General features: G+C 46.8%; 4 protein-coding genes across 8 annotated transcripts in view; 2 read left to right on the top strand and 2 right to left on the bottom strand.

Annotated features, from left to right (window-relative positions):
* ZNHIT1 (zinc finger HIT-type containing 1) overlaps positions 1 to 4,501 on the bottom strand; it is a 15,119-nt gene extending 10,618 nt beyond the window's left edge. The window contains exons 1-2 of one of the 3 annotated variants that reach the window (XM_063137955.1): positions 4,277 to 4,501; positions 1,744 to 1,821 (exon numbers count right to left, since the gene is read on the bottom strand). In XM_063137955.1, coding sequence (XP_062994025.1) covers positions 1,744 to 1,783 — 40 coding nt within the window. In that variant the 5' untranslated portion in view covers positions 1,784 to 1,821; positions 4,277 to 4,501. Of the gene's footprint in view, positions 1 to 1,743; positions 1,822 to 3,994; positions 4,010 to 4,276 lie in introns of those variants that run through there. The other 2 variants (XM_063137956.1, XM_063137957.1) reach the window with 2 other exon arrangements.
* A 2,442-nt stretch (positions 4,502 to 6,943) lies between these two features.
* PLOD3 (procollagen-lysine,2-oxoglutarate 5-dioxygenase 3) lies at positions 6,944 to 41,787 on the top strand. The gene is made up of 19 exons (XM_063137381.1): positions 6,944 to 7,086; positions 19,538 to 19,629; positions 21,498 to 21,634; positions 23,543 to 23,706; positions 25,363 to 25,475; positions 26,355 to 26,418; positions 26,931 to 27,028; positions 28,619 to 28,720; positions 29,350 to 29,481; positions 30,730 to 30,851; positions 32,417 to 32,521; positions 33,208 to 33,333; positions 33,432 to 33,573; positions 34,277 to 34,390; positions 35,192 to 35,257; positions 35,356 to 35,460; positions 37,011 to 37,157; positions 38,676 to 38,801; positions 39,917 to 41,787. Exons 1-19 carry the CDS (start codon positions 6,969 to 6,971, stop codon positions 40,070 to 40,072), a joined length of 2,229 nt encoding a protein of 742 aa, XP_062993451.1. The 5' UTR covers positions 6,944 to 6,968; the 3' UTR covers positions 40,073 to 41,787.
* Positions 41,788 to 42,690: 903 nt separating this feature from the next.
* On the bottom strand, positions 42,691 to 93,597 carry ARHGEF15 (Rho guanine nucleotide exchange factor 15). Its single transcript, XM_063137093.1, has 16 exons — positions 93,227 to 93,597; positions 66,513 to 66,967; positions 64,917 to 65,750; positions 64,361 to 64,421; positions 62,451 to 62,506; positions 61,402 to 61,634; positions 58,659 to 58,819; positions 58,119 to 58,271; positions 56,296 to 56,425; positions 54,553 to 54,627; positions 53,648 to 53,740; positions 52,596 to 52,750; positions 51,075 to 51,239; positions 50,422 to 50,507; positions 48,790 to 48,894; positions 42,691 to 44,575 (listed from the first exon to the last, which is right to left on the bottom strand). Exons 1-16 carry the CDS (start codon positions 93,595 to 93,597, stop codon positions 44,388 to 44,390), a joined length of 3,321 nt encoding a protein of 1,106 aa, XP_062993163.1. The 3' UTR covers positions 42,691 to 44,387.
* A 26,213-nt stretch (positions 93,598 to 119,810) lies between these two features.
* LOC134406902 (vigilin-like) overlaps positions 119,811 to 143,464 on the top strand; it is a 72,488-nt gene continuing 48,834 nt past the window's right edge. For 2 of the 3 annotated variants that reach the window (XR_010025991.1, XM_063138555.1), the window contains exons 1-2: positions 119,811 to 119,908; positions 139,248 to 139,327. The gene's annotated coding sequence lies outside the window, so the exon portion shown is untranslated. Of the gene's footprint in view, positions 119,909 to 129,475; positions 129,553 to 139,247; positions 139,328 to 143,464 lie in introns of those variants that run through there. The other variant, XM_063138556.1, reaches the window with a different exon arrangement.

The following is a 143,464-nucleotide window of genomic DNA, read 5'->3' on the forward strand; positions in this document are numbered from 1 at the left end:
CTAGTCACATACTGGGACAGTTGTTTTCTACAGAAATGGACTCTTCAGACAACACAATAGTGAACGATGGGGTAACAATCAATTTGACAGTTGTTTATTTAGAGGGTACTCCCCACACAACATAATAATCAACTGTGGTGTGGATTAGGATCAATGTTGAGTTGACTATTAGTCCACGCTGAGTTGACTCACTCATCGCCTACCCTCTCTTCTCCCAGTCCTCCTGCTAGTATCCCATCAGTCATTGCTACTGAAAAACTATCCTGACAGCTGGACTAGAGCAACAGCCACCACTTTGACCACTCTTGCCTTGCAACTCTGTGGCTGAGGAAATAACCAACGGTGGCTGAGGAAATAACCAGTAGTGCCCTCCACACAACATGATAACCAATGGTGGTTCAAATAGCCAACTCTGCACAGCGTTGGTTATTCGCATTGGCTATTTTGGCCAAATAACCAACCATTAGTTAAAAAATTCCCTCCGCACAACACAATAACCCATGGTGGAGTAAATAACTAACCATCGACTATTTAAACCACCATTGGTTATCGTGTTGTCTGAACCCAGTCTACTACTCTAACATCTTACGTTTTTCTACAGAGTTAACCAACCTACAAGCAATCCGGCCTGACTGCAACCACACAAACTCTTCCCTTCTGACATAGAGGACCAAAGGAACAACATTCCATAGGGGGGGTAAAGGAAGGATTCAATGTTAGAGTAGAGCTCTGCTTTTCACCTTTCCAGAAAACCTTGTCGGCCACTGTGGGAAGCATGAGGCTGATCTAGCTAGACCTATTGGTCTCAACAGGCAGAGCTCCTTTGTCTTAGGTTCTTAAGCCAATCTCCATCCCAACGCACCTTAAATAGTGTTTCTGTCTTCCCTTGCTCCACCTGTCCTGTGGCCCTTTAAAGCATTGAACCTCTTTCAATGTGTTGGCTAAATAGGTCTCACAGGCTTCAACCCAGTGATGGGCAGGGCCAAAGTGGTGGGCTGTGGTGGGAAAGCAGGTGGGACCAGTGGAAGGGGGTGGAACTACCTGGGGAACCCTGGAGGAGCCAGATTTGGGCCCCAGGCCTATGGTTCCATGCCTCTGTCTTAAAAGACTAACAATTTCATTGTGGCACAATAAACATTTGTGGAGTGGAAGCCACAAATGTTCATCAGATGCACTGAAGTGTCATTCTTGGCGGGCAGATATAAAATACACATAAGGCCTTTTCAAAGCCTCTAAACCTTTTGCAGCAAATGGTTAGTGAGCATGTTTAAACTGTAATTATGCAGCCACCATGGTTAGGAACGGTTCACGCGAGAGGCTAAGTCATGGTTCACATGACATTCTAAGCCATAATGTTTAGCTCAAAATGCTTCCCCACCATGGCTGAGCATGTCATTTGAACAGGGTCATTTACATGTGGGGATGATGTAGAGGAGGGATGTAAATGTTGGGGCCAAAACCCCATAAACTCCAAGGAGCAAAATTTGTAAAATTATTACATAAAGCTCAGATGTACACAAAATAGAATCGGTGACTACCCACAACAGCAGTAATTGGTAGTCACACATTTTTCCTAATTTCACCATGCTAATGTAACATTTGGCACCTTTAAGATCTACTGTGGGAGAGAAAACCCTGATCACGATCAAGCCCTAAATAAATGTGGTGTGTGTGTTTGCTGTAACAGCCTAAGAAGGCTACACCTCTGTGACTTGCAAAATAAGAAGGTACTGTGGTGCTCACATCGTGCGTGTAGGTTTCCCGTGGGCCTCTGCTTGTCCATTGTCAGAACAGAAATGCCGGGCTAGATAAAAAAGAAAGCTACAAAAAGGCACATGACATCTTAAAGAAGAATATTTAACATGGCATAAGATAGCAGAATAAATTTGCTAGCCTTTACAATCCCACACGTTCCTTTTGTTTCCATAGATTAGTCTGTGGAAATTGAGGATTTCTAATGTTTCCCTCTTATTTTTATTTTATTTATTTATTTATTACATTTTTATACCGCCCAATAGCCGAAGCTCTCTGGGCGGTTCACAAAAATTAAAACCATCATAAAAAAACAAACAAGTTAAAAATACAAATACAAAATACAATATAATGTGTTGGATCTTGCGATCCAAACTATCCCAGTCTACTCACATCCACACCTCTTACGGCTTAATTTTTAAGAGATGGATGCCAACATCTTCTGACTGGGAAACACTGCCTCTTTGCTTCCAGATTGTTGAGAGAGATTATTCATTGGGATGAAAGGCACTCTGCACAGGCTCAGACACACTCCAAGGGTTTCATGGCTAAGCTCAAATACACATGTCTAAACAACTGATTCATTTAGGACTCAGTTGTGACTAGGGATGTGCTCCGCTTCTAATCGGACCGTAGAAGCAGGAGCGGAGCGGGGGGCTTCGCCTGCCCTTAAGGCGGAGGCGAAGAGGATTGGGGGGCCGGCGGAGCGTGGCGAAGAGGATCGAGGTGAAGGCGGATCCTTCGCCTCGATCCGGAGCTCCGCCGGAATGGTAAGTGGGGTTTACTGGGCCCTGCCGCTGTCCCCCCGCCCTCCTCTCCCTTACCTGCCTCCGTCCACGGTCCGTCGGCGTCTTCAATTGAGCCCGTGGTTCCAGCAGGAAGTCTGGGCCGCTTGCGGCCCAGACTTCCTGGTGGAACCGCGGGCTCAATTGAAGACGCCGACGGACCTCGGACGGAGGCAGGTAAGGTCCCCCTCTCCCTTGGTCCCTTACCGGGCTCTGCCGCCGTCGCCACATGGGCGGCGATGGCGGCAGGGCCCGGTAACCCCCCCTATGGGGGGGGGAACGGAGCTCCGATCCGGATCCGGAGCTCCGAGCGGAGCAGAGTGGGCACAGGCGGAGTGGGGGTGGAGCAGAGCGGCCCAATCCGAAAATGGCGGATCTGAAAGTGAAGCGGAGTGGGGAGTCCGTGCACACCCCTAGTTGTGACCCACTGAAGGATCTGTCTTCTATTGCAGATAGGCTGACCAGGTATCCTCTTTTGCAGAGGACAGTCCTCTCTTTGAAAGGCTGTCCTTGTCCAATTTCAATTTCAAGAGAAAGAACTATAAAAACTGTTGCCCATCAATTGTTAGCACTTGGATAGCAAACTGAACACACAGCCATACTCTTCTTCCACACTATGGTGCAACATACTGCATCGCTATTTAAATTACTTCTGAATTTGCATCTATATTAGCTAGGGTGCCCATTTGAAAAGGAGGACAGGGCTCCTGTATCTTTAACCGTTGCATAGAAAAGGGAATTTCAGCATGTGTCATTTGTATATATGGAGAACCTGGTGAAATTCCCTCTTCATCACAACAGTTAAAGGTGCAGGAGCTATACTAGAGTGACCAGATTTAAAAGAGGACAGGGCACATGCAGCTTTATCTGTTGTGATGAAAAGGAAATTTCAGCAGGTTCTCCATATATACAAATGACACCTGCTGAAATTTCCTTTTCAATTTCCTTTCCAACACTCTAGCCACTACACCGCACTGGTTTTGCCCACACCACACTGGGTACTTTTCATTAAAAGTAGGGCTTTTGCAGGACTTTTAAACATATTAGGATCTTGCTTGTGGGTTATAAGAGTTCTGCAATGTCCATACATGCAGAAAAAAGAATTTCAGCAGGTGTCATTTGTATGCATGTCACACCTGGTGAAATTTCCTGTTCATCACAACAGTTAAAGCTGCAGGAGCTATACTGCAGCTATACTGTGACCAGATTTAAAAGAGGGCAGGGCACCTGCAGCTTTAACTGTTGTGATGAAGAGGAAATTTCCCCAGGTTCTTCATATATACAATTGACACCTGCTGAAATTTCCTTTTCAATACAACTGTTAAAGATACAGGAGCCCTGTCCTCCTTTTCATATGGTCACCCTATATTAGCGCATGCAAATGTTAGGCAAATCAGTGTCCTCTTCTCTGGTGATGCATTTCCTCTTTTTTAAGGAGTTAGGAGGGATCACCCTACCTTAAAAGCATTTGATACAGTTTCCCAGGGCTTCAGTTCTACCAGAATCGCTGATGGATAACTGGATCTGCCTAGGGAATTAATTTTGGGTGCTGAGAAAGCCCTTTTGTTTTCGAGAAGAGCTCTCCCTAATAATACCAGATGGGTATTCAGTATAAAATGAGTATATATCCCACTGCCTCTTGCAACAAAAGCCACCCTTAAGCTAAAGAGCACCAACCAACCCCCCCTTTGCATCCACCATCCACCTCAATTCCCTCCTCGCGTCTCTCTCCTAAATACCTGAGATTTTCTTTTCCACCATGCTGCAAGGAAGCAATCAAAGGGCTACCGTTCCCACGCAGTCCTCACAGACACTTCCGGTATACAATGGTTTTCCACTCTGTTTTCCAATGCACAGTGCCTAGAGCTTTCACCATAGAGTTGCCAAAAAGTAGAGCGACCCTGCTTCTGCATTCAGCGCAAAGAATCGTGCTCATTCATACCAGAAGTTTATATTGCGTCTGCAGAGTCTTTTTTTTTTAATCTCTACGGAGTAAACAGCAGCGGCCATGCGCCGCCATATTACTAGGGGCAAAGGCACTTCCGCCTGCGCTTCTGAGTCGCACCCCCTGGTGTACGTCACGACGAGGTTACCGGCTGCGATGCTTTCAGCCGACTCCAGGATTGTTTTCCCGGGTCCTAAACTCCGCCGTATTTCGACTAAAACTTTTCTAATTCTTTCATTTGCGCGAAAGTGAGGGTGAGGATTTGCGCGAGGGTGGGCGAGGGCGTCGTTTGAAATGGAAACAAGGCTCCCAAGCACTTAGACCTGGAAAACTGTTTCCAGTTCCAGTGTTCAGTCTGTGAGGACACAGTGAAATCACAGTAAGAGCGTTCTTCTGAACATGTGGCGAGTGCCTGCAAAATAACCACGGCCAGACACGAAAGCACCTGGCTTCAGTGGGGGCGGGGGTAGGAGCAGAAAAAGGTGGAGAAAGGATGATCAGGGCGAAGGACGGTCCTGAGCACCCCTTGGTAGCGAATATATCAGCCGGATGTATGCAGAGTTGGGCATTTGATCATTTTCGATACAGCACTCTGCATAGGATCGGGCTGCACGAAACAGCGGTTTCGTTCTCATTTATTTAAATCAATCAATCATTGTCCCTAGGCCAGGTTAACTCAGTGATATCGGGAGGAAAAATGAAACTTACAAACCGATAACAGTTAAAATTTTGAAGGCGGTGGGAGGGTTGGTAACATTTCGTGTACCTCCCACAAATGGCAAATCAAATAGTTTTCTGACAGCCCGAGTCTATCAATGTTTACTCGGAAGAAAGTCTCGTTGTAACCAATTGGGCTTACTCTCAGGTAAGTGTGCTGAGGATCACAGCCTAAAATGCTCTCAAGCTTAATAGATAGATTACAGACTGAGATTTTATGCAGAGGAATACTGCTTTTGCTACTGGAGGTGATATATAGCCATCATGACTGGTAGCTATTGATCACCTAAGGGTTCAATCCTGTGCATGTTTAAACAAACAAACAAGTCCTACAACTCCCAGCCAGTTTTAAAATCTCTTCACTGGCTGCCAATTAGTTTCCGAGCGAAGTATAAAGTGTTGGTTATTACCTTTAAAGCCCTACACGGTTTGGGTCCAGGCTACCTGTGGGATCGCCTTCTCCCGTACCATCCACTCCCCACTCAGGTCCTCTGAGAAAAATCTACTTCAGCTAGCAAAAACTAGATTAACAACTGTTACCCAGAGGACCTTCTCTTCTGCTGCTCCCAGACTGTGGAATGGCCTGCCGGAGACTCGTCAACTTAACAGTCTACTACTAGCATTCAAGAAAGCTATAAAGACTGATCTCTTCCTGCAGGCCTATCCAGTGGAATTTTAAGATGTTTTTAGAATGTTTTAACAATGTATATTATGTTTTAATTCAGTTTTATGTATTTTACTGTTTATTGTTGTTCCCCGCCTCAATCAAAATTATTTATGATGATGATGATGATGCATGCTTAGGCTGCAATTCTGCGCATGTTTAGATACAAAAAAGTACTACAACACCCAACATTCCCCAGCCAGCATTCTTTATGGGAATGTAGGACTTTTTTTCTGTCTAAACTCTAAACATGAATAGGATTGCTCTTATTTTCTATAACTTTGTCTAATCGTATTTTAAAGCTGTCCAAGACCGTCACCACACCTTCTAGCAAATTCCATAGCTACGCGCGGCGTGAACAAGTTTTCTCGGCAACGTGGCAGAGTCATGGAAAGGAACGCATCGTCTCCCCCTTTTAAACGTTCTTGAAACATCCATTTTTCTTCTACAACTTTCTTTCGCCGTCCCGAACTTTCTAGATTTCTAATTGGCCTGCAGAGATGAGGAGGGAGGGAGCCCTGGTTTAGGCTGCCATCCGATTGGATGATGGGGAAGGCCAACTTTCCCATGGGCTTCCATTGAGAAAAACACACACATCAATCCATAGGCGTGGGTGCTCTAGTGAGTGTGGTCTCTTAGGAGCATTAATTTCTTCTCTTCTAAAAGTGGGAATCGGTGCAAGGGTAGAGAAAAGAGAAGGACAGATGTGTTGGGGGGGGCACCCCGCCCGTCTAGACGAGCGAAATAGGACGAAGGTTGTAGATTTCTCCTCCCCAGCTGAACCATTGGTGAAAGGCAGTGGAGGCTGGTGACACCGATTTCGGTGGGGCTGAGAATCCATGCTGGGTTTCAGCCGGAACCCGCTAGAACTCTAAAGGAGAGATCCAAGGTGCTGAACCCTGTGGGCTCAGCACCTTGGATCTCTCCTTTAAAGTGCTAGCGGGTTCCGGCTGAAACCCAGCATGGATTCGTAGCCCCACCGAAATCGGAGCCACCAGCCTCCACTGGAAAGGGCGGAGCTTGATTTTAGCCCAACCCCGCCGATCGCGAGAGCTAAGAATTCCCCGGGCGGGTCTCTTTGCTCAGAGCCCGCTTTGCCTGCGCTATGGAACGGCGGAGAAGCGTCTTCCCAAGGGCTATGATCGCCGCCGCGATGCTAACGGTCCTGGTGATGGGCGCAATGGTGGCGGCCAGCGCCGGAGAGCAAGACTCTGTGGATCCTGGTACGGAGGCGAGCTGCGTTGGGGGGTTAGTGGTGGTGGGGTGGCACGACCGATCGTGGGGTGACCCTTAGGGCCAGCGATTGGGACAGGTTGGCCCACGCAGGCCCTGGCCCAAAAGAGGAAAAGGCGAGGAGCGCTAGCGGTTCCATAGGCACGCCGTGAGCAGCCTTTTGAGCCCCTCAACAGACGCCTGTACAGCGCCTGGCACAGCCTTGTTCTGACCTGGTGCCCCTTTTGGGGTGTTTTGGACTACAAGCCCCATCGTCCATAGGAGGGGGACACGGTCCAACCTACCTGGGTGCAAGGCCGGCCCAGCGCAACGGTTTGACCCCGCATGTTCACATTTGGGGATAGGTAAAAGGAACGGGAATTTGCCTTATAGCAAAAAATGCTATGGATGCTTTAATAGGATAACCCTGGGAGAACGAGGGGAAAGAGAGGCATAAGGCTGGGCTATAAACAGGACTGTGCGTTAACAAGTCTGTAGAGGGAAAACCAGTGGAAGCCCAGTACCTTCTTGATGGTGAATAACCATTTGTACAACTTGCACACCATGACCAGACAAGCGGAGTGGAGGGGGTGTCAGCAGCACTAGGGCGATACTTGTTCTATGGTGGACCTGCCATAATTTAAGTGTTAAGAGGAAGGCAACGAGGATGAGCCGGGGTGTGGAAATAAAGCCCTATGAGGAGAGACTGAAAGAACTGGGCATGTTTAGCCTGGAGAAGAGAAGATTGAGGGGAGACATGAGAGCACTCTTCAAATACTTGAAAGGTTGTCACACAGAGAAAGGCCAGGATCTCTTCTCAATCCTCCCACAGTGCAGGACACAGACTAATGGGCTCAAGTTACAGGAAGCCAGATTCTGGCTGGACATCAGGAAAAACGTCCTGACTGTTGGACACACGACAATGGAACCAGTTACCTAGGGAGGTTGTGGGCTCTCCCACCCTAGAGGCATTCAAGAGGCAGCTGGACAGCTGTCTGTCAGGGATGCTTTAAGGTGGATTCCTCCATTGAGCAGGGGGTTGGACTCGATGGCCTTAGAGGCCCCTTCCAACTCTGCTATTCTATGATTCTAAGTGAGCCTTCCCCACTTCGGCTCCCTCCGGATGTGTTAGGGAAATGTAGCACGCCTGGGATGGTGGATTTCGGCAGAGTTGATGGAAGATACTGGGCTGTAGTGAAGATGTAGTGAAGGCCACCAACTTGGACGGCTTTGAAAGGGGATCAGACACATTTATGGAGGAGAAGGCTATTAGTGGCTACTAGTTGTGATGGCGTTCCATTGCCTCTAGTAGCAGAAGCGGTAAGTCTATGTACACCAGTTGTTTGGGGAACAGAAGCAGGGGGATCATGTTGTGCTCATGTCCTGCTTATGGGCTTCCCACTGGTGGACCACTCTATGAACAGAATGCTGGACTAGATAGATCTTTGGTTGCTCTTCTTAAGTTCTTGAGGAATGTTCTCGGGGAGGATTTAGCATCTTCCTAGGTGGCCTGTCCTGACCTGCCTTGATTCAACTTGCTTTGGAAGGTTTATTTTTGAGATACTGAAATATAACCTGGGCAGGGACTATAACCTCCCCAGAATTGGTTCAGTGTGCACCAATCCACTGAAAACGTGTACCTTCCCCAGCGTTGCGTCACTCTGTAGATTCTCTTGGTACATGAGAATTTTTTTATTATTATTTTTGCTGAGTGCTGTAGATTGTTTGAGGAAGTAGCCTTTCCTGGCCTTGCTTATATATGAGATGTGGAAGTTGCAGAGTTGGTAACAGGCAGAATTTTTAAAATCACAACTTAGGGCAGGAATGCTAGTTGGGGAATGCTGGAAGTTGTTGGAGTTTTTCCCCCTGTCTAAACACGCCTAGGATTGCACTTTTAATGGCTTTCAGAACTAAATGATGGATGATGATGATGATGATGATGATGATGATGATATTGATATTGGTAAGGTACCGTGTTAGATCACACCAAGGTCCATCTATTCCAATACGCTAACTGCAGCTGGCCAGCTGATCACAAAAGCAAGGTATGAAGCTGATGTTCTTCCATTGCCATCTGCTTCTAGCTCATTGCAATCTAGATTGATAGGTTCATCTGTGGGAGCTCTGCTAGGTTTGTCTTTGAGATGCCTCCCTTCTAGTTCCTTCCATCTTTGCACCTATGATTTAGGACAGTATCCATTTGCCTCCCAGACATGGCAACTGCTGCAACAAGCTGAGGTCTCGGGAGCAATGCATTGGGGCACACTTTTTAACCCGATACCTATTTTTAGGGGTGCATCATAGATGTTTTAGGAGGGCATTTGAAAATGTAAAGGAAGATCAACAGTTGGCAACAAACAGCGTGCTTGAATTGCCTGGGGCTTCTTGTTGAGTATAATTTATGTGTCATGTATAAAAAGCTCCTTGGGAAAGGCTTGATATTCTCTGTGATTAAGCCTCTAAAAGGATCACCTAGAACAGGACTGGGCAACCTTTTTTTCTGTCAAGGGCCACGTGCCCTAAGGGGTCATCCGTGCAGGGCTACATACCATAGATAGGTGGAGTTGAAACCACTTGTAGGTGGAACCAGAAATACACACCATTTCTTTATGACACCCCACTTTCACTCTCCATCATAGGAAAATAGGAAGGCTGGAAAAGAAGTTTATCAATAGCTACTGGTCATGATGGCTATATGTCACCTCCAGTATCACAGGCGGTATGCCTATGTGCACCAATTGCTGGGGAACATGGGCAGGAGGGTGCTGTTGCACTCATCCTACTTGTGGGTTTCTGGTTGGCCACTGTGTGAACAGAATGCTTGGACTACATGGACCCTTGGTCTGATCCGGCATGGCTCTTCTTCTGAAGCTTCCTTATACTGAATCAGACCTTTGGTCCATATTGCCAACACTGACTGGCAGCAGCTCTTCAGAATTTCAGGCAGGTTGTTTTTCCATCCATACCTGGAGATGTCGGGGATTGAACCTGAGACCTTCTGCATGCAAAGGAGGTCCTCTGTCACTGAGCTCCAGTCCCACTGAGTTCCAGTCTCTTTACCCAACTTGCTAACCTAGCAGGCTGCCGGGAAAGTGAAAGATCGCTCTGGCTGGAAGACTGGACTGGTTGCTTGCAGAAGGCCGCATGAAATTGCATGCTGTCATAGGGCAACTGAGTGCCCCACCCCAGCCTAGAAGAAAAGGTTTCCCTGGTGTGGATAACACATATTGGTGTAGTGGCTAAAGTGTTGGACTGGGAGTCGGGAGATCCTGGGTTCTAGTCCCCACTCGGCCATGGAAACCCACTGGGTGACTTTGGGCCAGTCACAGCCTCTCAGCCCAACCTACCTCACAGGGTTGTTGTTGTGAGGATAGAAACGGAGTGCCATCCTCTCCATGTTTGCTCAGACGCATCTCCCGCTGCGTTTATAGTGAGGATGAGTAGGCCTGCAGCTTAATTCTCCCTAAACTCTTGACAGGATTTTCTTTTCCTTATCAGAGAGACGGAAGGGAATCGTTGTTGATCCAGGGGGCACATTTGGAGGATCAGCCTGAAAAGAGGTGTTGAAGCCCTCTCTGTAGTAAGGAGTGGTGGTGGTGTATTTCGTTCACTGCAATTTATTTGCGATCAAGACGGAGCACACCGGCTTGCGGGTTTCACCTGGATTCCGTCCTTAGCACCTTCTCAGTGGCTTAACATGTCAGAATACAACGTCCGCCATCTCCAACATGCTGGTCATGACAGCTGGGGAGAATGGGAGTTGTAATTGACACATCTGGAGAGCCCCCGGATTGAGGAAGGAAGGCTTAGCTCTCCAATGAACATTCCTGGGAGGCGATTCTCCCTTCCGTTCCTGTTCAGCCTCTGCCTGTAATTATTTTTACAGAAGTTGCTGGATAGCATTTCAGGGGGCTGGCTGACTTCCGGCTTTGTGAAATGTGACTTCGCTGCTAGGAGAGGTTTACTGCCTGTGCTGTGGAGACAGCTGTCCAGGTCTGGAGGGGAGCTGTTACCTCTATGAATAGAATTTTGGCAGACAGCGGTGCTGGGTGGGAGGGGGGGTGTAGGCTGGGTGGGATTAGGGTGATCCTTGGCTAGTTTGGGATCCATGGCGCTGGATCACATGAACTCTCGCATGACTAAAGCCGGAAAAAGCTCATTGCTAACAATAGATCTCCTTTTTATGAACTTGCTACCTATGACTAGAGCAGGAATGGCCAAACTCTTTCAGATCGAGAGCCAAATTCCATTCCGGAGAAGATCCTGGAGGCTGCGTTCCAGTGGCGATAAAATACCCCCAAATTCCAGCGTATTTTAGCGTAAAGCTTTACCTGCCAGTAACTAACCTCTTAGAATGGGAGGGAAAACTCCACAGCAGATGGGAAACCATGAATTGATTGGTGTGGCGCAGAGCGGTAAAGCAGCAGTTTCTGCAGCTGAAACTCTCCCCATGGCCTGAGTTCGATCCCAGCGGAAGCTGGTTTCAGGCAGCTGGCTCAGGTCAACTCAGTCTTCCATCCTCCCGAGATCGGTAAAATGAGTACCCAGCTAGCTGGGGGAAAGGTAACTGCGACTGGGGAAGGCAACGGCAAACCACCTCACTACAAAGTCTGCCAAGAAAACATCAGCGAAAGCTGGCGTTCCTCCAAGAGTCAGTAATGACTCAGTGCTTGCACGAGAGGTTCCTTTCCTTTCCTTTCCTTTCCTAGGGAAAGGGGGAGGGGCCATCTGGAGACTTCAGTAGGGCTGGGGAAGTGAGCCATGGGGCCAGATAGAGCCCTTAGGCTGCCAGTTGCCTATCCCTATGTTAAAGCCGCCCCCACAATTACAGACAAGTGGAATTAAACTCGCCTCTAGCAGGGAACATAGTATGCAAAGTTCAAAAGTATTTTCTCACTCAATGAGTCAGCACCTGAGCGACTGCCCGGTCATATCGTTGGCCTGTTTTTCTCAACTCGCTGATCCGCTACCGGCAATCTCAGTCCTGCCAGGGTGAATGCGATCCAGTGCCAAGGCCTCCGTTGCTGTTCCCAGTGAAGGAAGGAAGGGGTTCCAGAGCTGCTACCTCTCCCTAAATACTGCCCCTCTAATGTAATTCATATACAGAGCTGGGGATGTTGGAATTTGGAGACCTCCTTACCCAGAATCCTCGCATTCCGTCCCCTCACCCTATTCCCTGATGGGATGTGGGACTCCTATTCCTTTGCCCCTGTGGACGATTTATTAGGCTGTTGCTTAATTTTATTTATTTATTTATTTATTTATTACATTTATATACAGCCCCATAGCCGAAGCTCTCTGGGCAGTTTGCAAAAGTTAAAAACAGTGAACATTAAAAACAGATATACAAAATTTAAAACCACCAAAAGTGTAAAAAAAAACACCCAACAATATCCATTTAAAACAACTGTTCTCTGGTCAGTTAAAAACTCAGCGTATGCTGTTAAATGCCTGGGAGAAGAGAAAAGTCTTGATCACCTCACTTTCCTCTCTCCTGGTCTTGTCCTCCTTCATCTGCCCTCTTAGGCTGACTGACTGGTTTTTCTTTTCTTTCTGTGGTCAACTAACAAACTCTCTCTCTCTTCCTCTCTCTCCACACACGGGATAATTTGAGATGTTGCTGGCAAGTTCTAGAATTCTCCGGTAAAGGCCTGGGACACCACTGGGGAGACTTTAGCCAGATTTTCCGATGTTTGCGGAGCAAAAAGTAGTGGCTTGGGGAAAGTTCGCCAGAGGGATTCAATCATGGGCTGGCAGGCGTTGGCAGCCAAAGTGAGCGAATTCCCTTCCCAGGAGATGTTCGTTTTGGAGCGTTCAGGTGGGGAGTGGGAAATCTGTGCCCCCATCCAGAGGGTCCTGGACTACATATCTCATTATCCATGACCGTAGGCCATGCTGCTTGGTGTTGATGGGGACTGGAGCCCAATGGCAACTGGAAGACTGCAGGATCTTCACCCCTAAGTTTAGTCGGGGTGCGTGGGGGTGTTAAGTGGCTGTCTGGAAAGATTCATTGAGCCAAAGGCCACGTGACTTTCAATGTCGTTTAGCTACTTTTTTAAAAAAATTGCAATGGATTCACTGTGGGATCTGTGGTGAGTTCTGAAGATCACCGTAGCTGTATAGCTCAGGCTTATGTGAGTCCTGAACATGCCAGCTCCAGATTATTTATTTATTTGCAGTATTTTTACCCCACTCTTCAGTCTCCCCCACTCCCTGAAAAAGGCTCCCAGAGTGATTTACAAAAATGAATAATGTGACAATCTTAAGTTAAGCCTTTTGACTTCTTGCTCCAAGACCGAAGTGACTTGCAAGCTCCTTGGATGGAACACAAATCAAAAACAAAAAGCCAACCTGATGAGCAAAATCTTGAGATTGCCTTCCACTCCGGAGAGTTTGAAATGAAATCACCAGGATGATCAGGGGTCTGGAAACAAAGCCCTATGAAGAGAGACTGAAAGAACTGGGCATGTTTAGCCTGGATAAGAGAAGACTGAGGGGAGACATGATAGCACTCTTCAAATACTTAAAAGGTTGTCACACAGAGGAGGGCCAAGATCTCTTCTCGATCCTCCCAGAGTGCAGGACACGGAATAATGGGCTCAAGTTAAAGGAAGCTAGATTCCAGCTGGACATCAAGAAAAACTTCCTGACTGTTACGACAATGGAATCAGTGACCTAGGGAGGTTGTGAGCTCTCCCACAGCTCTGCCTTCAAGAGGCAGCTGGACAACCATCTGTCAGGGATGCTTTAGGGTGGATTCCTGCATTGAGCAGGGGGTTGGACTCGATGGCCTTGTAGGCCCCTTCCAACTCTGCTATTCTATGATTCTATGATGTTTAAGGGCACTATCCTAGGCATGTTTAGACAGGAAAAAGAGTCCTACAACTCCTAGCATTCCCCGGCTAAAGATATTTAGTCATAGAATCATAGAATAGCAGAGCTGGAAGGGGCCTACAAGGCCATCGAGTCCAACCCCTGCTCAATGCAGGAATCTACCCTAAAGCATCCCTGACAGATGGTTGTCCAGCTGCCTCTTGAAGGCCTCTAGTGTGGGAGAGCCCACAATCTCACCAGACAACTGATTCCATTGTCGTACTGCTCTAACAGTCAGGAAGTAGTGGCTAAAGCGTCGGACTGGGAGTCGGGAGATCCGGGTTCTAGTTCCCACTCAGCCCTGGAAACCCACTGGGTGACTTTGGGCCAGTCATAGACTCTCAGCCCAGCCTACCTCACAGGGTTGTTGTTGTGAGGATAAAATGGAGAGGAGGAGGATTATATACGCTGCCTTGGGTTCTTTGGTGGAAAAAAGGCGGGATATAAATGAAATAAATAAATAAACGGGGGGAATGCAAATTTTCATCACTGTTTTATGCGTTTTTTAATAAAATGGTTATAAAGGGGAAATGCAAAAATTTATTGAAAATGATTTTTAATCACCCCCCCCCCAAAAGACTATAAGACCCCCCCAAAATCTGATATTATCTCTACTGAAATGATGTGATCTTGAGAGCATACTTTTTGATTTTGGTGGTGCCCCCCCCCTTCCCTTGGTTCCCTAAGCACGTGCTTATATTGCTTAAAGGTTAATCCAGGGCTGGGTCATGGGCTACCTCGTCAGTCAAACCCTTTTGCCTTTGTGCTGTTGTTGGCCACACTGGTTCGCTGTCTGCTGGGCTGCCAGGTAAGGAGAGAAGCTGGAAGTAGTTTAGGTAGCCAGGCTACCAGAACCTCCCCAGCCTGCTTTTACCTTCCCATGCCAGAGCAGTGGCGTTGGCTGTCCCCCAAGTCTGCATTCCTGATCAGCTGAAAGGCTCATTGAAGACCCAGAGGCCCTGCCGCCGCCCCTGAGGCCATCGGAGCCAAAAAAAGGACGAGCGTGGATTTACAAAGGGAAAAACCTCACGGCCAAAGGCAGCCCACAGCCGAGGGAGACTCCACGGAGCCACTTAGCTTGAGGAGGAGGCAGAGCTCTGCAGCATCGCAGGGCAGGAGGACGAACGTGGCAATTCAAGGCGTCTCCTCGTCGCTCCAAGCCTGTCTGATGAGACACCCTTCACCCTAAATGCCCTGCCCTGGAGGTCCAGTCGCCTGAAGTCTGAGCGCAGTTGCTCAGCTCTGAAAGTATATTTAAAAAACAGCAGCGGCAGCCCTAAACTCTCTGCCCATACTCTGGAGTTAAGCAGTGCTGCGTTTGCATTCTTGGGCAGGGTCAGGATACTGTGAGCTGCTTCTTCCCCAGTCTTCAGACTGCGCTTTCTGGAGCCTCTGGAAAGCGTGTCGTTCACAACTGCCGTGCTAATGGCAGCTGCTAATAGCATAGTGGTGGTGGTGGGGAATGACGCACTTTCTGCAGGCCCTGAAAAGCGCACTTTCCTGACACCCCTCAGGTGTCCTCTTTTGGGGTTTCCCAAATGTGGTCGCCCTCTATATGAGCGAAATCTAGCATTCGATTTCTCCCAATAGAGATTGTAGGTCCAGAGTAAGGGGGTGGCACGGTAGCTGTTTTGCACTGATGACCCCAGAGTAAAAGAGTTTGGACGTGTGTAGGTGGTGTGACACAGAGGCCCCTGAAACCCGACCCCTGGCCTTACGGATCACGTCTTTCTCACAACCCACGTAAACCGAAAACGCCATGGTAACAAAGGTTTAATGGTCACAGAAGAATTAGGGATGTTCCAGCCAACGCCACAGCTGCGTGGATTCGCTCCATAGCTGCAGGAAAGTCTCTCTGTGTGCTTGCGTACGTGTGTGTACGTGCATGCAGTTGCAAAGAAAAGGCCATTATTTCCCCAGAAATCTGATGCGTTCGCACACATTTGTTTGTGGAGGGTGGAGACCAAAATAAGCTTGGCACACAAATCAGTTATCTGGTCCAATACTATTATTATGATTGCGGTTAAATATTGTCCGATATTCCATGAAGCCAAGCAAGCCACTGTGCGGATGGCAGCATATTCTCAGGGGAGGGGGGTTGGAATAAAATAATTTATGTAGTGTTGTTTGGCAGGCGTGAGCGGGTTTTTCTCTTGTTAACCCTGGATCAATGGGGCGAACCGTGTTTGGGATGCGATCTTACACCTATTTGCCTGGGAGCAAGTCCCATTGAACTCAGTGGGGCTTACTTCTAAGTAGACATGCATAGGATTCCACTGTTGATGACGCTAACGGAAGTTAAAAAAAGAAAGAAGCTGATACTGATGAAGAATTAGCTTGCCTTTTAAAACCTCGCTTTTAGTTTTTTAGCAGTTGCTGTCACTTTGCTCTTTTTCTGTTTTAAAACTATTTATTTGTTTATTATTGGAAAGGTAGTCTGATCCCAATGGAAAATGTAGCATAGAAATATCAAAGTAGTTGATTGTTATTTTAAGGTACTTCTAGGGTTGTTTTTTGGATAAAATTAAGGCTTTACAATGCTTTTCCCAACTTGGCACCTTCCAGACGTGTTAGACTACAGATCCCAGCATCCCCCAGCCCGTTAGTATGTAGTCCAGCATGTTTGGAGGGCCCCAAGCTGGAGAAGGCTGTTTTACAAACCCCTGACTATTCTCTGACTGGTCAATTAACCAGATTTTGTGGGGAGAGTGGTCAAATGCCCCACTGTGAGCCAAATACTTGATATATGTGTGTGTGTGTGTGTGTGTGTGTGTGAGAGAGAGAGAGAGAGAGAGAGAGAGAGAGAGAGAGAGAAAGACATCATATCACACCTTTGCTACTATGAGTGATGTGGCTGTTGTTGTTTTTGGAATACTTCTCCGCCTGCACTTGCCGTGAGTGTGCAGAAGGACGTGCAAGTCGTGGCTCAGGTGCAGATCTGAGCAAAATGATCCAGGTCCAAGCTAAACACTCTGCAAAACGTTTCACGTCTGTTAGCAGGGATCCAGGTGGCAGGCAGGCCTCCGTCCTCCCCCTGCTCTCCTGTAGGCCCCCCTGGGAGTTCCCTTCCTCCCACCCCCAATATAGAATAGAGGCCCTTCCTTTTAAATTCTTGCAACAGCTGGTTGCCCTGGGGATGTGTAGGAGCATCTTTCAAGCACCTAATCACTAGGAATGCGATAGCTAGTACTATGGGGGAAGGTATGGGATTGCGTGAAAGCTCTAGGCTGCTGGGAGAGGGATGTGTGTGCGTTTGTGTGTGTGCGTGTGACAAAACATGTCTTTACTAAACATTCAAACACAGAAATATGCCACAGTCTGTTCTTCTTTGTGCCACCACCACCACAACAAATATGGATTTCTTTCTTGCTTGCAGCTCAATCCTGCTTGGGGCGCTGAGTACTCTGGGAGTCCCTTTTTGTAGACTTGTTCAACTTTTAATTCCCAGGGCAATCCCCAAGGAGTAACAAGACAGTTCAGAGTATTATTAGCCCTACAATGATATAATTAGTACAATTATCAATACCAAAAAAATATATGATTCCCTACCCTTTGAAATGCTACTGTACACAATTAACATTTGAATTTACCTTATACAAGGTGACAAGGGCTTATAATTAAACAGAATTCACATAACTTTCAGCAGAACTGGCTCTCTTGCTCTCTCTGCTGCTGCGTCTCCAGGCCTCTCGCTCAGAGTGAGAGGCCCGCCCAAGGGACCAAACCATCTACTCTATAGGGGTTACACAGGCACTAGAGGGTTCAGTTGTCAATCCCAAGGAATGCAATTGAAGCAAAACCTGGACCCTGAGGGGGATGTTAGCTATGCAGTTTAGGACCCAACTACATTTATTTATTTTTATTTTATTATTGCATTTATATCCCACCTTTTTTCCTCCGAGGAACCCAAGGTGGCATTCATAATCCTCCTCCTCTCTATGTTATCCTCACAACAACAACAACCCTGTGAGGTAGGTTGGGCTGAGAGTCTGTGACTAGCCCAAAGTCACCCGGTGAGTTTCCATGGCTGTGTGGGGACTAGAACCTGGATCTCCTGACTCCCAGTCTGACATTTTAGCTACTACACCACACTGGCAGCATGAATTGGGGCCTTTTTGCAAATGTGTTTGATCCTGTTGGCTTTTCCATGGCCGAGTGGAGACTAGAACCCGGATCTCCCGACTCCCAGTCCAACACTTTAGCCACTACACCACACTGGCTGTCATGCTGTTGTTGTTGTTGTTGTTGTTGTTGTTGTTATTATTATTGCACTTCTGTACCACCCTGTAGCCAAAGCTTTCTGGGTGGTTTGCAGAGATTAAAAACCATTAAAAAATATGGTGTATGAAGTTTAAAAAACCATTTACTTAAAAACACACAAACGCACAGTGCACACAGGCGCAACGTATATCTAAAAACAGCTTTAAGCAATCAACCATAACCACAAGACCAATCCAGGACCTGATTAAAGCCCGTCCTATGCCTCCAAATGCTGAGAAAAGAGAAAGGTCTTAAGCTTAAAGATAAAATGTTGACTCCAGGCGGGCCTCGTTGGGAGGTCCTTCCATAATTGTTACACCAAATTGTTACAATTAATATGTTTGTTTTTAAGTGTGTTCAAACATGTTTCTTTAGATGAAAACCTAGCCGTGGGTCCTGGGATCAGGAATGAGTCTGGATCAGGGCCATGCACTGGTTTCCTCATGAGAACCCCCCTCCCCCACCACTGCCCCCCTATCATTTCAGATCAGGACACCTTCCCCCCCCCTTTAAAATTAAAGTGACCAGTTTAAGCATGCTTTTCTTCAAGGGTCTTTTTCATCTGATGTAGCTTGACCCTCAGTCTAGAAATGCTAGAAGCTCAATTGTAAGGCTACAGGTTGTGGGAGGGTGCATTGCAGCGGCTACTCCAGGCTGCAGTGTTAGATATACTGTATTTCTTCGATTGTAAGACGCACACTAATTTCAGTACCACCAACAGAAAAAACAACAACTAAGACACACCTGCGATTCTAAGACGCACCCCATTTTTAGAGATGTTTATATGGGGGGGGGGAGTGTGTCTTAGAATCGAAGAAATAGGGTACCCCAGGGTTCAAATTTCCACTTGACTGCAAAGTTCCCTGGGTGACGTCAAGCATCTCTTAGCCTATCCTACTTCACAGGGTTAGTGTGCAGATAAATGTCCCGAGCTTCTTGGGAAAAGGATGATCATGATGATTGATATCCATTCCTTTGAATTCACCTCTGTATAAATGAGCTCTTGTTAAATTGCCCTTGGCTGGACTTGTTCAAGCTGAGTTGAATGCATCCCAAAATCTTAAATCCTCAGGGCTGGAAAATAATAATAATTTAAATGATTTGGTGCCATCACCTGCTTTCTAGGCACCAGTTTCCTGAATGGTTGGAAAAACATTCTGAACTCCTCAGCAGCAGCCAAAATATTTTAGGAAAGTGGATGACCAGGCATTTGAGATCACTGCCGGCCTGCGTTCTTGCAAATATAGGGACGTTTAGATCTGCCCTTTGCAAAATGTTCTGATTTCTCTGCTTGACACTCTTGGGTTGTGTGTTTCTTCCTGTCTCCAGGCAAACTCCTGGTCCTGACAGCTGCCACGGAGGAGACGGAGGGCTACCAGCGCTTCCTGCGGACTGCCAAGTACTTCAACTATACTGTCAAGGTGCGTTAACTTCCCCTAGGGTGACCAGGTACGAAAGAGGGCAGGACTCCGGCAGCTTTAACAGTTGTATAGAAAAGGGAATTACAGCAGGTGCCATTTATATGCATGCAGCCCTTGGTGAAACTCCCTCTTCATCACAACAGTTAAAGCTGCAGGAGCCCTGCCCTCTTTTGTATCTGGTCACCCAAAGCAGGGGTCCTGCAGCTTTAACTGTCCTCCTTTCCATAGGGTTACCCTAGACATGGACCGACCCTTCTGAGGTTTTTGCACCTGCTGAAAACTTACCTGTTTTAAGAGTCTTTCCTGGAATGGTGATCTTCTCACATATATTGTCTCTTCTAAGTTTTAAACAGTATTTCATTATTTATTTATTTATTTATTTATTTATTACATTTTTATACCGCCCAATAGCCGAAGCTCTCTGGGCGGTTCACAAAAATTAAAATCATCATAAAACAACCAACAAGTTAAAAATACAAATACAAAATACAATATAAAAAGCACAACCAGGATAAAACCACGCAGCAAAATTGATATAAGGTTAAAATACAGAGTTAAAACAGTATAATTTAAATTTAAGTTAAAATTAAGTGTTAAAATACTGAGTGAATAAAAAGGTCTTCAGCTGGCGACGAAAGGAGTACAGTGTAGGCGCCAGGCGGACCTCTCTGGGGAGCTCATTCCACAACCGGGGTGCCACAGCGGAGAAAGCCCTCCTCCTAGTAGCCACCTGCCTCACTTCCTTTGGCAGGGGCTCACGGAGAAGGGCCCCTGTAGATGATCTTAAGGTCCGGGTAGGTACATATGGGAAGAGGCGTTCCTTCAAATAACCTGGCCCCAGACCGTTTAGGGCTTTAAATGTCAATACCAGCACTTTGAATCGGGCCCGGACCTGGACTGGCAGCCAATGAAGTTGTAAAAGGACTGGCGTGGTTTATATAGTATTATTTGCATATTGCTTAGAAATTTCTTTACAATTTCTTTGTTTTTCTTTATTTAAAATTATTTTTAGGTTGCCTTTAAGGGTGAAAGACTGTCCCGGTAGCACACAATTAAATATACATATATATATATATATATATATATATATATATAAGTGGATACGATAAAAATCAATAAGTACATATTCGATAAAATCTTGTAAAAACAGAGATTATCAAAAAAATAATTAAACAAAAAAAATCAATAATATCAATTATAGCCACTGCCCAAGGTACTGTGGGGAGGCCAGCAATAAACAGGCAGGTCTACAGAGCTTTCCTAAGACCTTCAATCAAGGGACCTGATGAACCCCTCATGGAAGCTGATTCCAGAGGTGTGGGGCCACCACTGAGAAAGCACTGCTGATATTCAGTGGCATACTGCCTCTGAACATGCTACAAGTACAAAGGGTTCTTTCCTGGAAAGATTTGGAACTTCAGTGTTTGTGAACAAGGCTGTTGAGATATTTGGAGGGGCAAATTGTCCTCAGGTCCCCACTGTGAGCCGGATGACCTATCTCAGTAGACCCTCCCTGGTTTATGTAAGATTGTTGCAAAAATAATAGTGTTCAACATAGGAGTGCCTGAATCTTAGTGGGATGGATCTTTTTGTTGGTTGCTTCTAAAAAGAAGAGTGTGACCCTGTTCAGATGACATGCTAAGCTACGGTGGTTAAGCATTTTGAGCTAAACATTAGGGTGAACCACGACTTAGCATGATGTGTGAACCATTCCTAACCATGGTGGCCACATAACCATGGTTTCAACATGCTCACTACCCATTTGCTGGAAAAGGGTTAGCAGCCTAACCATGGTTTAGTGTGTTGTCTGAGCAGGCCCAATAAATCTCTACACCTGTCTTACCTGTTGCCTATGTGTGTTGCCCAAGACTCTTGGCCTAGGCGAAGACTGGAAGGGAGGAGATGTAGCCCGGACGGTGGGTGGAGGACAGAAGGTCCGGTGGCTGAAGGCTGAAATGAAGAAATACGCAAGCGAAGAGGACATGATCGTCATGTTTGTGGACAGGTGGGTTCGCAAACGTTGACCTGGCTCTGAGTTGGAAACTGCAAAGCTGATAGCGACATGTTTGGGAACCCTTGTGCCCAGCTGTTTCCACAAAGCTGAGCAACTGATAATGATGTGTTTGGGATCTCTTATGGTGGTACCCAGCCGGTTCCACACATGCTAGCTCAGAGCATACAATACCAGCAATCTGACTTGATTTTCTTATGGGCCTTTCTCTCTATGCCTATCTCAATAACTGACAGTGGACTGGGTGATGGTGAGCTACTTTGCAGGGCTGTTGTGAGGATATGATTTAAATGTTTCTCTCTTTTTTTGCCTGTCTGGGGCACAAAACTCAGGACGGGTGAGATGTGGAAATAATATATTAGCTGTGCAGGTAGCAAGTAAATGGTCTGAGGTTGGCACTGCGCTTTACTGAATCAGGGAGTGATAGGGGCAGGGCCGGGCCAAGCTGGTAGTAGGGCCGGGCCAAATGGGAAATGTAGGCCCCATTTCAAACTGCTCATTAAGTATTTTTTAATCAGTTCTAAATACATATGAACTAGAACGATTTATTTTAAAAAAAGGTCATGGCAAGTGCTTTTATTCAAGATGTATATAAGACATCACTTCTTCACATTCAGAAATGCTTTACGCGCTTTTCTTTGGGCAAATTCATCAACAACAACAGAAAAATCAAGCAACTTTGTCTTGTCAAAATTAATGTTCAAAACTGCTAATCCATTCAAACGTTCTTGCACCATTGAGTAGCCCCCCACAAAATCGTAGGCCCATGCCAACTGGCCCCACTGCCCCCCCTCCCCTGCCCAGCCCTGGATGGGGAAGATCAATATCCTTTCCTTTGAGTGGGTGGGAGGCTGGAGTGTAAGCAGTAGGCAGTGAAAGGAAAAGAGGTACGAGTTTGATGCTTGGCATGGTATTATATGGTCTTCTCAAAGGAGAGATAATGAGTGTCAGGCCAGTATTTTAATATTTCCCAGGTATTTGCAATTTGTCACACTTTAATGGTGCCCAGCAAGACCTCTAACCACTTAACGTGCTGACGGGCATTCTATGCAGAGCGGAAACAATCAGTGTTCATCTAGTATTTCAGCTAGATGGGCATTTTTGCCCATCGACAGTATCTGAGGCCTTGGGGAATGGGAGAGAAGGAGGCTGTTGAAGCTGGAGAATTCCTCGTAAGTTGGCCTCCCCAGCCCCGTCTCTTCCCTGCTCATGGGAATGCCTCCTTTACCTTCCACCCACCCACCCCAGCCCCAGGTCACTTCAGCTTTTGGTTCCGAGGTCAGAACACTGTCTCCAACCTCGGATCCAAGAAACCAAACTATCCTGTGCCCCACCCCCCAGGATTGTTTTCTTAGAGACTTGATTATATTAAGCAGTATATAAATATTATTATTAATTAATTAAAAAGATCTGGATTAAAATTTCCTCACTCACAAACTCAGCCTTGAAGCTCAATGGACGGCCTCGGGCAATCATTTGCTTTCAGCCTAACCTACTTCGCAGGGTGGTCGTGCTGATAAAATGGCTTCATCCTACACACTAACACACACAGCTCCTTGGAGAAATCACATCATTTGTAAACTGATGGTGCTATCTAAATATGAATGTTGTATAAATATGAATGACATCCCCTAATCCAGAGGTGACCAACTTCCTGGACTTTGGGGGGCAGCTTTCCCCACTGGGGGCTGCACCCCATGCTGCAGCTGAATTTGCTGCTGAAAGGGGGCTGCTGAAAAGGACAGGGGGCTCTTCTATCACCAAAGATGTCCATGGATTGAATGTGGGTCTCAGCTCCACAATAAAGGAGGTGAATTGTCCACCAAAGGCCCGTGACCAATTGAGATGAAACGTTCTTTCAAGCACACCCACCTAGAATCTGCCTTCTTGTTCACTCCCCAGCTATGATGTGATTCTAGCCGGAAGCCCCACTGAACTTCTCTGGAAATTCCTGCGGTTCAAGAGCAAATTGGTCTTCTCGGCAGAAAGCTTCTGCTGGCCGGAGTGGTCACTGGCTGAGAAGTACCCGCCAGTGTCCGTGGGGAAGCGGTTCCTGAATTCTGGAGGTAAAAGTCTCACTTGGTCAAAGGGAGGGAGGATTTTGAGGAAGCAACCCAAATTCTGTGCCGGGGAAGACTCAGATCCTGCAGCTGGAATGCATGACTCAAATATGCACAAAGGGTTTGCATAGCTTTTATGCCACATGGCGGGTTTCCAAATGATATACAAGTTTCTTTCTTTATTTTTTTTTAGCAAAAATAGATAAGTGGAGCGTAAGGAGCTGTTGGGGCAGAGGAATGAGAATTTTGTGGGGCGCCAAAGACATACCCTTTGCACATGAGAAGTACTGGTGGGGCTGTCTTTCTGGCTGAGATGCCATCGTGTGTGTTCAAGTTTATATGTGAAACATATGGACTAGAAACGTGTGTGTTTTGAAAGAATGAAAGCTGAAATTCTCCAGGTGCCAAAGAGTTCATACCAGATGCCGGATTATGGGTTTCCACAGCAAGCCAGCCAATCTGGAGAATACAGATAGCCCTGTAAATGGGAGTTTAGGTAGAGAAGGTCATGCCCCACCATCGCACCCTTCAGCAACTGTTCTTTCCACTTTGGCCCAGATGCTACTACTAATTCCCATCTGGAGATACCCAGGGATTGTAGTTCAGGTGAGCAGTGAGCGAGAGTATATTTTTAACAGGCGAAGTGCCCATTTGTTTCAAGGCTGTCCCATTCCATCGGCAAGTTTGGCATCCAAATACAGAACTGTGTAGAGTTTGGCATCCTATGAATTTCTGCTTTTGTTAATTAAGAACAACAAGTTCCTAGCCCTCAAGACTACAACAAAGTGATCTTGATAGGCTGGAGTGCTGGTCTGAAAACAACAGAATGAAATTTAATAGGGATAAATGCCAAGTTCTACATCTAGGAAATAGAAACCAAATGCACAGTTACAAGATGGGGGAATACTTGGCTCAGCAATACTACAAACAAGAAGGATCTTGGAGTTGTTGTAGATCACAAGCTGAATATGAGCCAACAGTGTGATATGGCTGCAAGAAAAGCAAATGCTATTTTGGGCTGCATTAATAGAAGTATAGCTTCCAAATCGCATGAGGTACGGTTCCTCTCTATTCGGCCCTAGTTAGGCCTCATCTAGAGTATTGCGTCCAGTTCTGGGCTCCACAATTCAAGAAGGATGCAGACAAGCTGGAGCATGTTCAGAGAAGGACAACCAGGATGATCAGGGGTCTGGAAACAAAGCCCTATGAAGAGAGACTGAAACAACTGGGCACGTTTAGCCGGGAGAAGAGAAGATTGAGGGGAGACATGATAGCCCTCTTCAAAGACTTAAAAGGTTGCCACACAGAGGAGAGCCAGGATCTCTTCTCGATCACCCCAGAGTGCAGGACACAGAATAACGGGCTGAAGTTACAGGAAGTCAGATTCTGGCTGGACATCAGGAAAAACTTCCTGACTGTTAGAGCAGTACGACAATGGAACCAGTTCCCTAGGGAGGTTGTGGGCTCTCCCACACAAGAGGCATTCAAGAGGTAGCTGGACAACCATCTGTCAGGGATGCTTTAGGGTAGATTCCTACATTGAGCAGAGGGTTGGACTTGATGGCCTTGTAGGCCCCTTCCAACTCTACTATTCTATGATTCTAAGTGTAGGCTTGAATAACACATGCTCCAAAGTACCAAAATGGCCTCTCTGTCTCCCAGGGTTCATTGGCTACGCTGCCACCATCCATCGCGTTGTGCAGCTATGGAAGTACAAGGACGATGACGATGACCAGCTCTTCTATACACGCGTCTATTTGGATCCTGCCTTGCAGGTGAGTGCAGTGAGAGAGGAGCAGGGTGAATCTCTGCTTCCCCTACCCTTTGCCTTCAGAGTAATTCCTGCTACCTGTATTAAGATACTTGGGCCTCCCTGACTGATGAAGGCATTAAGATTCTTAGGACATAGAAAGCTGACACTTGAAACACATGTAATCCCACATAACCTGGCTATTACAAAAGTCTGAGAGCTCCTCTAAATGAGTGATTTATTGCACACTCGTGATTGGCCAAATATGGAAGTTTTCGGGTCTATTTCATGATGGCGTCAACAACCAGGATGCCTACTGTGGAATCTTGTAGAAACTCTGGGTTAAAAAGAACCACATTTAAAGTGGTAATATTGTGAAAACAACAGCATCTTTCACCACTAGATGGTGCTGTTTCAATAGAACTGAATGAAGGGGAAGTATTCAATTCAAACCCCTTGTTGCCCCTCTCCTCCTATGTAATGCAGCCCATAACAATCATGCTATAGAACCAGAAAGCACAAAAGCCCCTCATTAACAACATGGTTTTCCTTAATGTAGAGGCACGTTGAGAATTCTACATGTCTACTGCTTTCTGGCTCAAACCTCAGGATATGGAGCCTACCTTGCTATAGCACTCAGCGCAAAGCGTGCCAAGGTATAAGCAGAAGGTGTTGCTGGACTGCAAGAGTCAGGTTCTTCCTTTCCACCTTTGAAGGAGCCCCTAATCTGGAGAAAGATCTGGAGTGGCATCCAGGAATGTAATCTTTGCTTGAAAAATTCAAACTGGGTTCATTTAGGTATATGATGTGTAAAGCTGTTTCTCTGCTAGATTGTATTAGAATGGGATGGTTTGCTTTTTAAGGGAAGGTTTCTGTTCTTAGCTCCTCCTTGTTGTCCCCACAGGAGAAACATGGGATCACTCTGGATCACAAGTCGAGGATCTTCCAGAACCTTAATGGTGCCATTGGTGAGTGATTGGTGCTTTCCTTAACAGCATTTCAGATTACTGTGAGCAAATGCATCCGTGGCATGGGGAGGAAAGTCAGAAAGCTGATGATGGGAAGTAATTAGACTATGTTTGAGGACACCCTCTTCACGTGGAACACAAGTCTCCACAGTTCATCAATCCCCACCTAGAGAAACAGCATTACAGAAAAAGCTCTCTTGGTGCAGAGTTGAAGGCCATTGTGACAGCAGCAATATTTATTTTATTAAAAGCAGTTCAGTAAAACCTTTTCATCAGAGACTTTCAAGGCAGTAAGCCAATGGGTTTCCCTAATTTTTGCCTTTGAAGACCCAAACTCAAAAGAGTGGGACACGTTTCAGATTACAAATCCAGCCATTTGGTAAATGTCTCCTTAGTAGAATCATAAAGCTGTAGGGTGCCATTGGCAGTGTGCCCCATGTTTTGGGGGTCAGTAGGAATGAGGGCATTGGATCCATTTATTTCCCCCGTACTGACTGCTCCTTGTTTAACAGAGGAGGTCGTTCTGAAATTCGAACAGACCCGAGTGCGCGCCCGGAACGTCGCTTACGACACCCTTCCGGTTGTCATCCATGGCAATGGGCCCACCAAGGTAAACTCTTCCTCTCCTACAATATATTTGAATGGCTCCATCGCCTCTTATAAGAATGTAAGAAGAGCCTTGCTGGATCACACCAAGGGTGCAGCACTCTGTTCACACAGTAACCAACAAAGGACCCACAAGCAGGACATGGTGCAATAGCATCCTCTCACCCATGTTCCCCAACTACTAGTGTATATAGGGTTACTGCTTCTGATGCTGGAGGTAGCACATAGCCATCAGGGCAAGTAGCCATTGGTTGCCTTCTCCTCCAGGAATTCATCCAACCCCCTTTGAAAGCCATCCCAATTGGTGGCCATCACTACGTCCTGTGATAGCGAATTCCATAGTTTAACTATGCGCCATTCTTCCTTTTATCTGTCTTGAATCTCCCACCAATCGGCTCCATGCCACTGATCTTGATAATCCTGGCTGGAAGTCCTGTGATGCAGCCAGCTTGACGAAGCTAAGCAGGGACAGATTTGGTCACAACCTGGAGGGGAGACCACTTGGAAACCCCGCATACATGGGCTTGGAGTTACCTTGATGGACGAAATGTAGAATATCAGTTCAAATAAATAATGATGTTGAGTTTGAGTTCATCCTGGGACTTAATAGCAAAATCAGGCGACTGTATTTTTATTTATTACATTTTTATACCATCCAATAGCCGAATCTCTCTGAGCGGTTCACAAAAATTAAAACCATGAAGAGCATAAAATCAACCAACAATTTAAAAATACAAAATACAATATAAAAAGCACAACCAGGATAAAAACACCCAGCAAAAATTGATATAGGTTAAAATATCAGATTAAAACAGCAAAGTTTAAATTTAAGTTAAATTAGGTGTTAAAATACTGAGAAAATAAAAAGGTCTTCAGCTGGCGATGGAAGGAAAACAATGTAGGCACCAAGCAAACCTCTCTGGGGAGCTCGTTCCACAACCGGGGTGCCACAGCGGAGAAAGCCCTCCTCCTAGTAGCCACCTGCCTCACTTCCTTTGGCAGGGGCTCACGGAGAAGGACCCCTTTGGATGATCTTAAAGTCCAGGCAGGTACATATGGGAGGAGGCGTTCCTTCAAATAACCTGGCCCCAAACCATTTAGGGCTTTAAATGTTAATACCAGCACTTTGAATCGGGCCCGGACCTGGACTGGCAGCCAATGAAGTTGTAGAAGGACTGGCATGATATGATCTCGCTGGCCAGTCCCTGTTAGTAGGCGGGCTGCCCTGTTTTGTACCAGCTGAAGTTTCTAGACCATTTTCAAAGGCAGCCCCACGTATAACGCATTGCAATAATCCAAACGAGAGGTTATCAGAGCATGGATAACTGTAGCTAGGCTATCTCTGTCCCGATAAGGGTGTAGTTGGTATATCAGCCTAAGCTGATAAAAGGTGCTCTTTGCTATTTTCTGATAACCTGACAAAATGTGCACACTCCAAAGTTGGTTCTTTGCTTTTAAAAAGTAAAGTTGACAGGCCTCATGATGGCAAGAGCCATGGAGAAGAAACTGGCTCCATGGGGGTCATTTGGGGGGCACCATCCTCCTTTTCATCTTAAAGACCTGCGTTTCTTCCGTCCATCTTCCCTCCCTGTAGTTGCAGCTGAACTACCTGGGGAATTACATCCCCAATGCCTGGACGTACGAGGGGGGCTGTGAAGTGTGCGATGATGGTGTCCTGGATCTCTCGGAGCTGCCGGTGAGTTGGGAAATGTCAGTCGTGAAGTTGGAGATGTGGGAAGGTTTTGAGCAGAGGTGCAGAACCGACGGGGAACCCTCCTCCTCCTGGGGTCCCAATCTGGCCCTTGGAGGTCCCCCAGAATGCTGTCCCCCCATTTTCCCCAATCATGGCTTCCCAACTTTTGTGCAGTTTTCCCCCCCATTCAAGAGGTTGAAACGCCTCTCCTAAGGCATAGAGTTAGTGGCACTAACTGCTTCAAGCTACACAATGCTGGTATTTGGGGTATTTTGGGCTTCACCCCCTTTTGCCTTTGGTCCTGGCCGCAGCCCACAAGAGCTTCTCGGAAATGGAATTTTATCCTCCGCATGAAAGAGCTTCAACACCCCTGGAATTGGGGTGAGAATGTGTCTTGGGTAGACTTGGGGGAGGGGGCATACAGCGGAGGCTGGTGGCTCTGACATCAGTGGAGCAGTGAATATGCTCTGGGTTTCAGTCAGAACTCTAAAGGACCGATCCAAGGTAGATTTCTGAAACCTGGAGCGGATTCACCACCCCACTGGTATCAAAGCCACCAGCCTCCACTGCCCCATGTGGAAGGTTTTTGGGAGAGGGTACGCTTACCTTTCCTGTGTCCTCTCCTTCTGCAGGAAACATCCTATCCACGCGTGCTGCTGGGGGTCTTCATTGAGCAGCCCACTCCCTTTCTGCCTCAGTTTCTCCGCCGTCTCCTGACCTTGGATTACCCTTACTCTCATCTCGACCTCTTCATCCACAACCGCGTGAGTTACGCCCCCTAAATCAGCCTCCCCCAACGCCGCCGCCCTCCGGGATGTATCAGACCACAAGTCCCATTATCCCCAGACAGCACGACCCCATCCCGTTGGCTGGAAACGTTGGGAATTGTAATCCAACACATTCTGGAGAGCACCAATTTGGGGGAAGCTTCCCTAAAGGATGGATACTTTGCATTGATAATCCCTAATTATATTTGGGGAACATGGAATTTTGGCCTAGATCCTGCTATGGGGCCAGAATTTTGTCCTAGATCCTGCTATGGGATAGGTGGGTACCAAAATTTCTTTTCTCCTGGTGCTTCTTGGAAAGGAAACACAAAATTCTCTGGCCCTGAACTAGACACGTTCTCAGTCAATAACTGGGATACCCCAAAGGATTCCCTCTCCTGGTACTTGAGTGACCTATACAGCCCCTTTTTATAAAAATGTGTGACGACAAAGTAAAAGAACAACAAACACTTGGTCAGCAAATGATTAAAAACAGGATTATTTAAAAAAAAAGACTGAGCAGATTAAAGCATTTTTTAAAATTGCAAAACACAGACCTCTTAAAAGCAGTGGTAAGGAATCACATGATAGAAAGATTTTCTGAATCGTAGGCAAGCCAGAGGGCGGGTTGGGGCCCTTTAGATTTGGTGATGGCTCCCATAGCAGCTGTTTTTAGAAAGAAGGCTGCAGGGCCCGTGATTTAGCTAATACTGAGGGGAGTCAGAGGCAAGGCTTCATTAACCCCCTTACTTACACCTCCGTCCATAATTCAAGCACTGCCCACCTCTATTTATTGTATTTATTATTACATTTTATACCCCACCATTTTTCCTCTTGCAAGGAACTCAAGGCGGCATACATAATCCTCCCATTTTTTATCCTCACAACAACAACAACCCTGTGAGGTAGGTTAGGCTGCGAATCTGTGATTGGCCCAAAGTCACCCAGTGGGTTTCCATGGCCGAGTGGGGACTAGAACCTGGATCTCCTGACTCCCAGTCCGACACTCTTAACCACTACACCACACTGGCTCTCCTTATCTACGTATGTACCTATCCCCATACACACCACAAATGTTCAGCACCAGCGGGTGAGATTTAAACCCGGCTCTTCCGGGGCACATCGCTCTCCCGCGCAACCCCTTGTTAAAGGCCCAGGGGTCTGGTCCCATGTTGGAATCTGGCCACCCCCAGGAGAGCCTCCCTGCCTTCTCAGGGAGACTAATGCACCTTGCTGTTTTGCCAGGTGGTGTTTCATGAGCCCCATATCCAATCCGAGTGGGAGCAGCTGCGTGAGGCCTTCGACGCCATCAAACTCGTGGGCCCGGAGGAGGAGATGAGCGAGGGCGAGGCGAGAGATATGGCCATGTGAGTGTGGAACAATTTGGTGGAGAGGGAAATAAATGAGAAGCAACGCTGGGGGGGGGGGGGGGAGAGAAGAAACCTGGAGCCTAATTGGCCACAGCAGTGGCATCATTTTCTCAGCCAACGGAAAAGGGCTCCTATTATTATTATTATTATTATTATTATTATTATTATTATTATTATTATTTACATTTACATACTGCGCCATAGCTGAAGCTCTCTGGGCAGTTCACAAAGATTAAAAGACCGACCATTAAAAATCAATATACAAAATTTAAAACCATAAAAACAGCTAACATTTGAAACAGTTTTTAAACCCTCAGCCAGGCCAAAGCTAGTTCTGGAGTCAGTTAAAACTCCACAGATGCTGTTAAGTGCCTGGGAGAAAAGAAGTGTTGACCTGGCACCGAAAAGATAACAATGTTGGCGCCAGGCGGGCCTGATTGGGGAGATCTAGGGTGACCATATGAAATGGTGGAGTTTGAACATGTTGTGTGAGTAGGGTGACCATATGAAAAGGAGGACAGGGCTCCTGTATCTTTAACAGTTGTATTGAAAAGGGAATTTCAGCAGGTGTCATTTGTATATATAGGGAACCTGGTGAAATTCCCTCTTCATCACAGCAGTTAAAGCTGCAGGAGCTATACTAGAGTGACCAGATTTAAAAGAGGACAGGGCACCTGCAGGTTTAACTGTTGTGATGAAGGGGAAATTGCATCAGGTTCCCCATATATACAAATGACACCTGCTGAAATTTCCTTTTCAATACAACTGTTAAAGATTCAGGATCACCCTAGGAGATGGTTCCATAATTGATGCATGACAAGCAGATATTCAATTGGTGCAGGCTTCCTTGTTATTACAGAGAGCTAGCTTAGCACAGCTGTTAAGAGAATGAGCTGTGGGGCAGGAATTTCCCTATTCAAATCTTGACTTGTGGCAAGCACCTAGAACAAGGATGGGGAATTTCTGGTCCGTGAGCCAAATGCCCCAGGGGATTCTCCTTTGGCAGCCTGCTTCTTTTGCTGATACCTTCTACCACTGAAGGTGACAAGAGGATATTTACACACAATTAACCTTTAAATACCTACAAAGAATCGAGCTGTCCAAAAAATGTTGAGCTGTGCATTTTATAGGCAGGTGAGGTGGCCTGTCGCACAGAACCGTGTGCATTTTGTAGGCAGGAAGCCTGCTTACTTGGGAGTAATCAGGCAGAGGCTTGATAATCGGGAGGGCATTTGAAAGTGCTGCTGAGTGATTCAGCCCTTCTTACTGCTGAGTAGGCTTAAAATGGTAACAATCACATTTGGTGCTGACTGCTCTTTGGCTCCTCCCGCAGCATGGCCAGGGGATGCTGGGGGTTGTAGTCCAACACATCCAGATCAGGGAAGGCTGATTTAAAAATTAGCAGATTCTGTCCCAGGAGGCCGTTTCCAGGTCCGCAAAAACAGGGCGGGAAGGTGTTGGGTTTGACTTGCGGGAATGAAGGGAACGGGCGGCAGAGGGTTTGGAAGCACCGCAAGAATGTTTTGACCGAGGTTCTCACAACATGCCGTTCCTTGCAACAGGGACCTGTGCCGGCAGAACCCCGCCTGCGACTTCTATTTTAGCCTAGATGCCGACGCGGTTGTGTCGAACCCAGAGATCCTGCAGATACTTATCCAAGAGAACAAGTGAGTCGCTGTCCCTTCCTCCCCACCCTTCTCCAGAGCTGCAAATCAGCTTGCGATCATGCCTCCCTCCTGACCTAACCTTTTTGGCTCAGTTCAGACAACACAATAACCACCAGTGGTTTTAGTAGTCATCTGTCAGTGGAATGGTCAACGGTTGGTATTTGTGTCGTCTGTCGGGCAAAAACCACCCCACGGTTGACGTTGTCCTCAAAGAAAAGCTCTGGAGAAACACAACCGGCTGCAGAGTTGACTAGTCTCACAACCGGAGGTTATTGTGTTGTCCGTGCTGAGCCAGTGGACTATTTTGCAGGGTTGAGTGGACTAGCTCGGCTGGCTACAGAGTTCCCGGGCAAGAGTGGCCAAAACCGCACCTGCTGCTCTATTACAGCTGGCACAACTCGCAGAGGCTGCTGGGATAGCACCAGGAGGGCTGAGGGAGGAGGGAGGGCAGGGAAAGGGGCGGGGTCTGTGTCAGTCAAATGCCGGGTTGACAGCCCCAGCAACCCACAGTTGTGTAGGAACATGTTGTGCAGGGAGTGACCACAAAAAACCCCAACTGTGAGTTGACTGCTGCCCCCACCATTGACTAAAGCGTTGTCCGAATGCAGCCTATGTCTCCGCTCTGATTTATGTTTTGCGTTTCCTCCCCTTCTTCCCCCATCCCCACACACGCCTCCACAATTCAGGAAGGTGATTGCTCCCATGATGTCCCGGCACGGCAAGCTTTGGTCCAACTTTTGGGGAGCACTGAGCCCCGAAGAATACTACGCCCGCTCAGAGGACTATGTGGAGTTGGTCCAGGGCAAGAGAATGTGAGTGGCGGTGGGTGTAGGTGGCGGGCCGGGAGAAGGTTTGGCTACAGACTCCCTTGTTTTCGAGGGTTTTTCCTAATCCCTTTTCCCCACCGTAGCGGGGTGTGGAACGTCCCCTACATCTCTCAAGCCTACTTGCTGCGAGGGGAGACCTTGCGCCGTGAGCTGCCTCAACGCAGTGTCTTCACCTTGGACAACATAGACCCGGATATGGCCTTTTCCAAGAGCGTGCGGATGAAGGTGAGACGTGTCTCCTCCTTAGGAGCCCCCATTAATCCAGACCTGTGTGAACTCTACGATAAAATGCTGCATTCTGAACCATCCGCAGATTCTGTAAACTGAGCACATTTGCCTATATTTACATAACGTTATTCTACTTCTGGTAGTTAGGGAAGGTCCAAAAATCCCAAGAGGCCCTGCCTCACTTTGAACCTGTTCAGACAACATGCTAAAGCACGGTGGTGAAGCATTTTGAGCTAAACGTGATGGCTTAATGTGTCGTGTGAACCATTCCGAACTATGGTGGCTACGTAACCATGTTTTAAACATGCTTACTAACCATTTGCTGCAAAAGGGTTAATGGCCTAACCATGGCTTAGCGTGTCATCTGAACAGGCGCTTCAAGAGTTTTCATCAGCAGTTTAACACACACACCGCGAGATACATACTTTCAAATCTGCTGTCCCCACCTTAAGGGCTAGAACATTAAAAAAAAAAAACCGTAGAATTTCTCTAGAATTCACCAAATCACAAAATTCTATGCTCTAGTAGAATACTTACAGCTATGCCTTAAACCAGTGGGAAATTAATTTGTTGGTTTGTTTATTTATTTGCTGGGAAGTACTTCTGGGGACCTCCCACATTATGTGGCTTTTGGGATGTCGGCCTGTGTGAGGTTTTTCTCCCTCTTCCAACTCAAATTTGGGCATCTCTTTTGTTTCAGGGCATCTTCCTTCACATCAGTAACCGGGATGAATTTGGGCACCTCCTTTCCACTGCCAGATACAACACATCCCACCTATATCCTGACCTCTGGCAGATCTCTGAGAATCCCCTGGTGAGTAACTGTCCAATTACAATCCTGTGACAATCCTAGGATACACGAGATGTGACCCCCCAACAGACACACCTACTATCAGATGTGAGAGCCCTCATCTTTTGGCATTCCTAGTGCTTCAAGCTTACTTGGCAGTGGCAGCACTAACAGCCTCAGTCTGATGGAGCTGCCATTAAAATTTCCCACAATGCCTTTTGCTCCAGGACATTGTGGGAATTTTTTAAAAATGGCTCCCAGAACCCCGTTGGGAGTTGTGTTTTCATTCTCCTGAAGTGCCCTCGAGTCGTGATACTATGTTGGAGTATTATGAGAAATTAAAAAGAGTGCTCTCTGACTGAGCTACCTGGTACTAATTGGACCAAAGTGCCAATTAAAAAGTGGGAGTGGGGAACTGACAGATAATGCCATGGGCCTGTCCCTTCCCCCATCTCTGATGCACAGCACTGGACTTTTGTTTTAACTTGATAGTTGCATTCTCTTTCGTGCAATCATGTGCATTCAGAATCTGCTACAAAGTTGGCAGAAGGTGGGCCTTTTCAAACTCTACTGTTTTTCGTAGAGGCAAAAACTGGGCAGGACAGCCCCTCTCTCTTCCTTCCTGAGGACACCATCTTACACCTCTTGTATTTATAAATGATTTATTTACTATATATGGTGCCCTTGGGTCGTTTTCCCTGCACTTTTTTTTTTTTTTTTTTTTAAGTATTGAGGTCTAGAAACTTGTTCCTCATAGTAACATAAAATCCAGCATGAACTCTCCGGGTATCCTGGATAACCCTTAATGTCTGTACCCTTGTTTAGGACTGGCAGGAAAAATACATCCACGAGAACTTCTCGCGAGTACTCGAGGGGGAATATTACGAGCAGGTAACCATCCCTCTCTTGGGATCTCATTGCCTCGCAGAGTTCTCTCTTTCCTCTGCCTTGATCTTTCCTCTCTGACCATCCCGTCTCCCCCTTCACAGCCCTGCCCTGACGTTTACTGGTTCCCAGTATTCACTGACCAGATGTGCGACGAGCTGGTGGAATTGGCAGAAAGTTTCGGCGAGTGGTCCGGGGGAAAGCACGAGGTAGGAGCCCCGCACGATTGCTTCCGCCTGCCCTTCAGTGTGGATATTTCCAAAATGAAGGCGCTGAGTCTAAAAGCTGGTGGCAGTTATGGGCTCTGTCCTGGTTGGTGGGAAGGGTCATACCCCCACACCCAGAGTACAATGAGACCACTTGCCCCGTAACAACCTCTCTCTCCTGTTTTCCCTTTGTTCGGGACTGGCAAGAGGGACCATAGCTCAGTGAGAACCTGCAACTTCAAATTTGGGGTGAAGGCTGCCCTGAATTCCCCCCATCTTTTCTGGGTGTCTGTTGCTAATTTCACAGGGCCAAAACTCTTCTTGCTGGTGGCACTGATGTGGTTGGGAATTTGGATCTATGGAGGGGGTGGATTAATGGCTAGCAAGGCCTCCTTAACATACCTGTGGCTTCCATCCCCCAGCGGCACCAAAGGGGGACATTTTCAAGGCTAATTGCACTTTGGGGGAAGCGATTTGGGGAGGTTGTAGCTGGGGGGAGAAGGGTTAATTCTCCTTCCCCATGCACTGTGAGCCCAACGCCCAATACCGCTCTCCGCACAGCAATGAGGCTTTAAAGGCTCCCATTGGTGCAGAAGCCTAATTATTATTATTATTATTATTATTATTATTATTATTATTATTATTATTAATTAATTTATTTATTTATATAGCACCATCAATGTACATGGTGCTGTACAGAGTAAAACAGTAAATAGCGAGACCCTGCCGCATAGGCTTACATTCTAATACTGCATGGGAGGGGGAGAAGTGTGTGTGTGTGTGTGTGTGTGTGTGTGTGTGTGTGTGTGAAGGGTGTTACTGCCCACATTAGCTTTGACTCTGCCCCTTTTTTTGCAGGGGTCCCCCCCCCACCCCTGATACGCAGCCCCAGGACAAATGCCATGAGGCCCTCAAGCCAAAAACGTTCCACACCTCTGCTCCACGGTCTTTGGCTGATGGGATTTGTACGACAAAAGGGGGAAGTTCTGCAATCAGCAGGATTTCATAGAGTTTTACAGTTGGAAGGGACCCTTGAGGCCATCTAGTCCGGCCCCCTGTTAAGTGCAGGAAATCATTTCTGATAAGAGATGTTGCAATGACTTGCAGTGAGTGGAGACAGAGATGCCCTAGAGTGACTGTGGTTATGAACTACGACTACAGCTAAGCGAGCACAGTTAATCTTCTGAATTCCTAGATAACAATTCTGCCATTTTATGTACTTCTAAATGAGAACAAGCCTACCTAAGCCTACTGACAACAGCTGGCACTGTTGATTTACGGGTGGGAGATTCCTCATAGCCAGAGACTAGTATCAAGAGCTCTAAAAAGAGATACTCCTGGATGATTGGTTTGACAGTTTCGTCACATTGGAGCATCAAAATTCCATACTGATGGACAAATGCCATAAAACACCTTTCTCCTGATGAGGTGTCGTTTCCAAGTTGTCTGGAGGTGTTTTGTTTCCCCTCCCCCTTTATTTGGGGCATCCTGTGACTGGTGGGGGCTGGCTGGTCTCAGGATGTCCTCCATCTCAACAATTCTGTCTCCTCTAGGATACCCGGCTGGTTGGAGGTTACGAGAACGTCCCTACCGTTGATATACACATGAACCAAATTGGTTTCGAGAAGGAGTGGCTGCAGTTCCTGCGGGACTACATCGCACCTGTCACAGAGAAGCTCTATCCTGGCTACTACACCAAGGTAAAGAAAATAGAAGGCTGTGGTTTGGAAACAACAACACTCAAACCACAAAGTCATCAAAACAACTTACATAGATGAATAATTCAGAAACTTTACAAATGTACAAAGAACAGGCACATCAACAATATTTATAGGATGTCCACACTAACATTCACAACAAAGCCTGCAATATCAACATCTAATATACATATAGTGAACTATTCACATGAAGCGTCTTCTATATAAACAGTAGTCCAGTACTAATTGCTGTTTCGAAGATTCTTCCTCAGTATGACGCTGAGGAATGACACGTCATACAGTATGACGCGTCATACTGAGGAAGAATCTTCGAAACAGCAATTAGTACCGGACTACTGTTTATATAAAAGACGCTTCATGTGAATAGTTCACTATATGTATATTAGATGTTGATATTGCAGGCTTTGTTGTGAATGTTAGTGTGGACATCCTATAAATATTGTTGATGTGCCTGTTCTTTGTACATTTGTAAAGTTTCTGAATTATTCATCTATGTAAGTTGTTTTGATGACTTTGTGGTTTGAGTGTTATCACTCTTCTTATGCTGTACTACACCAAGGTACCAGTTCCCAAGGTGTGGGGAAGCAACAGCCTGCCTAGAGAAGCATCACAACCAGGGCATCAGAGAAGTTGGTCACAGTGAGACCCCCGAGTGGGCTCAGAATTAAGTACATACCCATAGGTAAAGGGCGGGTACATTCTGTTGCACCCACCACCCGAAAAAGATTTGTATGTTACCGATTCTTTTGATTTTTAAGGATGTTCATTGCCAGTGTTGCGAAACAGTACAAAAAGAGTTGCTTATCTACAATATGTTCTTTCTAGCCTGTCTGCCCAAATCAATGTCTTAGTCATTTACAGCACATGGCCAGTCTGAAAGGCTACATCCATGGAGACGCACCACTTGATAAGACTAGAAATGGGGAAACCCAGGTTGGAATCACGTGCTGAAGCTCAACGGGTGATTTTGAACCAGTTGCCATCTCTCAGCTTAGCCTACTTCACAGGGGTGTTGTGAAGATAAAATTGACACGGGAAGCCATGTTACATGACTTAAGTGCTGATCATTGGAAGGTCAGGATAAGGAAGAAATGGGGGATGCGGAGAGCGGAGAAAGAGATGAAGTTTACAGAACCTTTTGACTTGGGGAGAAGTCTTAATTCACAACTACTGGCTTGCGATGTAAAAGCATGTTAATTACAGCTGTCAGTTTCATTTCCGCACAATGCCCTGGAGCAACACCCCTGATACATTGTGGGAATCTTTCAGGGTGGTTCCATTAGAATATGGCTGCTGCAGCCACCAATTAAGCAATTTATTTATTTATTGCACTTATGTACCACTCCCATAGCCAGGGCTCTCTGGGCGGTTTACAAGTCGTCAGGATGTACGGGGGATATGTTGTATCTGGCAGGTGGAATTATTGTCACTATTTTGTGTTGTGTGTGTGTGTGTTTATGTGTGCAGTTTATCATACACTTATGGATTTCTATTTCTTAGGCTCGAGCGATCATGAACTTCATGGTGCGGTACCGTCCGGACGAGCAGCCCTCGCTGCGGCCGCATCACGACTCCTCCACTTTCACCATCAACGTCGCTCTCAACCACAAAGGGATTGACTACGAGGTGAACACTCCCTCCAGGGCAAGGAGGGAATGATTTCGGAGCTGAGGGGATGGAGGCTGGGCAGGAGTAGGGGTGATACTAGAATAGGGTGACCCTATGGAAAGGAGGACAGGGCTCCTGTATCTTTAACGGTTAAACAGAAAAGGGAATTTCAGCAGGTGTCATTGGTATGCATGCAGCACCTGGTGAAATCCCCTCTTCATTGCAACAGTTAAAGCTGCAGGAGCCCTGCCCTCTTTTGTATCTGGTCACGCTAGGCAGGGCTCTTGCAGCTTTAACTGTTGCAATGAAGAGGGAATTTCACCAGGTGCTGTATGCAAACCAATGACCCCTGCTGAAATTCTTTTTTCAATAGGATTGTTAAACGATACAGAAGCCCTGTCCTCCTTTCCATAGGGTCACCCTACCCCTGCTCTGTAGTGAGGCAGCAAGTGAGGCCTACTAGGCCCAACTGATGCTCTGTAGAAGTATGTTTGGGTCTACCCTCAAACATTTCCCAGAATCCTTTGGAGCTCAGAAAGGGTGCCATGACAGAAACACAAGGGGCTCCTCAGCCAACAAGCTAATGTGTGAGAAGATTTCCTAGAGGGCGGAAGCTTAAAAAAAGCACTTCCATGTCACTAAACACTTCCACTTCAGTCAGTCTGGAGTAAGCTATTGTGAGTTCTCTTTCTTCCCCATGGCCATTGAATTAGGAGTCTGATTTTACTGTTTACATTCAGGTATGGATCCAGATTTAGTCATACCTAAGCGAAGACCCATAAGAATCAATAGGATTTAAGTTAGTCCCACTGCTAGCTCAAGCGGGACTAACTTAAACCCCATAGATTTCAATGGGTGTAATCTTTAAGTATGACTAAATCTGGGTCCATCCCTTTATAGCAGTCTCCCCCAACCTGGTGCCCTCCAGATGCGTTAGACTACAACTCCCAGTATGCTGGCTGGGGTGCTGGGAGTTGCAGTGCAACATATCTGGAGGGCACCAGGTTGGGGGAGGGAGCTATACATTTTAAAATAAATCTGAACTAAAGCTGAAAACACACTTTTATCCACTTACTGCCCCTTGCCTGAGGATGCTTGTAAACTATAAATTTTCTTTCTGTGTGTCTCAACAGGGAGGTGGCTGCCGCTTTATCCGCTACAACTGCAAAGTGGAATCTCCCCGCAAAGGCTGGAGCCTGTTGCACCCCGGACGCCTCACTCACTACCACGAAGGCTTGCCCACCACCCGTGGCACCCGCTACATCATGGTCTCGTTCGTGGACCCCTAACGCCAGCTCCTCCATCCCCCCCTTCCTTGACCCTGGGGCACTGAGCGGGCCGCAGCGGTCAACACACTGAAAGCTGGAGACTTGTGGAAAACAGATTGATGGAGGGGAGGGGTGTGTGTGTGTCTCCACCTTTAATCCTGCTGCCTTCTTCCTTGGTGCCTTCAAAACGGGAGGGAAATGGATGACTTCCTTCCAGGTGCAGATAAGACACGGCCCTTGCCCAGGACTGAACTTTTGGTCACCACTAGCGCCAGAGCAACCACCCTCCACGTCATATGTGGGTCACATTGCCCTGAGGTGTGTGTGTGGGGGGGAGAGAGACCAGCACCGGCTCCAGGTTTTTGACGGCCTTTAGGCAAGACACCGTCAGTGCGCGCCCTCCCTCCTCACTGCGTCTGTCTTCTTAATACCATTGTCAGTTTGCCGTCGCTCCTCCTCATCCTCTTTCTTGACACTGCTGCCATTTGTTTGACAAGCAGAGCCAGTGAGGCAATGGCACCTGTTGCTTCTTGTAACCACACCACCACCACCACCACTCCTGGGCCAGATGAACAAGGTGGCCACGCAGGTGAGGAAGGGGCTCTTGCGCAACCTTGCCTACCCTTGAGACCCCAGGCTATTTGGCACCCTCTTCTCTGGCGAATGCCACTTAGTCATGAAGTGTGCCAACCGCCAGCCACCACAGGCCTCTGTGACGTTAGCGGTAGCGCAACCGTTCTTAAAACTTTTTAATCTCGTGTTCAAAAGGAAGCAACACTGAACGATGGACGACTCCCGTTGTCCTCACTTTTTGCCTCAGGTCTTTTTGCTGCCCAGTCCGTTCACCTTTATTTGAGCCAGGTTCGACCCCAGAACCATTTTATTTTGGGGTGGGGTGGGGGCTAGGCCAAGGCTCAAGGTGTGGCATCTGTGAAATAACGAGCGCTTCTGCACAACTGCGCTGTACCTTTTTCACCCACCACCACCTTTACATGACAGAAGATGTAACGGGGAGTGATTCTGTCCAAGCAGCAATCTCGATCCCCATTTTCGAGAATTAAGCAGCAGAGATGGCAGCCGCATGGGAGGAAAAGGGGACATTGGTAGTGTGGGAGGAGGCAAGTTTTAATCCAAGGTATCCTAACAACTCCCAGTGCTACCAAGCTCCATGAGGAAGCCTGTCCGTTTCATGTCGGCTCAAATGAGGCCGAAATTGCAGGCAGAATAGGATTTGGAGGCTAACCACACCGGAAGGAAGTCCCAAACTTTTATCTCCCCTAGCAATGGCCTGTGCTGCAGCCAGGGTGCCCTCTGTACACTCACATTCCTAAAGAGTTTTACACACTGTGATCAAGATAACAGATGCTACACACCCCTGACTGTCCTTGGCCCAGTCCAGTGGAGAAAGGATTATCCTAAAGGGCCACTTGAGGTATGATTAGAGTCTTTCCGGTAGTATGTGGACAGGGTAATGCATTGTGGGGGCGTTTCTCCGCATTTGCTGGAGGGCTTGAGCCAAGAACTCCCACGGGGCAGCAGGTGAGCTCTGGCAGGCACTGACGGCAAGGAGCCTTGTGTAACCTCCCATAATCCTGTGGGCTTTTCTTTCTTTTTTTTTTGCCCTCAGCCTGGTCCGGCTGGTGGGGTGGAGATGTGTCAGTTGCTTCTTGTACAAAGCCTGCATTAAGTTATTGGCATTGCTGTTCCACAGCACACCAAATAAATTTAATTTTTAACTTGTCTTGTTTTTGTCAACAGCAGGGGAGAAGAGATTATGGTCCAGGCCAGGGTTTGGGGAACCTTTTTAGGCTGACGGCTGAACTGGTTCTGGATAAGCAGGTCAGGGGTGGCACCCGAAAGTGCCACTACCAGCCGGCATTTAGCCTCAATGTGATTGCCCAGACCCTATTCTCTCTCTCTCTCTCTCACTCACACATACACACTCACATACACACCACCCTTCCCCTACTGCAGTTGGGCTTTGAAAATCCTCCTAAAAATGTTTCTGAAAGCCTGAAGGCTTTTAAAAACCCTCCTGTGTAGCATAGAAGAGAGAATCAGACATCCCTTTTGAGAAGGTGCATGAGGTACCCACACTCACAGGAACCTCATTCCCCCCGGCCCTGTATCACTTCTCTGGACACGTCTCCCACTTGCAAGGAAACCGGCCCAGCAATGCAGAGGGACACTCAACTGCCAATCTCCCTCCAAAAGCAATCGAGCCTGCTGCATTTCTGCAGTGGGAATGATCGAATGATCCTGTCAGCCTCTGCACGGAATGAGATGGCCAAATGATGCACCTCTCAGTATAAGCCTTCCAGAGCAGTGAATCTTACCTAGAAGAGGCGGCTCCCTGTCTCTCTGGACAGGACCTTGGGCTCACAGGAATCTTTAAAATTCATACTTGGCCTACACTAGTGTCATGTTCATGTGCTCCGGGGCCTTCAGTTTCGAAACTATAGACTCCAGGAGAGCCACAATAGTGCAGTAGGCACTGCCTGGCTGGCTTGAACAGCTCCTTCGTACCTTAAGGGATGTGCAGCTCAGGTCACAGCAGAAAGTGATGCGTAACGGCCATCGGCAAAAGTCAGACACGGAACCCTCTGGAGGCAGAAAAACCAGCACAAGCACACAGTCTGTTCCCCCATCATCTTCATCACCATTATTTAAAAAGACAACAACAACAAGCAATTGTGATAGAAAACGCACGCACGCACACACACCAAACAAAATAAAGACAACAATGCAGGCAAATATGGTACAGAATAAATTAAACACCTTTTCCTCCACACCTCCTGATGCTACCAGAGCGTTAAGGAATCTCCTCTTCCAGGGTGGGAGTCGAAAGAGGACATCGTATTAATAAATACAAGCTGGTCCGTGGCCATGTTTCCAGGGCGAGGAAGAGGGCTCCCTAGTTGCAAATTCATCGCGAGCATTTAGGGAGAAAATAGATCGGGGATGGGAGCGGGTCAGACGCCAGCGCCGGAAGAGAAGAAATGCACAATTCTAGGCCTGCGAGCTGGACTGAGGCAGTAGCCCCTGATTCCCTGCAAGAGCTTTAGGGGAGGAAAGGGAATTGGTTGGAACGGAGCATACCCACTGAGGTAGAGAGGGCCCTGAGCCGACGCCAGGGAAGGGAAAACGGGGAAGATCTCTGAAAAGCTGGCTGAAATGGCACTAGGCTGGGGCTTAGGTGCAGCTCCAGTGCAGGCCCCGTTTGCAAAATGCGTTTGGCTGTTAGGTTCCTAACAAGGCGTAGTAGGAAAAGAGAAGGCACACACAGCGCTTAAGACATCCTCTACAGCTGGGGGTAGGAAACTCTTGAGTCCGCAAGCGGCATTGGGTCCCCGAGGTTTTGGCCAATGTCCAGTTCTTGGTGGTGCACCGGGTTCCGGGTTGGTTCACACACTCAACCAGCTGGTGGCCCTCGTTGCGTGGAGCAGGAACAGGTGCGCACACGTCCCCCCCAGTTCCAGATGGCACCTTGGGATGGAGGCGCTCTCTTCAGACACCTGGGTCAGGCGATTCAGGGAGAAGAAAGGGTCACGCAAGAACGGGGCCTTTGGATGGAGCGCCTACGGGCCATGTTCCTCAGGGGCACGGGCAAAGGCAGGGCCCGTCTGTGTGCAGAAGATCATTGGCTTGCTGTGTGTGTCAGTCAACCCTTGGGAGTGCGGGAGGAGGAGACAACAAGGAACTTCGCTGGCCAGAAGAGGGGGCCAAAACATTTCAGCCCCGGCTCAACTACCACTCTGTGCCTAGTAATGGCGTCACAGTTGGGGGATGATCTGGCCTCCCCAAGACAGATGGTGTGTGTGGGGGGCAGTGCCCACCCTACTGCTCTCCTCCCCCTCGGCAAGAAATGTAGTTCTCGTTACCCTTGGGTCCTGAGATCCCAACCGAGCAGGGCAGTCTGGGAGGAGTCAGAACTAGCTCTTGGCAGGGTAGCTCAACGGTAAGCAGTTAGCTCCATGCACGGCGCAATGGAGCTGAAGGTATCGGCAGTCTATCGCCCCCTTCTGGCAACAGCAGACGGAGGAGACATGTTCGGAGGTCCGCCTCTGCTGCCTCTAGTGGCGTGCTTATGGCGGTACAGCTGCTGTGGTCTCTGGACAGTGGAAAACCATGATCGCTTTATCCCCATCTAGCGGCTTTCCGTCACATGGTAAACGCCGCCTCCTGCCACCGCCCTCGACGACACCTCCCCGTGGCAGTGCTTCTCTTGCGCCCGGCAGACCAGAAGAAGACCTTGGTCTGAGTCCAGCATTGAGATAACGCGTGCACAGGCCGGCATCTCCGGCGTCCCCATCGGTCACTCCGTGGCTCTGCGCCCTCAGGCCGAACTGTACTTGCTCTTGACGTGGCTGGTGCGCGTCAGCTGGAGCTGGCGGGCAGCCTGCAGGACGCGGTAGCGCTCGCGAAGGTTGCGCCGACGCACGTGCTCGTTCGTGATCTCTTGCACGTAGCGCGAGGGGAACCAGCCCTTCTTGCCGTCAGCTAGGCGGAGGCCCTCGTACCAACCTGCGGGGGGGGGGGAGAGAATAGGGGACCCGTCAGCACCTCACTTTGGAGATGAGGAAGGAGGGTGTACATTCGCTAGAGGCTCTCATGTACCTTTAACTTTTAAATCAGGGGAGGGCAACTAATGGCCATCCAGATGGCATTGGACCACAACTCCCATCATGCCTCACCATTGACTACACCGGCTAAGGCTGGTGGAAGCTGCAGCCCAACCACATCTGGTGAGCTACAACTTTATATGAAGACCTAAGAGCAGCCCTGCTGGATTAGACCAAAGGTCTATCCCCTTCAGTATTTGTGATCAACCTCCCTGACTGTTTATACTCGGCGGATGGGAACCAGCCACAGTCTGATATAGTGCCTCTAAAGATGGAGGTTCCACTTTCAGCCAGCATGCTTAATAGCAGCTGGTTGTCTTTCCCACCAGGAAGATATTTAAGTGAATATTAGGTCTAACATATCTAATATGAAAACGAGTGTACAAGTGCAACAAAATGTTGCAGCATAGAACGGTGCTGCCCAGGGTTCTAGCCACTTCATTCCATTCCCCCCTCTTCCCCTGCCACCGGTATTCCACACACACCCTTGCAACAGTCACCATTCCATGACCACGAAGCTGATCATTCAGCTGTTTTGGGGGTTACCTCCCCTGACTTTTAGGTTACCCCCGCTCCAAGATTTTTATTGTTTCTACAAATTGTGGGGTTCCCCGCTGAGCCTGCTGAGAACTCCCTCTTGTATGGCTGGTGTCTTTTTGGTGACATAAGCAACGGCCCTCACAGCATAAACATTGGAAATAGAAGGCACGATACAAACTGGTTCGCTGAACGAGGTCAATGTTTCATCTAGACCAGTTTCTGTACTACGGCCACCCAGAGGCTACGGAGAAGCCTATAAGCAAACCCTTCTCTTTCGTTATGCCACAGCCTCTGGTATTCGGAGTATGATACCTCTGAACTAAACGGAGGCGCAGTTTAGCCAACCGTAGCCATTTCTGTGTTATACAGCACAGGCAGCCGAAACAACCTTTTAAGAGAGTAACCAGTAACTCATGTGATTTAGAAGTATAGCTTCCAAATCACGTGAGGTACTGGTTCCTCTCTATTTGGTCCTGGTTAGGCCTCATCTAGAGTATTGCGTCCAGTTCTGGGCTCCACACTTCAAGAAGGATGCAGACAAGCTGGAGCGTGTTCAGAGGAGGGCAATCAGGAGTACCAGGGGTCTGGAAACAAAGCCCTATGAAGAGAGACTGAAAGAACGGGGCATGTTTAGCCTGGAGAAGAGAAGATTGATGGGAGACATAATAGCACTCTTCAAGTACTTGAAAGGTTGTCGCACAGAGGAGGGCCAGGATCTCTTCTCGATCCTCCCAGAGTGCAGGACACGGAATAACGGGCTCAAGTTACAGGAAGCCAGATTCCGGCTGGATATTAGGAAAAACTTCCTGACTGTTAGAGCAGTACGACAATGGAACCAGTTTCCTAGCGAGGTTGTGGGCTTTCCCACACTAGAGGCATTCAAAAAGCAGCTTGACAACCATCTGTCAGGGATGCTTTAGGGTGGATTTCTGCATTGAGCATGGCCTTATAGGCCCCTTCCAACTCTGCTATTCTATGATTCTATGAACCCCTGAATCAAAGAACGGTATGGAAAGGCAAATGCTTCAAACCAACTATTCACAGAGACAGGAAGAAAACCACCTATATTAGTATCAGGGTTCACAGTGTGGCATACAAGCTTTTAGGTGACCCACCCTCAGGGTGGGTGTTTAGAAAAAAAATATGAAATAGTAAAATGGGAGCTGAAAAAAGAAAAAAGAAAAGATATTTCTGGGTGAGAGCATGTTACACACATTTGCAATGACTTTCCATTCTGGATGGCAAAGAAAGCTATGAACTATAGAAAATATTGCCACAAGGTCTTCGTTATAACTTCTAGAAATGATCTTGTTAAACATACATTTACACACACCGTTCCATTTACACATTAATATACTACATCCTCTGCCACTCAAAAGGCACAATGCTTTGAGTGCTAACCCATAACAAAAAACAGCTGAAGGAAAATAAAACACCCCAAAATAATAACCTAAAACCCTATTTAAAATCAGAAGAACATAGTTAGGAAACACACATACACACACCCCGCTAAAATTCCAGGAAGGTAACAATGAACAAACCAAAAGTTACTCAAGAAGTGTTGAGAATAGACAGGTTTTAACTTGGTGGCAGAAAGATAGCGAGAGAAGGATCCAGGCACGCCTACGGAGGGTGTCGTCGTAGACGGCATGGCCTCCTGCTCAAACAGTCCTTGTAAAAGCCATGCTGGATCAGACCAAAGGCCTGTCCAGTCCAGAATGCTGTTCACATAGCGGCCACCCAGATGCTCCAATGGGAATACAGGCAGGACACCAGTGCCCAGCACTGTCCCCCAGCTTCTGGTATTCAGAGGCATACCACCTCCGAGGCTGAAAATAGTCACTGACAGCTTTATCTTATCCTCCATCAGTTTGTCTAATCCACTTATAAAGCTGTCCAAGTTGTTGGCCAACACGAACTCTTCTGGGGCAGCGAATTCTCACAGGCGCAGAAGGCAGAAGGTGCAGCAACACTGCCCCTGCAGGCCAAAGGGCCAAACTACACATTGTGCAGGCGATCTGTCATCGCGGATCTTTGTAACCTGCTGCAGGATGCAATAGAGCAGGACCCTGAATTTGATCAGAGCCAAGGTACTGGGGAAGGGGGGGGAGTGGAGAAGGGATGTATTCCTTTTCTCTTGTGCTGTTTTCCTGATCTAAACTCCCCCTGCACAGCCCCGAAGGGGAAAGATTAACAGTAACATTAGGGGGCAATTTAGATCAGGAAAACAAAATGGGTTGGGGAGGGGAGGGGAGATTAAACTGCCTCTCCTACAATGCCACTGATCCAATGAAACTTAAAGTAAAAGCAAAAAAATGTCACAGGTCTGTCACGTAATCTGCAGTTTGACCCTAAAAAGGGACAAGCCAATATATGCTGGCAGAGGAGGAATGGAGAGATCTGTTCCTCCTTCGTCAGCCCACCGATATACCTGCATGGAATTCTATACACCGCCTGCATTGTATTTCTGGTCACCTAGGGTGACTGGGCAAGTCATTAAACACACAGCTAGACTGCGAGTCTTCGGTACAAATCCTTACTCTACCATGAAGCACACTGGGCAAGTTACTCTGTCAACCTAACCCACCTTACAGGGTTGTCGCGAGGATAAAAAAGGGTGTGGTGGACATACCATGTATACCAGCTTGAGCTCCTCGGAGGAAGGGTAGGACATAGGACATAAATAGTACGTAAAGGAAGTACATAGGCCCTTGACTGTGTAGGGTTTTTGAAGGATCAAAGAGAATCGTAGTAGCTAGGCTGCTAACTGCTGCATGGAATCAGGACATGTTACATAGTCTCCCCACAAGAACTAGGATTGAAACCACACACACACCCCACCATTACTTTTAGAAATTTCTTTAAATATAACTTTTTAAGTTATGTAGCTGTTTTAATGTGAGAATGTTTTACTGTTTTCAACGGCTGTATTTTTATTGTGTTACGGTTTTATTGTTTTGAATTGCTGTGCATCCACCTTGATGGCTTTTTTAGCAAATAAGGCTGTCTATAAATGTATATAAATAAATACATATAATAATAATAATAATAATAATAATAATAATAATAATAATAATATATTTATTACCCACCTCTCCCTCTGGATCGAGGTGGGGAACAACAGAAAATACAAAATATTATAAAATACATAAAACTGATTAAAACGTATAAAAACTAATACATTATTAAAATAACAGCCAGACATCTTAAAATTGGACTGGGTAGGCCATAAGTATTATTTTAGTAGCTATTTGCCCTGACTGCTTTGAACACGATCTCTGTGTCCTAAAATGGCATAAAACAAGTTCTGAATACCAGGAGCCGGAGCAGCTCTCCATAACATTGCAGCCTCTGGATGAGTTAGGACTACAAATCCCATCATCACTGGCCAGAATAGCAGGGAACGATGGGAGCTGAAGTCCAACACATCCAGAAGCTGCCGAATTGGAGAATGCTGTGCTAGAGGGAAATTGGGAGAAGATTTTTTTTTAAATTGTCACTTTAGCGGCGATTATTCGGCTCCGCCGCACGCTTTGCGGTTTGCTATTAAAAAAAAACAACCCCGGATGTGCTTACCCTCGTTGGTTTTACGTAGCACATTGATGATATCTGTCTGCTCTAGGCTCAGCTCGTCAGCCTGGGCCGCCGTGTAGGCCTCGGTGCACTGCACCTGGGGGCAGTCTGTGGAGAGGAAGCAGGGGGAAAGAATAAGAGGCTGCACTCGGACAACACAATAGTCCATGATGGGTTAACAGCCGACTCGTTTGATTGACATATCCCCTGCCCTCTCTCCCTGCCTCAGTCCTCCTGCTGGTATCCCATCAGCCATTGCAAGTTCAGCCGGGTGGCAGCCGCTGTTTCGGTCGCTTTTGCCAGGGGACTGTGTAGTTGCCGAAAATAACCAAGCGAGTGCAATGGAATAGTCTACGGTGCCTGACACACAATACAATAACCAACGGTTGTTCAAATAATCAACTCTGCACAGTGTGGGTTATTTGCGTTGGTTATTTTGGCTGAATTAACTAATCATGGTGTGAAAAAGTCCTGGCAGATGACCCAATAACCAACCATTGACTATTTAACCCACCGCTGACTATGTAACCCACCGTTGGTTATCGTGTTGTCCGAACCCAGTCATAATGTGTATGTGGGTTGGAATAATATTTTCCTGTTGTACAGAAACAGGTGACGGGGGGGGGGGGGGAAGTTAGGTAAAAATGCCTTCCTGTCTTCTGCACAGGAATAGATGTTGTGAAACAAGTGGAAAGTCTAAATTTCTTGGGTGGGGGGGCCGACTCACATAAGACACAGAGATCCCCATTTTCCCTTTGCAGGAAGGACAAGTGTAGCAACAAACTCCCATCCACAGGTCTGCCTTGCACCATCCTTGCAGGCTTTCCAGAAGGCCTTAATATGGCCTTTTACCATGGCCTTCCTATGATGGAATACTGTTATTGCTGCTATAATTGTTCTTGTCGGTTTAATTGTTTTAATTGCTATCTCATCGTGATCATGCTTTGTTGCTTTTGATATTTTAATATTGCATTGCTTCAAATATTTTATGTATTCTGTTGTTGTAAGCCACCTTGTGAGGTCCTCTGCCCTGAAAGGCGGCCAAGAAGTGTTTTAAATAAATAATAAATAAATTGGGACAAAAAAACCCCAAAGGCAGGAGGAGCTGGGGCAGAGCCTGCATTTCACAGATTGATTTTAAAATTAAAAAAATAAAGCAAACAGAGCTTAAATCGAAACAATGCTCATCCCTGGAATCTGTATTTAAAAAACGAGGGTATAAATCTTGGAATGTGAAATAATATGCACAAGGAAAGAACGTTGCAAGGCCAGGTTACATGAGAGAGATCTGTGACTGCATGTCCCATCTATCTATTTATCCATCTATCTATCTATCACCTGTGATTGAGGTGAGGCGATTCAGACTGGACCCACAGCATGGGGGGCGATTGGGTTCCCCCCAATATAAATCACACAGAAGTTGCTGTTTGCCTGGTTAGAAAAAAATGTCCAGGTATCTTTAGCGAGGCGCGGCTTTCAAGCAGGGTTACGCCCGGAGCACCTCTTAATGGACTCAAAAGCAATGCCAGGGGAATCAGGCTCAATCCAATTCAACTGGCAGGAAATACATTTGAAGAAGTGGTGGTGTTCGGAACGGAGCGGACGGGGAAAAGAAGAAAGCAAAGAGGGCCTCACCCCAGTCCTCGTAGATGATTTCTTGTTTACCGTTGGGCTGTGATTCGTGGCAGGGAAACGCTCCCATCCAACGATGCATGTCCGACCTGAAACCAAAGGCAAAGCGACGTCGAGAGTCTTTCGCATCAGTGGGCCGGTTCGGGACAAAGCGGGGAAGCGGGAGAAGGTGTGTAGCGCATTGGTACAGTCAAGACATGGGGGGGGGGGGGAAATGCCTTTGCCTAAAGCCCATCGGTCAGGGATGCTGCAGCTGTAAGATTCCTGCACTGGACAGAGGACTGGACACGATGACCTTTGAAATCTAAATGGCTATAATTTGCTTCGCTCCCCCTTTCCATGGGCTGATTCCAAGTTATAGTGCTATGGAAGAGAATGGTCCATTCTACTCAGGGTGGTAGCTCTGATATACGTGGGGTGGTGAATCCGTTCCGGGTTTCTGTCAGAACCAGCCAGAATTCTAAAAGAGCCATTGGAAGCACCGTGGATAACTCCTTTGGAGTTCTGGCTGGTTCTGACGGAAACCCGGAGCGGATTCATTGCCCCACTGACCTCGGAACCACCAGCCTCCACTGCCTCACACCCTCCACCCCGTTCATAAACGCTGGGGAGAGTTGTGACCCACCCTGCCCTCCTCCCAAAGCCCAGCCACTTACTGCGTCGGGGCACGGCAGAGGCGCTCACTACTCCGTCCCTGGTGGTTCTCCATCAGCGTCAGGTAGAAGCTGTTCTCGGCACTGGGGCTCACAGACGACTCCCCACAGCCCTGGGCCTGGACCAGAGAGCGATGGGCGTAATCCAGCACCACAAAGCGTTCTGAACTGCAGAGAAAGGGGGCGGAGGGGATGGGTGAAGCGCAGAAGAGAACCGAACCCCGGACAGGCCCAGCTGCATTTGTACACAGAACCTGCCTCTCCCTATATCTGCCTGCCGGAGACATGAGATCTATCAGAGGAGCCCTTCTCTGTGCCCCACTAACGTGAGATATACGCAACGGTGGGACATGGGAAAGGGCTTTCTCGGTGGTGGCCCCCCGGATGTGGAATGCCCTCCCCCTGGAGGCCCGACTGGCTCCGGCACTGGCTTCATTTCGGCGCCAGGTTAAGACATGGCTTTTTAACAGAGCCTTTGATGGCTCAATCCACCAGCCTGCACACTGTCTTGTTTTAATTGGATTTTACTGTATTGAAATTTCATATCGGTTTTAACATATTAACGGTTTATTTTGTTTTAGAATTGTATAGTTATTGTTCTATTTTATATGTAGGGTTTTATCTGTACGCCGCCCTGAGATCTTTGTGATACAGGGTGGGAAATGAATGTTTTAATAAATATATAAATAATCTGAAAACCCAAGTGTCTAGGGCAGGGTGAGACTGTGGGGAATCTTTCAGCTGAATTCAATTTATAGAAAAGCTCTCAGGGGCTGGCATTCTAAGGTGGGCGGTGCCAAAGGCAAAAGGGGGAGGAGCCAAAGGCAAAAGTGGGCAGGGCCAAAAATACCAGCATGTTTTAGCTTAAACTCTTATTGCCGGCGACTAAAGCCTTAGAAGCATTTCAACGGTTTGGGCTGGGGAGGAAACGGCATCAAGCCAGGAAACAAGCGAACGGCCAGGGGTTGGTCAGAGGCAGAGGGAAAGGGTTGGGAAATCCTGGATTTGGCCCTGGGCAGGCCAGATTTGGTCTTCAGGTTTTCCCACCTGGGGGGGGGGGGGCGTCTAGAGCAGCCTTCCTCAACCTGGGGCGCTCCAGATGTGTTGGACTGCATCTCCCAGAATGCCCCAGCCACTGGCTGGGGCATTCTGGGAGTTGTAGTCCAACACATCTGGAGCGCCCCAGGTTGAGGAAGGCTGCTCTAGAGCATTGGCTTCCATTCCACCAGCCATGCAGAATATACAGCGTTTGCGTCTTCCCACAATTACACCATGCAAGGGCAGGAATTTGCACTGGAGGCACCTCCACTCTCATACAAAGCAGGGGAGAAAAAGCAAGTTTCTAGCCCTCAAGAGCAAAGCGACAGCGGATCCGATCTCCACATTTGCAGAGCCGCGTAAGGGGTCGCAGACGGTTGCCCCGCGAAGGACTCGAGGCGCATCCATTTCTTGCTACTTCGTACTGATCCCTATTCCACTCACACCCCGCCCGCCCTGCGCTAAGCCAACGGCCTCCCCGCTCACCTCTTGCGCTGGGTGACGAGCAGCAGGTCGTTGAAGAGGAACAAGTAGATGGGCACCAGTTTGGGCTTGGTGCCGAAGATGGTGCCCCGGTGCACCACCTCCAACAGCTCGCCCTGTTTCAGCAGCTGCCGGCTCTGGGAGATGACGGGAACGGCCTGGAATCGAAAGGAAGCAAAGGGCAAATGGGAAGGGCCCTCAAAGGCCACCGGGGTTCTTGCGGCAAGACAGGGGCCATCTAACTAGAGGTCCACAAAACATCCACGAGGGCAATCCAAGAGGGAGTGTGCTTGCAAAAACCCACGAAGCGCACAGGTGAAGTTCACCGTGGAGCAAACTGCTCCAGAACACTCATGCGGAGTTTGCAAATCCCGGGTTGGGTATCCTGGCGGTTGTTTTTTAAAAGAAAGGAAAGGAACCTCTCGTGCAAGCACTGAGTCATTGCTGACTCTGGGAGGGACGCCGGCTTTCGCTGACATTTTCTTGGCAGGCCTTATAGCGGGGTGGTTTGCCGTTGCCTTCCCTGGCCATTATTACCTTTCCCCCAGCCAGGCTGGGTCGACCTGAGCTGGCTGCCTGAAACTAGCTTCCACTGGGATCGAACTCAGGCCGTGGGGCGAGTTTCGGCTGCAGAAACTGCTGCTTTACCGCTCTGCGCCACATGAGGCTCATTGTTTTTTTTAAAAGGAAGAGGCAAAACAGATGGTTGCCGCAGGGTGCTAAAATTCCAGGGGCCTTCGACTCTGCATGCTCAGGGAACATGGCTGAGAGCTTGCTGATTTCTAGCGGTTGCCTGACGTGTAGACACAACCGTCAAGGAGAGGAAGTATGGAAAGACATTCAGGACGAAAAGGAGAAAAGCCCTATCTTGGTCAACTCTGGAACACGCATTGTGTCACCGTTACGCCGCGTAGCATCAGGGCGAAGGTGGGCGGTGTGGAATGGCAGGATTTGAATTCACCACTTTGGGCCTGCTATGGCCCCAGAGCACTGAGGCAAGGGCCCTGTGGGTCGGAGGGGGGCCCAACGAGGTGCAACGCTGAACACGTCCTGACCTTAAGCTTGTCGAATTCAATCTTGCTGGCGATGTGGATCAGTTCCTCCATGTGACGCATGCGGCCCACCTCAGAGTTACATTCTTCTATGATCTTAGTAAAGAGATGTGCGGAAGCGAGAGAGGAGAGAGAGAGAGGAGCGTCAGTTCATTTGGGGCCACCGTGAGATGCCTGACTTACCGTAAAGGGGGCTGGAATGCTCCGGAAACATACGGCATTTATTTATTCATTTACATTTATATACTGCCCCCATAGCCGAAGCGCTCTGGGAAGTTTAAAAATATTTAAAATGTATGAGTGCGAACTCCAACAAAATGCTGAAGTGTGACATGATCCTGTTCAAGGTGCCAGCCAGGCCCTTTTCCAGAATATTCCATTCCATTTCCCCTCCCCAACAGGCACTTTGCATTCTGTGGCCAATGAGCATACTCAGAACTCACTGGCCTGGTTTTTGGGGTGAGGGTGTGGGTGGGTGTGATCTCACTTAAGGCACAATCCAATGCATGTTTAAACAGAAAAAGTCCTACAACTCCCAACGTTCCCGAGCCGGCATTCTCCATGGCCTAAGCATGCATAGAATTGTGCCCTTAGGTGTGGTGTTGGGTTTGTGGGGTTTTTTTTGCATTTCTGCAAACCGTGGGGCTCCCCTGAACACGGAGACAGTGCTCTTGTCTCAGTGCTTTGGCTACATATCCATCGGCACTCAGCACCTGAGCTCACTATTAGAGGGAGTGATAATAAGCGTCATTGTACGATATGAGAAAGGTCAGAACTCAGGAGTAGGTTCAATCCCGGTCATCTCTAGTCCAAGGATATCACACTGGACAACCGGGGTTATCGGAGCAACGGTCTGGCTCAGTCTAAGGTAGCTGCACCAGTTCATATATATTAATGGCCACCCTCACCTTGGAAATAGAGGACAAGGCTTTCATGGCGTTCTGCTCCCGTGGGGAACTTTCTTCTGTTCTGCGCAGGATGTTCTAGGGAGACAGAAATAAACTCAGAGGTGGACGGAAGAAGGCTCTTAAGACACAGGCTCCCACTCGGAAAGACTGAGACAGCTTTCTAGATGTGTTGGACTGCAAGTCCCATCATACCCAGCCAGCAGAGTGTACTGGTTGGAGATTATGGGGATTGTAATCCAACACATTTAGAGGGTGACAAGTTGCGGGTGTCTGCACAGGGGCAAAAGATCTTCACAACTTTCTCGCCTCAGGAAAATAAAGCTCTTCCCCGCGTTGACCTGTCTGCTGTGGAACCGCTGCGTGTTGCAGAGGATTCTGGGAAGGCATGTTTCACGCACCATACAAGGTGCCCAGCCAGGCCTCATTGTTGTAGCCTCACACTAACTGGACACTTCCCGGGCAGCTCTGCCCTGCAGGAGAAGGCAAACAGTGGAGGGCTCGTCTGCCAAAACGAATCTTTTCATCTGTGGAACTCCTGAGACACGCTCCCTAGGGACCTCCAGAAGACAGGCTCGAGTCACTGGAACGACGCCTCTCAGATCCAGCCAAGAAAACTCAGGAAAAGCCTTCCCCTGACATGGCGCCCTGCAGTTTGGGACTTCAACTCCCATCAGCCCCAGCCGGCATAACTAACAGTCAGGAATGCTGGGAGCTGCCGTCCAAAACATTTGGAGAGAAGCCAGGTTGGGGAAAGTTGTTCAAGACACTAGGCTCTCAACCGCCGGATCCCGCACCATACCAAGATCTGAACGACAGAGAGTGTTGTGATTCTAAGCCTCCCGTCTGAGATGTGAGGCAATAAAGAGGCCTGCTTTGCAAGCCACAAAACCTTTATTCAGTAAATAGACACCTCTTCACACCTGAAGGGAGTATAAATGCTAGGAGCTATCCTCTAAACTTAATCATAACAAAGCAAGGCAGTAGTCTATCAACTAAATGGACTGTTTCCTGCCATGTCCAGTAGGCTTTTCCCGGACTCCTCTTTCAGGGAGGGTCTTCAAGCTGTAACCTCTGCCGTGTGGCTAGTCTAGAAGACCGCCTCCCACTACCCACTTGATTCTGCGGCGGACTCTAGGATCTGCCAATTCCAACGTTCCTTCCTCCTGTGACAAAGACTGAGTTCCCAGGGGAAGGGGAAGACAATCTCTGCATCTGGTCCTCCTGTTTGATAAGCTCCTGCAAGGTTTCCTCCTTGACTCCTGGAGAGCCTTAGAGAACTTCCTCGCCCACTTCCTGTGTCGGCTGGTCTTCTTTCAACTTCAACTTCAGCTTCTGAGTCTGATTCAGGATCCACAACACGGAGACCAGGCCCCACTACCTGTGCCTAGTTGAAATCCCACTCATTTGCTCAGACTGCCTAGAAACGGAACCCAAGAGCCTTACAGCAGCAATGGGCACTCCACAGCCCTCGGCCTAGATTTCAAAAGCTCTGTGCAAGCGATCGATTCAGACCTTTGACAAAACCAATCTGTCCTTCGTCCGCTAGCCTGCTGGGCAGGGAGGAATAGGGAGACAGAAAAGCATGCTCTCAGTCTGGCCCTGCTCACTCACAGCATGACCCTCCCCTGAAAAATTATCTCCCCCTACCAGGACATGTGACCCTTGACAGGAGAGATAAAAAGTTCCCCGGCCTGGCCTTACAGCAACAAACTATCAAGTTGAGGACTGCTCCCACATCCTCACCTCTACGAGCATCTTGATCCGGGTGATCCTCTGGAAAGGAAGCAGCAAGAAGGACATAAAAGGGAGACGCTGGCACTGAGGCAGCTCCTGGAGCCGGGTGACGACAATAGCAAACTGGGAGTTCTTTTCCCTTAGTGGGGGAAGAGAGGAGGAAGCTTGAGTCAGGAAACAGGATTCGGAAATTCTACAAATGGGACTGCAACGAAGCGTGGCAGCGTTGACTACCCCTTTTCGAGATGCTCCATTCCCGCTGCTGGCAAGCAAAGGCTGTTTTATTCAAGAAGGCCTTTGGCCTGTAAGTCATTCTGTTGGTTTGGATTTCATTTATTGGATTTCATTTGTTGTGTTTCTATACCGCCCCATAGCCGAAGTTCTCTGGGCAGTTCACAAAAATCAAAAACCGTTAAAACACATTATTCAAAAAAGAAATGCATTTTTATTGCATTTCATAGAATCATAGAATAGCAGCGTTGGAAGGGGCCTACAAGGCCATCGAGTCCAACCCCCTGCTCAATGCAGGAATCCACCCTAAAGCATCCCTGACAGATGCTTGTCCAGCTGCCTCTTGAATGCCTCTAGTGTGGGAGAGCCCACAATGTGTTTAATGTGTTTATTGTTTTAATCTATTTTAATGGTTTTCGTAAGCTGCCTTGAGATCTATTTTTGGTAGGATCAATCAATCAATCAATCAATCAATCAAATCATTCCTCTTCCCTTATCAGCCAGCTAACATTCCATGGCCACTGAGTATGCTCAGTTCTCATTGGGTAGTTTTTGCCCCACCCACCCTTTGGGGTCCCCGTCCCCACCCCATGACATTGGCAAGCTTGACAAAGCTCTTCAACAGTGAAGATGCCCAACTCTTATTTGCTTCTTCAGCATAATTTGTACGCAACGATCCCACTCCAAAATTGCTAGACCAATAGCAAGGAGTTTCTCCAATTGGTTCATCCCTGTTCCTGGCTAGAGGCCTTTTGAGTCAATTGAACATACTCTTTTCCTCTCTTGGACAGTAGGTATGGCCCAATAATTGTGGAGGAAGACTTTTCGGATTGTATATTCATTCATTCATTCATTCATTTGTTCAAGATTGTGTTTTGATAGTGTTTATTTTTATGGTTTCGATTCATTTTGGGTATTTTCCTTCCTTTAGATTAATTATGGATTTCTGTATTTGTGTTCATAAGTTGCTTTTTACGGTGGGAAGCAGCCTAATAATAATAACAACAACAACAACAACAACAACAACATTCTAATAATATTCAAGGTGCTGGTTTTAACCTATAAAGCCCTACATGGCTTGGGACCACAATACCTGACGGAACGCCTCTCCCGACATGTAGCTACCCATACACTGCGCTCAACATCTAAGGTCCTCCTCCGAGTGCCTACTCCAAGGGAAGCTCAGAGGATGGCAACAAGGGAGAGGGCCTTTTCGGTGGTGACACCCCGACTGTGGAATGATCTCCCTGATGAAGCTCGCCTGGTGCCACCACTGTTATCTTTCAGGCGCCAGGTCAAGACTTTTCTCTTCTCCTAGGCATTTAACACCATTTAACAAGGCTAAGTTTGTTTCTTAATGGACCCCAGAACTGTTGTTTTTTAAATGGATACTCTTGTTTTTATACTGTTGTTTTTATGTTTCTGATGGTTTTAAAATTTTGTACACTTTTTAATGTTTACTGTTTTAACTTTTGTGAACCGCCCAGAGAGCGCTTCGGCTGTGGGGCAGTATATAAATGTAATAAAATAAATAAATAATTAAATATAAATATAATCAATTAGAATAATAATCTCTCTCACACCCGTGAGCATGCACTCACATGAGGATGCTGTAGGTCTTCTCCTGGTATAGCTGGTTGCGCACATAGTCAATGTAAACGGAGAAACTTTGCTGTGCATGTTCCTCCACAATATCACAGACATCTGAAATCTGCAAGCTCTCAGCCAGGCGCTCCTCCAGGTCCTGCAAGAATCTGCCAAGAGGAAGAATTGGCACCAGGAACGGCCGTGCGTGGGACACTCACAAAAACATGGACAATGAGAGCGGGCTAGCTTTCTACAAGCAGGAATTTCCCCCTCTCTCATGGGGGAGCAGTCAGGCAGATGATTTTACATCTGGTACACGCACCCTGCAAGATGAGATGGTTTACCAGCCCGCTGTTAACGAAGAACTGGTCTCCACGTTCAAAAAGTATCACATGGCACAGCCCCCCATGGGTGGCAAGCGATTGCTTTTGAACCCAGAGATCAGCCTTTAATCATTGTGACTAGCAGGCTGGGAATTTACCCACAGTGGTCGCGGCCTCCTCTATTCTCCTGGACGGACCCGGGGTGAGGGAAGGGAAAGAGACGGAGCTGACCTTTCGCTGACCTCCTTGACTTTGCGGATGTTGGAGAAGAGGATCCGGTGTTCGCGCAGGAGGATGGTGGCCGCCAGCTCCCGCGACTCCATGAAGTGCTCAATCAGAAGGGTCAGTGAGCGCAGGTACGAGGCCTCCGAGGTCACCACCTCAAAAAGGCTCTGCGTGTGAGGAGCAAGAACCACAGAAAGGGGGTGTCAATGGTAGGAGAAAGAAAGAACCCAACACAGAAAGAGAAGACTGCTGATACTACTTACGGTATTTATTTCCCTTTACTTAAGTATTAAGAGTCATACTAAAATGCTGCATAAGGGGAAAATAAGTTCCCACGCAAGCCAATTCAGAATTCAGAACCCAGCACCATGTAACATGGGTGCAGAACTCTCAGCACACAGCCATGAGTTCCTCCAAGGGGTGGGGCTTGGCCTTCAAGCACCTCCTTCCCGTTGTTATCTCCAACCTGAGATTGGAGATAACCGCAGGGATTCCACTGAGTGCCGTTCTCCCTCCCACTGTCATCTCACATGGGAGGTGTCAGCGTGGCTGGCAAGGGACTTGGCTGGCACTGGGAAGAGCCGCTGATGTGGCTCTTTGTGCTGAGATGCATAGGACACTCAGACTATCTCAGCAGGCAGAAAGCCTAAAATGCGCTTGGCCACACTTACATACATCATCCAGCCTGCTGAGGGCCTGAAGGTGGTGGGGCAATCCAGTCCACCCAGCAATATATTATTCTGCACTCCTGGCCTATAAAATTTGGAGGATTCTTTGTCTCAGTGTAAACTCAATTCATACTTTTTGGACGCTCAATCTCATGAATGTCATATTAGTTACAAAAACGCACGTCAAAATCTCAGCTGCTGCCATTATTCTGTTGCCCTGCTTAGAACGAGTTATTGTTATCAATAAAACACACACACACACACACACAAGATTCACAACGGAAACCCCCGGAGCAAAAGCCAGTAACACAAACCGCAACCGACAAAGTCCCCCAAACCCTTGTTTAAAATGATCGCGTCACAAGGAAATTAACCACTCTGTCCCTCTGTGCTTTAATGATGTGGTGCTTCAGTTTGAGGGATTAAATGAAAAGGAGGAGGAGCTGAGCTTGGGAGAGTTTGGGGGCGTGGCCCTTCACAGGAACAGGCAGAAGCTAGCTGAAGGCCCCTGCAGCTGATAACATACCCCAATCACCACACTCCCCATAAAAGATTTCCCTGAATTCAGAAGCGACGCTGGAACTATTGTTTGGGTGCCTTGTCTTTGTCGCTTGCATACCAGCTCCTTGATCTTGCCTGGACTTATCCTGACCTTGGACCGGACCCTGACTACGTTTTGATGCCTTCTTAATTCCTGTATTGTTGACCCAGCTTTGGACAGATACTTCGGCTTTCAACCACGGACTGTTTGTTGACTTTTCCCTCCTGCTTATCGAATGTAACACTGGTGATTTATGACAGATGAATTGCTTGTCTGCAGATTTACTTACAATGTTTGTACATATACTAGGGCTGTGAACAGACCCCCCGATCCGCCTCGAACCCCGATTCGGACCTTCCGAACCGGGCCTAATCTGCCTAGGGTCGATCCGGACCTCCCCCGATCCGCTTCAGACCCAGATCCGAAGTGAGATTCGGACCTCTGAATCATTTAGATGATTTTCCCTATAGCCTTGCATTGGGAGAATAAAGCGCCTATAATTGTTTTATTTTTTAAGATAGAAACATGAAACTTTGTGACCTTACAGATGTCATCGACCTACTCATATGTGTAAATTTTCATACATCTCTGTTCAGCGAATTTCTCGCAAATAATCTTTTAAAATGTGATTTTTCGAGGAAACCAGCAACCACTCGCAAAGAGCAATTTCAGAAGGTGTCTTATCTAATCAAGAATCAGCACACACTGTCTCTGAGTCTTGTGTATTTGGAAGCTATTAACACACCCAGTCCTTCCCATTCAGATAAGAAACAGGGAAATGAATACACACAATGAATGCACACATAACCTGGCAGGGAGCAATAAGGAGAGAAGAATTATTGAGGGGAAAATCTTTTAAAAATTCCTAAAAATCAGGGGATGAACTGATGTGCTTCAAACTTGGCATGCTTAAAACCCTATTTAGAAGCTATTATGGGGCTAAGTTTCCTCTTTTTATCTTTAAAAATGACGAAGATGAATGCATTTTTGTAAATGGGGAGAGGAATGGTTGAGGGAAAATCTTTTAAACATTCCTAAAAATCAGAGGATGAACTGATGTGCTTCAAACTTGGCATGCCTAAAGCCCTACTTAAGTGCTATTATGGTGCCAAATGTCATGTCTTTACCTTTCAAAATGGTGGAGTTTAATGCATTTTTGTAAATTCCCATGTGTAGTCCTTGGAAAAAATGTCCGAATCTCTAAATCGATCCGAATTGATTCGGACCGATCTGATTCGGACCTCCCCCAATCTGCCTTGGATCTGTTTTAGAGATCCGAATCACCCCGATCCATTTCAGATTTGGATCCAGAGTGATGCACAGCCCTAATATATACCACTTTACAACCACAATGATTCTCCAAGCATTCTGGACCCAACGAGGTCCACCTTCACTTGCTTTTATTTAGCCTGAGGGGACAGTTAATTGGTAGAGCACATGCTTTATGTGCGTACCACCCCAGCTTGGATTTCTGACACCTCCTGCTACAAAAGAACCAGGTGGTAGGTGACTGGACACACCTGAAACCTGACTAACTCACCTCTTGCATCTTCCTCTCCTCGGGGCTCATGTTTCCCAGAAGGCCGCTCTCCCGCACGGCAGGCAGCTCCTGCCAAAGTGTGCTGTGCGGGAGGGTGCTACGAGGCCCGGCTGGCCCTTCGCCGGGAGAAGGGGCCCCATAGTCTGAACTGCTGAAACTGCTGTTGCGGGGCACCGTCTGCCGTTTGATCTCCTTGGAGATCACGGCCTGGCGATACGTTTGGTACAGAGGCTCTGCAGAAGGAAGAGACAGGAATGCAGTGTTTCAGAGGGAGAAAGAGGGGAGGAGGAGAAAGAGAGGAAGTGAGAGACCTGGCCCTGTTTTAGAGAACTAGCAGCGAATGGACCCAGCTTTGCACAGGTTGGAATATTCCTTAGTTTGATACAGCGAAGACTTAAAGTCAACTCACACAACTGCCAGAGTTGGACAAGCTATAGATTTGAAAATGTCCTATTTTCCCCTCTTCTGAAAATGTTCAGAACAGGGGAGAATATTAAATTAAAACCTTTTATCATACAAGGGGCAGCAAACACGGGGGGGGGGGGGGTACAGAAGAATGGAACCAGGACGTGACAGAGGCCTAAAGCTGCAACTTGACAGTAGGGCAGGGGTTTTGAACCTCAGTCCTATAGGGTAAATCCAGCCTGACTGAGGCCCCAATCCGGCTTTCCAGAGTCCCCTAGAAGTCCCTGCCCCCTTTCCCATGACAGCCGAATGTTTTGGGGTCCCCCAGCTTTTGCACAGTTTCCCCTATTCTAAAAAGTTGAAATACTTCTCCTAAGCCTTAGTTACGGGCAGTAAGAACGTTTGGCAAAAATAAGCGGGCATTTTGGCCTGGCTCACTTTTGCATTTGGCCTCATCCCCTTTGGCCTCAACCCAGTGCTGGAATGTGCCCCCCACCCACCAAGAACGACACTGAAATTGAATTTGGCCTTTGGGCTGAAAGAGATTTGACAGCTTTGCTGCACGGCAAGATGGAGGTAGAACAGTCCCCACTCCATGGTCCTCTTTACTTGCAGACATTACCCCACACCTGTCTCTCACTTACCATCTTGCAGGCAAAATGCCCACTCCGGGCCCTTCGGGGACAGCACTGAGCAGCATCTACAACAAAATAGAAGGTGGGAAAAAAGACTGAAAATGGCACGTGACCCTAAGAAGAATCGCAGGCTTGTGAGATCCACTTCAGAGTTTTTTATTGGAAGGAGACGTTTTCACCATTTGGAGTAGGGAAGTGGACCCTCTGGCCCAAAGGCTTGGTTAGATCCTGGGGTTCCCCATCCGGCCCACAAGCTTCTTCTGCTGTTATCTCTGAGTGATCAGAGATAAGAGGGTATTTCAAGGCAATTAAACTTTAAAATACCCTGCATAAAACTGAACGGTGCTTTTGCAGGTATGAGAACTGTTACACTTCGGAGTAGACAATTTTTGTGAACCGCCCAGAAAGCTTCGGCTATTGGGCGGTATAAAAATGTAATAAATAAATAAATAATAGACTTGGTTAGAACTAGCGATGTAAACTTTCCAGAAGTTTTAAAGCCATGGGGTAAAAACATTTTTTTTCTGGGGGAGGATTTTTTTTAAAAAAAAACAGACATTTTGGGGGAAATTGGGGGGGGGGGGAAGCAATATTAGCACTTTTTACAAATTGAAAGTCACTCTGTTACTTTAGGAACATAAAATGTAATTATGTACAAGTTGGTTTGGCATGAAATTATCACCTTTGGTATATTAAAAGTACAAACAATTATTACCAATTGAATTTGCCTTTTATTTTTTTTACCCTTTTTTTTGTAACAAATGGAGCTACAAGCTCCTGAACTGTAAGAAACACCTGAACGGTAAGGACATCGTTTTTAGAAATCATTTGGAGAAGTAAATATATGAACACCTTGGCTTAAATATTTTATCCATTTTGCTAAAATAAAACATTCCGTAAGCCATTTTTTCTTTATTTATTTTTTCAATTCTTCCAATTTTTCGGTGAAAAACAAAAAGGGCTTTGGGGGGGGAAATTGTCCGTCCCCCCCAGTTTTTTCTGGTTTTTTTCCAGGCCTTTACATCTCTAGTTAGAACTGAGACGCGCTTTGCTGGCCTGAAAGCTGTTGCACTCACTCCTGAGTAGACCTGCCTAGAATTGAGCTGTGCTTTGTATACTTGCTGGGAAAATGTCCAAACTGCTACACATTACATCTGCCCTTGACCCGGCTCATGTGCCCTTCACACCACCCCCTGCTGGAATGCAGCCCCAGAGACCCTTCCCAAATTCGAATTTGGCCCCTGGGCTGAAAAAAAGGTTTCTCACCCCTGATTTTGAGCCAGGCATGAAAAAGGCGTACGATTAGAATTAAGGAACAGAGTGCCTCTGAGCACATTTTCAGGCCAGGAATTACGTTTTCAAATCACAAAAACAATTCTCAGATCTTTCACATAAAAATCCAGTTGGTTCTCCTCAAACCTTTAAAAATTTCAATGGATGAGGGAAGGGTGTCTTTTTTTGGTTGCTAGTCTTAAGTAAGTGGGATTCAGAAATCCTTGCCAATCAATTGTAGAACTTTAGAGTTGGAAGCAAGCCTTGAGGACCATCTGGCCCAAAGTAAGATATATAATGCCGGATGCAATTACAGTGTCTCCGTCCATCCTCAACGTAAATACCTCCAAGCAATGGAGAGCCCACCGCTGCCACCTCCCGGGACAGTATGTTCCCACTGCCAAATATCTCACACCATTCGGATGTTTCTTCTATTATTTAGACAAAATCAATTTCCTTGCCATTTCCACCTGTTGATTCTAGTCCTGCCCTCTGGAGTTCTACTGCAAATCACCCAGAAGATCTGATTCCACCTTCTGGCTGCCACACACACACACAGTCCCGCCCCTGAACTGGACTAGCATCCTGTTTGCACGCCCAGGCAAACTTCAGGATTTTGTGGACACAAGGAGGGGACACAAACGCACCTGTCATTTGGAGCCCCAGACTCTGAGTCACCTGAAAAGCAGCCCTCATGATCGCATCCGCCTGGAGAGAGAAATGAGCGAAGAGTTAATGAAGCTTGGGAAAGGGGTGAGGATGGGGTTAAAGGTGGGGAGAATTTTTAACTGATTGCTGCCCCCAGGTGCACAAAGTAGAGGCAAGTCTGGGGAAAACCCAGGAAGTGCCGCCACAGTCCAACCCATAGCAAATGAGCACCCCGCTTTCCCCAGCTGAGGACACAATGGCATGAAGATCTGAACAACTCAACGCAAGCGAGCCAAGCTGCATTCTTGGAAGGAAAAGTACAGGAACACATGAAATCTCTCCCCTGTCTGATCAGAGGAAGAGGATCTTTTCCTGACTTCCAGAAATGGCAGACTTTGCACCGCTCTCGCCCGGCCACACAATTTTACCCCCAAACGATCAATACCCAGTTTGGAGACCAAGAGAGCCACCCGTGGGATGACCCTGCAGCAAGACCCTCTTACGTTTCCCACCCCGCCCCCAATATGTCTTTCCCTCATTGGGTACAGTCAGTACCTTGACAAGGGCCTTCATCCAACGGCGAGTTCTCCAAGGGTGGTGGCGGCTGAGTTGGTGGAGGGGGCAGGCCCTGAGGCAGAGGGGGAGGCGGCTGGGAAGGGGGCGGCGGGGAAGACTGATGCTGAGAAAGGAGGAAGGGAGGTGGCGTCTGGGACGTCGGCGGGGGAGGCGGAGGCTGGGATGGAGGGGGCAGCAGGAGGCCTTCCCCCACAGACATGGGGGAGATGTCGCCGGGAACTTGGCTCGTCTCCAGCAGATACTGCAGGGAACTCCGGCGAGAAAAGGCCGAAGGCCCTAAAGAGGCGCGAGGCGGTTTCACCGGGGCTTTGGGTGGGATGGCAGGGGGCAGGGCCTCGCCGTCCAAAGAAGCAGGGGACCCCCCCTTGCTGCGGCGGGGCGGCTTGGGCATCAAAGGCGGGCAGCGCGGCGGAAGGGGCTCGGCGGTGGAGCGGTAGCCTGTCAGCACCACACCACCTTCGGGGTGTCCGTTGGCCGAGGGGGGCGGGTCCGGGGGCTTCTTGCTCCGGGCAGCACGGCGGGATTTGAGGGCCCTGCCGCCCGCAGCTGAGGAGGGGCAGGCGGGTGGGGCGTTGACCACAAGGAGATGTTGGAAGGGCGCGCCCCCCTCATCGGCGGAGGACGAGAGGTCCGAGGCCGGCCCGTCCTCGCTGTCCTCCTGCTTGGCCTGCCGAGAATTTGCCGGGACCCAGGCCAAGACCATGCCCGGCCGCTGTTGATGGCAAATGCAGGGGCAGCCCGACAGGCAGGAAGCAGACAACTCTACGCCGTTTTGTTCCACCACGCACGATACGGGTGGCTCCTCGCAAGGACCTGTGGAAGGGAAGAGATAAAGAACGCTGAAGACAAAGGCATAATTACGCAAGGCAGAATCTCGTTGAGAGATAGTGTTGGGCTGCTTGGAGCAGGATAGCAATAGAGAAGACAAATAACCAGGGATCATGTGCCTTTCCCTGCCACAGAATTTGAGCATGCAGCATTCCTGAGGATCGCAGCTATCGTTTACAAAGAAAAAGGCACGTTTCTAGCCCTCATGCTACAACAAGAAGACTCCGCCAACGTCTCTAGTAGGACGACGGCGGCTGGAGGTGGGTGGAGCTTGAACAAGGGGGGCGGGACCTCAGCGCCCTGCATACTACTTTGCCCTGCAGAAGAAGATTATGCAAAACAAGCACACGTATGCAAATACACTGCCTTTGCATAACTTATACAAGCAACAAGAAGAATTCAGCTTTACTTGGTTGCAGAGATTCTGGTAGGGAAGAACTGATGAACCTCTGTCAGTCTCGGGGGCTGCATTCCAGTAGTGGGCAGAGCCAGTGGCAAAGGTTGGGGCCAAAACACCAGCATATTTGAGCTTAAAGCTCTTCCTGCAGTAACTCAGCCTTAGGAGAAACATTTCCATGGGTCAGATTTCGCCTGCACGCCTGAGTTTCAACACCCCTGCAGTGTGGGATATATTTTTGGCCCTCGGAACAACTCAAGGTCAACGGAGCTAGGAAATTATCTTGCAGACAACGAAGGGAACGGGAGCCACAAGTAAACAGCCACCCCCATGTCATCCAGTTTATTTACCCAACTGACTTTGCACCGCCTTTTCCTCCGCCATCTTCTCTTCCCCATTCTCAACGGGGGCAGGTGCTTGGCTGCAGTTTGGCCTAGGCTGGATTGGCTTTCCGACCTCCCCTTTCTCCAGGCCCACGTGGTCGAAGTGCACCACGATCTTGCGGACGGCGCCAGAATTCTGCAGCTTGTGGAGCTGCCGCTGGTGGCTGTACGGCAGGTCGGTAATCTTGGAGCACCCATCATCCGGCGTCTCCCCTGCGGAGCCCTCTGGGGGCAAAGGCGGCGTCGGGCCCCGGCCCAGCCTGGCAGAATCCGGCCTGGGAGGCAGATACGGGCGCGGGCGGGTGGGCGGGCGAGGCTTGATGATGCGGGTGGGCTTCTGGGTTGGAGGGGTGGCTGGAGGCAGGGGGTCCATGGAGGAGACCTTCACAGCGGGCGAGTCATTCGCAGCACTGCCAGCACGACTTCATATCCTGCAGCGGGGAAGAGAGGCAGACACAGTTAGCAGAGATCATAGGATCATAGAATAGTAGAGTTGGAAGCAGGAATCCACCCTAAAGCATCCCTGACAGATGGTTCTCCAGCTGCCTCTTGAATGCCTCTAGTGTGGGAGAGCCCACCACCTCCCTAGGTAACTGGTTCCATTGTCGTACTGCTCTAACAGTCCGGAAGTTTTTCCTGATGTCCAGCCAGAATCTGGCTTCCTGTAACTTGAGCCCGTTATTCCGTGTCTAAACCTGACAGGACCCGGGGTGCCGTTCCTCTTGCTCCCATACACAGGCTTGGTCTACACGTGTGACAGGAAGGCGTGGGGCAGGAGGGAATGTAAAAATCAGGCTGCTGGCAGTGGGCCCCAAAAGAAGAGAAACGTTTCAGGATGCAATGATTTTATTCACAGAAAGCCCAAAGTGTTTGGGCCTCTTATTTAATTTTTAAGGCTTTCTTCAAGTGGGGGCAGGGGCTTGCATTTTTACACGTTTCTTGATATCATAAAAGGACACATCAGGTATTTATTTATTTACTGCATTTCTATACCGCTCAATAGCTGAAGCTCTCTGGTCGGTTCACAAAAATTAAAACCATTCAAAATATAAAACAACAGTATAGAACCATAGTATAAAATTCAATATAAAAGCACAGCCAGGATAAAATCAGCAGCAGTGTAGAAATACAAAATTAAAATACAAACTTAAAACAGCAAAGTTAAAATTAATTCATAGACTGTTAAACTATAAACTAATGAAAAGGTCTTCAACTGGCATCTAAAAGAATATAGTGTAGGTGCCAGGCAAACCTCCTTAGGGAGCTCATTCCACAGCCGGGGTGCCACGGCAGAGAAGGCCCTCCCCCTGGTAGCCACCTGCCTCACTTCCTTTGGCAGGGGCTCACGGAGAAGGACCCCCGAGGTTGACCTTAGGGTTCGGGCAGGTACATATGGGAGGAGCCTTTCCTTCAGATAGCCTGGCCCCAAGCCATTAGGGCTTTGAATGTTAATACCAGCACACAGGTAGAAAAATTCTAGCCCACACCACTCCCTGCTACTTGCAGGGAGAGTTTATATTTATCTAGCTCGTTGTTGTTGTTGAGGTTTAGTGGATCTGCTTTCATATTGTATTAACTCAGGTTTTGTTTTTAATCAGTATTTTATTACCATTAGCTAACAAATGCCATTTTTGGCTGAAAAGTAGCATACACATTATATAAATTTTAAGTAAAAATAGTCCAACATTCTGTTCACACCACCATGGCCAACCAGACGACTGTGGGAAGCAGGGAAGCAGGACATGAGTGCCAGAGCACCTACCCACTCATGTTCTCCAGCAACTGGTGCATATAGGCATACCACCTCTGATAATGGAGGTAAAACAGAGCCATCAGGACTAGTTGTCATTAAGGTGCAATCCTATTGCATGTTTAGGCAGAAAAAAGTCCTACAACCCACTGCTCTCACAGCCGGCATGGGTGCAACCCTATGCATGTTTAGGGTGCAAATCCTATTGCATGTTTAGGCAGAAATAAAGTCCTACAACCCACTGCTTTTACACTATCTCAACATGCACAGGGTTTCCCCCTTACTCTCCATAACTTTGTCTAATCCCCGTTTAAAACCATCCAAGTTGGTGACCATCACTACATCGTGTGCTAGCAAATTCCGCAGTTTCACTGTTTGTTGTTTGTTATCCATCCTGAATCTCCCATCGTTCGGCTTTGTTTCCTCTACCTGGAGAGGTTGGGGGAGGGGATTGAAGCCGGACTTTTTGCCTGTGTTCTCCCCCACCCCACCCCACCCCTGAGCTACAGCCCTTCGTTTGTTCAGCGTAGGCGGAGACAAGGGGATCTCTCTCATCTGCAGTCAAAAGCAGCAGTGTACTGAACAAACCGTGTCCACCCCCATCCGAGTCAGGCAAAAGTTCTTGCTGGCCGGTCAAATCAGGCTTCCGGAAGCATTCCAAAGTCATACGCACAGCCTTGGCAGCGTTCACCCGGGCCCTATCATCATCCATCACCCGGATCGGGGCTTGATGGCCTCATTCTTTTCGGCTCTGCACGCAGACAGCACATCCTGCCCTCCGGGGAGTTCGCACATGCGGCAGCCCGGCTTGCTCGAAACAGCCTCCCCGGGCCAGCTGCCAGAGCAGGCTCTACAGCCCGACAGCGTTCTCCGGGGTGCGGCTCTCACACTTCCAGCTGGGGGAGAAATTGCCACGGGATGGCTCAGATCAAGAAACATGGAAATGAAAGAGGGAGAAACGGTGGGGAGGCGGGGGCACTCGCCTGACCCCAGTGCAGTAGTATGCAAGCGTTGGCCAACCCCTTTGTGCAAAAGAGAAACATCGTCGGGGTGAAAGCTACGGAATTCACAAACAGTGGTCACTGCTCATCCTGGGCCCCAAAGTACTGTACTGCATATTTTTTTGTTTTGATTTATTTTTGCTCTGGCTCATAGACAGACACCTCCCATAATCAAGTTGGATGACTATGTCACACTTTGGCGTTTGCACGGCAAGAAATCCGACCCTTGGTGCAGAATTCAACACCCTAAGAACCTTTAGGCTGTTGTTGTTTTTAAAGTCACATTTCTAGGCCTTATGATTTCCAAGATCTACCTGAAAAGATAAAGGGCCTGATGAAATCTCAGCATCCTCCGCAAGATTTCCGGTGGTTAGGGTGGAGGCAAGGGTATAATTGCCATGTATAGCGTCCCGCCCCACCCCAGAATGGTTAAAAGGAGCAGGAACATAAAATCAATTGAAGGAACAACTATCAGCAATTAAGGACACAATCCTATGCATGTTTAGATGGAGGAGAAAGTCCTACAAGTATTCCTACAAGTTGTAGGACTCCACCCACCCACCCTGTCTAAACATGCATAGGATTGCACCCAAAATACATTTGCATAAGATTCCACAGCTAAAGTCTAGGGCTTTCCTAAATGAAGAATTTAGAGAGGGAGAGACTTTTTTTTTTAACAGGATGAACACAGCCCTGTATAACTTCCCTTCGTCCCAGATGCAATGCCCCGGTTTCCAATTACTCATAAGACCAGGCAAGCGCCTCTATCAGCTCTATATAAAGTTTCCTGAATCTACAACTGGGCAGGGCTGGAAAATATGTATCGCCCTCCCTCTGCCTCACGTCCTACTCCTCCCATGCCAGTAGATTAATTCCCAGGCTGACCGTTCTTTTTTAAAAACTGGCCTAGATTTCTACTCCAGAAGACACGTTCCAAATCCTGCCACGAAGACACACCCTTGAAAGAAAACACACACACATACACACATCGACAGCTCGTCCTCTGAACATGTCTAACTTCCTAGCCATCTTACCTGTTCCTCCACAGCCACCCAACTCCTCTTGAGCCACTGCCAGCCAGAAACAGTAATGCTAAACACGGGAACATGCGTTCACATACATGAATGTCGGGGGATTGGCAGTGGAGGACAGTGCGGGAATAAACTCATGACAGCTGCCTTACAGGAGACAGTTGGAAGATGTCAGCTGCTGGCTAGATATTTTAGGCCCACCATGTGGGTGGAGAACGTCAGGCTTTGAGCCTGGAGAAAGGGTCAGGAAAGAGAACGAGAGAGGGAGGAAAAAGGCAAGCAATCGGAAGGAAAGATAAGCAGTTCAGCAACTGGGAGCCCTCAAACTAAACCTGGCCTATGGACAGTTGCCATTTGGCCCACCATCCACTTACGGTCAGCTAGAAACAAAAGAAGCCTATTATTATTATTATTATTATTATTATTATTATTATTATTATTATTATATACCGCCCCATAACCGAAGCTCTCTGGGCCGTTTACAAAGATTAAAACACTGAACATTACAAAACGATATACAAGATTTAAAACCATAAAAAGAATAAAAACAGATTACATACAATACCCGTTTCAAACAACTATTCTGGGTCAGTTAAAAAACTCAGCATATGTTGTAAAATGCCTGGGAGAAGAGAAAGTCTTGACCTCGAGCCAAATGATAACAACGTTGGTGCCAGGCGAGCCTTGTCAGGGAGATCGTTCCATAATTGGGGGGCCACCACTGAAAAGGCCCTCTCCCTTGTTGCCGTCCTCCGAGCTTCCCTCGGAGTAGGCACCTGGAGGAGGACGTTAGATGTTCAGCGTAGCATACGGGTAGGTTCATGTAACCGGAAGAAGAAAAATCAACAGAAGCACTAGCATTGACCCTAGCAAACTTTTTCTCTGAATGTCCCATCAAAGTCATATAAACTAACAGTAGGTTCAATTCTCTGAGTGTGGACTGTTGCCGGGGGGGGGGGGGGGGAAGAGAATCCGGAAAACTGGGCAGCAGGCTTGGAGATAGGTGTGACCAAGAATAGGGCATGGCTGCCACACTTGTTATCCCTATGATCCCACTTGTTATTTCTATGATCAGCCACAAACACCACCTTGACTATGCTACAGGCATCAATGTATGGACAGGAAGAGTGCAGAGAGAGGCCGCCCCACAAGCTCATGTCTTGCTAAGGCGCCCTTTCAATTTGGGCTGCAGCTAGAGCTGAACTTGTGGAGGGCTGGGTGCTGCAGGGACAAAACAGGCATTCCATATGTTTCCCTCCTCCAGTCAAGAGATCATCTGCTTTATTTATCTCTCATTATCAACTCCAAAGAGCATGACGGATGGAGCAGGCCTCTCCATTTAGTATCATGAGTATCAATAAAGTGCAGTGGTTGCTATGGCGATCCCACAGAATCAGTAGCTGAAGCTTCAGGCTTTCTATAGCTGCAGACGGGGGCAGAAATCCAACCGGTGAAGCTTCCTACCATGTGCCGCCATGGGGAAAGGCCCGCCACACCTGTTGAATTTCTGCCTATCGTTTCCACGGATGTTAACAGAGCAGGGGGATTTGCAGGCATGGGCTATTCTGTCATGCTTGCTTTTCCACAGCTGTGCCGGGTGTAGTGGCTAAAGTGTTGGACTGAGAGTCGGGTGATCCGGGTTCTAGTCCCCACTCAGCCATAGAAACCCACTGGGTGACTTTGGGCCAGTCACAGACTCTCAGCCCAACCTACCTCACAGGGTTGTTGTTGTGAGGATAAAATTGAGAGGAGGATTATGTACTCCACCTTGGGTTCCTTGGAGGAAAAAAGGCAGGATATAAATGCAATAATAAAATAAATAAATAAAATAAATCTTGACCAGAAAGACCTCCACCGACTTAATCTTTTAGAAAGATTCAGATAAACTGGAAGAATGGATTACGTCTAACCTTAAGAGAAGAAAAGACTGATGGGGATACGATAGCACATTTTTAAGTACCCAAAGGGTTAGGGTTAGCGTCAACCAAGGCCCCAATTACGGAACGATCTTCCCAATGAGGCTCGCCTGGTGCCAATATTGTTATCTTTTTGCCACTAAGTTAAAACTGTCCTCTTCTGTCAGGCATTTGGCAGCAATGGGTTTTTAATTAGAGACCAGAATTGTCTTTAGCTGATTGTTTTTTTAAAAAAATGTTTTTAAATATACGTTGTCTCTGTGTGTGCTATCTGTTTATATGGTTTTTATATAAATGCCCTTTTGTACTTTCTAGAATGTGTTTTAATTTTCATGAACCACCCAGAAAGACTGCAGGACACGAAATGACAGACTTAAATTACGGGACAGCAGATTTCAGTTTAACATCAGGAAAAACTTCCTAAGGGTTAGAGCAGTCAGAGAACGGAACTACCCGCCTCGGGCTCCCCATCGCTTGAGGCATTCAAGCAAAGACTGGGCAGGCATTCTTCAGGGATAGTTTAAACCGGATCCCTGCATTGATCAAGCAGTCCGACTCAATGGCCTAAATGGCCTCTTCCCATTCTACGGTTGCATGGCTTTCTCCTCACTCTCAGCCCTCCTTATGCCGCTATCTCACACATTCATAGTATCAATGACAAGGAGAGAGCAACCCGCTGAGGAGCAGCATATGCCCGCCAACCGGCCACATGCCACTTCCCCCATCGTCCCCAGCAGGGCCTAAGGCGTTTGTCTCTGCGCTACAGCTCACTCCACGCAATGAGCTGCCATGTACCCTGCCCAGCAGCTGTTCCTTAACCCTTATCGTTCACTGTTCCAAGAGGAGGGAGAGAAAACCATTCTGGGGTCTTTCTCCCTTAGATGCAGCTTTAGTTTTTTGCAGGCATTCAATATACCCTGTGCAATTCACAAAACCACCACTCCTGGCTTTTTAATTTAAACTAGGGTTCATTCCTCAGAACCTACATATGACGGCAGGCCTCTCCCTGACACACAGCTGCAGGACTGGGGTTAAATTTTAGGCAGTCGTAATTTCAAGCCGTAAGCAATAGCAGGAGGCCTTGCGCACAAATGTTAGAAGCTCAGGTAGAACGTTGTTTTGCAAAGAACAAGTTGCTAGTCCTCACCGGTCATGGAAATAAACCTAAGGGCAAGCCGTACAGCAGCCCACCTTTCTACCGCAACCTGTGAACAACCTGGAGATGAAAAACATGAACTCCAGCCTAACTGGAGACGAAGAGAGAGAAAATTAGGAATGAAAGCTGAAAGGTACATTCATACCTGGAGTAATTCTGCCGGCCCCTCTCTCTCTATCTCTCAGCCAAAGATCTAGTGGAGAAGCACGTTTCTCAACATGAGCTGCCTGTAGTGGAGACTAAGTTCTTCCAAGCCCCAGCCCCTTCACGGATCCCAACCCTCAAGCCCTTTTCCATAGAGAAAGGAAATGCGTCTTTCCGGAGGCAGGAAACAAGAAGGTTTAACTTAGAATCCTCTCCATGTGAAGAAGAGGAAACACTAGAAAAATGTACCAGGCATGGAAGTGGCACGAACTGTTCACCCGGTATTGTTTTGTTATTATTTATACAGTGCCGTCTGTGCATGTGCCGCTTTACGAAGTCTGTGCCCTGAGGGGCAGAAATTCTGTGCCCTGAGGTCTGTGCCCCAAGGAGCTTACATTCAACACAGGGGAGAGAAACAGAGGCAAGATTAACAAATTGCTCCCGGATTCTTATTTCTCTCCATTTCGTTGAACACCAGTTGTGGAGGGAGGCAGTCTTGACTGGTTAGGAAAGTATACGTATGTTTCACTTGTATATACAACAAGGCAAATACCAGCTTTGGGGCAGTGATTTTCTTCAGGAAAATGGCATAGGAGAAACGGTTACAGCTGCAGCACCATGGTCCCAATCCAGATTTCCCCCACTAAACACATCCACACGGATGCTCTTCGACAAAACTGAAAGAGACGGAAGATATGATCACGAATCTCCATTGTCTCGCCTAGTTATGTTCCAAGTGGAGAGAGTGGAAAAACAACAGCACACAACCATCTTTCTCAGGGATCGGCAACCAGGTTCCCTTCAAAAGTTTTAGACTACAATTCCCATAATCCCCAACCCCCTGGCCATGCTGACTGGGGCTTATGGGAGTTGTGGTCCAAATTATCTGGGACGTATGGGGATGTCTACCCCCGTAGAAACTGGTGGTTCTGATATCTGTGTGGTGGTGAATACATTTGCGTTTCAGTCAGAATTCTAAAGGAGTGATCCAATGTGCTTCCACAGCTTGAATAGCTCCTTTCGAGTTCTGACTGGTTCTGATTGAAACCCAGAGTGGATTCACCGCCCCACTGACATTGGAGCCACCAGCCTTCACTGGCTTACCCCTGTCTTTGGACAAGGGCTCACAGCTTCAGGTTTTCCATCAGGTACTCCTTAAGAGTACAAGAACCACCCAAGAACTGGGGGGGGGGGGGAAACCAATCAACCAGGCCAGACTGGGACCCAGGAAGACGTAGAAGAGAAACAACTACGAGTCTTTTTGCACCTTAAAGACGAGCACGTACTGAAGAGGTGACAGAATACCAGCTCTTGTCACCTACAGCTCCCAGGTAAAACCACTCCAATTTACAATCAATGATGAATATCTCATATTGGACGACGCTTCCATCTCACGGGCCTTGGCTGGTAGGCCTGTCTTTCCTTACAGGCAGTCCCTAACCTGTAACAGCAGTTCACCAACAAAAGCAGGCCATAAATACAAAGACATAACCCTACAACAAATTTGTCCCCATATCTACTCAGGCAAACACGGTTACAGAATTGAATAATGTCAGCCACAACATCACAGGTTAGTTCACCTGCTTAGCTTCCACTGTGTAATGTATGCTATCGTCTGACAGCAATGCTTCAAGCAGGCCAGTCTCTACATGAAAGAATAAATGTACACACATCTGACATCAAAGAAGTCAATACAGAGACCATTTCAACCCCAAAGAATATCCTGCTGTTGACCTTAAGGTGACCATCCTTGAACAAAGGAATGTCAAAAGAAAAAATCACGCATGAAAGTTCTTAATTCACACTTATCCAAAGGTTCAATTCTATCAGCTGTGGCCTGAATCAAGATAATGGGTTTTATCTCAATTCGTGTTAATTAGCTTAATATTACCATGATGTTTGTGTTATCACCACTACTGCTTGTCTGTGATTACTCCAATTATTTTGCATACATTTGAGCTTTAATGCAATTAGCACAGTCTGTTTTTCTTGCATTTCATTTCCCGCTGACCTCACTCAAATATTTTTCTCTCTCAACCCTCATGCGTGTGTCAACTCAGGATAGATTTCCATGCATCTGATGAAGTGGAAAGCTTATGCCATAATAAATGTGTTAATTTTTAAAATGCCAAGGAACTCTTCGTTGTTTTGGCTTTGCCCTTTTCAAAATAACTAATCAGCCTGCCTCTACGAACGGGGAAGAAGAGTTCTGTGTTAATATAAGGGAAGCATTCAAATCAGTGAGCCCCCATGTGCAGTCTGAAGTTGTGCAATACAATCTTCTACCTAAGTCTATCACCTCATTCTGCTTTTGGGTGAGAACCAGGCTATGATTGCTCAATAAAGACTCGTTTTATCTGTGTGTGTATCAGTGCACATCCTCCAGTAAGTATTCAGTTGCTTTAGAATTATACATCAGCATTAAAACTCATTTGGAGCATGCAATCCTGGCTACTTCCCAAATGTGGTCCACCGTAAAATGCTTTTAAAGCCCACACATTACACTTAAATGGACATCTTGGATCACCAAACCTTCCCAGCATGCCCTAAAGCCATTATGCTGGGGCAGAATCATGATTAATTAGGGTAGCATCCTTGCCTTCCAACTGTAGCTGACAAGATGCCTCAGGGAGGTTTGGAGGCAAGGCATGATGGGAAAATCCATCACCTGCAAGCACCTGCTAACTCAGAGAGAAGGCTTCTTTCAAACCAAGGCCCGGTGCCCCAAACCCATAATAGTGCCACGCAGTCCCTGATATTACTCAGCCAAAGCAATAAAGGAAGAAGTCCATGAGGATTTGCAAAGTGTGTTCTTCCTTCTCGAGCACTCCCCGTTTCTCTCCCCATTGAAAACCTGGAGTCACGGCCAGCCTGAGTTGTTCTGCGCCCTGAGGGAAAAGGACAAGGTGGTGTCCTCCATATTCCATGTAAAGAAGCTGATCAGATTGGTACACCTACAGCTCTGTCTTCCAACATCTTGCTGCCGCTCTTCCTAGATCTGCTGCCAGAAGCAACGGCCTCACTCTAGCTAATGATAGGGCTGGCCCTGGCCAGTCCTAATGTACCGACGGTTAGATGGGCAAACTGCCAGGTCACTCTAAGAGTTTCTTCCTGGGTATCCTGAACACACTGGCACCTTCCCTTTTCAGAAATTTACCACTGGCCTGAGGTAAAATGTGTCTGACGTGAAGCCTGCACACTTGGCTATTACGGCTACCAGCTAGTGCCCTCTGTGTATTTATCCAACCCGTTTTCTACAAATCAATAGCACACAACAGCCTGTGGCAATGAGTTCAATGGGTGAATTATTGATTGAAATGTTAAGTTCTGTGCTTTTCTGACTCCAATAAGGCCTCTCCAGGTGGTTAACTGCCAGCATGGAACCAGAATCAATAATAATAAAAACACTTCACAAAAATAAGAATAGCAGCAGCGAGGGGGGGGGGAACCCCAAGAGCAGAGAACAAATTCTCTCACAAATGGCCTCCTGAAAAGCACATCAGAACTGTGTTGGTTTTCGCCCACACCTAAAAGGTACAGAAGAAAGGAACCAGCTGGATCTGCCAAGACAAGAAAAACACAGCTTTGGTGTCACCACCAAAGCAGCCCTGTCTTGCATACAGTGCCATAGTGGTAAATTTTGAAGTGCAGGCGCTCACGCCCCGGAGTGGACTCAGAGTGGCGGAAGGTCACCTATATGGCACAGCCACCACCCCGAAGCCATCCAGGGGAAAAACCACTACACTCTGCTGTAAAAAGTTGGGCACTTATCCCAACTTTTTTTTAAGCGGAGGCATGCCACAGCCGACGGCGCCCCCTGATTGGTCGCTATTGGCTGGAGGAGGGCCGGTTCGGGCGCTGTGGATAACTTGGGCCCTGTCTTGACGGCGGCACAGCAGTGCTGCGAGGCCTCAGGTTCCTGCATTGGCGCTCCTTCCCGGCATCTGCACGGGAAGCAGTGCCAATGCAGAGTTGCCACCTGCGCTGGGCCGAGCACCAGGAAGGGGGGAGGAAAAGGGCAGCTGGCTCTCCTCCCTCTGACCTCCCTCTGGCCTCCCCTGTTCCTCTCCCTCCTGGTTTTTTTAAAAAAAATATTTTTTAATCTGTACATGCGAACCTTCGCATCTACAGATTAAAAGAAAAATGGAAGGAATGGGGCAGCTGAAGGGGAGGTTTTGGTTTCAATCTGTAGATGCGAAGGTTCGCATGTACAGATTAAAAAATAATTTAAAAAAAAAACCAGGAAGGGGAGAGGAACAGGGCAGCCAGAGGGAGGTCAGAGGGAGGAGAGCCAGCTGCCCTGTTCCTCCCCTCTTCCTGGTGCTCAGCCCAGCGCCAGCGGCAACTCTGCACTGGCGCTCCTTCCCGTGCAGATGCCAGGAAGGAGCGTCAATGCAGGAGCCTGAGGCCTCGCAGCACTGCCGTGCCGCCGTCAAGACAGGGCCCAAGTTATCCAGATAAAGAGAGGAATTTGTTCAGAGACTACAAAAACAGCTGCTGTTTCTCCTTCTCTTTCTCCTCCTCCTACCAAAGTTTACACCAAAGTAAAAAAGAGGAGGAAAGAGCAGAAACGACTCCCACTGTCTGAATGTGGATAAGCCAGGGTAAGCAGCACACCACAGCAGATATTCCTAATTTACTCTAAGGTGGAAACAAAGAGGAAATACGCAGCCAAAATTCCAAACAGATCCGTGAGGCTGAATACCAGCCCAGCTGACTTAAGCAGCGAAAGGAAAGGGTATCAAGGAGGTGTGGGATTACCCTTTAGAGTTATTCCACCTCTCCAAAAATGAACTAATGGACTGGACTGACTGCAAAGATGTTCTCACAATTCATTTTATGGCAAGAAAGAAGAAGAAATCAGATTTCAGGAGACCAACTGAGAATAAAAGGGGGAAGTCACTAGGCACCGAATTAGTTACTCCTGGAGAACAGCAGAGTGAATGTAAAAGGAATTAACCCCACTGATTTTAACAGTGTTACTCCTGGTTTATGCTAAAGTATAAAGGCAGATACTGGCTACATCGACTATAGTGGAAAGACACCAGGTTCACATGGCCTTGTAGGCCCCTTCCAACTCTGCTGTTGTATGATTCTATGAAAGGGAGGGTTGGTGAAGAGAAGACCAGGAAAGTGAGATTGCTCCTAGATTGCACCAGGGTGGAAAAAAATAAGCTCCAAAAGATACAGTATTACACACACATTGTTTATCCCAGGAACGGAGGATCTGTTACATGGTTCCAAAGGAGCATGACTTGATTTACCCTAGAGAGAGCTGAAATGTCAATTATTTGGTGTGGTAAAGGATCCCTCGCCTCACTCTGGGCGAAACCAGGCTGCTGTTTAATAAGATCCACGTTTTCCGCTGAGGGAAAGACAGCATGCAACTTTGCAAATGCTCATATCCCTGCTCTTAACCCTCAGAACTATTCTCTTCTGCCTGCCCAGCTCAGCGGCTGCAATTGAAGTCTGTCTGCTCACGTTATGTTCTTCTATGGCTTTTAGTCTTCTCTAATTTGGAAACAAACAAACAAATCAAACGGTTTGGATGAATCATTCGAAATTGGGACCACATGAAGCAGGCAACTGGAAAGCCACAATAAGAACTGAAACCCAGGAGAAAAAGAAAAGTCATCCTTTCATCCTGACCCTATTTTATTCCCCCAAGCCCTGTGCTTATTTTATTGGTTTGGGTAGGGGAAGGAGAACGGAAACCTTTCACTGTTACGTTCCTTTTCACGTGGGGCAAATTTCAGCCTTGTGCCTGCTCCAAATTTCTGGAAACGGGAGGGGCAAGAGGCATTCCTCTAACGCTTTTCACACTTCCCGTTGCAAAGCTAAACGCTTGCCTCCCTTAAGAGAGCCTTAAGAAAAAAACGTGAAATTCATGCAAGGTAACATGGAACTGCAATTACTCTTACTCACCCACCTCATTTTACTCAGATTTTAGGAGTGTGAGAAAAGAAGACAAATGTTCTTCATAAAGACAATATGAAATCTCTCTTCACAGTGTAAAGCAGCCTTCCCTGGTTGGCAAAGGCTGATAAAACCTTAAATTCAACAAGCACACACATTCTAAGTCCGAATACTAGACTAGGTCCCTTCCTACATGCGCACACCCCTTCCTGGGGTTTAAGGGGGAGTCACTTCCCAGGTGGATCCACTCTGCTGTAGATTATCTCCACCATCACCCCTACAGAAGCCCTTAACCAGATCTGTTCGCCAAAGGAGATTCCCAAACCTATTGAAGGGGAAAGAAATCCACCTATATCCATGCCATGCACAACGGAAGATGCAGAGAATCCTGTAGAGGGATCAACCCCCCTTGAACGGGACTCTAACCAAACTGCTGATTGCGCCAACATTTTTTTCGGAGAGGTGAGCAATGGAACCCCCACACCTTGGGAAGAGATCCCATTGGAGCCCTTCTCCCTCCTGGGATGTCCTTTCTCTCTCTCTCCTAAATAAAATCACCTTTGTTAAGCCTGCTTAAAAAAAATACCTTTGTTAACCCCAGTCTCCCACCAACTCCTGGGATGAGGAAGATCCATTACCCGGCAATTCCAGACAGTCTTCGGAGCATTTTGCTCACTCAACGTGTCGACCTCAAACTGGTTTGCTTCGAGGTGGGACCGTACATCCCCGCCTCGCAGCCAGGAATCCAGAGGCGGATGCACAAAAGCAAGCCAGATTCAAGAAGGAAAACCTCCTCTCTTGCTCTCTCTCTTTTTGTTCTCTCTGCTCCTGGAAGGTTACAACAACTGCATTCTGCAAGCTGCCGCAACTCCACTCTCGCCAGCCGGCTCTGCCTGTGGTCCTCCAGAGCTGCCCGTAAAAGAATCAAACCGCTCCTTGTTTCTGAGAGATGAAGAGTTGGCTCATGGGGGGGGGGGGGAATAGAGGAAGAAGGGGGAAGGAGGAAAAAAGGGATCCTCCTCTTCTTGGCCCCGTTTCTTGGAAAGAGAATGTCTGATGAGAGAACGAAAGCTGGCACAAAAGCAGGAAGGAAAGGGTTGGGATGGGCACACAGACACAGGAGACGAAGAAAAGGAGGGGTTCCTCATTCATTCAAGGGGAAGGGAGGCGCAATTGGGAAGGTAGAAGACACACACACAGGGCTTATATTTGGGAGTTGGCTCACTGGAAGCAGAAAAGGGCCAGCGAACAGGCCAGAGAAAGGACCGGGCCAGAACAATGCAAAATGTGAATTCGGCCAGAGATTTGATTGCACCCAGAGTGTGCCATTTATTTAAGAGAGTGCCGCCCACGACAGGTTAAGACACGCTCTCTTCCCGTGTCAAAATATTGTGTGCTGAATAATATCTGGAAAAAGGAGGGATTGTCATTGCAAGCAGAAACCTGCACACACACACACACACACACACACACTCATCCTGTCCCCTCCCCCCACCCCCAAACAAAAGGTCAACAGTTCCTCAAACTCTGTTCCACTTTCTGGCTCCTGGGTCAGAATGTAACCATCACATCACCTGTCTGCAATCCCGCTCACGTCCTTTTCATCTTAAGACACAGACCATGTAGACATCCTGACTACATCATCTAATCAGCCTATTTCTTCCCCATTCCTACCCCACCCCACCCCAGCTACCAACTCACTTTCTGTAACATCTTACCCGATGAAGAGATCTGCAGATCTCAAAAGCTTGCACATTTTTTGTGATCTTCGAATTGACCTAAAGTATTGTGTTATATGGGGGGGGGGTTTATCCCAAGGAGTTCAGGGAGGAATATCGGGCTTCCCCGTGCCCATTTTATCCTCACAACAGCCTTGCGAGATGGGTTGGGTTAGGCTGAGAAGCAGTAGCTGGCCCATGTTTGGCCAATGAACTTCGTGGCTGAATCAGGATCCAAACCCAGGTTTCCACGCTTGTCACTCTGACAGAGCTTTCCTTAACTTGGTGCCCTCCAGATGTGAAACATCTGGAAGCTGCCAGATTAGGGAAGCTGCTCTAACCACTACAACGCACTACACCAGTTCTCATAGCCTTGGCTTCTCAATTGCCCCAGGAGGAAAGTTTCCAGGGCACTGCTGCCATGAAAAGCCATGGTTTATTGTGCTGTCCCCACCATATCTACACCTACGGCCACATTCCAGCAAATCTTGGGCATGAAATCCCCTTGATTTCAGTGGAAGAGTACAACCCTATGCACATTTACTTGGACACAAATTTCGCTGTGGTTTAGAGGAACATTCCTAGATAAATGTGCATAGGACTGCACTCTTCAGCACATATTTAGACCTATCAACAATGACTGAAAAGTGCTTCAATGTGGCTGGAATGTGCGCACATAGGTCAAGTATTTGTACAGGCCCACTGGAAAGTAGAAATGGATTGTGCAATTCCTAGCTGTTTGTATCTTCAAAAGGAACCTAAAGAAACAGCACTGTGGCCCAATCGAAGATCACCCACAATGGAGCAGGAAGGCACAATTGGATCATCTTCTACTCAAACCAAACTTTCTGCCCATTGCACAGAAAACAGGAACACTATATATGCTACCTAGTGAATTTGGCCAGGTTCACCAATGCATTTTATATATAACTGCACCATCTCAACCTACAGACAGGAGGCATCATTTCCAAATGCTTCCCCATGTGCAAAACTCCCCGGTTGGTGAAAAACAGGTTTTGGCCCAGCCCACTTGTTGCTGTGCTAGCTTTCTACCAGCGGGGAGATGGGGACCAGGTTGGAGAAAGCTGTTGCAGTCATTTTTATAGCACCATCAGTATGCATGGCACTTTCTAATAGGAATGGGCAAATGTCAAGCTTGCAGAAACTACTTTTTTTAAAAAAAAAAAGTTGTACTTTGAAATCCTCCAACTTGAGCCTGGTGCAAAAGGCATACACTTCGAATTCAAGAATTCGGAGCCCAGGCAAGTGATTTGAGTACCAGAACCGAATGAAGCTCACAATCCTTCTGCACAAAAATCCATTCTGGGATACCCCAAACGTTCTTTACAGATCAACATTCTTCTTTTGCCTTTCCCTGCGAGTTGCAGAAGCAGCATAAATTACGCAAAATAATGTGGAATCATGCAAATTTGCTTAATTGGCATAACCTATGCAGGTAGCCAAATTCAGGTTTCCTTGGGGTATAATTTGGCTTCCCCCCCCACACACACCTTTCTTTTATTTAGGGTAGAACAGTGTACACAGTTCCTGGGTGGATACAGGAGAGGGGGAAAATACTTGTGCCAGACGACTTGTACCTGCAGAATGGTTTGTCTGGGTGCATTTGATTCCTCTCCTCTTATGTAAGGTTCTTGCACAAGTTTCCTTGCATGTAGGAGCCTGTTTCTGCACAAAGAACAGGTTTTCTCCTTTTTATTCCTGGCCATTTTGAAAATGATCATTGTTAAAGTTTTGGACTGAACAAATAAAAGCCTGAAAGTGCTCCACTGCGAGGTTCTGGTGATTCCAGTATAAGAAATAAGATGCACATTGCCTGTAAAAGAACTAGCTTGTGGAAATGACACTGTAATCCTATACCTGTCTACTTGGACATAAGTCCCACTGACTTCAATGGAGCCTACTCTGAAGTAAACGAGGCTAACACTGCAGATGGCTATTCTGTCAAAAAGAACTATTGTAAGATAGGGACTAGTATCCAATGTTAGTCCTACATAGAGTAGACCCATTGAAATGAATGAAACTTAAGTTAGTCTAACTTAGTCTCATTTATTTCAATAAGTGTCTTCTACAGAGGACTAACACTGGATACTGCCCAAGGTCAGGGCCGGCTCCTGGTTTGATGGGGGTCCTGAGCACAGTGAACTCCGCTGGGACCCTTTGGGATTACTGGTGGCGACCGACAGCACTGCTTTGAGCAGCACCAGATGACTGAGTCCAGCCACCATTTTAACTTCCCACAATGCCCCCAAGTGATGCTGTGTCAGGTGCGTTGTGGGAAATTAATAGGGGACTAGAAAAGCTGGATGTGCTAGGCCACGCCTGTGTGTACTTACTATTATTTATTTATTGCATTTATATCCTGCCTTTTTTCCTCCAAGGAACTTATGGCGGCATACATAATCCTCCACCTCTCTATTTTTATCCTCACAACAACAACCCTGTGAGGTAGGATGGGCTGAGAGTCTGTGACTGGCCCAGAGCTACCCAGTGGGCTTCCATGGCCGAGTGGGGACTAGAACTCGGATCTCTCGACTCCCAGTCCAACACTTTAGCCACTACATCACACTGGCTCTCTTACCCATTTATCTGGCATGCTCAAACATGCCAGAAGCTGACGGCACCCCTGAGCAAAGAATGGTCCCCAAGGGCTATGTGCTCCTTAAAAATGAGGGAAAGAAGAGCGACATGAGGGGGTCTCTGAAGGTGCTTTATTCATTTTGGGAGTAGCAACAACAAGGGCTAGGAACTTACTTTAAACAAATGTAAAAGGGGAGCATCTAAGGAAGCGAAATTACAAAGTCAACATTCCTTTTTTGCTCTTTGTGGGTAGGGGGAGGCATCCTTGTGGTGCTCTCTGTACAACTCCCCCACCCTGGCCTCAGTGGCTCAGAGCTTGAGCATCCCTGCCCAGGGAGAAGTGAGCCATTTACTGCCATGCTCTCATAGCTTTCTGGATGAAGAGCAAAATATTTTTGTCTTGCATACATCAGAGCCCACATATAGCGAAGCCCGGGGTGAAAGGAAGAAAGCAAAAGAGAGAAAACGCGCCACACCTACAAATGAAGCGGCACGTCTTTATTTTATTATTGCATTTATATCCCACCATTTTTCTTCCGAGGAACCCAAGGCGGCATACATAATCTTCCTCCCTCTCCATTTTATCCTCACAACAACCCTGTGAGGTAGGCTGGGCTGAGAGCCTGCGACTGGCCCAAAGTCACCCAGTGGGTTTCCATGGCCAAGTGGGGACTAGAACCCGGATCTTCCGACTCCCAGTCCAACACTTTAGCCACTACGCCACACTGGCAGGGGGCGTCACACTTCTTCCTTGGTATAGAATTCCAGAAATGTTCGAGATCCACAAATGTGGTTTGCCATGGTGAGCTCACAGACAGAGCTCAGGGACTATCAAGGGTAGCCTTCCCCAACCCGGCACCCTCCAGGCGCGTTGGACTACAGCTCTCATCATCCCTGGCCAGCATGGCCAGGGATGATGGGGGTTGTAGTCCAACGTGCCTGGAGGGTGCTGGGTTGGGGAAGGCTGATTTAGAAACTGAAACAAACCAAAACACTGGCACAGAGAAGAGGCTGATGAGTCACCTTCCAGGAAAGAGACGTTTCTAGCCATTGTCCCTTCCATCACAATGCACTTCCTCCTTCCAGATGAATGAGTATCCAGTAAGGCAGGCATTGTAGAGGAACGTCTATTCTACCCATTAAGTGACCATTTGCACCCCCTCCCATTTGGCAGCCAAATTACTTAACCACAGCCCCATGCCTTCCTAAAAGGGCCACTTCAAGGCAAATGATCCCTTCTGCTCCTCCCAAATTTCTAATTAGCATGGCCTTAATCCAACCACCTTCACTCCCAGGCCCAGAAGATCCAGGGGGAAATCGCGCCTCCAAAACATGTCCTCTTGAAAAAGAGGCTGTTTCGGATGAAGATGGTGGACGGACAACATCACCCACCTGGGGGTGGGTGAGAGGGAACGGCGTGCGATATGGTTCTGATCCAGATATAGTGAACTTTATTCTAGGAGCAAAGAAGCCTTCTCCAGTCTGTTATCTTTCACATGGATGGGACTACAACTCCCATCATGCTGCCTGGGGATGATGGGAGTTTCAGTCCAACACGTCTGGCAGGTTTGGTTCTCAATTAATTATTTAATGGGTTTATATACGGCTTACCCTGCTAAAATGTCTCTCTCCAAGCGGTGAATCTCAGGGAAGTGGTAAACCTGGATGTGCCTTGTACCATTACAGGGGAGATGCTGATATGACAATGATTTCCCGTACAAAACAACTGCTCACGTTTAGAGAAACAGGTGCTAGAGGACACAGTGAGCCTATAATCCCCCTTCCCAGACACCTAGGTCGCGTTCGGATGACACAATAGTCAACGGTGGACTATTTAAGCAATGGTAGGCTGGTCAATGCCATATGAAAAGGAGGTCAGGGCTCCTGTATCTTCAACAGTGGTATAGAAAAGGGAATTTCAGCAGATGTCATTATTAGGCATGCAGAACCTGGTGAAATTCCCTCTTCATCACAACAGTTAAAGCTGCAGGAGCGCTGCCTAGCATGACCAGATACAAAAGGAGGGCAGGGCTCCTGCAGCTTTAACTGTTGTGATGAAGAGGGAATTTCACCAGGGGCTGCATGCATACAAATGACACCTGCTGTAATTCCCTTTTCTATACAACTGTTAAAGGTACAGGAACCCTGTCCTCCTTTTCATATGGTCACCCTAAGCAACAGGGGGCCTATTTAAGCAATCCTTGACTATTGTGTCACCCAAATCCAGTCCTAGTTTTTCTCGGTGGCGACCACAAATAATACCTGACTACCAAGGTCAGGCTATTCTTTTCCCTCTCCAGCCCACATACTCCAAACTTCCTGCCCACAATGGATAAATCACAATGAACAGGCCAAACTTTCTCGGTTTCACAATGTCTACTGGCCCTCAGCCCTGTCCCGCATAGTAAATATCATACAGCGACAATTACCCGCTTCTGAGATCTTATCTAAATTTCCTCTGAGCCAGTTAAGCTGGTATCTGAAGATCTAAGTACCTCTGACAAAATAAAGAGGCGACTTAAATGGCCATTTCACAGAAGAGGATAACGGAGGCACATACTGGGGTAGATAGACCAATGGACTGACGCTGTACAAGGCAGCTTCTTGTGTCCTCAGGTGTGTTATTCTGCTTTGTGCTTTTGCATCTGTACAGAGAAAGCCAATCAGAAATCCGTATTTTATCTCTAAGTGTTATATAATTCTGCAGAGAAACATGACCAAAGGTTTGGGATTATCGTCCAAGGTCGTACCGCAGCTCTATTTAGATGCAAACTGATTTGCAGTAATTGTTGGAACAACAGGCTCAGTTCTGCATGAGTGTTCAGGAAATATGTTCAATTAAAAAAATGGAAAACGGCATTGTTTCCTGGTACGTATGACTGCCTTTGCGTTTGCAAGCTAAGCTATGGAGTTTTCCCCACACGTTTCTGACTATTTGCCTGCCATTTTATTTATGTAGTAGCAGGCAACTTCTTTCAGCCAGTTTCTCCAAATTCAATTTTGGAGAAACTCTCAGGAGTCACATTCCAGTGGTGGGTGGAGCTTAAAACAAAAGGAGGCATGGCCGATGGCAATATGGGTGGAGCCAAACTATATAAAACCCAACCCAGAATAGTTTAGGTTAAAGCTCTTCCTGCCAATCATTAAGCCTTAGGAGAGGCGTTTCAGTAGGGTGACCACATGGAAAGGAGGACCGGGCACCTGCATCTTTTGCAGTTGTATAGAGAAGAGAATTTCAGAAGGTGTTATTTGTAGGCATGCAGCACCTGGTGAAATCCCCTCTTCATCACAACAGTTAAAGCTGCAGGAGCCCTGCCTAGCATGACCAGATACAAAAGGAGGGCAGGGCTCCTGCAGCTTTAACTGTTGTGATGAAGAGGGGATTTCACCAGGGGCTGCATGTATACAAATGACACCTGTTGAAATTCCCTTTTCTATGCAACTGTTAAATATACAGTTAAATATCCTCCTTTCCATATGGCCACCCTACATTTCAGCCTTTTAGAATGGGGGGGGGGACTACACAAAAGTCAGGGAATTACCAAATGATTGTGGGAAAGGGGTGGAGCCCTTTGGGGAACCCCAGAGGGTCAGATTCCTCCCTCCCCAGCCTAATCTTGCCAACTCCTGAATTATGGCATTTATTAACCACTTTTCATTATAAAATAATCCCAAAGTGGGGTACCACTAACGAAACATAATAAAATCATGCATCAAGCAAAAAAACAAACAACAAAAACATGGAAGAACATGAATGCAGATTTAAAAAAAAGTTTGAATGATGCAGCACGCCACAAAAAGAATCAGTCGAAAGCCTAGGTGAACTAATAGGTCTTTAGCTGCCGCTGAAAACTTGTAAGACTTAGCACTGCCTGGAGTTCCGTCATCAGGCTGCTTGTACCGAGAATTCTTTTCCTTGGGATGCTGTGTGTCGAACCCAAGGTTAACACGGCACCATCAAGAGGGCCTCCCCACTCAACCTGAATATGTGGGCAGGACCAAAAGGGAGAACATAAGAAGAGCCCTCCTGGATCAGACCAAGGGTCCGTCTAGTCCAACACTTTGTGTCAACCAGGGACCCACAAACAGGACACGGTGAAACAGAAGGCGCTCCATGCGTAAGAGAGCATGTGCGCCAATACGTTCCACAGCAGAACCACCCATATCTCTCTCTTGCACACCTATGCACAAGCACACATCTGTGATGGCTTCCTCCTCTCAGCTGTCTCTGGATTTGTTTCCTAGACTTCAGCACAGCATAGAAATTCTAGCCCAGAAAAGTGAACACTCCAGTGGTTCAGTAACATCCTGGTTTCACCACCTGTTCTGGACCACAAATGCCTTTCTTTCCCTGCAAGGCAGGGCTTCTTCTCAGGTACCCCTGACCGGAGAAAGTGACTCACACTTTGCCTCAGGGTTTCCTGAAGCCTTCGTCAGATCGCCTAAACCTAAAATGTCATGATTCTGCCTTGGATCTCCATAGAAACCAAGCTGATTTCTTATTCCCCCCCCCCCCCGAAATATTCGTCCATTTCCCATCCCCCACCCCAACTGGCCATTCCATTTACGGCCTACAGTGTCACAATAGAAACTCACCCCCAAGGCGTACAAGGTTGCAACAGCCTGCACACAAATCCCAACCAGGGCGTCTGGATTTTGTCAATTTCTACTTTGGACAGAAAGGGCACGTACTAGAGAAGCAGGAAGCTGAACTTGGGTGAAGAAGGTGACCCACAAAGAGTCTCTTAGAAGGATTTTCTCCAGGTGGAAAATCCCACCAGGAAGGTGATATGAAAAGGAGTTCCCGGTGGCCGCTCCGCCGTACTGAGCGGCAAGAGATGGGCAATCTTTTAATTGCAAGAATAAGCACTCCCGTTAATAGCAAACTCAGGTGGTGAGTGCCAAGTGGATTGGAGCCAAAACTGGGCTGCTGAGAAATTTGAGGAAGGTATCAGTATGCTTGGGGAACCCCTGAGGTGTACAGATAATAAAAATGGGGAAAAAATTAAAGCTACACCCCTCCCAAGCAGCCCAACAAGGACTGAGCAAGTTCAGTAGCCATGGAATATTGATTCCATGGTTCCTCTATATTCGGCCCTGGTTAGGCCTCATCTAGAGTATTGCGTCCAGTTCTGGGCTCCACAATTCAAGAAGGACAAAGACAAGCTGGAGCGTGTTCAGAGGAGGGCAACCAGGATGATCAGGGGGCTGGAAACAAAGCCCTATGAAGAGAGACTGAAAGAACTGGGCATATTTAGCCTGGAGAAGAGAAGATTGAGGGGAGACATGAGAGCACTCTTCAAATACTTAAAAGGTTGTCACAAAGAGGAGGGCCAGGATCTCTTCTCGATCCTCCCAGAGTGCAGGACACAAAATAACGGGCTCAAGTTAAAGGAAGCCAGATTCCAGCTGGACATCAGGAAAAACTTCCTAACTGTTAGAGCAGTACGACAATGGAATCAGTTCCCTGGTGAGGTTGTGGTCTCTCCCACACTAGAGTCATTCAAGAGGCAGCTGGACAACCATCTGTCTGGGATGCTTTAGGGTGGATTTCTGCATTGAGCAGGGGGTTGGACTCGATGGCCTTGTAGGCCTCTTCCAACTCTACTATTCTATGATTCTGTTCTATGATTCTGTGACCATCAGATGGAAAAGAAAAACTGGGTAATGGAATAGAATGGAGTTCCCAGGGGTTTACTGGAATCCTGAATAGGAACAATTCTGCTAGGGGGCGAGGATATGCTGCAACATTTTGTTGCAGCTCCCACTTGTAATAATGTATGAAAGATATCAACTGATTAAAGAAAACTTACTTGATTCATTAAGCACAGTCCTGTTCATGTCTATTCAAGAGTGCAGTGGGGGTTACTCCCTGACAAGTGGGTGAAGGATTGTAGTCTTAAGGGCACAATCCTATGCATGTTTAGACAGAGAAAAGACCTACAACTCCCAGCATGCTCTAGCCTTTTCTCTATTTAACCCTGCATAGGATTGTGCCTTAAATCTGTATGTACTCGGCACATAAGTAAAAGCAATAGAGCTGATGAAGATGAAGAAAATATACTCTTTTGTTGGCAGATGATACAAGCGTCCATCATAGAAAGCACAGTGCCATCTCTGAAGAAGCATTCGCTGCTGAGAAAGAGGGATGGCTGGTCTTTTAAATCACACCATGGATTTTGTATTACAAATCTTTAGTACTATTATTTTAAGCAGCTGCCTGATTAATCAGGGAATTCTTTTACTACGGACATTCAAAGAGGTTCAAATGCATTATCTCGGTAATCTGTACAATACCCCTGTAGGGTAGGTCAGTATTATTTTTCCTCCCCTATGCATTTTGGAAAGCTGAGAGGTTCGAAGCTTCCTTAATGCCACCCTGAAGATTGGAGGCAGAGGGCAAAACAAGTGAACTAAAAGGGAGAATGAATCCATTGAGAAACTATGAGATAAAAGACGAAAATATTCATTGTGATGGTATTAATGCTACTTGTCCCAAGTCTTCAGAGATGGTGGATGCTCTTTCGTTAGAAGTTTCTAAGCAGAGGCTAGAGGTTCACCTAGGTGAACTCTATGGTCCCTCTCGGCTCTGTGATTCTAGGAACCTCCACAGTAAAACCTTCCTTAACGTTGCCCTCAGTTCAACAGCAGCCTACTGAGATACCACCACCCCCGCCCGCCCCCACACAATTGGGAGGGGGAGTGCTGTTATCTCTGATCAAAGTTAGGAAATAACAGTGAAGATTAATCTCCACTCACTTGCTCTGAAGGGGCAGGGCTTCAAATGAAGTCTTGCAGGCTGGAAAGACCAGCCTGGCAGGCCAAATTAGCTGGGAAGCACCATCCTAAATAGCGGTTCACTTTCCCTCACAAGATACCACTACGCTCCATAGCACCTCCTCTTAAAAGCCCCATTTTATTACCCTGGTTTGAACTAGTACAGCTATTGGTGGTAAAGTTGTTATAGTGGTTTTAAATATATGTGCATATTGCATGTTTCTGTGGCTTTTAAATTTTTGTATATTGTTTTTAAGTGTTTTTATCTTATGTGAACTGCCCAGAGAGCTTCGGCTATGGGGCAGTATGCAAATGCAATTAATAATCTAGCTCTCTTCCTATCTCTCCTCTCTCATCTCACACTATTGCCCCGCTCGTGCTCTTCGCTCCTCTGATGCCATGTTTCTCACCTGCCCAAGGGTCTCTACTTCCCTTGCTCGGCTTCGTCCATTTTCTTCTGCTGCCCCTTATGCCTGGAACGCTCTTCCAGAACATTTGAGAACTACAAGTTCAATCGCAGCTTTTAAAGCTCAGCTAAAAACTTTTCTTTTTCCTAGCTTTTAAAACTTGATTTTGCTCTGACTTTATACTGTTAGTTTTACCCTTCCCTGTGCCTGTTTGGTGCATTCTCTTCCCCTCCTTATTGTTTTATTATGATTTTATTAGAATGTAAGCCTATGTGGCAGGGTCTTGCTATTTACTGTTTTACTCTGTACAGCACCATGTACATTGATGGTGCTATATAAATAAATAAATAAATAATAATAATAATGGAAGTGACACAGGAGGAAGAGGAGGGGCAAATGCCCCCCAAGACATGTACCCCCACCTGCCTCTAGCACTAGGGGGAAAAAAACCCATAGTTAGTTAGTTATGTATTTTAAATATTTCTTGGCCACCTTTCAGGAGCACTCAGGACAACAAAACAATAAAACTCACATAACGCACCAATAAACTCATATAATAAAAAATGGTGCTGTAATAAAAAATAAACAGTAAAAACAGCAACAGCAGAAAATACTGTAAAAAACAACAATGAACGCCAACATAAAACAAAACCTTCAATAAACAGCTGCAGTTGTTTTCTTGAAGGCTGTTTCTTGAAGAAAAGGCCGTTTTGCACACACAAATTATAACTGGGACATAATTCTAATCAGAAATAAAAAAATGAGATTGTAATCCTAAATATTTGACTTGCACTGCGTTGTGTGTGGTGCCCTGAGGAATGCGATGTGGCACAGCCTTTTCAGTGGTAGCACCCTGATTATGGCATTCCCTTCACGGTAGAGATTGGCTGTCCCTGACACTGTTATCATTCAGGGGAAAGTTAAAGACATAGGTGTTTGTACAAGCTATCTGGGTAGAGGCAAGCCTTTTATCTGGCTTTTGTGTGTCTCTATGCCTCTGTGTGTGTGTGTGTTTGTGTGTGTGTATACTGCATTTTATTGCATATTTGTAATTTCAAAGTTATTATTGTAACAGTGTTCATCTCTAGCATTGCTTTTATAAAAGCTTGCTAATGGCCACCCCGAGTTCCTCACAGGGAAGGGTGGGATAGAAATATAAATACATAAATAAAACATTCAGGCTGTCGCAATCCATAGGGCTTGCTGCAGAGATAATAGGTTGGGGGGAGATGCAAGTCAACACCATTGTTTCACTTTCGGAAGTCTAACATGTGACAGAACCCACACAGAACCGCATATCTTTATCCCTGCCACATTCCACCACCGCCTGGTCGTTTAACAGCAGATCTTGACGTGATCCAATTCCAATTCACCGTACACAATCCTATGCACACTTATTGGGAAAGGAATGCAACTATGGTCAATGGGATTGACTCCCATGTAAACACCTACAGGATTTGCAGATTGCCTTAACTCCTAAGTGATGTGCACATAGCTCAGAGTTAGAGAGCACACACTCGATATGCAGGAGGTCTCAGGTTCGAGTTTAGGCGTCTCCACTTTTAAAAAATCTCGGTGAGTTTGGAGAAGGCGATCTGACTGCATATGAGGAAGCCTCACGCCTTCTTTCTAAATTCGGCTTCTAAAATGAAAGGTGCGGGGGGGGGGCTAGGATTTGCCTGGAAAGCCCCTGCCCTGGGAACAGCGCTGTTTAAATTCCCATAGGGAGTCATCGATACTCATTTGGTTGGCAAAAGGCACTCTGCACATGGTCAACTCATCATTATCTATCTATATTATATACACATGCCCAAGGGGACGAGGGTTGGGGGAAGGCTCTCGAGGGATGCGCCCCAGAACGTTCTCCGGGAGGCGTGGGGATACCTCGTGATCCCACCTGCCCAGGAGTCCCTACTCCTGAGCAACACACACACACACACACACACCGCCGTTAACAGGTAAGATCCCGGAGCTGAAAACTGAAGTTCGGGTTGGAAGAACCGCAGCCAGAAAGGGAGTGGTGTATAATGCGTGTGTGAGAGAGTGTGGCCGAGTTCGGACGACACGCTAATCAACTGGGGAGGAAGGGGGTAATAAGAACAGAATGGGAAACAACCCTTGATTCGCGCGTCGTCCGAACTCACCCTGGGTGCTTCCCCACCTTCCTTCCGCGGCCGGACGTCAGATTACTCACACAGCCCGGTCAGGTTTGCGGGAGATCCACCCGGCCCATCTCAGCCTTAATCCGGAGCCTCTCCCCGCCTCACCTTCCGCAGCCTGCAGGGACGCCGCAGCTCGGCGTGGCGCGATGCGGCGCCGGAGCACACCGGGAGCCACTGCTCGTAGGGAAGCCGCCGAATGGGGGGATCCGGAGGCCAGGGCGCACGGGCGATGCGCCTTCGCCGCGAAGGGGAGCTCGCGGGGCTGCCTGGCCGACGGCTCCCTCCGCCGTGGTCGCCCTCGGTCTCCGGTCCCCTGCCGGAGCCGCGCTCAGCCGTCCTTTGTCCCGCCCAGCACACGCCGCCAGCCGGCTGCTGCTCTCGCCTGGTGCCGCCGACGCCTCCGCCTCTTCCAGGGCGCAGTTGGCGGAGGGACCCGCCCCTTCCCTGCGCCCCCGCCCTAGCCCGGCTTGGGGCATGGGGGGAGACCCGGAGGAGGAGCCGCAGGAGAAGAGAGTGCGGGGAAAGGCTACTGCGGAATGTGCCCCGGAATGTTCGGGAGGGACAGACACGTGGGGGTTACCTCGCGCTTGCCGCGGGGTTGTTACCCTTGAACAATACCCTCCGCCGTTAACAGAGGCCACAGCTAGACCTAAGGTTTATCCTGGGATCATCCAGGGTTCGCCCCTGCCTGAGCACTGGATCCCTGTGTGTCACCTAGGTGAACAGGTTTGACCCCTGGATGATCCAGGGATAAACCTTAGGTCTAGCTATGGCCAGAGTAAGCATAGGTAGCACCCTGGGCCGATGCCAGACTATTTTATATAAATAGTTTATATAAATATTTATATAAATAGTTTTATATAAATAGTTTATATAAATACATAGATCCATAGCTGTGTATTTATATAAACTATTTTGTACGTGTATATCCCTTCTGCCTTGCTTTATATTGTAATGCTGGTTCTCTATGATGTTAACAGTGATTTTTGGCTAAAACCCACTTTAGGTTGTCCTAACAATAAACAATAAACAAACACAGCACAATGGGTGTTCACTTCAATCAAAGGTACTCACTCCCAGGTAAGTGTGCATAGAGTAACAAGCATAATACAGAGCTAGGAGTCCAGCTGCAATCTTGAACAGTGCAATCCTATACATGTTATAGACAAATTCATGGAGGCTATTAAAGGGCTACTAGCCGTGATGGCTGTATATGACCTCCAGTATCTGGGGCGGTGTGCCTTTGTATGCTAGTTGCTGGGGATCGTGACCAGGTGTATGCGCTTGCTTTTCTTGTCAGCTTCTCAGGGTCATCTGGTTGACCTCTGTGCAAACAGAATGCTGGATTAGATAGGCCATTGGTCTGATCCAGATAGTGATGTGAATGATTGGGGGGGCAGGGGGTGGGGGAGAGGGGAAAAAATAACATTCCTGCCACCACCTCCAAATTTCCAAAAATCCCAGGAGATTCCCCCCCCCATTTTTTCCTTTATTTTATTGCTAGGGTGACCATATGAAAAGGAGGACAGGGCTCCTGTATCTTTAATAGTTGTATTGAAAAGGGAATTTCAGCTGGGCCGGATCTACACTACTGCTTTAAAGCGCTTTATAATAGTTTTATAACGCTTTAAAGCAGTTAAAGCGCTTTATAACTGTTATAAAGTGCTTTAAAGCAGTAGTGTAGATCCGGCCCAGGTGTCATTTTTGTGCATGCAGCTCCTGGTGAAATATCCTCGTCAACAGTTAAAGCTGCAGGAGCCCTGTCCTCTTTTGTATCTAGTCACTCTAGGTCCTGCAGGTTTAACTGTTGTGATGAAGAGGGAATTTCACCGGGTGCTGTATGCCTACAAAGAATCAGCATGCCTGCTCTTACGTTTACTCAAAAGCACTTCTAATTGTTTTCAATGGAACTTACCCACAGGTAAATGTAAATTTCTGCAGCCTAACCAATTAGCAAAAAGCTACACTTTCCCATTAATTGGGCAGCAGATTTTTAATATGTACATTATTTTTAATATAAGTATGTATAACCACTGCAGATAGCAAGCGCCGTTTTAAGAGGCCTTTTCCTTTGGCTCTCACGCAGGAGAGAATGTCACATCTAGGATTATTTCTCCCTCTATTCCCAATTCAAGCATGCCTGTGTTCATAGGATTGGACTCAAAACCACACCACCCACACACAAAAGAAATTGTCAGCGGGGTGACTCCAAAATTTGCAGATTACTACTGCCATTGTACACTCTGAAAATGTGTGTGTGTGTGCTTAATATACAGAAAATGCAAACACGAGGGGGTCGTAGGGGCATCAAAAGATACGTACTTGGTACAAATGAACCTACATCTGCTCTCTGCCTCCCGGTTCCTTAGCCCTCCTTATGATTTTGTTTCACGGTTTGTTTATTACTTACATTTTCATCTTGCCCTTCCTCCAGGGAGATCAAGACACACACACTATCTTCAATAACCCTGTGAGGTACAGTAGGCACAGAGAGTGAGAGATCCAGTCTCACTCAGTTTGGACTTGAACCCATGGGCTCATCTATACCAAGCAAGATATTCCACTATGAAAGTGGTATATAAAAGGCAGGAGCCACACGACTGCTTTAGACTGGTATTGAAGTGCACTGGCAACTGTTGAGACATACAGTGGTATATAGTATGTCCATTGAGACATACTATATACCACTTTCATACTCCTATATGTTGCTTGGTGTGGCTCCTGCCTTTTAGATACCGCTTTCATAGTGGAATATCCTGCTTGGTGTAGATGAGCCCCATGTCTCTTTGGTTCCATTCTGGCACTGTAACCACAGCACCCCATTGCTTCACACCCCACCAGCATTGAGAATACGAACCCGGAACTCTGCTTTCTGGCCCTTTCTGCTCTAACCACTCCTCATTCAAGCCGTCCCTCTCAAATTCCCTTTCCTCGACCATTTGGCTGATCTCTCCTTCATCTCTGAGCTGAGGACAGAACTCCAGAGGCTTGGAGCCCAGAGCCCTTTTCACACCCGGGATATGATCCACATTGAGGAACAGAGGAAGCTGCTTTATAGTGAGTCAGACCATGGTTCCATCCAGCCCAGTATTGTCGACTCTGACTGGCAGCAGCATCTCTCCAGGATTTCAGGCAGAATTCTTTCTTAGCCCTACCTGGAAAAGCCGGAGATCAAACCTGGGACCTTCCGCATTCAAGATAGGTGCTCTATCACTGAGCAATACTCCACCCAAAACGAAAATGATTTGGCTTGTTCAGGATTTGAACCCAAAGGAAGAACCATCACCCCTTGACCAATAAACCAGCTTAAACACGCCAATGGAAGGAACGAGGAAACCACGACTAATTTCAGTCTCCATTGATTTCAGCAGGGTCTACTCCAAAGATCACTACATCTGGATCTAACCCCTGGAGATAGACATCATTTGGGGCTCCCCAATCCCATAAGCATCCCTTTAACTGCCCGGGCTATTAGATTCCACTCTTCTACCTTCTGCAAAGAGATTTCTCCACTGTCATTGTCTCTCCCAAAACCATGCTCAGCGTTCTCTTTTACTCAAGATGGGCACCGTTCCCAGTCTGGCACTCAGACTTCTTGGCACTGTTCCCAGTTTGACATCTCCGTTACATCTCTAGCCTGGACCCTGGCCAGCCTCTTCCCTGAATCACGTGCATTTTGTGGCAACCTCAAGTCTTTCATTACTAGCCTGAATCTCTATGGTTGGTTCACAAAAATTAAAACCCTTGAGTACAACTTAAAGTGTAGAACTTAACCCACAATATAAAAACCACAATATAAAAGTACAGTCAGAATAAAAAACAGAGCAGCAATGCAGAGATTTAAAACAGTGAAGTTAAAAGATTGGAGCGGTAAAAACGTTAAAATAATGGGAAAATAACCATCTCTTCACCGTCAGAAAGAATACAACATTGGTGCCAGGCAAACCTCTCTAGGGAGCTCTCCACAGCCAGGGTGCCATAGCAGAAAAGGCCCTCCTTCTTGTAGCCACCAAAAGCACATGATCCAGGGAGGAGGTTGTATTATTATTATTATTATTATTATTATTATTATTATTATTATTATTATTATTATTATTTCCATGTACATGGGGTATTAGAAAGACATGTCTTTACCCCCAGGTACCCACAATCTAAAAGACAAGTGGTGTAGAGATTCCAGGGCTCACAGGAACACAGCCCCAGCACTTATTATTATTATTATTATTATTATTATTATTATTATTATTCTACCACCCTGTGGTAGATTGCAGTTTAGCTGCAATCCTCACAGTAGCTTGGGGGTGGAATTATTTTTTCTCAGCAGTCATATAGTGTTCCTTATTGTAATGTATTTTTGCAGGTAACTTGATCTTGAGTGGGTGATTAAGACCCACTGGCTTTAGGAAAGACTTGCTCCTGGCAGAAAGGGGCAACTGAAATGATCAAGGGGCTGGAGCGTCTCCCCTAGGAGGGAACGTTACCACAGCTGGGATGGTTCAGCTTGGCAAAAAGGAGACTGCGGGGAGACATGATAGAGGTGTACAAAATTATGCATGGTGTGGAGAAAGTGACTAGGGAGACATTTTTCTCCATTATTATTATTATTATTATTATTAATTTATTTATATAGCACCATCAATGTACATGGTGCTGTACAGAGTAAAACAGTAGATAGCAAGACCCTGCCGCATAGGCTTACATTCTAATAAAATCATAATAAAACAATAAGGAGGGGAAGAGAATGCAAACAGGCACAGGGTAGGGTAAACAGGCACTGGGTAGGGTAAAACTAACAGTATAAAGTCAGAACAAAATCAAGTTTTAAAAGCTTTAGGAAAAAGAAAAGTTTTTAGCTGAGCTTTAAAAGCTGCGGTTGAACTTGTAGTTCTCAAATGTTCTGGAAGAGCGTTCCAGGCGTAAGGGGCAGCAGAAGAAAATGGACGAAGCCGATCAAGGGAAGTAGAGACCCTTGGGCAGGCGAGAAACATGGCATCAGAGGAGCGAAGAGCACGAGCGGGGCAAGAGTGTGAGATGAGAGAGGAGAGATAGGAAGGAGCTAGACAGTGAAAAGCTTTGTAGGTCAACAGGAGAAGTTTATATTGGATTCTGAAGTGAATTGGAAGCCAATGAAGAGATTTCAGGAGTGGAGTTACATGGTCAGAGCGGCGAGCCAAGAAGATGATCTTAGCAGCAGAGTGGTGAACAGAAACCAACGGACTGATGTGAGAAGAAGGAAGGCCAGTGAGAAGAAGGTTGCAGTAGTCCAACCGAGAAATAACCAATGCATGAACAAGAGTCTTGGCAGAAGAGACAGACAAAAATGATCAAATCCTGGCAATATTATACAGGAAAAAACGACAGGATTTAGCTACTGCCTCAATATGAGAAATAAAGGAGATCGAGGACTCAAATATAAAGCCAAGACTACGAGCTTCCTTGACTGGAGTAAGCGTAACATCATTGACAGTAAGAGAGAATGAGAGATGAGGAGAAGGTTTAGGAGGAAAAACTAGCAATTCAGTCTTTGCCATATTAAGTTTCAAACGACGACGAAGCAACCAAGCTGAGATATCTGAGAGACATGCCGAGATACGATCGTGAACATCTCTCTCAAACATCTCTCTCATCCCTCTCTCAAAATACTAGAACCCGGGGTCATCCCATGAAGCTGATTGGAGGGAGATCCAGGACAAATAAAAGGTAGGACTTCTTCACACAGCATCTAGTTAAACTGTAGAATTCACTTCTGTAGTGATGGCCACCAATGTGGATGGCTTTAAAAGGGGGTTGGATAAATTCCGGGAGGAGAAGGCTCTCAATGGCTATTAGTCCTGATTGCAATGTGCTACCTCCAGTATCAGAGGCAGGATGCCTCTGTATACAAGTTGCTGGGGAACATGGGCAGAAGGGTGCTTTTGCACCGTGTCCTGCTTGTGGGTCCCTGGTTGACAGCTACTTGGCCACTGTGTGAACAGAGTGCTGGACTAGATGGGCCCTCGGTCTGATCCAGCATCAGGGCTCTTCTTAGGTTCTTACAAAAATGCCTAGAACTGGTTGGTTGATATGGACACAGCTGCCTGCTATGCTGGACTCTCCTTGGGGTGCATGGCTCTGTGGATATGTTACGATGAACTTTGAATGGTTTTAATTTTTGTGAACCGTCCAGGGAGCTTCGGCTATTGGGCGGTTAAAAAATGCAATAAATAAAGAAATGAGCACCCACACTTCAGAATTTCCCGCTACACCACAGAAAATATACCCAGTGAAACAACACAGGGAGGGGGGCATGAGGGCCTAAGTAGTCAGAGGACGATCCCGCACGAACTCCAAAGTACAGGCCTAGCCCACAAAAGGCAGAGCCAGAATGCTTCCTTGTGCCCCTTGGAACACCCTCTGTCAGATGTCCTTTGCATCCTAGATCAGAATACAATGCTGTGTTGTGTTCACGCCGGTGTCCGATTGGAAGCTCAGGGGTGGATCGGACCTATACAACCTGCCCGCCACCTGCGACATTTTAATGGACTATGTCCTCAAGGCAGAGTTGACTCCGTAGGCAAGCATAAATCCCAAAGTTGGTTTATTGTATGGTAACCATCCATGTAGTTTTTTCACTGCATGAAGAGACCTATGGGTGGTCTCACATGCACTACACCTTATGGATTATGTTTTTTGCCTAGAATATATAAAAATAAGAAACGGCATCATTTGTATTTATTATTTGAACTATTTTCACGTGCCTTTTTCAATCTGCTGAGGGGCACCTCTGGAAAACCCACCTAACCTCTTCCTGGAGGAGAGCAAACATCACCTTATTCGAGCTCAACCTTGTATTTCAGCACAGTTCTGGTCACCATGGGCGACCAGGAATGGCATGTAGGTGAGCGCAGAGAATTCCAAGCAGGCAAGTGAGCGGGCTGTGGGAAGAAGGACAGAGAGCTCTGTCCCTCCTCTACACCCAGCATAGAAATGCAGCTCCATGCCCCTCCTTTGTCAGCCCCCAGCTGGCTAGTAAAAATGTTTCCAGGCTAGTAACTTTTGGGGACTTGTTTATGACGTTGTTTAATTGGCGTTCAATTTGGAGTAACCTTCGCCATCTTAATCAATTAGGGATTATTATTATTAACAGCCTTCCTTCCTTCCTTCCTTCCTTCCTTCCTTCTCTCTCTCTTTTTTTCCTTTCATTTTGTGCTTTCTCTTGCTTTATTGCCATTTTTATTATCTCATTTCTCAATCGTGGTGGTTTTTCTAGATGAGCATGACGCACTTTGCCAAGTCATGCTGTCCTTTACTGTTTCAGGAATTTCCTGACTATTGAACATGTTTTAAGTATGACTGCTTTCTAGATGTTGGTGTGGATGTATAGGCCCAGTTTCTGAAGGTTTTCTGTAAAAAAAAAAAAAGTATTAGTATTGTTATTGGTTTAATCATTTATTGTTTAATTGTGCTTTGATATCTGTATGTCTTTTTTTGGAAGGGGGAAGAGAGGGTTGCCGAAATGCTACATCATCATCATCATCATCATCATCATCATCATCATCATCATCATCTATTTCTTACCCGCCTCTCTATTTGGATCGAGGCAGGGAACAACAGTAAATATAAAATACATAAAACGTTGATGGCGTAAAAACTAACGTTAAAATAAAACAAAATGTGTGAAGCTGAGGCTTTCTCCTTATGTCCACTAGGGGTCAGCATTGAACATTTTATTGCCTGAAAAAAAAAAAGTAAAGTGCACCACCAGCAGCTAATTCTGGGGTGATGCTAATGACCATTAATTACTCCTCTTGCCTTAATTAAATTGGCTTGTCACAAGAGGGGATAGGAGGTTCTGCAGAGCTGCCATCTGGAAGGGGAGCATGCCAGCTGGCCCCTTCCCCACCTCTGATGCTAATTTGCCTTGATTCTATTGGCCATCTACCCAAAGTGCCTGGACCAGCCTAGCAGCTGCCAAATCAAGCTGTCTTTCCACGTGGCCGCCCTTTCGACAACTCACCGAACTCCCAGGGAGCCCTTAAAGCTTTGGTCTCCACTGATCCTCCCCGACCTCCATCCTAACCCACCAGACAATATCTGTACCACCTACCACAAGCCCTAGAGCAAAGGCAGGGGACCTTTCGGCCTGAGGCCTGAATTCCATTTCAGAGAGGCTCTCGAGGGCCACGTTCCAGTGGTGGGCGGGGCTTCTAAATCAGGGGTGTTGTATTTGAGGTCCGTGGGTTGAAACACCTCCCTTTAGGTCATCTAGGTCATCTAACAGGGTTGAAACACCTCCGCTTAGTTACCAGCTCTTAAGAGCTTTAACCTAAACCATCCTGGTATTTGGGCATGGCTGGCTGGTGGATGCTGGGAGTTGTAGTCCAACACGTCTGGCGCACACCAGGTCGGGCAAGGGTGGACGAGTGATTCTGATGATAAATAATTCTGGATTAGTGGGAGGCCAAAATTGGCTTGACAAGTTGAGCTTGGTAAATCCCCATTAAGTTAGGCTAATGGATTTTATATGGCTCTTCATGGCCAGAAAATATCTGAAGGGGTCCTTCTTCCCCCACCTTTCCTTCGCCCCCCCCCCCCCCCCATGCACACACTAAGGCAGGGATCCCCAACTTTTAGAGACCCGTGGGTGCATTTGGGAATTTGAGACCATGCTGTAGGCACCACCACAAAATGCCTAATCAGTAATTTGCCTCTTTGGCACCTACCTGTCGGATCTATGGATCTTAGGCTGCATCTTATAAATAAAATAAAAAATAAACGTATGTTTAAAAGAAGCATTATCTGCATGGCAGTACTACCAATTAGCTAAATTAGTCAATCCCTTATGAAAGAGGCATAACACTCTCCAATAGAAACTATTGGAGAGTGTTATGCCTCTTTCTTAAGGGATTGACTAATTTAGCTAATTGGTAGTACTGCCATGCAGATAATGCTTCTTTTAAACATACGTTTTATTTTTTGTTTTATTTATTATCACATTTATATTCCAGCCTTTTTCCTCCAAGGAACTTAAGGCGGCATACATAATCCTCCTCCTCCTCTCCATTTTATCCTCACAACAACAACCCTGTGAGGTGGGTTGGGCTGAGAGTCTGTGACTGGCCCAAAGTCACCCAGTGGGTTTCCGTGGCCGAATGGGGACTAGAACCCGGATCTCCCGACTCCCAGTCCAGTACTTTAGCCGCTATACCACACTGGCTCTCAACGTTTTGGCAATGTCCTATAGTTGCTTCTTTTCCGGAAGGGGTTATTACATAGATGAAATTTGTACTGGAACAGTCTTTAATATTCCCCATGTTCTTTTAAATCATTTGCCTGCTTCATGGAAATTAACAAATGGTCAGCATGAATGAATTTTCTGCGCCCTTTTGACAACTAAAAGGCTGATATTACAATACTGGAAGGATAAAGACCTCCTATAATGCAATGGCTTGAGGATCTTACAACGCTTTCAAAATGTGAGCCTGTGGCATATAGACACTGCCTTCAAATGGATATTTATTTGGACATTTGGCCCACTTTTGTTGAAACCCATGTATAATGTTCAGTGTTTTAATCTTTGTAAACTGCCCAGAGAGCAGCTTTGGCTATGGGGCGGTATATAAATGAGAAGAAGAAGAAACTTTGTATGCATTTCATACAAATCCATGTATCTATATCTTAAAAATGGGTGAAAAAATCTTTTTAAAAAATTAATAAACTTTTTTTGGGTGTAGACAGGCACCACCTTGGGGGCCCATTTGCAGGTGTCATTGGAGGTGTCTGTGGGCACCACACTGGGGGCCCTGCACGGAGAAGTGTGCTAAATGAATGTCTAACCATTTGATGGAATCACAGCTGGGAGAGACTCGAAAAAGCTCAGGCTGAGGTCAGGAAGCTAAATGAAGCTCTGGAAAACATTTGTAGGGTGTCAATGCCCCCCTGGGACCCTGGCCAGGGAGCATGGGAGTCTTAGTCCAAAACCTCCAGAGAGCGTCAGGTTGGGGACTGCAGCTCTATACACACTGGAGAATGTCTCATTGTACTCAGTGAAACTTACATCCGAGTACATGTGCGTAGGATTGTGCTGTAAAACAGTAAAACATTTGAAAACACAATAAGTAGTGTTGGCATCTTAAAACTGTCAAAAGCAACACTGAACAAAAATTGAATAAAAAAACCAGAAGAGCAACAGTGCCTGTTAGAATAGATGAATCTTCAAGATCTGAAAGAAGGGAGGGAGACGGACTGATTCCTCTGCCAGGCAAGGCATTCCAGAGTTGTTGGGGGGGTTTTTTTGTGTGTTTTTTGGCACCATCCCCAAAAAGGCCCTGTCTGTTGTAGCAGCTGGGCATATTTGCAATTAGGACGAGAGGGAGAATGGGACCCCTGAAGGCCATCTTACAGCTCAGACAGCCTTCCTGTGGGAGAAGGTGATTGTTGAGCTAGCCCTTTAAGGACTTGCCTGCAGTTTGAAATGGGCCCGGAAGCAAATCGGTAACTAATGTAGTTGACTATAAAAGATTGGAATAAAATGATCTGATAGTGATTGTAAGCTCTTTGGGACAGAGACCTGCCTGTTTCCTTGCTTGTGAAGTGCTCAGGGTAGAAGAAGACTTAACAGTGGAATCCTATGCAGATTTAGAAGAAAAAAAAAGTCCTACAACTGGGAGTTGTACGACGTTTTTCCTGTCTAAACCTGCATATGATTGTTGATGTAGCAATGCATGCTGTCTTGTGTCAGTTATATCCTCTACATGGGGAAATCTCTGGCCCTCCCTGTGCTGTTGGACTACAATTCCCATCAGCCCAGTCCATTGGCAGAGCTGGCTGGGACTGATAGGAGTTGGAGTCCAATGATATCTGGACAGCCACTCCTGCTCTAAAGCCAAAGGGCTTTGTGTTCCAGCTGTTTCCCTCTTTCTCACGGAGCTGAACTGAACAGACTCCCTCCTCCACCTCCCTGGAATGTAATTGCCAGCCAGGCCCGTGATGAGGAGGAAGCAGCTAATGACCTGGGCAGCCTCCGGCACGTCAGGGCTATCCCGGACGCCAGCCCAGCTCGTCAGGGCAGGAGGAGGCCATCTTGAAGGCATGTGCTCCCCCACTTCCTGCAGACTCAACTCGGAATGACTTATCATGATGCTGCAGTTATGCGCCATTTGTGGCTCCAGGCGGAATCTTTTCATGCCATGACGATGGGCTAAGCAAAACTGTTTCCAGGTTCTCATGCAGCATAGACGACTGTCTTCAGGGCAGCCTTTCCCAACCTCTTCTGCATTCGGGCTTTGCCTTTAAACTTACTGAAACGTAGTTTCTTCTGTCTGAGCTCAACGCACCGTCTATGCGTTCCCCAACTCAGCGCACCTTCTATGCATGTGGTCGTGCGCACAGAGCCCCGCAGCTGCAAGTCAGTACTTCTTTAGACAACGCACAATTAATTTATGACATTTGCTGCTACACGATGTGGCAAACGCCGCCGGTGGAGTTGTTTTTGAAAGGAGATCAGCCAAATTCGTGGAGGAGGCTACATGCGTCCTATCCTATTTGTTACTACACACACCCACACACATACACACACACACGCAAAAAGGGAACTGCAACAAAATGTTGCAGCGTGAAGTGCTCCTGTTGACTGTCCAGTCAGCCAGGCATGGCTTTTGGAAGTTACACTATTCCATTCCCAGACATCCGCCCAATTTCCCATTCCCCCCACCGCCAGAGTTAATCAGGATTCCATTGCCACTGAGCACACTCAGTCCACCTTGAGCTGTTTTGTATACTTTTAAAGACCAGACTATTGCATGGGACAAAGAACAGAAGAAGACAGCACATAGTTAAACTATGGAATTCACTTCCACAAGAAATAGTGGCCTTGGGTGGCCTTAAAAAGGGAGTTAGACAAATTCCTGGAAGAGAAGGCTGTCAATGGCTACTAGTCCTGATGGCTATGTGCTACTTCCAGTATCAGAGGCAGTATGCCTATGCACACCAGTTGCTGGGGAACATGGGCTTGTGGTTTTCCCGTGGGCAGCTGGTTGGCTACTCTGTGAACAGAATGCTGGACTAGATGGACACTTGGTCTGGCCCTTCTTACGTTCTTCCTGTAGCTTTCATGTTCTGCTCATGGGCTTCCCAGAGTATCTGGGTGGCTACTGTGAGAAATAGTATCCTGTCCTACATGGTCTTTTAGTCTAGTTCTGGAGTACTCAACATGGTGCTGGCAGACACTTCTCTCCGGGCTTTGGGAGGGATGGTCCAACACCACCACCCTGACATCATCTGGCCCTGGGATTAAACTGGAAAACAACCAGGAGATGTCCTGGAGGTTGACAGTGTTGTGTAAAGGACCCGCAAACTTCCATGAGCGTGCAATATATCGTTCATGCTCCTAGGCAATTCCTCTCTCCCCCAGGAATGCTCTCATCCCCATCCCTTGACCCTCTAAAGAGGTTTTTCAAGGAGGATGTAGGGCTGGCGATCTCTGATGTGGTGCTTGTGGGTACCAATGTGCACCTCTTTCGTTGCCTGCCAAACTCCCAGCCTCTCCTGATTTTTATTTCATTATGATTTCTAAATTTAAAATATTATTAATTGACAGGCTGGTGGCTGCAAAGTGAACTCCCATTATCCACCGCCATATTTATTTTGGTTCAAATTTTGTGAATAGTAGTTCAGATCCCACCTCTGCCTTTTTGGGCAAATTACAGCGCTTTTAGTCTCACCGGTTTGCCTTCTGGGGAATTAATATTCTGTAACTGGCTATGCCCACCATGGCAGCCGTTTCATGAAAGAGCAAAGCAACCCTATGGCAGCCATTTTGTGAGAGTGCCCATGACATTCAGTGTTCGAAATACGCCCACCAGCCCAAAATGTTTGGGGACCCCTGATGTATAGAGTGGAGGTGATAGAAAACTTTCCTTCCATCTATTGTCTCTTCTTTAACAGTATGTTGTTGTTCATTCGTTCAGTCGCTTCCGACTCTTCATGACTTCATGATCCTATGCTTAAGTTAAGCCTTACTGGCTGGACATCAGGAAAAACTTCCTGACTGTTAGAGCAGTACGACAGTGTAACCAGTTACCTAGGGAGGTTGTGGGCTCTTCCACACTAGAGGCATTCAAGAGGCAGCTGGACAAGCATCTGTCAGATATGCTTTAGGGTGGATTCCTGCATTGAGCAGAGGGTTGGACTCGATGGCCTTTAGGCCCCTTCCAACTCTACTATTCTATGATTCTATGTATTCAGTGAAACTTACTCCCACATAAATGTACATAGGATTACAGCCTCAGGGCACAATCCTATGCATGTTTAGACAGAAATAAACCCTACAACTCCCGGAATCCCCCAGCCAGCCATGCTAAGAATTGCAGGACTTATTTCTGTCTAAATCTGCATGGAATTGAGTCCTTAGTTATTTTAGGATCTAAGTCAATACTCATTGAAAATATTTAAAATATACAAGGAATAAACCATGAAAGGAGAATAAAATTTAAAACTTTATTATCGTTCATAAATAAATACATTTATAAATAAATTCACATATAAATAAATGTGTACATAATTGCACAAGACCAAAACATCCACACAATTTAGCAATATAAAACTCCCAACATTTAACAACGGTACAAAAAAAAATGTTCTGTAGTGGAGTGATGTTTCTTCTGTTCTGTCAGGAAGTAATATTTTTGGATGGAGAGTTCTTTGCAAAGGTAAGCACGGTCTCCACTTAGCGCAAAGGGTAATGCGATAACCAGACAAATATTTATCATTTGGCAATGTCTCCCCATAATCTTATTCAAGCTTATTTTCTGCTGAAAACCCAGCATGTGACATCTGAAATTGCTTTACACTTTTAGTTGGGCTTGCCTTCATGACAATCCTGTGAGGAATTTTTCCTTTTTAAAAAAATAGCTTTTAACAGACGGGGAACCAAGGTTTCAATCTAGCAACAAGCCCAAGGCCGCACAATAAATCTAACCCGAGTTTCAATCCAAACATGTCTAGCCAGTGTACCGCATGCTGGCTACTTTTCTTGCACATCTAAGACATAAGTCATCTTCAGAGTATGAACTCCCCTTAGGTGTTTTAATTCATAACATAACGTAGGTGGCGAGGAGGTATTGACTGAGTGGGCCCATTGGTCCAATTCAAGATGGCGGAAGAAGAAGATGGAAGAGCCTTTAGCATTCCATTCAATGTCTTAATTAGAAGCTCTACTGTTGTGGCTCAAACGTACGTCTTTATCGACTCCTTCCTAGGGCAATCGTCCCATTGTTGCTGCCAGTAGTCCGTCTTGTTGCCTGTACTCCGGACATGCCGTACCTTCCATCGCAAGGCCCGGCTCTTGCTCTCCTTGAGTTTGCCCTCCTGGAAATCAGTGTGCTTTACATCCAGGCTCAGCTCTTCCTGCCTGCCGAAATTTATGGTGTCCTTCTGGCTCCCCTTCTCCTCCTCGGCCAAACGGCAGATCTGGAGAGCACCCTCCAGGGTCAACCCATCCTTCTGAAGGAGCTGCTGCCTGGCATGGCCGTCTCGGCAACCCAACACGACTTGATCCCTCACCATGGACTCCCTCTGGTCCCCAAAGTTGCACAAGTGGCTCTTGCACTGCAAATCAGTGACAAAATCCTCTAGTGGCTCGTGGAGCTCCTGGAGCCGGGTGTGGAAGAGGAAGCGCTCGTAGGCCTCGTTGCGGCGGGGCAGACAGTGGGCCTCGAAGCGGGCCAGAACCGCCTCGAAATCTTCTTCCTTTGTGTCCAGCTGGAAGGAGTTGTAGACCAGCAGGGCCTCTGGCCCAGCCACTGTCAAGAACAGGGCCACCTTTTGGTCACTCGGCCACTGGCCCGCACCTGTCTCTTTCATGTAGAGTAAGAAGCGTTGCTTGAAGAGCGGCCATGTTTCTTCCAGGTCCCCGTTCATCTGCAGATCTTCAGGAGGCACTAAGAGAGGCATTTTGGGATGAGATGGATAAATCCAAACTTAGAGCGATATTTTCCCAATGTGATATCCCTGGAGGCCGTTTCCTTGTGTCCAGAGGGAGTTGGAGCAGGTGAGAAGTTTGCTGGTGCAATGCTTTTGACAGCGATGCCGGGCTCCTATTTGTACCTCCTGTCGGATGCGAAGTGATGAATCATGGAGCACATGTGGGGCAAGTAGGTGCCTGTTCCCAGGATCTCATCCCAGCTCTGTCGCTCCAGGGCAATAGGCAAAAATACTGAATGTGCTCCATCTGGGAAGGGAAGAGGGACTCACTGGCCAAGGCTGTATACAGAGCGTCAGCTTTTACATAACCTGCCTCTTAAGTGCCATTACATGACAGCTCTCCTGTTCTGATGGCAGCCTGGGGCTACGGGAGGATTCCCAAGGAAAAAAGACAACAGCGCAGATAGTAATGTACTTACAGTGTCAGCAATATATTTTCAGGTTACACAAAGGAATGGATCTACTAACAGGTTACCTAGGCAATTCCTTGGGCGGGGGGTGGGTGGTGACTGTCTGTTGTGATCCCAAGCCCTCCCATCCAGTTCGGTGACAATAAAGAGGCCTGCTTTGCAACACACAAAAAGCTTTATTCAGCAAATAGACACTTCTTCATATCTGAAGGGAGTGTGAATGCTAAGAGCTATCCTTTAAGCTTAATTAGCCTAACAAAGCAAGGCAGTGGCCTATCAACTAAAAGGACGGTTTCCCGCCATCCTTGACCGGCTTTTACTGGAACCCTCCTTCAAGGAGGGTCTTCAAGCCGTAACTTCTGCTGTGTGGCTTGTCTAGGGGACCGCCTCCCACCTCCATAGAATCATAGAATCATAGAATAGCAGAGTTGGAAGGGGCCTACAAGGCCATCGAGTCCAACCCCCTGCTCAATGCAGGAATCCACCCTAAAGCATCCCCGAGAGATGCTTGTCCAGCTGCCTCTTGAAGGCCTCTAGTGTGGGAGAGACCACAACCTCCCTAGGGAACTGATTCCATTGTCGCACTGCTCTAACAGTCAGGAAGTTTTTCCTGATGTCCAGCTGGAATCTGGCTTCCTTTAACTTGAGCCCGTTATTCCGTGTCCTGCACTCTGGGAGGATCGAGAAGAGATCCTGGCCCTCCTCTGTGTGACAACCTTTTAAGTATTTGAAGAGTGCTATCATGTCTCCCCTCAATCTTCTCTTCTCCAGGCTAAACAGGCCCAATTCTTTCAGTCTCTCTTCATAGGGCATTGTTTCCAGACCCCTGATCATCCTGGTTGCCCTCCTCTGAACACGCTCCAGCTTGTCTGCATCCTTCTTGAATTGTGGAGCCCTCAAAACCTCCTCTAAACTCTGCCTGCTTGTCCCTGCTGCGGGCCCTGGCTTCATCTAGAGTATTGCGTCCAATTCTGGGCTCCACAGTTCAAGAAGGACGCAGACAAGCTGGAGCATGTTCAGAGGAGGGCAACCAGGATGATCAGGGGTCTGGAAACAAAGCCCTATGAAGAGAGACTGAAACAACTGGGCAGGTTGTTTAACCATCTCCCCCTCGCTTTTTAACACATTAGGAAATATATTCTATAACATCACTGCCTGTTGAATAAACGGGGCACGTGTGAGGAAGTGATTTGTGATCCGTTCCACGCAGTCAAACGGATTGTCTTATTATACGGTGGGGGGAAGTCATGCGTCAAATTTGCGAAATGGACGACAAGTAAAACCCAAAACAAGGTGTTCAAAAGTTGAATAAATGAATGGGAAGATACCGAAGGCACTCTGCACCCCCATTTGGTTTAGCGCTGGCCCTAGTTACACACTCGTCCCCAGGACGGTTGCAACACTAAACAGATCACCTTCTCTGCTTGTTCAAATTCAGTTGCATGGATCTCCAGCCACCTTGTCCTATCTCTCTGGGAGAGAAGGTGTGGATTGGAACCAGTGGGAGACGCAAGCAAATGGATCACAGCAACAGTTTCAATGAGGAGACACCACTCACACTAAGAACATCTTGCCCACCTAGATCTGGCATTTGAACTAAGCTTCAATGCTCCCATAAGAATCTAAACTCTAGCCTCCATGCAGCTTAGTTTCCCAGATCAACGTAGCATGAGAGTCCTATAGAGTGTGGCCAGAAAAACAATAACATTGCACGGTCACTTTCTTCAGATGGTTCGACTGATGAAGCATTGAAACGAACAACACATTCCGGAGTTGCCATCCCTAATTTACTGAATCTCATTTGTCAACTAATGAATATTATTTTTAGTGATGTAACCTTTTTTTCTTTCTGTAACAACTGGGTTAATGATATGCCCATTTAGAAAGAAGTAACTGAGACCAAACTGTTTTTGAATTGTTCCTTTGAATTGTTTATATGCTATATTACAGAATGATCTCTTATATTGTATAATCCATAGGGTGCGTTATTTATAAATGTGTATCCACTACCCAGCCATAATTGTATTTTTATTTATTTATTTATTACATTTATATGCCATCCCATAGCCAAAGCTTTAAGGTGGATTCCTGCATTGAGCAGGGGGTTGGACTCGATGGCCTTATAGGCTCCTTCCAACTCTAGTATTCTATGATTCTCTCTGGGCAGTTTACAAAGATTAAAACGCTGAACATTAAAAACCGAGATACAAAATTTAAAACCATGAAAAGCATAAAAACAGATTAGATACAATATCTAGCATTAATACAGTTTGGCAATTAATGTACAAGGTCCTCGTGTGTTCGTTGCATTAACCTTGTGAAGGTTGCTCCCGTGTATTTATGTTCTACTTAGGGTGTAGACAGAAGAGTCAGAGATATTATCTTATTCCTGGCTGTGTTTCCCAGGCCCTGTTCAGTTACATAATAGGCTGCTATCAGGCAGCTTTCATCTACCCTCAGGACTGAAGTTTAATTACAAGCTCTGCTAGGTGACCAAGCTACACGTGAGGCTGAAGGAGAACCAAACTGGATTCCATCTTGCTTCTGTCAAGCCTTGGGTTGTTTTCCCATGATGGGGAGCAGGTGGGCTGGTTGAGTCAAGCCCTCCACATGTTTGGGAAGAGGTCTCAAGAATGAAGGAAGCGAAGGCCCAAAACCTGCAAGGCTAACCCCTCAATTTTAGGGGGGACCCCACCCATCCCTAAACACACAGGGGGACCACGCACACACAGAGTATGACTTTCTGAGTGTGACTTTAAAAAAAAAAAAAGTAAACATGTCAAGGAATTTGAATGATAAATTTCTGAAAGCAAATCCCAACATCTGAATGGTAAAATCTGAACACCACCTTTCAGTAAAAAAGTGGGAATATTATTATTATTATTATTATTATTATTATTATTATTATTATTATTATTATTTTATTTATATAGCACCATCAATGTACATGGTGCTGTACAGATTACACAGTAGATAGCAAGACCCTGCCGCATAGGCTTACAATCTAATAAAGTTGTAGTAAACAATAAGGAGGGAAAGAGAATGCAAACAGGCACAGGGGAATCTGGAGGGAAATGGATGACGAAATTTGGCTGAGAGAATTTGGTTGCAAAGTTTAAAGGCTGAGGTTTCAAAGTATATAATCCCTGAATTTAAATGTGTGTGTGTGTGAGAGAGAAAGAGAGAGAGTGTGCGCGCGCGCGCATGCGCACACACTATAAATTACCCACCTCTGGTTTAAAATGTAGATTTAAATTCTGGAAATTGCAAACTACTTTTATTACTAGGCAGCTGGTGAGTCGTCTGAAAGATAGAATAAAGATAGATCTGTTCCAATGGTTTGGCCTACATTTCCCATCAGCCCTAACCAACATAGCCAATGGTGAGGAATGATGTGAGTTGTAGGTCAAAACATCGAGCCACAGGATGCTCATCCCCATTGTTATGTCCTTCAGATGTTTTGGACTACAACTCCCATTAGTTGCACTGGCTGGGGATGATGGGAGTTGAAGCCACAAACATCTGGAGAGCACCAAGTTGGGAAAGACTGTAATAAGTACAGCATCTTTGGGACCACACAGAACAAGATGGGAAGGAGAAAGGAGGCAAAGCGAGAGAAAGGATCAGCTGTAGCTCAGTGCTAGTGCATATGCTTTATTTAATTAATTCCCTACTATCTCTGGGTGTGAAATCCTGGAGAGCCACCATCAGCCAGCTCAGACAACACTGAGCTAAATGGACTAACTAACTTCCTGACGACCAGCCCTAGATAAGGAGTTGGTCTTTGACCCGGAAGATCCACTCTGGTTTGGCTTAGTTCACGGGCCAAAAATGACACCAGAGATTGGGTTGATCAACCTTCTCTGGCAAGTTAGTTCCAATATGGCACGTTCCTTCCTTCCCAGAAATCCTGGGAGAGGATATACAATCAATTGGCTTTTTGTTGCCTTGCCTGACCTTGTAGGAACTGGCAGCACCTGTCGAGGGAAGGGGACCGTAGCTGGGTGGTAGGACACACATTTTGCATGCAGGAAGTCCCAGGTTCCATCCTTCATGTCTCCAGGTAGAGATTCAGACAGGGTGACTCTATGAAAAGGAAGTCAGGCTCCTATACCTTTAACAGTGGCATTGAAAAGTGGATTTCAGCAGGTGTTATTTGTCTGCATGTAGCACCTGGTGAAATTCCCTCTTCATCACAATTTAAAGCTGCAGGAGCCCTGCCCTCTTTTATATATGGTCACACTAGGCAGGGCTCCTGCAGATTTAACTGTTGGGATGAAGAGGGAAGTTCTTCATCCCAACAGGACCCTAAGGTCATCTTCAGGGGTCCTTCTCCGTGAGCCCCTGCCAAAGGAAGTGAGGCAGGTGGCTACCAGGAGGAGGGCCTTCTCTGCTGTGGCACCCCGGCTGTGGAATGAGCTCCCTAAGGAGGTTCGCTTGGCACCTACATTATATGCTTTTAGACACCAGGTGAAGACCTTTTTATTCTCCCAACATTTTAACAATCTATAAATTTTAAATAACATGGTTTAAATTTGTAATTTTGCATTGCTGCTGTTTTATCTGGTTGAGCTTTTATATTGTATTTTATATTATGGTTTTATACTGTTGTATACTGTTATTTTATACTTTGAATGGTTTTAATTTTTGTGAACCGCCCAGAGAGCTCCGGCTATTGGGCGGTATAGAAATGTAATAAATAATAAATAAATAAATAAATAAATAAATAAGTTCACCAGGTGCTGCATCCATACAAATGACACCATATGGTCACCCTAGAGCAGTGGTTCCGAATTGGGGGTCCGTGGACCTCAGGGGGTCCGCGTAACCCACCCAGGGGGTCCGTGGCACCATTCACATATTCACCATTCATTTCTGAAGTCCACTGACGACGAATTCCTACCAGAAGTAAAATATAACATCACTGAGCACCTGCGTGATTTAGTGACTAGCTTCAGAGATTCCTTTCCTGCACCTGATCCTGAAAACTCATGGATAAGGAATCCTTTTGAATGTGGTGCAACTAACAACTCTATCTGCGGAAGAGTGAGATGCACTTGTTGACGTGACTTGTGATGGTTCATTGAAATCATTTTTCAAAGAATATAGACTGGACCAATTCTGAGTGAAGGTTTTTCCTGGTTATAAGAAGTTAGGTGAAAATGCTTTGAAACATCTAGTTCCGTTTTGTTCCACATATCTGTGTGAACAAACATTTTTGACATTTTGTTATATGAAGAACAAGCATAGAAATCGGCTCGATGTTGATCCAGATTTGAGATTAAAAGTAGGAAATATTGAACCGGATGTGGAAGAGATTGTTCGGGACAAAAAGAGGCATGATTTCTCCCATCACGTTTAGGTTTAGTAGCTGCTAGACATGTCATAATTTGTTCAATTGTAAACTAGACGTTAGTAAAATTAAATTTGTCTTTATCTTCCTAACTAAATCATTGTCATTTTTGCGTGGTAATATCACAAATTTTATGGTCTGTTTTTTAGTATACCTAAAATCCTTTGCTTATTAGGGGCTACCCCTTATTTTCTCCAAAAAATTGCTTCGCACAGGTAACTACCATACAGATAACAACTTTTTCAAAAGTAGGGGGTCCATGGCTTGGCATTTGAAAAACAAGGGGTCCGCAGTACATAGCTAATTGGGAACCACTGCCCTAGAGGATGCAGGTCATGGGGAAAACCCCACTGAGACCCTGGAGAGTATATACAATACCAGATGAGGCAGTTTCCTATGTTCCACTCAAGTTCCAAAGCAGAACTTGGAAAACGATCCTCACCTGATCCTGCCTAAAGACAGGAGTCCATATTTGCTCCGGAAGAGTCTCTCTGGTCTACTCTCCCTGTTTACATTCCTGGAAGAAAATCCTCAAAGTCCCTCCTCTTCCTTTTATTAATTCAACTCGCTTCCTGTGAAAGGTTGTTCCTCATGCCTAATTTCCCCAAGTGTGGCCCTCATGTAGCCATCAGGGACTTCCAAGGTGGCTACTGAGACATCAGTCTGCACCATTGACTTGTATGGGGTCATCCTATGGGGCGGCATTCTCCGCTGTGGAACCCCGGCTGTGGAATGAGCTCCCCAGAGAGGTCCGCCTGGCGCCTACACTGTACTCCTTTCGTCGCCAGCTGAATTATTATTATTATTATTATTATTATTATTATTATTATTTATTTATATAGCACCATCAGTGTACATGGTGCTGTACAGAGTAAAACAGTAGATAGCAAGACCCTGCCACATAGGCTTACAATCTAATAAAATCATAGTAAAACAATAAGGAGGGGAAGAGAATGCAAACAGGCACAGGGTAGGGTAAACAGGCACTGGGTAGGGTAAAACTAACAGTAGAAAGTAACAGTAGAAGTCTGCACAACATCAAGTTTTAAAAGCTTTAGGAAAAAGAAAAGTTTTTAGTTGAGCTTTAAAAGCTGCGGTTGAACTTGTAGTTCTCAAATGTTCTGGAAGAGCGTTCCAGGCGTAAGGGGCAGCAGAAGAGAATGGACGAAGCCGAGCAAGGGAAGTAGAGGCCCTTGGGCAGGCGAGAAACATGGCATCAGAGGAGCAAAGAGCACGAGCGGGGCAATAGTGTGAGATGAGAGAGGAGAGATAGGAAGGAGCTAGACCGTGAAAAGCTTTGAAGGTTAACAGGAGAAGTTTATATTGGATTCTGAAGTGAATTGGAAGCCAATGAAGAGATTTCAGAAGCGGAGTAACATGGTCGGAGCGGCGAGCCAAGAAGATGATCTTTGCGGCAGAGTGGTGAACAGAAACCAACGGACTGATGAGACCTTTTTATTCTCTCAGTATTTTAACACTCAATTTTAACTTAAATTTAAATTCTAACTCTGTATTTTAATCTTATATCAATTTTTGCTGCGTGGTTTTATCCTGGTTGTGCTTTTTATACTGTATTTTGTATTTGTGTTTTTAACCTGTTGGTTGTTTTATTATGGTTTTAATTTTTGTGAACCGCCCAGAGAGCTTCGGCTATTGGGCGGTATAAAAATGTAATAAATAAATAAATAAATAAATAAATAAATAAAATAAAATTATCTCCACGCCCCTTGGTTTTCCTTGCAAGCTAGGCCTCTCCTGGCTGCAATGTGGAGGTAGAGCCTCTAGGTGTCACCCTGTTCCTTAGGAAAATTAAAATCAAAAGTCAATCGTAAGAAAAATGTATGGAGCGCAAGCATTGCAAGGTTGCATAAAGAGTGCATGGGATGAAGCCTTCAGACTGTATTCATTGCCTTGGCTGATATCTGGAATATGAGTTCTTGATGCACATTGGAGCAAAAAACAACACCCCAACTTCAAGTATAACCTGATGAGATCTGAGCTGGCAGTGACCGAACAAGAAAAAGATCTTGGGGTTGTGGTGGACAGATCGATGAAAATGTCCACCCAGTGTACGGCCGCTGTAAAGAAGGCAAACTCTATGTTAGGCATTATTAGGAAAGGAATTGAGAACAAAACTGCCAGTATCATATTGCCTTTATACAAACCTATGGTGCGACCACACTTAGAATACTGTGTACAGTTCTGGTCACCATACCTAAAAAAGGATATTATAGAGCTGGGAAAAGTGCAGAAAAGGGAAACTAAAATGATCAAGGAGCTAGAGCATCTCCCCTATGAGGGAAGGTTACATCAGCTGGGATTGTTTAGCTTGGGAAAAAGGAGGCTATGAGGAGACACGATAGAGGTGTACAAAATAATGCATGGCATGGAGAAGGTGTGGATAGGGAGACATTTTTCTCCCTCTCCCCTAGTACTGGAACCCGGAGTCATCCTATGAAGCTGATTGGTGGGAGATCCAGGACGAATAAAAGGAAATACTTCTTCACACAGCGCATAGTTAAACTATGGAATTCACTACCACAAGACGTAGTAATGGCCATCAATTTGGATGGCTTTGAAAGGGTGTGTGTGGATAAATTCCTGGAGGAGAAGGTCATCAATGGCTACTAGCCCTGATAGCTATGTGCTACCTCCATTATCAGAGGCAGTAAGCCTATATGCACCAGCTGCTGGGGGACTTGGGTGGGAGGGTGCTGTTGCAATGTGTCCTGCTTGTTCATCCCTGGCCGACAGCTGGTTGGGCACTGTGTGAACAGAGTGCTGGACTAGATAGAGCCTAGGTCTGATCCAGCAGGGCTCTTCTTATGTTCTTAAGATTACTCCATGGACTGCTCCCTGGTGTTGAACATAGGCTCTGTAGAATTCACTGTCACATGATTTAGAGGTGACTTCTTCTTTTTTAAAGGGGGTATTTATTTTTATTTATTTTGAAGAAGGGGCTAAAAAGAAGGTTGTGTTGTTGTTTTTAAGTAGGACAAAGAAAAAAGAAGAGCCGTACTTACTTCACATGAAAGACTTTAATTTTTAATTTTCTCTCCCCATTTCTTTTTCCTTGTGTATCATGTCTTATAAATTGGAAGGCTGTAAATAGGGGCTGTCATGTTTACTAATTGAATGTCAGCCACTCTGGGAGTCTCTTTGGCTGAGGAGCTGGATAAAAATACTTTAGGGGACAATTATACGCATGTTTAGACAGTGTAAAGGGGGGTGGGAAACTCCTACAATTCCAAGCATCCTACTAGCCAGCATGGCTGGCTGGGGCATGCTGGGAATAGTAGGACTTTCCCCTGTCTAAACATGCTTAGAATTTTGGCCTTAAATAAATACATTTTCAAAGGTCAATCATCTATAAATGATTAGGGCAAGAAGCGTCCACATTCAGAACTAGCTTACCTGTGATTACCAACAACTCTTAGGATTTTGCCCTGGATTTTGAGCATCTTAAGAACGTAAGAAGTGCCCTGATGCTGGATCAGACCAAGGGTCCATCTAGTCCAGCACTCTGTTCACACAGTGGCCAACCAGCCATCGGCCAGGGACCAACAAGGCAGGACATAGTGCGACAGCATCTTCCCACCCATGTTCCCCAGCAACTGGTGCACACAGGCTGCTGCCTCGAATACTGAAGATAGCACCCAACCATCAGGGCTAGTAGCCATGGATAGCCTTTGCCTCCAGGAATTTATCCAATCCCCTTTTAAAGCCATCCAAATTGGTGGCCATCACTACATCTTGTGGTAGTGAGTTCCATAATTTAACTACACGCTGTGTGAAGAAGTACTTCCTCTTATTTGTCCTGGATCTCCCACCAATCAGCTTCATGGGATGACCCCGGGTTCTAGTATTTTGAGAGAGGGAGAAAAATGTCTCCCTGTCCACATGTCCATATCATGCATCTTCTGAGCCTCTGGCCAGCCACAGTGAGAATCCGTTCTAGGTGAAACTTTGGCCTAAACCAGCAAGACAATTCTGGAATTAGGGATAAGAGTTTGGACTTCCAGACAGCTTTGCAAAATTCATGTAATATCCCATTTTGGAAACTAAATGCTATGCTAAATTGCATACCTCCTTGAGAAAAATCCGCAATCGCACCTCTAATCCGCATTTAGCTTCAACCTCAGTCAGGTTTGCCCTCCAGATGTTTTGGACTATAATACCCATAACCTCCAGCCAGCATGGCCAATGTTCAGGGATTAAGGGAGGGCATGAGGTTTTTACCCCTAGCCTTATGCAAGAGTTCTGGAATACTTGTACATTATTTTGGGACCTTTGGTATAAACATATACCAAATAAACATATTGCCTTCACTACGTGATGAAGGAGGCCTTCCTTACCCACCACATAGTTAAACTATGGAGTTCACTACCACAGGATGTAGTGATGGCCAATTTGGATGGTTTTAAAACAGAATTGGACTAATTCACGTAGGAGAAGGCTATCAATGGCTTCTAGTCCTGATGGCTATATGCTACCTCCAGTATCAGGTTGTTTTCCTCAGTACACCAACTGGTGTACATGGCCAGGAGTACAACTGGTGTACATGTGTTACAATCATGTCATACTTGTAAATTTCCTGTGGGCAACTGGCTGGCCACACTGAGAACAGAATACTGGACTAGATGGACGTTGGTCTGATCTTATTGCCCTAATATGGATTTTGGGTTTTTTTTCTTATGGCCTCCCCAAGTACTTTTGCTTATTGCAGAATAAATCAGCGAAATAAACCTTTCCTTCTCATCCTGGGAAGATTAGACTTTAATTTGCATGCCGCTTTCCCCACGAAATCTAAAAAATAAATTTAAAAAATGCATGCACAGAGACCCAAGAAGTCAAAGATCTAAGGAAACGATAGGAATATTTCCTATTTCCGGCTACCAATTGAACATGTGAGCTGCTTATGCAAAGATCTAGAATGGAACACTATAGACATTTAGAGATAGCGACTCCTCATTCATAGAATATCAGAAGTGCGAACTTTCTATATTCCCTCCCTGTTAGCACATTTTACACCCCCAATCTAGTTATACTCATCCTTATCCCTTATGTGTTATGTCTGGGGAGTGTGCTGTTGCACTCTCATGTCCTATTTGTGGTTTTCCCATAGGCAGCCGGTTGGTCACTGTTAGGGTGACCCTATAAAAAGGAGGACAGGGCTCCTGTATCTTTAACAGTTGGATAGAAAAGGGAATTTCAGGAGGTGTCATTTGTAGACATGCAGCCCCTGGTGAAATTCCCTCTTCATCACAACAGTTAAAGCTGCAGGAGCCCTGTCCTCTTTTGTATCTGATCAAGAGGGCAAGGCTCTTGCAGCTTTAACTGCTGTGATAAAGAGGAAATTTCACCAGATGCTTCATGCATACCAATGGCACCTGCTGAAATTCTCTTTTCTATCCAACTGTTATAGATACAGGAGCCCTGTCCTCCTTTTCATAGGGTCACCTTAGTCACTGTGTGAACAGAATGCTGGACTAGATGGAACGTTGATCTGATCCAGCAGGGCTCTTCTTACGTTCTTATGTCACCGTCTTCTTCAATCCCAAATCACTCCTACCCCGCATATGGCGGCCTTCCGAACAAACAACTCTCTGAAGTGAATGTATCTCTCCTCTATCTCTATGGAGAAAAAGAGAGCAAGACGCTCCCTCTGTCTCTGGCGCATGCGTATCCATTCAACCCTGGGCCGGTCAGCGCGTGCGCACCAGTGCTCAACCCCGAGGAGGGGCGTGGCCTTGCTTTACCGAGGGCGCTGATTGGTCCGGGCGGGGAAAGGGGCGGGGAAAGGAGGCGTGTCCCTTGGAAGAGGTTTGGGGAGGAGGGGAAAGAGGCGTGTCCCAGCGGTGCCTTGTCAGTCGGCGCCGGGCAGCGGCAGGGGGCGGAGGCTGCGGCAAGTGCAGCGCCCATAGCGCCGGCGGTGGAGGAGTTGGAGCAGCCACCGCCGCCGCTGCTGCCTCCCACTCGCGGTCTCCCGGCCCCAGCGGCGGTCGCCGCCGCAGCCACCGCCACGCTGAGACCCCGGCCGTGGGACCCGCCGCAGCAGCGCAGGTGAGGCGAGAGAGAGAGAAGGGGCTGGAACTCGTCCTTGCTGCTGCTGCTCCTGGTGGAAGCGAGGAGGGAAGGCGGGCGGGCGGGCCTCCTGCCCAGCCGCAGCATCAGCAAGCAGCGCAGGGCCTGGCCGCAGAGAGGCCCGAGGGGACGGCGTGGGGCGGGGGCAGAGGCTGGTATAGCAGCCAGCCAGGTTTGGGGGTCTCCTTGGCAGAGGTTAGGGTGCCCTGGCGTGGTGATATGGGGGGGGCGGGTCCCCAGCAGAGGGGGTTGAAGGGGAGGGTTTGCTGGCCATGATATGGGTGGTGGTGGGGGACTAATATAGCGATCGTGATGGGTGAGTAAGGCAGCCTTCTCCAGCCAGCTTCCCTCTAGATATCTTGGACTACAACTCTCAGGATGCTGGGAGTTGTAGTCCAACACATCTGGAGGGCAGCAGGTTGGGAAAGGCCGGTGGTATATGGAGGGGTTTAAAATGATAAAGTGGGTGCCTCCAGCAGAGAGGATTCAAGGGAAATCGCTCCAGAGGGTGGGGGAGGAGGGGGTAGTGGCAATACTGTGGAAGGGGGGTGATGTAGGGGTGGGTATCAGAGAGGGTTAAAGGGATGTGGGGGTGTAAGGGGTGGAGGAGGGTCTTCAGGCAGGGAAACCGTGTAATGTGGGGAGGTTCTTTTATTAGAATGTAAGCCTATGCGGCAGGGTCTCGCTATTTACTGTTTTACTCTGTACAGCACCATGTACATTGATGGTGCTATATAAATAAATTAATAATAATAATAATAATAATGAGGAGTGGGGGTGGTTTGTAGGGTGAGTCCCAGAGGTGGTTAAAGGGTCATGGATGTGTTCTGGGGGTGATGCTGTCTAGCAGGAAAAAAAGTTAAAGAGAAATCTGGGCTCTTAGGTGAGGGTAGCTATGAAAGATAATTAAAGGGTAATTGGGAAGAATCCTGATATTGGAGAACATCATTTTTCTTAAGCGTGGAGGATAAAAAGGGGCCTGAGCTGTACTCAAGTGTACGGTGAGTGGGGGGACATTTGATTTGGGTTCTGTAATGATGTAGTCAAAGAAAGGGGGGTTATATGTTGGAGGGGTTTTATATGCGGGTCTTCAGCAGAGTTGGGTGGAGACGAGGGTGAGGTAAGTTGAGTGGGGGGGAGCAGTGTCTTCACCAGAGCACGGCAGGTACAGGGTGTAAGGTAGGGTATTGAGAGAGTTAAGTACAGACACATGTACATGTGTACACATATGTATATATATACACATACAAATATACAGATATGCGTATACATACATAATGTTATAAAGGGCATAATTAGGGCACTAATAGAAAGATGGGTCAGGCTGGCTGTGGAAGAGGGTGATTTTTTTTAATATAAATGCATAAAAATGGGTTGGTGGGTTAAAGTGAGGAATGATGGCAGGAGATCAGGGTAGGATACATTAAAATAGTGATCATGGGGCCCTCAGGTTGTGAAGTGCCCTTTGAAAGCTGTTGTGGGAGTTTGCTTTTTGAAGAAATGGAATGAAGTAGGAGTTGTTAGGCCCAAATTGTTACGGTGTTCAAGACAGAAGACTGGAGTAAGAGAACTAACTTTTTGTAGCCTTGTTCCTTGGCCTTTAGCATCTCTTGCTACTGTGGCTTCCAACCTTCCTGCTCCCACCATAACAGATAGAAAAATGGGGGAATTTTGTTAAACAGTGGCAGCAAACAGTTATAGGGGTTAGATGGATAGGAGTGGTGTCATCGTACTGCCCTTATGCAAATCTATGGTGAGGCCACACTAAGAATACTGTGTACAGTTCTGGTCTCCACACCTAAAAATTGATATTATAGAGCTGGAAAAAGTGCAGAAAAGGGCAACTAAAATGCTTGGGAACATGGGTGGGAGGGTGCTGTTGCACATGTCCTGCCTTGTGGGTCCCTGGCCGATGGCTGGTTGGCCACTGTGTGAACAGAGTGCTGGACTAGATGGACCCTTGGTCTGATCCAGCATCAGGGCTCTTCTTATGTTCTTAACCTGAGGAGTGTTGTGTTGTCGTGAGAAGAGGGGATCCAAAACCTGGCACATGAGGAACATGAGGAACATGAGCACTGCTGGGAGAACCCATTTACATCTTAGGTAGCAACTGCCTTAGATTTCTGTAGTAATGCGGAAACGTAGATCACAATGTCTGAGGATGGCTTCAGCCCACTTTTAGCAGTGGTTGTTGTAGTCCTCTAGATGTATTGGTCTATAACTCCCATTCTGGGCATGATAGCAGGTTGGGGAAGACTTCTGTAAGCACTCTTGACCTAAATGCAGAGAAGACGTGCAAGAGCAAAAAGTCCTGAGGCAAGTCAAGTGAGTGATTCCCTGTTTGCTATGCTCCTCTTCTGAGAGACTAGTTTTGACCATATTTTCAGGCTTTACTACAATTCTTCTCTCAATTTTATATGCAGCTATAAGTTGCCTGGTTCCCTCGGGCGAAAGCCAGTGGTACATGGAAATAAAACCTCGTCTGCCGCTGGAAATGCACCTGAGTGTTTGGGGACCCACAAAATGGCTGGTGATGGAAAGGCTTTTAAGGGATGGCTGGAAAGCTTTCATTGTTTTGAAACATGCAGTAATACCTTTCCGCTTGCTCGCATATTGACCTGGTCCGCACGTGACACTAACCCATAGTTTATTTGATCCATGGTTTGTTATCCTATGCAGCGTTTTTCTGGGAGACGATTGAACAAACCAGGGTTTCTTTTTGTAATCCCTGGGTTGTTTGTTTCCCTCCTCTTTCACCCACTGTATCCCAACCCCAAGATCACGCCAGCTCTTGCTTGGAGAAAATACCTTCTAAGAATAGCCTGTTCCCCACTGCTCATTATGCTGTGAATTCATCTTGGGCTTCCAGTCCTTTTGCCTATTAAAATCATGAATTAGAAGCTTGAAGGTGTTCTAGAGTCTTGTTCAAGACTGGGGGACGCTTGGCTGGTTTTGTTTGTTCCAGGCTGATTGATCACTGAACGGTAGCAAAGCTGGTTTTGTTCCAATATGCGGAACTGGGTGAAGTTCATGGTTCTCTAGAAGTATATAGTGACCTGAGCAGGATGACCCAGGCTAATCTGCAGATGAGGTGTCTGGTTTTCCAGTTAGATGTTAAGGCTTAATTTTTGTGAACCGCCCAGAGAGCTCTGGCTATTGGGCGGTATAGAAATGAAATGAAATAAATAAATAAATAAATAAGGCTTTCAGTTTGCTTCTGCTATTCTTCTCATCCCCTGCCCCCACTGCCCACTTTTGCCTCTGGGGTAGAGAGAAACACCAGAGGTGGAAACCGCTTGAGGGAGATGCTCGAATTGGAGGAGACTTGCCAGCTTAGTCTAATGGGTGACTGGAGCGTGCCGAACCTTCCCCTGAGATGCAGTGGTGGAAAAACAAGCTAAGGAAAGAAGCTCGCGCTGGAGAAAGGAGGGAGAATTCTCCCGTTTCTCTCGAATTGCAGGAAGATGCGGAGACTGTGGCCTACTCCAGACTACTGGGTGTAGGGTGAGGGGGGGCGGGGCGGAGGAGCATGAGGCAAAGTATGAAGCAGCCTTCCCCAACCTGGTGCCATCCAGATGTTTTGGACTACAACCCCAGCATTCTTGCCCATTAGCCATGCCAGCTGGGACTGATGGGACTTATAGTTCAAATCTCAAATCAGGTTGGGTAAAGCTAAAGCTTACTGAGAAATTACTTAATGGAAATCAACTGTTTTGAGCACTAAAAAATTAAAAGTGTCAATCACAATCTTGACGTTTGTTCTTGTGTTCTCACCATAGGAAAATTTACCTGGTTGAAGGTAAATCTCCCTAATCATTCTGTCTTGCCACGGAGATGGAGAAACCGCCTAACTTTGCACAGGCAACCAGAGTCAACTGTCCCTTTGCAGACCAATGGGGGAAGAAGACGAAAAATCCTTGTCTTCTTTCAATGCGTTTGCCTTGGCAGCGTGGATATACCCTGCTGGATATACCCTGCCAACATAGTCTGACTGCTTGATCAGCTTTGGGTGGTATTCTTCCCAGATCCAGCCGTCGTTTAATGTTTCCGGGTTTGTGTCTGTTTTTTTGCCTCTATCTCTTATCTTGTTAGTATCGAGCATCCCTGTCATTTATGAGATGGGGGTTTAATGTTCTAATAATGAGAAACCTTCCAGGGCAATGGAACCATAAGCATAATAGCAGAATGCCTGCGTTTTAATTTATGTATTTATTTACAAAATTTGTATACTGCTCCATGTCTGAAACAGATTCCAGAGCAGTGATCATAAGAATTAAACCAGTAAAAGATACGAAAAATAAAATACTATTATTATGCTAAAAAAACACACAGAATGCCAATAAAAATGGTTGCTGTCAGTCAAGGAATGTTTCCTGGAATAAGACTTTGCATGCAGAAGGTACCAGGTTCAACCCCCCATTTGGGGTGACTTGAGCTGGGGGGGGGAAATGCCTACTGGCAGTCAGAGAAGAATAGAATCATAGAATAGCAGAGTTGGAAGGGGCCTACAAGGCCATCGAGTCTAACCCCCTGCTCAGTGCAGGAATCCACCCTAAAGCATCCCTATGTAAAGTGGGTTACATAGACCGATCTTAAAGAGCTGCCTGAGACTGGCTTCTTCTACACTTCCAGTGGTTCCAGAATGTGTAGTTTTGTCATACTGGGTAGAAACAGCTGTATAAGAATTGCCTTTTCCCTCAGCAACAGCCTCCATATTCAGCGTATATGTGTTCTGCATCTTGTATAGTGTTTGCATAAAAGTTCTACAGCCTTAGGGTACTGGACCTTGACAAATGTTAAAATCTCAATCAATCCTCTGCTTCTCCTGAATTCGCCAATCTGTTCTCCCAATTTCAGCCATGTGGACTAGAAACTTGCGTTTTCTCCCTTAATGTTTGCTCGAATCCTAGTCCTTTAATGGAGGGTCATGTGGCATGGCCATTGCTTCTCTCTCCTCTCCCCCACCCCGTCGGTATGAGGCCAAAGCAAAGAGGGAACAGCGGGGGACACAGTCTGAGCAAAGCAGCTATGCAAACAGCACCAGAGTGAAGTATTTTAGTGCTGAAGTTAATGTGTGGAGTAAATCACTCCCTTTTGGAAAGGTTGGTGTGAAGGCATATGGTCGTTATGCAGCCTAAACCGGTCTTGTGTGCTCATAAACAAGTGTGTGTAGAATTCTGTGTTTGAGGCTGTCAATAAATAGCTGCCTTATTGGTGTCTGCCAGCGAACGGTTGGCATCTTTCTTGGCCCATTGTGAAGACGCATTTTGCCAGAAGTTTTGTGCTCTGATGCAACTTGAACACTGCGGAATGTTTGTGGGGAATCAAAACTTCTGGCCTGCTGCATCCAAATGTCTGTTTTTCCTAAGATGCTGCCCCTGCCATGAAGTGAATGTATTTCTGCTCATTCTGCTTTTGCTTGTGTGAAAGCCTGGTCTATGCCCAATGGCACCACAACAGGCCAAGCACCCTTCGTTAAAACATTCCCAAGGGAGGCTCACCTGGTGCCTACCCTGATGTCCTTATAGAGCTAGTCCTGAAGACCTTTTTACATTTTTCCGGGCTTATTTATCTAACCTGCTTTTATTACTGCTCTTTTAAAGGGTATGGGTGTTAATAATTTTGTGTTCATAATCATTTTAATTTTCTGCAAAACACTATAAACAGATGCTGAGGCGGTAGGATGGGCACTGTACCACTTCAGACTGTGTGTGAGAGTGGCAATCTTTTTTGGTCCTCCTGGGTGTGAATAACTCCTTGCAAGTAGAAATCTAGCATAAGAGGATGATGGCTGGATTAGAATCTTTCTCCCTGATGTGCTACTTTTTTTTTCTTACAGGGATTTTTTTTAACATGGCGGAGCATTCAGAAGTGATAACGCCTGTCTTCCATCTGAAGTGTTACATAGGTGTTGCATATGTAGACCAGGCCAAACACAGTGGCCTGGACTTGGGCAGGGCTGTGGCTCAGTGGTAGAATGTCCCAGGTAAGGCTGGAAAAAAATCCTGCCTGCAACCCCGGAGAGCTGCTGCCAGTCAGTGACAGCAGTGCTGGGCTGGATGAACCCCTGGTCTGACTTAGTACAAGTCTCCTTCCTATGTATCAGTGGTCAACCAATACGTTCTGAGGATTGCTCTGTAGCTAGTCAGTGAAAAGACTTGCAGTTTCTCCAAAAGACAGCTCGCCTACCACTTCCGTCTTTTCCAGTTTAGTGTTGTGTGCGTTTTAGTACATGCATTCACTTCATTTTCTAGCAGCTAATTTTGTTTAAGGGATAGCCATTTGTGAGCCTTGGTGAGCACCATTGAAACTTGAATTGCAGGGTGATGGTGAGACCCGAGAGGCCTAGCCAAACACCCTGCATGAACTGTGTGCCTGCCTTGAAATGTTCCTCCAGAATCTTCTACAGTGTGTATGAGTTCCTCAGCAGACACACCGATGTGGAAATGATCTCAAACAGGAGTGGGCTACTTTAGGACGTCTGGTTTTTGTCCCTGGATCTCCCCTGCAGGCTGCACACACACCCATTGTGGCTATTAAAAATAAAATGTCTGTAGTGGCTACAGAGTTCAGAATGGGCCTAAATTAGCTTGTTTGCAAGCTAATTTGGATCCTTTTGGCTGTGAGTAGCCACTACATGCACCATTTTTTTCACATAATTTTTTAAAAATTGATTTCAGAGGTGGCAGGAGCCGCATGTATTTTTGTGGCCTGCATGCTGCCCATCCCTAGACTAAAGCTTGAAAAACCCCTTTGGTGAACAGATAAAATCCTTTTTTATAAATGTGTGTGGCTCCCCCGCAGATATCTCAAGCATGGCATAACATGGAAGCAAGTGATCATTGAAGATCTAATGCGCACTGCAGTGCATAACGCATGCCCTTGGGGCAGCTTTTGCCTCCAGTGGATTGAGCATGGAGCTGGCAATAGTGCATCCGGCAGAGGGTGGGAGCGGTATATTGGGGCGGAGGCCTGAATCTAGGCCAGTGGCTTTTAAAGCTTTCTAGCAGTTTGAAGAAACCCTCTGTCTGCAGAACAAGTTGGCACTTCTGCTGTGGAATTCCTGCATCTCCCAGAGGATTCTGGGAGGGTTGTAGGACAACGTCCAATCCAACCTTCCCAAACCTGATGTACTGCAACTCCGTTCTCTCCAGCCAGCATGGACATTCTCCAGCCCCTCAATAATTGCCTATTTTTTCCCTTTCTCTTCCCCCTTCAGTTCTTGCTGGCTTACCTCCTCCCTTTTGCTTGGGTTTGGGGACCTTTTCATTCCTTTTGGCCTCCCAATTATTCTGCAATACTAGTTGCCTACACATGGTGCGGTTGTGGGGTGTTTGAACCTTTATGGTAGTGGACTTTCTGTGGTCAAGGTTTTAAGCCAGGTGTGTTGAGCCTCCTGCCACAGACCAGGTCTTAAACCAGCCCATAGGAGTTCCCCAGAAGGTTACGCTCCCTTTCCCATGCCCAGCGATGTGAGTTTTCCAGAAAATTTTGAGTTGGAAAATTTCCCAATGCAAATTAAGTTAATTTGCATTGGAAAACGTTCAGTTTGTATCAGAAAATTTTCCAATGCTGATGACCCTGCACATATTAAGCTACCTTGCATTGGATTTTTTTTCTGATACAAACTGAATGTTTTCCAGTGCAAATTAGGTTAATATTTATTTTTTTATTATTTATTTAAGGATTTTTATGCCGCCATTCAGCCAAATAAGGCTCTCACGGAGGCTTACAAAAGTATTTCTTGACAGTCCCTGCCCACAGGCTTACAATCTAAAAGACATGACACAAAAGGAAAGGGGATTGGGAGGGAGGAGGAGGAGGAGGAGGAGGGAAAGGAAAGCAAATTCAGGCACTACAGTCTTAGTTGGAAAGTTCAGCAGTTACAGTTGACAGCAGGAGAGAGGGGGCTCTCAGCTGGAGCTGGACCCAGGCACGGTGGAGAGGTGCCTGGCTGCTGCTTCCTCCCTCACTGGTGGCCTCTGCAGAGACAGTTGCATAGGGTCATTGGCGCTGGAAATTTTTCAGTTTGCATTGGAAAATGTTCTGATGCCCCAGAGCAAGGGTGGGCAACTTGTAGGCTAAAACATCTGGGGGACTACAACTCCCATTATCCCCACCACTGTCTATACTGGCTAGAGTTGATGGGAGCTGTAGTGACCACAAACAGCTGTGTATGAAATGCTGAGAGCCACTTACCTGTTCCACCAGGATTGCTGGGGCACCTTCATTTTTGCTGTCACTATTGCCTCTAGTTCCATCTGAGACATAATATATATAATATATTTCAATGACATATATGTATTTCCACTGACTGCCAGTTTAGTGAATTTCCCTGCTTTTGTGATTTTTTTCTCCTAATTCTAAAATGTTGAAACGCCTTTGCTAAGGTTTAGTTATTGGTAGTAACAGCTTTAGGATAAAATATGCTGGGTTTTGTTTTGTTTTGTGCTTCATCCCTTTTCCACTTGACTCTGTTCATCACTCAGGTGTGGACCCCTGGGAATTCTGAAACTGAATTCAGCCCTTGAACTGAAAGAGGTTCAACTCCCCTGTCTTATGCCGTCCAGGGTCCATTCAGAAAGTTTATGGTCTTGGCCATGCAATGACACACTAAGGTGTCAAGGGATCCAGTTGGTTTACTGAAAAGTAAAAGAGCTGAGTTTCTTTCTCGCTTTTCTACCCCAGGTGTGGACAACTTGTTCCCTCCACGTGACTGCAACATCCATAAACCCTGACCGTTGACCTGGCTGGGGCTTATGGGGTCCAGAAGCTCTCAAGGGTACCAGGTTGCCTGTCGCTGTTCTACCCAAATGGGACTAGAAGATAAGTTTCCGGAATTCAGGGGCTCTTGAAAATACAATTTCCACAGTTGCTGTTGCATTGCACTTCATGTGCAGTGAGCATAGGGTAGAGAATTAAATACTTCTCCTTCTCTCATAATACTAGAACCTGTGGTCATCCCATGTGGCTGATTGGCGGGAGATTCAGGACAAATAAAAGGAAGGACTTCTTCATACAGCACATAGTTAAACTATGGAATTCACTACCACAAGATGTAGTGATGGCCAACAATTTGGATGGCTTTAAAAGGGGGGTTGGATAAATTCCTGCAGGAGAAGGCTATTAGTGGCTACTAGTCTTGATATCTATGTGCTACTTTCAGTATTAGAGGCAGTGTGCCCATGTGAACAGTTGCTGGGGAACATGAGCGGTAGGATACTGATACATTCATGTCCTGCTTGTGGGTTCTCAGTCCACAGCTGGTTGGCCACTATGTGAACAGAATGCCGGACAAGATGGACCCTTGGTCTGATCCAACATGGCTAGTGGTTCCCTGCTTTGGGATATGTGGGGTGGGGAGGGTAGCGCATGACTCCAGAACCCATCTATGACAGTCAAATCACGGGGTAACCAAGTTGAGACATTGGCCCACATTTTTTGTAACTCCCTTCAGAGGTTGGCCTGCAGTATGGTTTACTTGGGTGTGTTTGGGAGAGAGCCAGGAATTATAACTTGAGTATGTATTTGAACATGTATTTTATTCCATCTATATTATGCTTTGCTTCTCTCATTGAACTCAAGATGGTGTATAGAGGACTCCAGGGTGGTTCCCTGTGCAGGTAAGGACTGGTCTCGCATCTGCTTTTGTTTAGCCAAGGTTGATGCATCAGGTGCTTTCAGAAGTTGTCCCTCATCACCTTTTATCTGTTCTGCTGTGTAGTTAGACAAAGGGTGAAGTTTTGCTCCTTTTCAGTGTGTGCTTATGAGTGCCGGGGTGTGCTCAGTTCTGACTAGGGACAATGCATATCTAGTGAGTTACTGCATGCAGAGTACAAGGGTGTGATCTTGTATGTGTTGGCAAGTATTTAAGATAAAATAAAGCTTTATTCCCTGCCCCCCCCACTTTTCGCAGAGTGCTCTCTCTGTTTCAACTCAAGGGGGGGGGGGAGCGGCAACTCCCACGAACTACGAAAATAGCTGCTTTTAGCACCTGCACCTGCGTGGCCCTATGAGACCTGAAGAGCCACGGCGGAGCCCAATTAAAACACTCTCGATGTTGCAAGGCCCTTGAGAAGTCTGCGGGAACAATCACAGGCGACACCCTTGAAAACAAAGTCTGAGCCTCCGTTCTTTGTTCCACTTCAACCCAACCACAGTTGTAACCACTCAAAAGTATCCAAAGCAGAGATAGGTGGTTGGTTGGCTGTCAGACTCTTGGAGCCAAGTCTAGCCATCAGTTGGTCCACAACCCATGTCTATAATAATGTAAGAGGAGCCCTACTGGATCAGACCAAAAGTCTGCCTAATTCAGCTTCCTGTCTCCCAATCTGGCCAACCCAGTGCTCTGTGAGTAATACCCATCTTCTGCAGTTCCCTCCCTGGCAAATGAAGTTCACAGACATACTCCTTCTGAACCTAGTGGTTTAATATAACCATCTTGACTATTTGGCTGTTCACAAACCACTCTAACCAACATCAGTGGTTGAGTGTGGGTTGTTCTGAACCATGGTTTGTTTGTTGAACCATGTGTGTCGTCTGAACACAGCATGTTTCCTGCATGGTGCATTATCATGTTGTCTTGAACACAGCCAGGGTGGTTTGTTAACCATCCTGAACAACCCAACAACAAGCCGCCCTGGCTGCATTCAGACAACATACTAACCTATGGTTCAACAAACAATGCATGGTTCAAAACAACCTCCACTCAGCCACTGAAGTGTGGGTTGCCATGTTGTGTAAACAGCCCTACAGTCACTCATAAACCTCTCCATGTGTTCAGAGCCCCTGTCTGAGGTCACCTGAACCAGCCTTTCTTAACCTGGTGCACTCCTAATGTGTTGGACTACAACTCCCATTACCCCATCTAGCATGGCCGTTGAGAGTTGTAGTCAAACACATCTGGATGGCACCAGAGTGGGAAAGGCTGATGCAAGTTATTAGCCAGCACCACAACTTGCAGCAGCAAATTCCATAAATTGGAATTTACAAGTGAATTTACAAGTGTTGTGTGAAGACGTCCTTCTCTTGCCAGTCCTGACGACTGCTGATCACTTCCGTTGGATGACCTTGAGTTCTTAACATGTGCATAACTTGATATGCCCTCACCCCCTACACACACACACACACAAACACACACACACAGAGAAACCATAAATTGCAAGCCAGAGCTGTGGGCATTGGGAACATACCAAGTCAAACCATTGGTCCATCTAGATGCCTTCTACCAAATCAGACCTTTATTATTTATTTATTTATTACATTTTTATACTGCCCAATAGCTGAAGCTCTCTGGGTGGTTCACAGTGCTCTGGGCGGTTCACATTTAGACCTTTGCTCCATTTAGCCTAGTATTGTCGACACTGACTGGCAGCGGCTCTCCAGGGTTTCAGGCAAAAGTTTTTTCCAGCCCATTCTGGAGAAGCTGGGGATCAGCCGTGGGACTTTCTGCATGCAAAGCCAAGTGCTCTACCACTGAGCTGCGGCCCCTTCGCGTTGAAATCCAACGCATCTTGGTGGGACCAGTTTACGGAAGGTGGCCTTAAATGCTTTGCCCTGCCCTTATAGGAAAAGTGCCTCAGTCCCATGTCATTTAGGCTTCCATTCTCTGCACCCTTCGTGGCACGATTTATATGATTTATATCCCACGATTAAACCAAAAAAATGGTGCCCAAGTGCTGTGGTACCCTTTTATGGTGGGGTGGTGACCAGAACTGTATATGGCTTTCCCAAAGTGGCCGCACCACAGATTTGCGTATGTGGGGGGTGGGATTGCAATATGACCGGCTTTATTTTTTGGTCCCTTTTCATTATGGAGTCTTGAAAGGGTTTGACCTCAACCTCCTGAAGGGGAAACTCTTGCCGCCCCTGTGGACATTCCTTCAATGTCCTTCAGGATAGTTGGGTTTCTCTCGGTCTTAATCAAGCTGAGTATACCGGCGGTAGCAAAGACAAAGCTGCCTTAGAGTTGTAGCTTCCCATACATTTTTCTGGCCTAACTAGATCCTTAAAAGGAAGCGACACTCTGGGGTCAAACCCAGAGCAAAGATTGCTCCGTAGCGAGTAGGCCTCACGCCTTTGGCACCGGTGAGGCGAGATCCCCCCCCCCCCAAATTCCTTCCTCGGCCCTGTCTCTTTTTTCCGGCTAGCAGTAGCTGAGGAGAAGTGGCATAATATGTGCCGTTGCCTAGCAACTCGGAGGAAGGTTTCTTACTCCGGTCAGGAGTCTTGCTCTCGGACACGGTGAGGGAGCCAGATGCCCACCTGCATGGCGGTTTTGTGGCTGCCTCTTCATCATTGAGGTTGGAGGCACGTGAAGGGAGGTCGTGGGCTCTCCCACGCTGGAGGCCTTCAAGAGGCAGCTGGACAGCCGTCTGTCAGGGATGCTTTGAGGTGGATTCCTGCATTGAGCAGGGGGTTGGACTTGATGGCCTTAGAGGCCCCTTCCAACTCTACGATTCTATGGCCCCGTTCAGACAACACTCGAAACCATGCCGCTTAACCCCAAAATGGTTAACAGAATGCAAATGCATTTCATTAACCATTTTGTGGTTAAGCAGCATGGTTTAGCGTGTTTGAACGGGGCCAATGATTCTGTGAAGTCACTTCCTTTCCACGTCCGCTGCCCCAGCTAATTTCGCCACCTGAGTCGTTGGGCTACTTGGGGTGTTCTGAGCATTACGGTGTTACAGTATCCCATAGTATGGATGTTCTCTCCATGCATCGGTTTATTTCGTTACACGTTAAATTTCTATACCGCCCAACTGGCAAACGCTCTCTGGATGGTTTACAATCATAATAACCAAAAACAACTGAAACAAATACAACAATGAAGATCTCAGCATAATAAAAGATTAAAACATTAAAAATATTAAAGAGCCAGCAGTAAAGTAGATAACCAAAGGAGCAGATTATAGATTAAATCCTTGCTAGAAGAGGAAGGCCTGGCGTCTAATGTGTCCAGTGAAGATGCCAGGTGGATTTCCCTGGGTAGAGCATTCCTCAGACAGCGGGGCCACAACAGAAAAGTCTCTTTCCTTGGCAGCACCCAGAGAAAATCATCTGCTTCTAGATGCCCAGTCTCAGGCATTGGCTTTTGTTGTCACAGCATACTGTAAAATACATTTTTGGAAATGTGGAAGATAATAAATGTATGACTCCGTTTTTTTCCATGATCGCCTGGATTTTCCCTTTGAGCAGCATAAGCATTTCAGTTCCTGGTTTCTATAGCTCCAAGTACCGTATGTGCCGCAAACTACACAGCAGGCAAAGGTTTCTTACCCCGACAATAGTTTAATGGGCCTCTTCTTCCTCATAGCTTGCGTTTCTATGACTCCCTCAACAGCTTGGGAATTCTGACATCCCTGGCTCGGTCCAGACGGTCATCTTGTTCCCTCTCCCTGCAAGAAACCAGGAGGACAATTTGAACAAGATGGTTGGTTTTTGTCCTGTAGGCCTATGCGGAAACCCACATGATTCTGCAGTTCTTGGCTGAATTGGTGGGCAAAGCCCCTGATGCCTTGTAATGGTTCCTGGGAGCCATTATATTCCTCAGTGTTATTGTCCTGGAGGACTGAGCCTTGCATATAGCAGCGTTGAAACGCGAATGGGCAGTGTGGCAATGTAATGGAACGCTAGCGCCGAGATTTGACTATGAAGGTAAAAGGCTATGACTTCACAGAGAGTTCCTATGCACAGGTACGGCTATGTACCTCTTCAGCCTTGGAACTGCCCTTCAGCTCTAACCTGCAACATCCTCATCATTATTATTTGTCCACGTGTTCTTTCTCTTCCTCATTTTCTCCGATGCCTAAACAACCTTAAACACAAATTTATTTATTTATTTTATTTATTACATTTATATACCGCCCCACAGCTGAAGCTCTCTGGGCAGTTCACAAAAGTTAAAACAGTAAACATTAAAAAGTATACAAAATTTTAAAACCATCAGAGACATAAAAAAAACAGTATAAAAACATCAGTATCCATTTAAAAACAACAGTTCTGGGGTCTGTTAGAAAACAAACTTAGCGTTGTTAAATGCTGTTAAATGTCTGGGAGAAGAGAAGTCTTGACCTGGCACCTGAAAGGGAGTTCATTCCACAGTCAGGGAGCCATCACCGAAAAGGCCCTCTCCCTTGTTGCCATCCTCTGAGCTTCCCTTGGAGTAGGCACTCGGAGGAGGAACTTAGATGTTGAGCGCAGTGTACGGGTAGGTTCATCGGGAGAGGCGTTCCATCAGGTATTGCGGTCCCAAGACATGTAGGGCTTTATAGGTTGGTGGTAGTGTTGCTGTTCATCATCCAGCTGTTGTTCCTGAGTCACAAGTTGAGCACCTGTCCCCTAGAACAGCCTTTCCCAATGTGCTGCCTGGAGTTGCTGGGAGTTGTAGTCCACACATCTGGAGGCACCATGTTACAGAAGCAACCCTAGAATTCTCTCCAGCCACCCAGAGGCACCTGTCTATCAGTATTTATAGGCTTTTAAGGGTGGAAATGTAAAGTTTTGGGGGGAATAAGGTCTCCCCAGGAAACTTCTCCTGATGGTGGAAAGTTGGAAACCACTGGGCTGTGAGATGGAAAACAGCAGGTTCTAGTTTCTGCTTGGGTATGGAGCTCGCTGGGCAGGCCTTGGTAAGATTCTGTCCCATCTCACTTGCCTTGTGGGGCTATAAAATAGGTGGGCAACTTGTAGCCATCCAGATGTTTTGACCTGAGATTCCCAACTGCCCTAGCCAGCATGGCCAATTGTAGAGTTGTAGACTGAAGCATCCGGAGGACTGCAATTTGCCCATCCCTGCTATAAAACAACCGCTCTGACCTCTCTGGAAGGCATATATTGAGAACAAATGTAGCAGGTGCACTCTTAAGCGATAAAATCCTGCTTTTCTCTGTGCAGAATATGGCCACAACTTGACGGTTTAAAAGCCTGTCACTGTCCTGTTCTCAAAAAGCAGCCGTGCTGATTGTTGTCCGTTGGACTGTGAACCGGTACCTGTATTCCGAGCTCCGCTTGTCTTGGGAAAGCCGCCTCCGAGGTGGCTGTGTTGCTAACTTTAGGACAAACGCCGTGGGATCTCATTAACTCCAATTGGAAGTTTCTTTGTGGTTCTTTCTTCCCGCTGCACAGATGTGTTCGGGAAAGTTTCTCAGCGATGAAACATTGGCGAAAGGAGGCAACATGCGAATGAATTTCTCCTCTCTTTGCCGAGCTCTGCGGTTGGCCGCTTGACACCAATTGAGCTGCCATCTGGTTTCTTTCCCTTATTACATTTCAGTTGTGTAAAATCTGGATTTTGGAAAGGAACTCAGGACTAGCAGGGCTAAGCTTTTTTCTATAATTGCTCTTGTGTTCCTTCCTTATTCAGGTCCCAAGGTGTGGTTGGATGGTAGACATTGTGGCAACCTTGCTGAAGCTAAGCAGGGTTGGGTCTGCTCGGTGTTTGGATGGGAGACCGCGTGGCAACAAACTAAAAACACCCACATAGTTTAACTTAAAACGCTCATTAACGGTAACTAAGCCTTAGGAGATGCATTTCAACTTTTTAGAATGGGGGGAAACTTTCGCAAAAGCCAGGGAACCACAAACCATCAAGTGTTAGGGCTCAGGTGGCACGGTCAGGTGGGCAGGGTGCGGCCTGTAGCCTGAGCTTCATTTCCCCTGCTGTGGACAGTAAGCCATTGGGGTGGGAAACATCAAAGCTTTTTCTCCGTACAGCGCCAATCTTCAACCTGGTGAGTTTGCTACAAGTTCACAGTCTGAGACATTTGTGACCCTCCCTCCTTGAATGGTCTTGGTGTGCCTTGAGGAATGACCCATTTTGAAGAAACCGGCTGTTTCGGACAGTCCCGTGACCTCTTAGGTCATCCTTCCTCAACCTGGAGCGCTCCAGATGTGTTGGACTGCACCTGGCTGGGGCATTCTGGGAGTTGTAGTCCAACACATCTGGAGCGCCCCAGGTTGAGGAAGGCTGTCTTAGGTGAAGCCACCCTGCCTTTCAGACGTGTCTCTGTAATACTTCGAGGGCTGTCACCATATGTCACTTACAAGCTTCTGGTTCCCTTGAACTCCTGCAGATGTCCAAACTTCTCTCTTTGAAAAAGCCCAGACTCCTGCGAATTGTCTCTCCTCCCCGGTGCATGTAAGAAATGGTTGCCTCTCCTCCCTCTCTTTCCTCGTTCGTGTCGTTAGTGCTCTCCTCTCCCTTCTTTATTTATTGATGGCCAGCGGGCCGCAGTACTGTCGGATTGCATCAAGGAGACAAGGTTGCAACTCGGTCAGCGTGCTGCTGGAGTTGGTGCGGGGAAGGCGGCTAGAACGTGTTGTGTTCTCCCACGGAACGGGGTAGGAATGCATCTTTCGTTGGCAGGCAGGGCTCAGAATGCAGCGGTGTTTATGCACAGATACACTCACACACCTATGAATTGCTGTGGTTGCTCGATGCCTGCTATGGGCCAGAGAGGATAGGAATTTAGCCGGGGAAGGAAGAGCGGAGAGGCAGAAGCCAGGTGAGGCCTGGCTCGGTGGCTCTAGGTAGGTCCTCGTAGCTGAAGGCTACCATAAATTAAACTGCCTTCCCCAACCTGTTGCCTTCCCGGTGGGTTGGACTGCAACTCCCACCATCCCCAGCAAATCGATATAAAAAAAATCTGGTGTAAGGGGTGGCCTATCTCATTTGTGAACGTTTTTACCCTTAAGTCTGTCTTGTCCCGTTTCTTCATTAATTTGCAAGTTTGCTTTTTAAGAAATTCACACCAAAATTTTGCATTTTTTTTTTTAAAAAAAACTTATTTCCAAGCCAATTGGCTTTCCGAATATGCCTTTTTAAAACGTGGGTTCATACTTCTGTGTTGGAGGACGCTTTGGAAGTGTGGAAGCCGGTGGAAAACTAAGCTCCAATTTAGATTAGTCAGGGAATTGTGAAACACATCAGTTTGTATCAGAATTTGTAATTCTTCAGGTATCTCTACCTGGGCCACACATCAATGAACCAATATACGAATGAGTTTGATTTGAGTACCTCTCCTGCAGGTTAAAAAAACAACAACTCACAGCAAGTAAGGATAACTCCTCAGATAGACTTCTAGCTGGCCTCTTCACAAGGGACTGTAAAATACTTTCAGGTAATCTGCTCCTAGGATTTCTCTTCTGTGAACTGCCCAGAGAGCTTTGGCTATTGCGTATAAAAATGCAATAAATAAATAGGATGCTGTTCTGTGTGCCTTAACTATAACGTTCAGTTCCCTGAATGCTAGTTGAGGGTCACAAGAGGCAGCTGCATGGGTATCTTCCATTTGCTGTTTAAACATGCTCAGGATTAGTCGTTCACAAGCTACATGTGCAACAGGGGTCGGTGGGGAGGTGTCTTTTCCTCCCTCACCCTCCCTCCCTGTGCAACCTAGCCACAGGATGTAGCTCTGATGCAAAGGTGATAGACCATGGCAAATGTCAGCGTGATTCCTTCCTGGTTCTATTAAGAGGATTTCTCTCAAATCCTCGCTATAGGCTGGCTCCGTGCGGCTTAGCGTCATCTTGCTTGATGGGGGTTGGGAGGCAGTGGACAAAGTACCTTTGCAGGATGTGGGAGGTGGGTTGTGGAGGGATGTGGGAGGCTGGGGCGGAGAGAGAGAGAGACGGCTCATGCAGAAGGTGTCAGAGCTGCAGCTGAGGCATTGCCGTGCCCCACAGGGCCTCATAGCCTGTGTTATGACGTGTTAAAAGTGTCCTTCCGGCCCAGAGTTAGACTTCTGCGTTGTGTCAAATTTATTTGTCTGTCCTGGAAAAGCGGGCCTTGCACGGTTCTGATTCCCCCACGCCTAGCCTTAAAATACGTTGCTCCGTTCCCGAAAGGAGTTTAGACTTGGCGTGCAGCTTAGTGCCGCCTTGCTAGCTTAATGGTCGTTGAGAGGCAGTGGGCAAAACACTTTTGCTGCAAGTGGAGCTCAGACTTCTCTTCGAGGAGCAGCCCAGTCGCCAAGCAGTTTTATCATTCCTGTGAATGTCAACAAATTAAGGCCTCTTCTTCGTAGTGGATACCTTTCATCCGCTGTGGAGAGAACGTTTCCTTCCTGTCTAAAAAGCAAAGCATAATGTCTAGAATTCCCCCCCCCCTCCAAGACAGCATAGTAGTTTTGTTTCCTTCTGGTTATGAGAAGAACTAGAGGCATAGGTCACGGCAGATGGATGGGTTACGTGGAAGCAGAAGAAAAGTTTTGGGTTGGCATTATTTCTCATCGGGGAGTAATAGATAGCATATTCCTGTAGCCATGCAACTAAGTCTTCAGATACCAGGGTGGATAAAAATCAATGCGTTTTTAGAAATAAATTAAAAAATGGGACTTTTTTTATTTAAAATAGGTTTTTTTTAATAAAATGCATTTTGAGGAAAAATCTATCTAAAGATAGTTTTCTATTTAAGATACATTATAGTCCAAAAGTTATTCATCATGAAATAAGGATTAGTTTCCAATTATGTAGCATGAGGCTGTATATTCATGCAGTGTTTAAATTTTTTGGTAAATGAGTTCCATTAATCCATCCACAATGTTATGCTCTTCCAGAGGTTTCTGTAAGGTTATTGGGCAATTTTTCTATCTAGAAGATATTATCACAGATGCTTGGTTTTACAGTTCTCAAAACTGTGAATTTGTGCCTGCAGAGATCACAATCCCATTGTTCCTTTTGCAAATCTATGTGCACAGAATCAACCCCATACCTCTTAAGTGCTAAGTTTCAAAAAATTCAATGAATAGAGTGCACTTTGGGGTGGGGGAGTCACATGATTAAATCGAGTCTTTCTGAGTAGTGATTTAAATCATGAATTAAATCAAATCCACCCTGCCAGATACTAGTCTATTTATTTCCACACATCTCTCCTAAACATTTGTGGCCTTGAAAAAAAGCTCTACTTCTACAAACCTTTGCTTTCTGGTCGCTTGGAAGGAATAATATCTTGCCGTAGGTGAGCAAGTAAATGGCAATTTAGAAACCTGTATCTCAAGGCATGTTCAAACCGCGCAGAAGTAACCCTGATCACATAATAAGAATTGGAGGCTGTGTGTGCTCAGTTCAAGGCCTTGGTTTCTTAAATCGAAACCCTGCATCACTTGATGTCTCTCTGTTGCTGCTGCAGTAAACATTCCCCGTTTCTGAGAGCCAGTCAGAATTTTTGCAGGATCGGAAATAGCCATCATTGGATTTTAGCACAATCCTGCACCGTGTTCTCTTTTTTTCAGGTTTCTGGAAGTTCAGACCCCTGGGGTCTGCCTTACCCCAGTCGTTCGTTATAGAGACTGACATCTTTCAATCCTTCTTGCAGGACCAAAGCCGCCGTCACGCTGAAGCGCCACAGGTAGCCTCGTTCAGGACGGACCCTTCTGGCATTTGACCATTTTGCAGGTAAGTCTGATCCGCACAGGCCTTCATCGGCGCAGGAAAGGCGAGCTGCACTGGGTGGCTTGTTTTGACACAGCTCCGCCAAGTCAGAAGGGCTGACACACGGTCTACATCTAAGCCAGGCAATGGACTTCTGTGTAACTTTTTGGCTGCCGCAAGGCTGGAGGAAATCGGTCAACCTCTTTCAGCCAGAGGGCCGGATTTAATTTTGAGGAAGCTCTCGAGAGCTGCATTCCAGTGGTCGGGCAGAAGACAACCGTAAAATGTGGTGGGGGACAAAGGAGACGGAGCCCAAATACTAAAAATATCAATATGTTATAGCTGAAAGCTCTCAAAGCCTGTAACTAAACCTTAGGAGAAGTATTTCAAACTTTTAAAATCGTGGGGAGGGGAGAATGTGCAAAACCTGGGAAACCATCAAGTGGTCGGTGGTGGTGATGGGGGACAGCTGGGAAATCACAAACGAGCTGGATGTGGCCTGAGCTTCTACGTTTCTCCTTGCGGAGAGCCAGCGTCTCATCTCAACTATTCTGTGGTTCTTATGATCTGTAGGTGCTGGCTCTGGCCACGGCTAAAAAAAAAAAAGGTGCCAGAATTCACTCTGTAGGCGACTGGATTTGGGGGGAGCTTTCCTCCTGCCTTACGAAGCGGGGGCAGTGGGGCTGTGAAGGGGTGACGTCGACAGCAAGGGATGTAGCTGCTCCGCTCACAGTCACTCATGCTTGATGTCATCACACCACCCGGGCAGGCGGTGTGTAGTAGCCCAGCTCCCCTCCTGTTAAGGAGAGAACTAGGGCCGTAGCTGCGCGGTTGCTGCCTTTTGGCTTACCACTGAGTGGCTGCAGGCGGGCGGAGCTCCAGGGAAGCCATGGGAAGCCAGTGGTTCTAGCCCTGGTGGGTGTTCCACCTTCACTGCACAACAGGGTTCATGGGTGATGAAAGAGGTGTCCAGGCAGAGCCACCTGTCAAGTTCTTGGGGTGAGGGGGCTTGGGCAAGCTTGGCTGCTTCATCGTCGTTTGAAACTCAATATGGCAAAGACTGAATTGCTAGTTTTTCCTCCTAAACCTTCTCCTCATCTCTCATTCTCTCTTACTGTCAATGATGTTACGCTTACTCCGGTCAAGGAAGCTGATAGCCTTGGCTTTATATTTGACTCCTCGCTCTCCTTTATTCCTCATATTGAGGCAGTAGCTAAATCTTGTCGATTTTTCCTGTATAATATTGCCAGGATTCGATCATTTTTGTCTGTCTCTTCCGCCAAGACGCTTGTTCATGCACTGGTTATTTCACGGTTGGACTACTGCAACCTTCTTCTCTCTGGCCTTCCTTCTTCTCACATCAGTCCGTTGGTTTCTGTTCACCACTCTGCCGCAAAGATCATCTTCTTGGCTCGCCGCTCTGACCATGTTACTCCGCTTCTGAAATCTCTTCATTGGCTTCCAATTCACTTCAGAATCCAATATAAACTTCTCCTGTTAACCTTCAAAGCTTTTCACGGTCTAGCTCCTTCCTATCTCTCCTCTCTCATCTCACACTATTGCCCCGCTCGTGCTCTTCGCTCCTCTGATGCCATGTTTCTCGCCTGCCCAAGGGCCTCTACTTCCCTTGCTCGGCTCCGTCCATTTTCTTCTGCTGCCCCTTACGCCTGGAACGCTCTTCCAGAACATTTGAGAACTACAACTTCAATCGCAGCTTTTAAAGCTCAACTAAAAACTTTTCTTTTTCCTAAAGCTTTTAAAACTTGATGTTGTGCAGACTTTATACTGTTAGTTTTACCCTACCCTGTGCCTGCTTACCCTACCCTGTGTCTGTTTGCATTCTCTTCCCCTCCTTATTGTTTTACTATGATTTTATTAGATTGTAAGCCTATGCGGCAGAGTCTTGCTATTTACTGTTTTACTCTGTACAGCACCATGTACATTGATGGTGCTATATAAATAAATAATAATAATAATAATAATAATAAGACGCCCTCAGTGGGCCCTGCCACGACACAGGCTCTGAACACCAGACCCGGCCGCGGCTACTCCCTGCTCAAGCCAAGCACCACCGCTTGATACGCCTGAGGCAAGGGATAAAGCCCACCTTCCTCCAAACTATGTGGAGAAAGGGGTTTAAATGGAGAAGGATTTTAATATATAAAATAAAATACTGTGAGTTATATGTGCTGAGGTGAATGATTGTCAGAGTGGGTGTTAAATGAGTAAACTTTAGATGATAAATGCCAAACAGACACGTGGGATTTTTGTGGTAGTTTGAAAACAAAACAATCAAAATTTATTTTCAAAAGTACACAAGCTTTGTTTCAAATAAACCATTTAAAAACCTTTTTGAAACCTTTCATACAATCCTGTCACTCATTCACATACGTGATTTCCTTTTTCTCACACAATCACTCTTGAACTTTCTTTATTATCAGTATTGATTAATATACGTCAACTACGTGCGCACCACACTCCAAAGACACCACTCTCTACACTGACCCTCAATTTCCCAGAACTTAAGTACTCTAAACACAGAGAGCACTAAAGACTCTAAGACAGCCTTCCTCAACCTGGGGTGCTCCAGATGTGTTGGACTGCATCTCCCAGAATGCCCCAGCCAGCTGGCTGGGGCATTCTGGGAGTTGTAGTCCAACACATCTGGAGCGCCCCAGGTTGAGGAAGGCTGCTCTAAGAGGACCTAACAAGTCCCCCACAATCCCCTCAGTCCTTCCCTTATATATCCCTCCTCCCCCTCCCCAGACATTCTAACTCCGCCCACTCAGGCCAACATTCTAAAACCCACAGACTTACAAACTGCAGACATACATTTGGGAACTGCCTTGTGGGGTGTAACGCCACAGGCCCCCTTCCTCAGCGAGTCTGTTTTCCCGGTGCCATTGTCACCAGCACCTATTGCTCCTCATTGCTGCAACCTCGCCTGCTTGCCAGCCGGCCAGTGAGCAAGTAAGCAATGGCATCTACTGCTCATCCTAGTCGCCCTCGCCTTTGTCTCAGCCAAAGCAAGAGGCAGATGAGCAAGCAGGCTGCGACGGTGAAGAGGAGGCGTAAGTCCCGGGGGGCTCTTGTCCAGGAGGCTGGAGTGTGGGTCCTCAGCAGGAGCCTGTCCATGCCTACCCTTGAGGCTGATCCTGTTTCTTGGGTCTCAAACCAGGGCCTTTCCCAGCCTTACCTGGCAATGGTGGAGAACGCGCCTGAGACCTTTTGCAGGCAAAGCAGGTGCATTACCATTGAGTTATGGCTATTCTAAAACAAACCTAGCAACCCATTTGGGTTAGATCCACCATCTTGAGGCTTTAAGGTGGGCGGGGAGGCAGCTTGTGGCCCTCCAGATGTTTTGTCCGATATCTTCCATCAGCTCTACCCAGCATAGCCAAAAGTGAGGGATAATGGGAGTTCTGGGTCAAAACATCTGGCGGGCCACAGGTTGCCTACCTCTGTTTTAAAAGTTTCAGCCTGAGGTCCGAATTCAGTTTCAGAAAAGTTCTCCGGAGCTGCAACCCAAAGGAAGATGGGGGGCGCATTTGGCCCTGGGAGCCTGAGATTCTGCACCCCTGTGTATAGAAATGTCAACTATTTTGTGAGAATGCAGCCTAAGGCAGCAACTCTCTTAGTAGTCGTAGGTCTAGTTTGGATCACATTCATTTAAAATTTTTATTTATTTATTTATTTATTTATTACATTTCTATACTGCCCAATAGCCGAAGTTCTCTGGGCGGTTCACAAAAATTAAAACTATTCAAGGTATAAAACAACAGTATAAAACCATAATATAAAATCTCAACCAGATAAAAACAGCAGCAATGCAAAATTACAAATTTTAAAACACCAAGTTAAAATTTATTTATAGACTGTTAAAAGCAATAAACAAAGTGACCCAATCATCCTTTGGTGAAACCATCAGGACAGCTTACAACAAGGACAAAACACTGGTACGAAATAATAAAATCTCACACAAATAAATAAGAGTAGAGCGGCAAGGTGCTAATTTAGCATAAATCTTCAACTGAGCAGCAAAAACTTCATCAGGTGAAGTGGTTTTACCCATTGAAAGCCTGGGCAAGTAAAAATAGAATGGCATCAAAGTTAGCACCAGGCAAGGCTCCCGGGGGAAGGAGTGCCATAAATGGGGTAACA

This window comes from Elgaria multicarinata, chromosome 11 (assembly GCF_023053635.1).
Source record: "Elgaria multicarinata webbii isolate HBS135686 ecotype San Diego chromosome 11, rElgMul1.1.pri, whole genome shotgun sequence".
Taxonomy (NCBI): Eukaryota; Metazoa; Chordata; class Lepidosauria; order Squamata; family Anguidae; genus Elgaria; species Elgaria multicarinata.

Bases quoted from the DNA above. Each gene is read 5' to 3' on its own strand.
- PLOD3 (XM_063137381.1), top strand. From the start codon at position 6,969: ATGGAACGGCGGAGAAGCGTCTTCCCAAGGGCTATGATCGCCGCCGCG. The intron at 19,630-21,497 runs GTGCGTTAACTT...GTGTTGCCCAAG, and splicing joins ACTTCAACTATACTGTCAAG to ACTCTTGGCCTAGGCGAAGA. The intron at 35,258-35,355 runs GTAACCATCCCT...CCCCCTTCACAG, and splicing joins AGGGGGAATATTACGAGCAG to CCCTGCCCTGACGTTTACTG.
- ARHGEF15 (XM_063137093.1), bottom strand. From the start codon at position 93,597: ATGCCCCAAGCCGGGCTAGGGCGGGGGCGCAGGGAAGGGGCGGGTCCC. The intron at 58,272-58,658 runs GTCAGCTCCGTC...TCCTCTTGGCAG, and splicing joins GTCAAGGAGGTCAGCGAAAG to ATTCTTGCAGGACCTGGAGG. The intron at 56,426-58,118 runs GTGAGTGCATGC...TCCCCCACTAAG, and splicing joins AAGACCTACAGCATCCTCAT to GGAAAAGAACTCCCAGTTTG.